General features: G+C 45.8%; 1 protein-coding gene, 1 long non-coding RNA gene and 1 pseudogene across 2 annotated transcripts in view; 2 read left to right on the top strand and 1 right to left on the bottom strand.

The window, feature by feature from the left end:
• Positions 1–34,107, top strand: part of SLC35B1 (solute carrier family 35 member B1) — a 57,813-nt gene extending 23,706 nt beyond the window's left edge. The window contains exons 3-9 of the mRNA XM_030220999.1: positions 1,260–1,390; positions 1,527–1,557; positions 2,475–2,635; positions 4,800–4,926; positions 17,034–17,140; positions 18,109–18,262; positions 33,821–34,107. Coding sequence (XP_030076859.1) covers positions 1,260–1,390; positions 1,527–1,557; positions 2,475–2,635; positions 4,800–4,926; positions 17,034–17,140; positions 18,109–18,262; positions 33,821–33,870 — 761 coding nt within the window. The 3' untranslated portion in view covers positions 33,871–34,107. The remainder of the gene's footprint in view (positions 1–1,259; positions 1,391–1,526; positions 1,558–2,474; positions 2,636–4,799; positions 4,927–17,033; positions 17,141–18,108; positions 18,263–33,820) is intronic.
• Positions 4,061–4,350, bottom strand: LOC115481679 (annotated as a pseudogene).
• A 33,760-nt stretch (positions 34,108–67,867) lies between the features above and the next one.
• LOC115482218 lies at positions 67,868–127,780 on the top strand. The gene is made up of 4 exons (XR_003944044.1): positions 67,868–67,953; positions 112,239–112,349; positions 119,294–119,304; positions 127,770–127,780. It is a non-coding gene; the product is annotated as an uncharacterized LOC115482218 (long non-coding RNA).
• The last annotated feature ends 16,399 nt before the right edge of the window (positions 127,781–144,179 follow it).

Here is a 144,179-nt window from a genome sequence, read left to right as displayed (position 1 = left end):
CATTCCTTACCTCAAGGCAAAAAAGGGGATCTTAGAACATCTTTACCCTTGAAATATAGTTAGCACTGCTTAATGTTGGCTGTTATCATTTGTTGCTCTATCATTGATAATTTTTGTTATAATATATATTCCATTTCTTAACATCTTGCCCTAAAAATGTGGACTTGAGCAAGAAATTTCAGTACTTTTCGGTTTTTTTTATTCTTTCTTCAAATATGTTGAAATGTATTGCTTTTCAAACAAGTGTATTGCTTGATTTAAATGTTAAAAACTTAAAATAAAATTAAAAAAAAAAAAAAATTCATCTGCCATTTGGATGCCCAGTCTTCCAGTTTTCTAAGGTCTTCTACAATTTTTCACAATTTGCATGTGTTTTGACAACTTTGAATAGTTTTGTGTCACAGATTTAATCACCTCACTTGTCATTCTGCTTTCCAGCTCATTTATAAATATGTTAAATAGCACCAGTCCCAGTACAGATCCCTGCGACACTCCACAAGTCACCCTCCTCCACTGAGGAAAAAAGCTATTTAACACCACCCTCTGTTTTCTATCCAATAACTAATTCCTAATCCACAAAAGGACATTGCCTCCTAAGCCATGACTTTTTAATTTTCTCAGGAGTCTCTCGTGAGGAACTTTATCAAAAGCTTTCTGAAAATCCAGATACAGTACATCAAACGGCTCACCTTTATCCATATCTTCCCTTAGCATGATAACTTAGTAGCACACCTGGTTTCTGAAATTACTACTATCCAATGTCTGTTTTTCCCAGACTTGGCCAAATCTTACATGTGGTGCTTACTGTAGCACCTAGACCTGGACTTTCTATTCCAGTGTGTCCCTTAGAATAGAGCATTTCAACCCTGTTCATGAGTACCTCCTTTCCAGTCAGGTTTTTAGGGTATCCATAATGAACATGTGTGAGGGAGTTTTGTACACACTGCTTCTTTTCGTATATAGCTCTATCTAATCCATATTCTTTAATTTAGGGCATCCTGAAAACCTGCTGGCTAGTGGGTTTTCAAAGACACAGGATTGAAAAGTTCTTTTTCAGAATCATCACCTCTTCACGTGGGAGAGTAACTATTTATACAGGGAAGAAAATGGACCTTCTTTCTGAGCTACTGTTTCAGCTGCTTCCTTTTTTTTCTCTGTATTCTGTACTTTGAGAAAGTTTTTGGGGTTTTTTTTTAATGAGATGGAAGAGGGAATGATGACACTAGATGAGTCTTCTGTTACAACTTCTGTTTTTGCAGTGATCCAGTTTTTTGATGCAACCAAGGTGGATCGCACACGAAGCTGGCTTTATGCAGCCTGTTCTCTCTCTTATGTGGGTGCCATGGTATCCAGTAACTCAGCACTACAGTTTATCAACTACCCAACTCAGGTGAGAAAGCATTGATGAGCATGGTTAAAAAAAGATGCCTGTAGAGAATGGGGCCTGCTGGAGTGGAAGATGAAGGAAAAGACAAGGATGCATAAGACAAAACGATTAACTTTTATTTATTTTTTTTCTTTTTCAGGTATTGGGGAAATCGTGTAAGCCCATCCCAGGTAAAGTGTGGTTCACACTCTTATTCTCTATCTCTCTAGCACCCACAAAATAAATACAGTTGAGGAATCATCTAATATGCATACATGTGTTGTGATTTTTAAGTTTGGCTAGGTAACTTGAGTGATTTTTAAGTTTGGCTAGGTAACTTGAGTTTCATCTGTGTATTAGAAGCTATAGGGTTTGACTGTTTCCCTCGTGTAAGTGGGGCTGGACAGTATGGCATTGTGTAAGCATGGTAATGAAGATAAGTAAATATGCCTAAGTGTTCTATGTGGGACGTAGATTGCCGTGCGGATCTTGGGGCTTTATGACCTGGCTACAGATGTAAAAGATTGGAGCAAGAGCATAAGGGCCCCACTTTAAATTTGGGGATCATAAAAATAGAGGCCACATGTAGAAGTTTGTGTTTCACTGAGGTCAGAGCTGAACTCAATTTAGGTTATTTTGGTGATCTGCAGCAGTATCGGTGAATTGCTCCGGATTTTCGAGGGGGATAGAATATATTTTTTCTCACCCAAGTCTTGCTGAGTATTTTATGGTGACCTTGTATAACAGTATATCAAATCCTGTACAAGGTGACCACTGCTATAAAAGTGTGATAGGAAAGAGAGAGTCAAACTGGCTGCATATTGCCCTAGAGAAAACAGTGCCCACCTTGAGCTTCAGCACTAGAGCTTATAATGGTCTTTGCAATGGTGCAGATCCTTCAGATGAAGGTAATGCCCCCATTGCAGCTACAGGTCATAGTGAAACCTATTCATGGACTCAACTACATAATAAACCACAAGAGCTAATAAAAAAATTAAGAGGATGAAATACAGTTAAGTGGACCCCCTGAAAATTAAAAATAAGATCATGTATTGCTAATTTTTAGACAAACCCTATTGAGAGTACACAGACATCCTTCTTCTTTCAGTGATGCTGCTGGGAGTGACCATGCTGAGAAAACGGTATCCACTGGTCAAGTACATGTGTGTGCTGTTGATAGTCATTGGCGTGGCTCTCTTCATGTACCGGCCCAATAAAGGGAACTCCAGCGGCAGCGAGCATGTCTTTGGTTATGGGGAACTCCTCTTGGTATGTTTATCTGTGTGTTGAAAAGTCTTTCTTAAATATAGCCATGGAACAATTAATTTATTACATAGAACATTTGAAGTAAAATAAATACGGATACATATGGAACATAGAATATTACCAAATGCGGCCTTAGCCATGCTTGACATAGTTTAAGTTGCAAATCAGCGATTAATTTGAGTTCATAAAAACCTATACATGAAAACTTTCCTTTTCATTTTGTGTAAGGTAGTCTGTACTGGGATTTTAACCAGAGAGCGTGTTGAGGGGATTATAGTGCTCTTCAAGGCACATATCACTGAAAGCAGTCTTTACGTGATTTAATACTTCAAAAAACATAAAAATCTGTGGAGTATTGAATCAATATGAAGACCTTGAGATGGGTGAAATATGATCATAAACTTGAGCTCCTTTTTTCAGTCTTCTGCAATTTGTTTAATCTCATTAACTGGATTTGGGAAGAACTGCATGCAGTGAATTGCAGTAATCAAGATGAGTTGTAATTACCATATTTACTACTGGTCTTATCCAAAAAAGGATGCAGATTTTCAAATATTTTACGGGTGTGAAAATCAAGTTTTGACAATCTTACTGACATACTTAAATAGTTCTTAAAAATGGCTGTTGCTTTAGACAAATATTTACTTCCACCCTAAAAGGTAATATTGTATCACCTATCTGAAATAAGGGACATAACGGTTTCACCAGTCTTTGGTACAATCCTATTTCAGTTTGCGTGTTTCGGTTGCAATCGTTTTGTCAACCAATGTTTCACTTCCCGCAGGCAGTTATTTGTTTTCTTAGCAAATGCCTGAAGATCAATAAATTTGAATGTCATAAATGTATATTAAGTAGATATACACATTTAGAGTAGGACCCCTGGACAGTAAAGTCCAAGGCTCAGATGGTTTATCCTATCAAAGTATTCTGTTCATTTCTTTCTTGGAAACAAAACAAGGAGCACTATTTCAGTGGTTTGCCCTGGATGTTGCACATTTTTTCAGTCTTGATAGTAAAATATCATCATCTTTAGTTGCAGATACTGTGAGATCTAAAATGGAAAAAAAACAGAAATGGATCCTTTAGCAAAACCTCTCCGGACATCATTGATTAACGACAAGTGCGGTTTCAGTATGTCAGTCTGAAAGTCTGATTGACCAGGGTTCAGCCAATTTCCATCCTCCATCCCAGTACTGCTATTCATACATTCTTATGATTTACTTGGGATTTTATTACTTTCTTGAGTAGGTGTGATAAGGGCCTATAATTTTAATCAGACTGAGTTTTTTTTGTTTGTTTTTTTTTGTACACATTCATTTATTTTGAATAGTTTGTAGGATAGTGTTGCAGAGTAACTAGCTATCAGAAGACTAGAAATTTTTCAAACTCAGAGAAACATTTTATTATACCAAAATAATGGGAGCAAATTTACACAATGATTTGAGTGACTCTGGAATGGGATAGCTTCATAGTTCCAAGGCAGCAGCAGCAATTCACTCCACATATTTTCCAAGAATATCACCGTCCCTAAATAAGTAGTATTCCTTGTCTTCAAGTATAACTTTGGTACCTCCATACTCTGGCAATAATATTTTTTCACTAACTTTTACACTTATTTGCAAATCTTCTCCACTCTTTGTCACAGTGTCAGCTACAAACTGTTTGACCAAGACACGGTCAAAGAGCGGAACAAATTTCTTAAATGCTTGGCTCACCATTCTCAGACTGAGTCTTGAGAGAGATCCAGTAAAATTGGTTGACTAATAGAGCCTTTGAATACAGGAGAAATTCCCTCTCATATAGACATATTTAAGAAAAGAGAGATGGGGTTATAAGACTCTTATCTCTTCAATCAGTCCTGCTGGTAGTACACCCAACAGGGAGCCAATTGGTTTTGCACTCATTATGGCATCAGATCCTTTGAAAAATAAGAGGCCTGATTATTTGCACCTAGAGTCTTTGCATCTAAGATTTTCTCTCACAACCTCTTCGCCACATACAGCAATTCAGTAATTCCTGCTGCTAGAAAAGGGTGCCAGTTCCATGAGTAGTGGGGCTGGGGTGGTGGTGTGATCTGTCTTTCTGTCATCCTTCTTGTAGGTGGGACTCAAACTTTGTGCTTTCTTCTTTTCTGCCCATTTTCCATGTTTTTTTTTTTTTTTCTCAGCTACTTTCTCTGACATTGGATGGTCTTACTGGAGTGTCTCAGGACTACATGAGGGCACATTTCCAGACAGGCGCCAACCACATGATGTTGCATATAAACCTGTGGTCTACGCTGTTTCTAGGAGCAGGTGAGTAATGGCATGAACCACACACAAGGCACCATGTCATACACTTCCACCCATGACTGTTTTCTGCAACTTACACCAGAGAAGCCCCTTGTCATTCTCCCTCCCACAGCACTTTCCCTGCTATTCACCGCTGGGCAGGAAATAAATCTCGCCCTTACTTGGTCTTACTGTGCAGTTTAAATGCCCCAAATTTGGAGCATTATGGCAGGCTGCCTTTGGTAACGTGAGCGAGGGCAGGCCATGAGGCCAGGTTAGACAAGCCACACACACTCAGCAAATTTACAGTGGAAGCAAATATTTATTAAAGGTGTCCGGTTAGGGCTTCTATTCACTTTACAGAAAGGGAGGAAACAGCACTCAAGGCTAGTACTGTAAATACAAGTGTCCTTGGGTGGCCTGCTCCTGCAAGGCCACAGCATATATGAATGTCTCTCCACTTAGCAGCAACTCTTACTGGCTTCAGGCCTGGTTACTGGATCCAGAGTTACCAGCACAGTCTCTAGCAGGTACACAAGGCTGACCTGCATCCAGCCTGGTCAGAACACAATCTCTTCAAGGTTCCAAGGTGAACTTGGGCTACCTGAACGTAGTGGTTGCAGTTCTCAGCTTCGGGATGGAAGCATCTACAGTGGGATCGCTTCCTTCTGGGCCTCCTTAACCTAGCTCTGACCTGGCTTGTACCTCTGAACCATGCCCTCCTGGCTCCACCCCTCCCCCTTTGCAGGACTAGAGGTTTTAAGGTGGCCTGACACTATGGGGGAGTGTTCTTAAAGGAAAGTGGCGGCATCCTGGATATTAATTAATATTCATGAAAGAGATTTGCATATAATGGAGGCAATGTATGCACATCATACAGGGGTACTCCAGACTTGGGAAACACTGCTATAGACTCCCTCACACTGCTGCCATAATCTTGAGAGCAGAGAAGTAGGTTTATTTGCAGCTTCCCTTGAGTGGAAGAGGAGGGTCAGATTCTGTGTTCATTCCTTGCTCTTCTGGATGACTTCATTCCTTGATACTTCAGTGTGAGATGCATGGAAATAGCCACCTCGATGGCAGGGGCAAAGACCTGAGACAGAAACAAGCCAGTGAGGAGTGCAAGCGGTGGCAGTTACGTAGCAGCCTGTATGCAGAGACCAGAGCCCTTGGGGGAGCAGTAGGGAGGCTTTAGTTCCAGGCTTTGCAGCCAAGATGTCAGCTGGTGGAGGTACAGCTACTTTGGTACTGCTGAGCCTTTGGAATCATTAGAACAAAAGAGTTGCCCTACTGGGTCAGACCAGTGGTCTGTCTAGCCCGGTATCCTGTTTCCAGTACTGGTCAGTCCAAGTTACAAGTACCTGGCAGAGTCCCAAAAAGTAGCAAGATACCATGCTATCAATCCCAGGGATAAGCAGTAGCTTTTCGCAGATCTAGGGGCATAGCCAGACACCCAATTTTGGATGGGCCTAAGCCTAAATTTGGGTGGATACAACAGCCCCGCCCCCTGTCTGGCATTTCTCCCTCCCCTTCCTCACAGGGGATCGGGTCTGAACTCCACTCCTACAAACACCCCCCCCCCCCCCCCCCCCGGGTAACTTTTAAAGTCTTTAGTTCTCCGTGAGTAGCGGCCCGTAACAGCTGCTCATGGCAGCCCTAAGCCTTCCCTCTGATGCCACTTCCTGTTTCTGCATAGACAGGGTCAGGAAGTTACCTTGGACGGAGAGCTCAGGCTTGGTGCAAGGAGCCACTATTAGTTGATGCTACCGAAGAACTGAAGGCTTTAAGAGGTACTGGGGGGGGGGGGTTGGGGGAATGGTTGAGAGACCCCATTGCTGTGGGGGAGGGGAGGGAGAATGCCAGGATTCTTCAGCTGGTGAAGGTTAGGGATCCCCCCGCAAGCCACATCACAGCTGTGCTGTCGCTTCCCAGGTCTACCTCGATAAGTTATAGACCACCGGCAGAATTAGATCTGGTGGACGTTTGGAGATTACAACATCCCAGACAGAGGACTTACACATTTTATTCCCACGCACAAAACACATACACTAGGATAGATGCAATATGGTGCAGCCGGTCACTGTGGGGGGCTATAAAAGAAACTGAAATTGAAAGTATACATGCTTCTGATCATGCGCCTGTGTGGGTAATAGTGGGAAAATTGGGAAAGGAGCGTGGAGGTTGAATGATACTTTGATTGCGGAGGAAAAAGATTGTCAGGATGTGCGCAATATAATACAAGATTCTCCGAGGACAAGCAGGCTGCTTGTTCTCACTGATGGGTTGACGTCCTCGGCAGCCCCCTCCATCGGAAAGTTTACTAGCAAAGGCCTTTGCTAGTCCTCGCGCGCCCATGCGCACCGCGCATGCGCGGCCGTCTTCCCGCCCGAAACCGGCTCGAGCCGGCCAGTCTTCTTTCGTCCGCACTCGGTACGGTCGTGTTACGCCGTTCGTGCCCCAGAGAGTCGACCTCGCGCGTCCTTTTCGACGTGTTTTTGTCCTTTTTTTTACCTTGCAAAAGTTCGGGAAGCGCTCCGGTAGTATTCCGGAAGACCCTTTCGGGTTTTCTGCCCTTCCCGTATTTCCAGTTTTTGCCCCGTAAGTTTTCTTTCGTTGTCGGGGTAGGCTTCTTTTGGCCTCGGTCGAGATTTTTCTCCCTCTAAATTTTGGTGCTTCAATTTTCGACATTTCGGCTTTTGATTTCGCCGGCGTGATTTTTCCGCCCATGACATCGAAGCCTTCCAGCGGCTTCAAGAAGTGCACCCAGTGCGCCCGGGTAATCTCGCTCACTGATAGGCACTCTGCGTGTCTTCAGTGTCTAGGGGCCCAGCACCGCCCTCAGAACTGCAGTCTGTGTTCCCTGTTACAAAGGCGGACTCAGGTAGCGAGATTAGCCCAGTGGAACGTTTTGTTCTCGGGCTCTTCGTCGGCATCGGCACCGGAGGCATCGAGTGCATCGACGTCGTCAGCGTCTGGACCATCTTCCTTGGCTGCCGTTCCATCGACTGCATCGAGGCATCGGACCTCTGCATCGGCGCCGAGGCATCAGGTGACTGTATCGACGTCGGTGGTACCGAGACTTCGTCTGCTGATGTCGTCGGACGGAGGTGCATCGTCAGGAGTGCAGGTGAGGGCTGTCCATTCCCCTGCTGGTGGCGGTGAGCCTTCGGGTGGGTCTCCTCCTACCCTGAGGGCTCCTGCGGTACAGCCCCCCCGGGATCGACCCTCTTCGGTCTCGGCCCCGAGGAAGCGACGGATGGATTCTACGTCCTCCTCGTCGGTGCCGGGGAGCTCCGGTGACATGCTTCGGAAGAAGTCGAAGAAGCATCGACACCGGTCTCCTCCCCGTGTCGGCACCGAGAGCTCTGGGTCGCCGAGGGATTCGGCACCCAGCAGGCATCGGCACCGAGAGGACCGCTCACCCTCTGTTCAGGAGGTGTCGATGCGCTCCACTCTGGACAGCCCGGAACAGCCTCCTCGCCCGGAACAGGTTCTGACGTCGACGCCTGCATCGACCCCTCAGCCTTTCTCTGCAGCCGCTCTAAACGAGAGCCTCCGGGCCGTTCTCCCAGAGATTCTGGGAGAGCTGTTGCGCCCTACCCCTCCGGTACCGGCGGTGCTTGCGCCTCCGGTACCGTCGAGCGTGGCGCCGGCTGGCCCATCGCCCAGGTTGAGGTCCCCGACGTCGGTACCGCGTGCGGTGCCGACCGCGGCCACCTCCCAGGAAGGCTCCCCGACTACGTCGGCGGAGGGAGCTTCGCCGATGCGGGCGAGGGAGTCTACCTCTCGACGCCCCCACCGTGGACGGGGTTCCACCGAGTCGAGCAGGGCGAGGTTGCAGACACAAGTCCGTGAACTTGTGTCTGACACCGAGGGTGAGGCCTCGTGGGAGGAAGAGGAGGACCCCAGATATTTCTCTGACGAGGAGTCTGAGGGTCTTCCTTCTGATCCCACTCCCTCTCCTGAAAGACAGCTTTCTCCTCCCGAGAGTCTGTCTTTTGCTTCCTTTGTCCGGGAGATGTCTACGGCCATCCCCTTCCCGGTGGTTGTGGAGGACGAGCCCAGGGCTGAAATGTTTGAGCTCCTGGACTATCCTTCTCCACCTAAGGAAGCGTCCACTGTTCCCTTGCACCATGTCCTGAAAAAGACATTGCTTGCGAACTGGACCAAGCCACTAAGTAGTCCCCACATTCCCAAGAAGATCGAGTCCCAGTACCGGATCCATGGGGACCCAGAGCTGATGCGCACCCAGTTGCCTCATGACTCTGGAGTTGTGGATTTGGCCCTAAAGAAGGCTAAGAGTTCTAGGGAGCATGCTTCGGCGCCCCCGGGCAAAGACCCTAGAACCTTAGACTCCTTTGGGAGGAAGGCCTACCATTCTTCTATGCTCGTGGCCAAGATCCAGTCTTACCAGCTCTACACGAGCATACACATGCGGAACAATGTGCGGCAGTTGGCGGGCTTGGTTGATGCTCTTCCCCCTGAGCAAGCCAAGCCTTTTCAGGAGGTGGTCAGGCAGCTGAAGGCGTGCAGAAAATTCCTGGCCAGAGGAGTTTATGACACTTTTGATGTTGCGTCCAGGGCCGCTGCTCAAGGTGTGGTGATGCGCAGGCTCTCATGGCTGCGTGCCGCCGACCTGGAGAATAGACTCCAGCAGCGGATTGCGGACTCGCCTTGCCGTGCGGACAACATTTTTGGAGAAAAAGTCGAGCAGGTGGTAGAGTCTCTCCACCAGCGGGACACCGCATTCGACAAGTTCTCCCGCCGGCAGCCTTCAGCCTCTACCTCTACAGGTAGAAGATTTTTCGGGGGAAGGAAGACTGGTCCCTATGCTTCTGGTAAGCGTAGGTACAATCCTCCTTCTCGACAGCCTGCGGCCCAGGCTAAGCCCCAGCGCGCTCGCTCTCGTCAGCAGCGTGCGCCTCAGCAAGGCCCTGCGGCTCCCCAGCAAAAGCAAGGGGCGAGCTTTTGACTGGCTCCAGCAGAGCATAGCCGACATCCAAGTGTCAGTGCCGGGCGACCTGCCAGTCGGGGGGAGGTTGAAAGCTTTTCACCAAAGGTGGCCTCTCATAACCTCCGATCAGTGGGTTCTCCAAATAGTCCGGCAAGGATACACCCTCAATTTGGCCTCAAAACCTCCAAATTGTCCACCGGGAGCTCAGTCTTACAGCTTCCAGCACAAGCAGGTACTTGCAGAGGAACTCTCCGCCCTTCTCAGCGCCAATGCGGTCGAGCCCGTGCCATCCGGGCAAGAAGGGCTGGGATTCTATTCCAGGTACTTCCTTGTGGAAAAGAAAACAGGGGGGATGCGTCCCATCCTAGACCTAAGGGCCCTGAACAAATATCTGGTCAAAGAAAAGTTCAGGATGCTTTCCCTGGGCACCCTTCTCCCCATGATTCAGCAAAACGATTGGCTATGCTCTCTGGACTTGAAGGATGCCTACACACACATCCCGATACTGCCAGCTCAAAGACAGTATCTGCGATTTCAGTTGGGCACACGCCACTTCCAGTACTGTGTGCTACCCTTTGGGCTCGCCTCTGCGCCCAGGGTGTTCACAAAGTGCCTAGCTGTGGTAGCAGCGGCACTTCGCAGGCTGGGGGTGCACGTGTTCCCATATCTCGACGATTGGCTGGTGAAGAACACATCCGAGGCAGGAGCCCTGCAGTCCATGCAGATGACTATTCGCCTCCTGGAGCTACTGGGGTTTGTGATAAATTACCCAAAGTCCCATCTTTCCCCAGTGCAGAAACTCGAATTCATAGGAGCCCTGCTGGATTCTCGGACGGCTCGCGCCTATCTCCCAGAGGCGAGAGCCAACAACTTGTTGTCCCTCGTCTCGCGGGTGCGAGCGTCCCAGCAGATCACAGCTCGGCAGATGTTGAGATTGCTGGGCCACATGGCCTCCACAGTTCATGTGACTCCCATGACCCGCCTTCACATGCGATCTGCTCAATGGACCCTAGCCTCCCAGTGGTATCAAGCCGCTGGGGGACTAGACGACGTGATCCACCTGTCCACGAGTTTTCTCGAATCCCTGTATTGGTGGACGATTCGCTCCAATTTGACTCTGGGACGTCCCTTCCAAATTCCTCAGCCACAAAAAGTGCTGACCACGGATGCGTCTCTCCTGGGATGGGGAGCTCATGTCGATGGGCTTCACACCCAAGGAAGTTGGTCCCTCCAAGAACGCGATCTACAGATCAATCTTCTGGAGTTGCGAGCGATCTGGAACGCTCTGAAGGCTTTCAGAGATCGGCTGTCCCACCAAATTGTCCAAATTCAGACAGACAACCAGGTTGCCATGTACTATGTCAACAAGCAGGGGGGCACCGGATCTCGCCCCCTGTGTCAGGAAGCCGTCAGCATGTGGCTCTGGGCTCGCCGTCTCGGCATGGTGCTCCAAGCCACATATCTGGCAGGCGTAAACAACAGTCTGGCCGACAGGTTGAGCAGGATTATGCAACCTCACGAGTGGTCGCTCAGTTCCAGGGTAGTGCGACAGATCTTCCAAGCGTGGGGCACCCCCTTGGTGGATCTCTTCGCATCTCGAGCGAACCACAAAGTCCCTCAGTTCTGTTCCAGGCTTCAGGCCCCCGGCAGACTAGCATCGGATGCCTTCCTCCTGGATTGGGGGGAGGGCCTGCTGTATGCTTATCCTCCCATCCCTCTGGTGGGGAAGACTTTGTTGAAACTCAAGCAAGACCGAGGCACCATGATTCTGATTGCTCCTTTTTGGCCGCGTCAGATCTGGTTCCCCCTTCTTCTGGAGTTATCCTCCGAAGAACCGTGGAGATTGGAGTGTTTTCCGACCCTCATCACACAAGACGAGGGGGCGCTTCTGCATCCCAACCTCCAGTCTCTGGCTCTCACGGCCTGGATGTTGAGAGCGTAGACTTTGCCTCTTTGGGTCTGTCAGGGTGTCTCCCGCATCTTGCTTGCTTCCAGGAAAGACTCCACTAAGAGAAGTTACTTCTTCCATTGGAGGAGGTTTGCCGTCTGGTGTGACAGCAAGGCCCTAGATCCTCGCTCTTGTCCTACACAGACCCTGCTTGACTACCTTCTGCACTTGTCTGAGTCTGGTCTCAAGACCAACTCTGTAAGGGTTCACCTTAGTGCAATCAGTGCATACCATTACCGTGTGGAAGGTAAGCCGATCTCAGGACAGCCTTTAGTTGTTCGCTTCATGAGAGGTTTGCTTTTGTCAAAGCCCCCTGTCAAGCCTCCTACAGTGTCATGGGATCTCAATGTCGTTCTCACCCAGCTGATGAAACCTCCTTTTGAGCCACTGAATTCCTGCCATCTGAAGTACTTGACCTGGAAGGTCATTTTCTTGGTGGCAGTTACTTCGGCTCGTAGAGTCAGTGAGCTTCAGGCCCTGGTAGCCCAGGCCCCTTACACCAAATTTCATCATAACAGAGTAGTCCTCCGCACTCACCCTAAGTTCTTGCCAAAGGTCGTGTCGGAGTTCCATCTGAACCAGTCAATTGTCTTGCCAACATTTTTTCCCCGTCCTCATTCCTGCCCTGCTGAACGTCAGCTGCACACATTGGACTGCAAGAGAGCATTGGCCTTCTACCTGGAGCGGACACAGCCCCACAGACAGTCCGCCCAATTGTTTGTTTCTTTTGATCCCAATAGGAGGGGAGTGGCTGTAGGGAAACGCACCATATCCAATTGGCTAGCAGATTGCATTTCCTTCACTTACGCCCAGGCGGGGCTGGCTCTTGAGGGTCATGTCACGGCTCATAATGTTAGAGCCATGGCTGCGTCGGTAGCCCACTTGAAGTCAGCCTCCATTGAAGAAATTTGCAAAGCTGCGACGTGGTCATCTGTCCACACATTCACATCTCATTACTGCCTGCAGCAGGACACCCGACGCGATAGTCGGTTCGGGCAGTCAGTTCTTCAGAACCTGTTTGGGCTTTAGGATCCAACTCCACCCCCCGAGGGCCCTGTTTGTTCTGTTCCAGGCTGCACTCTCAGTTAGTTGGTAAATTTTTTAGGTCAATCTCATTTATGTCCTCGCCGTTGCGAGGCCCAATTGACCATGGTTCTTGTTTTGAGTGAGCCTGGGGGCTAGGGATACCCCATCAGTGAGAACAAGCAGCCTGCTTGTCCTCGGAGAAAGCGAATGCTACATACCTGTAGAAGGTATTCTCCGAGGACAGCAGGCTGATTGTTCTCACAAACCCGCCCGCCTCCCCTTTGGAGTTGAGTCTTCCCTTGAAGTGTATTGTCTTGCTACATACTGGACTGGCCGGCTCGAGCCGGTTTCGGGTGGGAAGACGGCCGCGCATGCGCGAGGACTAGCAAAGGCCTTTGCTAGTAAACTTTCCGATGGAGGGGGCTGCCGAGGACGTCAACCCATCAGTGAGAACAATCAGCCTGCTGTCCTCGGAGAATACCTTCTACAGGTATGTAGCATTCGCTTTATCTTCAAATCAATGACAATGGGGAGGTGTCGGAAGGGATTCTATGGGATTGCCCTCAAGTCAGTAGTTAGGGGGCATCTTATACAAAGGGGTGCGCAAAAAAAGAGGGACCGGGAAGCACATGAGCTGCATACACGAAAGACACTGGCACAATTAGAGGTTAAACACCATGCTACTGGGGACCCGCAGACATTTAAAAAATTAGTAGATTGTAGAGCAGAATTGCAAAAAATACAATTGAGAAAGATGGAATATACCAGAAAATTGATGAAACAAAAGTTTTTTTTGAATTTAGCAATAAAGCGGGTACTATGCTAGCGAGAAGCTTGAGATAAAGACAGGTGAAAAATACGATTACAAAAATTAAAGGTGCTTGGGATGAAATATTGCACCAAGATAAGGACAGACAATTTGTTCATTTTTACACGAAACTATACTCTAAAGGGGAGGTGGTGTTCCAAGGAAAGATGCAAGAATATTTACAAGAGCTAGATATACCACAAATTACAGGACTGCAAAAGGCTGAGCTCGAGGCTGAAATTACAACGCAAGAGGTCCTCAGGGTCATTAAAGGGTTAAAACCGGGAAAGGCCCCTGGCCTCGATGGATATACAGGGCAATATTACAAGGTATTTGGGAAGGAACTGGCATCATTATTAGGGTGGGCGATGCAAATTTTGGGGGCCATGGAGTTCCTCCCAGTATGAGGGAAGCGGGGATATTGGTCCTTTTAAAACCAGGGAGAGATCCAGCAGTGTGTGGATCATATAGACCGATATCTCTGCTGAATATCGATGTAATAATTTTAGCCAAAGTTATGGCAGATCGTTTGGGGAGAGTGCTGCCTCACATAATTCACGAGGATCAATCAGGGTTCATAGCAGACATGTGGCAGACAATATTCGCCACACTTTGAATATTACATGGGGGGCACAGAGGAGGGGAGATTCACTGACACTGCTGGCGGTGGATGTGGAGAAAGCATTTGACAGGGTGGAGTGGGAATACCTGTGGGAAGTGATGAGGGCTATGGGAATGGGGGGGGGGGGGGGGGGGGCGCATTTCTAGAATGGGTAAAAGGTATGTATACATTCCCAGTGGCGCGTATAAAAGTGAATGGAGGGTACTCAGAGTATTTCCCAATAGCAAGAGGAACGAGACAAGGTTGCCCATTATCTCCCCTGTTATTTGCTATTTCCATTGAACCCCTGGCTTTGAGAATACGGACTCTCAGAGACATTAGAGGAGTTAAATTGGGGGGTCATGAGCACAAATTTGCCCTGTTTGCAGACGACATTCTCTTATATGTATCCCAACCATTACTGACACTGCCTATTATAATAAGGGAACTGGAACTATACGGTAAAATGGCGGGGGTTTTAGTGAATTATGATAAATCTGAGATGATGGGAATTACTAGCACAGAGGCAGAGCTGGAGCAGCTGAAACAGGCATTCCCTTTTAAAATGATGGACCATAGTTTTAGATATTTGGGAATTATAATACCAAAAGATCTAGATAACCTCTTCTTGTTAAATTATACGCCTTTGCTCAGGGATGTGAGACGGGACTTGAATAAATGGAAGAATAATTGGTTGTCATGGTGGGGGAGAATAGCGGTAGTAAAGATGAACATTTTACCCAGACTGCTTTTTCTATTTCAGACACTGCCAATATTAGTACCCAGAAGGGAAATTTTAAAACTACAGTCAGATATAGGGACCTTTGTGTGGGCGGGTAGGCCGGCTAGGCTGTCAAAAAAAATCTTGTGGGGGAAGGTGGAAGAGGGGGGGGGGGGGGAGGGATGCCAAATGTGCAGTGGTACTACTGGGCAGCCCAATTAAAACAGATAGGGGAGTGGAGTAAAGTAGATTTATCTCCAATTACTAGGCTAGAGCAAATTTTTGTTAGGGAAGGAAAGCTAGATGGTCTGCTATGGGCCTCAGTCCCGGAGCAGACATATAAGGGCCTTACGCTGAATCCTTTTGCATCTCATCTCTTCACGGTGTGGGGGAGACTGAAAAGGAAGGTAAGAGGGTCAGGGAATAGATCTACATATGCATGGCTCACACAGGAACCCGGGTTCCCGGGGGGAAGGGAAAATAAGGTATTCCAAAATTGGTTTCAAAAAGGGCTCATACGGTTTCATGAGTGCCTAGATGAGGGTCAAATATGCACATTTGAAGAACTACAGGAAATGTATGGGTTAGTAGAGTCCGATTTATATGCGTACATGCAGGTCAAACACTTTATTAGTACAGAGAAATGGGCCAGGGAGGAATTCAAAGACCAAGAGGGATTTGAAAAAGTATGGGGGGATATGGATAAGTGGGGGAAAGGAATTTCACGGATATATGGACACCTCAGGGGGCACAGTTTTATGAAAGTGACCTATATGGAGGCATGGGAAAAGGACTTGAATCGGGATGTTTCGGAGGCAGAATGGAGGAGGGTATGCTTGGAAGTCAAGAAAGCCTCGGTGTGTGTGCTTATTAAAGCAAATGCGTATAAAGTGCTGGGCAGATGGTATTATACACCTGATAGAATTAAAAGAATGTTCCCTGAGGCTTCTGATAGCTGTTGGAGATGTGGAAGGGAGACGGGAACTTTTTTTTCATATTTGGTGGGGGTGCAGTTTGATTCAACCTTATTGGAAAGATATAACAGATAGGATGTCTAAAGTTCTAGAAGGTACTTTTCCATGCAATCCTAAATGGTGCCTCCTGGGGTGGGGGAACCAGAGGGGAAAGAGATGGCACCAGAGATTCAAGAGAATGGGATTAGCCGCCGCAAAAACCACTATTGCAATGCATTGGAAAAAGTCCGCTGGGCCAACTGCAGGTAATTGGGCTGAGAAATTTAAAACCATTATAGAGTTGGAAAAATTGATAAGCGTAAGGGGAGATATAATCCAGAGGCACCTGAATGGATTCATCTAACAGATATTGAGGGGGTTTAGGGGGGTTTGGGCTGTTGGGGGAATCAGTTGTTGAGGGGTTAGTGGGGGGAAGGGTGGGGGAAATAGGGGGGATAAAAGGGTTATAATCATAATGTTAAAATAAAAATTAAATTGTTGCATTGTCATGTGCTGGAGCCAATGGCTCGTTGTTATGTTTGAGATGTTATTTCAATAAAAATTCAAAGTAAAAAAAAAAAAAAAAGTTATAGACCACCTCCAGGAATGTATCCAAACCTTTTTAAACCCAGTCAAATTAACTGCTTTTACCACTTGCTCTGGGAAGGAGTTGCAAAGCTTAACTGTACATTGAGTGAAATCTTGCAGTGGTTCTGAATCACGTTCTTAAGGATTTGCATGCACTGCCTCCAGTGAATACTAGTCTATCTCGTATATTCATTGTGGATATCCTGAAAATTTGACTGACTGGGTGCGTCCTGAGGGCTGGGTTGAGAAGCTCTTCTGTAGAGATACCCCACACACTCATGGAGCAGGCAATTTCCCTGGAAAATGTGTGGTTCCCTGATAATGAAAAAGGCACTTGACTGCTGTCAAACAGGATGCTGGATTCTGTAGGCCACTGGATGACTCAGGATAATGCCTTTCATGCTCTTGAGCAGTGAGGAGCCCAAGCTCTTGAGTTTTATTTTAAATATTTATAACCTGTGTATCTAAAAATGGATGTGGATAGAGACTTGAAGGTCTCTCTTTTTAAGTTTCCACTTGTTTCTGTTTGCAGGCATTGTGCTGAGTGGGGAGCTTTGGGACTTCCTGAGTTTTGCAGAACGCTATCCCAGCATCATCTATAACATCCTACTGTTTGGCCTGACAAGTGCTTTGGGCCAGGTGAGCCTGTCTAGTCTGTGTGGATAAGACATGGAAATGGCAGGCTTGCATTGATGGATGGGATGCCTCTGGGGGAAAAAGAAGAGGCCAGAGGACTTAGAGTCATAGGACTCTACTGTCTACCTTAGGCAATACTTGGCTGTAGAATAAGGATTAGTAATGCATATGTTGATATACTATACTGCTGTGATTATGGAAGATTTATGGCAGGATAGTTGTATGTAATATTTTTGTTCTAGGTGACACCCACTGAAAATCCATCAGAATTCTCATTGGGTGTTTTCCTCTCCCAAGTTGAGCAGTCCTTTGCCCCTACTCTATCTAACCCCAGCACTCTCCCCCCATACCCCATTGTACTTGTCAGTCTGCAGGCATCTTTTGTCTTGCAAGGAAACCTGCTGCCTCCCATTGACCTTAGAGCTTAGAGCCTGTGCAAAGAGCTTACTAGAATGTCCTGTGCTTAGTACACACAGTCAGTTACAGGAGCGCCCTCTCATGGCTGGTAGCAACACATTGTGTATATGCATAGGCAGCGAAATGGTTGGGCTGTTGGGTCCAAGGCCAACACAGCATCGACAAATAGAGAGCTGGGGTGCAGCTAGAGTGGTTTTCTTGGCCCCTCCAACTAAAACTTTGGTATTGTGACTAACATCTCTATCTCCAACTCGCACGCTTCCTATATACGAAGACTGTAATAAGGGACAGGCATGTATGTATACAGGGGTATGTCAAAATTAAAAAAAATATACACACACATGCAGAGGGACAGAGTGAGGATGTCACTGTGTCATCATTCCATTTTTTTTTTTTTTTTAAAGAACCTCTTGCTACCTTGTTTCTTCTTTGAACTGTTATTTGAGCATCTTGTGCCACACCTCACATGTCACTGTAACATCTTGTCTTTGACTCTGTCTTTAGAACACTGTAGTAGGGAGTTTCATATCTCATTATTTCTTTCTTTGTTACAGACTTTCATATTTATGACTGTGGTGTACTTTGGACCCCTGACCTGTTCTATTATTACCACCACTAGGAAGTTTTTCACCATCCTGGCCTCTGTTATCATTTTTTCAAACCCCATCAGCTTAATGCAGTGGGTTGGGACCTTCTTAGTATTCTTAGGTAAGTCACTCTGCTTTCTGTTTTGCACTGCTCTAGTGGTGGGGTGCTGTGTCGGGGACCTTTTTAAAATGGTGGTTGCGACCTTTCTGCTGAAATGGGCGCACAACTCTCTTGTGTATTTGGGGATTCTTTTCACACCTCGTGTGTCAGCCCTTTATGATCTTAATGTAAACAAGATGTTGCATAGCATGGAACTCCAATTAGATAGATGGCAACCTTTATCATTGTCTCTTGCAGGACGAATAAGCCTAATACGCATGGTTATACTGCCTTGTTGGCTGTACCTATTACAAACGTTGCCAATTCGTCTGCTGAACAAACACATACGACATTTCAACCGACTGGTTAGCAGATTCTGCTGGCTAAAAAGAAGCCTAAAATGCGCTATCAGTTCTTACTAGGCAATTGGGCACGGGGGATGGGTTTATCCAACCTACGTTTCTACAACTTGGCTTGTCTGTTGTGTAGCGTCCGGGACTGGGTGTACTGTCAGAGCTGGTTCACTCCCCTGCAGTTTGAGCGTGAGTTCTTTGCACCGTATAATCTGATCTCTTTGCACATGGAGCGCTCGTTGATACCTACTTAGTTGTGATCCTCTGTACTATTGAAGCCCCTGAGGGAGGCTTGGCGCTTCCTGGTGAAGAGTCTCGGAGGGGACCCACGCGTTACCAAGGTGCTCCCCCTGCACGGCAACCCTTCCTTACCACTGGGTTTAGATAATAAAACTTTTTCAATCTGGTGCCGATTGGGGATCACCTGACTGGAAAATGTTTTGGATTCTGAGGGGAGGCTTAAGTCTTTGGCTATGCTGAAAGGTCAGGAGGGAATAAAATGGGGAGATGAATTTGCATATTGCCAACTAAATTGCATTATGTTCAATGACTTTGTAAAGAATCATTTCAGGGGGGAATGGGCGCACGGGTACGTGATTTCTTTGATACTATCTCAGACACTTTCTTCAACAACCGTTGTACTTATTTGTCAATCTTTATTAAACTCTTAACTTACTTGCTATCATTGCCATCCACATATTTTTAAAAAAGTTTTACACACAACCCAACAGACATACCTTAATCTTACCCTCATTCACACTAAACAGAACCGCTAATTATTGAATCCAAATTCTAAAATTTCTAATACATTTCACACTTTCATGTTCCCCAAAAACCACCTCCAAGAGATACAATTCAATAATTTCTCCTCTTAAGGAACAGTTTGTTTTCCAAAAAATATTAATCCACTTTCAATCTGTAATCCACATCAATCTGTTGTTTCTTCTCATAAATCGAAGTTAATACTCCTGTTACTAAATCAAGTTATCTTCAGCATCTACTGACTGAAGCATGATCTTTATAATCCACAAATGACCCAGGAATCTTCAAAAGTTATTTCCAAACAACGCAATCCATATTAGTCTGTTGTTTATTATTCTTATAAATTGTGGAGTTAACAAGCCTGTTCCTTTTCATCAAGTTCTATTCAATTTTTAAAGATTTGAGCACATTCTTCATAATATATAAATGGCCTGAGGATCACATGATTGTTCTTGTCATTTCAATAAGTGATAACTAGCTTCATGGTGGTTTCTTCTGTTGTAGCAATATATCCACATCTACATCAAGACCCTACATGCACGTGTTTTGCTCCGTAGAGCATCTTCAGGGGTCATATATTCTAAATGAACAACAATACAATGTAATCTGTCTTTACCTTTTCACATATGTTCATGAAACATATATACAAAACTTGTCATGCTTACTGACTACCAAAGGTTATTGAGCACTGGAAAACCAGTTGCTCATGAAGACGCCAAAAGTGGACGCCCACGCATGTGTATAGATCAGGAACCCAGCATTTAAACACCATCACCTAAATGTTTAGCCACTCAATTTCTTTGTTGAGGCCGTGGGGAATTATCGTATTCCACCTAAATATAAGGCATTGTTCCTTTCTTAATAACATCAAGGGGACATTACCCCCTCTCTCAGAACTAACTTGATTCAATACTACAAAGCGTAACTCCTGTATTTTGTGTTCCTTTAACTGCCAATGAGACACTATGGGGGCTTCTGTGCGACCAGTGCGCAGATTGCTTAAGTGTTGGCCAATACGAGTCTTAATTTTCCGAGTGGTTTGGCCAATATAACATAAGCCACACGGACACTGAATGCCATAAACACAGTTCCATCATGTTGCAATCTGTGTAACCCATCAATTTGTACTTTTTACCATTAGTACGAGGGATAGTGATTTATTGAACTTGTAATGCATATTGACAATATACACAGTGATTGCACACACCGTGACCTTCATCAACTAATCTATACTCCAATTTATAAGAATAATAAATAGACTAATGTGGATTCCGTTGTTTGGAAATAACGTTTGAAGATTCCTGGGTCATTTGTGGATTATAAAGATCATGCGATGCTGAAGATAACTTGATTTAGTAACAGGAGTATTAACTCCGATTTATGAGAAGAAACAACAGATTGATGTGGATTACAGATTGAAAATGGATTAGTATTTTTTGGAAAACGAACTGTTCCTTAAGAGGAGAAATTATTAAATTGTATCTCTTGGAGGTGTTTTTGGGGAACATGAAAGTGTGAAATGTATTAGAAATTTTAGAATTTGGATTCAATAATTAGCGGTTCTGTTTAGTGTGAATGAGGGTAAGATTGAGGTATGTCTGTTGGTTTGTGTGGAAAATTATTTTTTTAAATATGTGGATGGCAATGATAGCAATTAAGTTAAGTATTTAATAAAGATTGTCAAATAAGTACAATGGTTGTTGAAGAAAGTGTATGATATACAGATTGCAACCAGTTATTGAGTATATACCTAGAATAGAACATTGATACTATCTCAGAATATGCCACATCCATTTCAGGCATACATAGAGAACTGTGGACTTTGGAGGAGCCTAGAGATTTGGAAGTGATTCGTCACTGTTGGGAACAAGATATGGGTTTGATCTTGCAATCTTGGGATGTGCTTTCTTTAATCAAAGGTATACCGAGACTCACGAACAATGCAAGTTATAGAGAGTGTTACTTTTGGGTCTTGCACAGAGCCTATTTCACTCAGGTACAGATGATTTGAGCAGGGGGATTGTTCTCTGCACTGTGCCTCAAATGTAAATTATCAGATAATACGTATTATCATGCCTTTTGGGGTTGCGACACAATCCAACGTTTTTGGAAGCAAATCATGAAATACCTCTCGCATATAATTCAACACCCGCTGGTGTGTACCCCATCTATATTGCTGTTGGATAACCCTGGTCCAAGAGTGGGATGGGCAGTGATGACCACGATGCTGGCTCGGAAGGCTTTTTTATTAGCTCGGAAATGTATCTTGCAATTCTGGATGTCAGAGGGGCCGCGAGCATACTGACATTGGCGCAGTCAACTTCATCAATTGATGGCCTGGGAAGCTCAGGAGGCAAGGGGCTCTAACAGATGAAAAGTGCATTTTTTTGAAGCTCTGGAACCCATACTTGTCATCCTTGATCTCTAGGGGAAGGAGCTTGGTGCAAAATGAGCTATGATTGGAGGGGAATTTGTGTAAATGGCTGAAATATTGGAGGAATCTAATTATCACTCTTCATGCTGGGAGGAGAATAGGGAGGGGGGTAATATTTAATGCTGTTTCATTCACCTATTGGGCTTGTGGGGTTATAAGGAATCAGGCCTCACAAGGAATGATTGAGCGTTGGGGAATGTAGGGCTATGACGGGAGTTAGTTGGGGGGCAGGGGGAGGGGATTTGCTGGTAGAATAAATGCTTGATTTAAGTTAAATATAAAACATGGGGAGCAGATCGCAGAAGTGGGCTGGCAATTCGCTCTCTTAGTAGGGTAGGTGTGTCTCTATTTCATGTTGTAGCACACTTGTAAGGCTGGAACACAAGAAGGGAAGGGGGATGGGGGGTCAGAATGCTTAGTTGTGCATTGGTAGAACTTGATTGATGTATAACTCTTCTTATTTTGTTGTTTCATTGTGAGTAAAATAGGGGATGTGGGGGAAAGAGTGTAATTTGACATAGTATGGTTATCATCAGTTGGATGTCTTGAGGGTTTACAAAGTTATTTCAACCAATCGTTATGTGTATAATCTGGGAGGGGGGTTAATAGCTTAAGTTGGGGAGGGGAGAAAATGTTAAAACTTTGATGAACAAAGGTAAGGTGGTATTCCAATATTTACTAATAACCAGTTTATCAGTGGAACTTGCTGGCAATGATAACATACTAAATCATCAATAAAAAAGTATTAAAACTAAAATGGTGGTTGTATTTAAGATACTGTGGTTCACTTACAGTAGTACTATGTTTATTAAAACTTTCTGTATGGCCTTTTTTGTACGGAGATAGACCAGCTTTTAAACTAGAACCTGGGGGAAGGCCGACAGTCATTCAAAAACGCATGGAATGGTGCAAGTTATCTTTCAAAGATATCACCAAAACAGGGAAGATAGGGTATCCCGATTGCGAGGTTGCAATAGAGATCATAGTAGACCAGGAGGCATATTTTCAAAGCACTTAGACTTACAAAGCTCCATAGGTTCCTATGTAACTTTGTAAGTCTAAGTGCTTTGAAAATACGCTTCCAGGTGTCTTTAAATAAAAAGCAGACATAAGATTACAAATTAACACTGTCAACTGTTGAGCAAGATGTAAATAGGAACAACAAACAAACATAGTTTTAAATATCTATATGTGAATGCCAGAAGCCTAAGAAATAATATGGGAGAGTTAGAATATATTGCACTAAATTAAAAATTAGATATAATGGGCATCTCTGAGACCTGGTGGAAGGAGTATGACAGTGGGACACTGTTATACCAGGGTACAAATTATATCATAGTGATAGGGTGGATCAAATTGGTGGAGGGGTAGCATTGTATGTTAAGGAGGGCCTTGAATCAAATAGATAGAAAATTCTCAAGGACACAAAACACATCTTGGAACCCCTGTGGATTGAAATTCCATGTGTAAAGTGGAAAAGGATAGTGATAGGAGTGTACTACTGTCAACCTGGCCAGGATGAACAGACAGATGTAGAAATGTTATCAGAAATTAGGGAGGCTAACAAACTGGGGAACACAATAATAATGGGCGATTCCATATCATCAAGCTGATCAATCCATAGACTGGTGGGTTGTGTCCATCTACCAGCAGGTGGAGATAGAGAGCAAACTTTTGCCTCCCTATATGTGGTCATGTGCTGCCGGAAACTCCCCAGTATGTTCTCTATCTCAGCAGGTGGTGGTCACACACAGCAGCAGCTCTGGCTAGGCCTCCAAGCCTAATTTTTAGGTTTTGTTGAGTGCCTGGGGTTGAGGGCTCTTTTGAGCAAGTGCAAACCTGGTGGCGCCAGGTCCCTCCTTTTCTCCCCCCTCCCGCTGGCTCCGTAAAAAAAAAAAAAAAAAAAAAAAAAAAAATTTTTGAACGTCCTTAAAGGCGTTTATTTCGACGTTTATTTAAGCGTCTATTGCAGCTACTCACTGGGACACCAGGTCGTTACAACTCGGAGCGGACAGCAGGTAATTTTTACCTTTTTATAGCGGGCAGGGGGTTCCCCGATTCTTCTCCTCGTGGCATATGGCGTCGGAGGGCGAGGGCGCAAAGGGTCGCTCCCCGGGTCGCTTGAGCGCTTCTAGAGGGGATGCGGGGGTCTTCAAGCCTGATTCGCCCTTGTTGGGTGACAGTTTCGTGACTGATGAATGTCCCGGTCCTTCCTCCGGCGTGGCGGTTTTTCCCGCCATAAACGCCCATCCCCCGCTCCTCGCCTCCGCCATCTTGGCCGGCCACGCGGCTCGGACGGCTTCTTCTTGGGCCGCCCTTGAGGTTGGAGACATTAATGCCATGAACGCCCTTAATTTGGGCGACGGCACAGAAGCGGCTAAAGTTAAGAGCCGTTCTTCCCGCGCGGCTCCTTCGCGGAGTTTCGCGCCGGATGCCATTTTGGATGCGCAGCATGTCTCTCCCCCGCTATTGCGAGCGCCGGTTGAGGGTGCGTCTAGGGCTGTTGCCCAGACTGCGGAAGTGCACAGTCTGGGGGGTTTCTCCCCCGAGTTTGTTTTGCTGCTGCATCAGGCCTTCCTCATGCACAACGCTGCCCCTGCTCCCTCGTCTGGTAAAGAGGTTGAGGTTCCCAGAGGTAAACGCCCTCGGGTTGATTCCCAGGCCTTGGAGGAATTTGTCTCCTCCGATGTAGATGAGGGCAGCGTGTCTGAGGTCTCCCAATGGTCCTTTGCGGATTCCTTGGAGGAGACGGATCCCCGCTCGGATGGAGCGGATGACCCCTCTGCAGCGCGGCTTTTTAGCCCAGAGGATTTGCCCAACCTTTTGTTACAGGCCATGGACACTTTGAAGATTTCCTCTCCGGAGGACGTCTCTCCCTCAGCCCCTGTTGGCTCTGCCATTATGCTGGGGACGAAGCGCCCGCCTAGAACCTTCCACGTGCATGATGCCATGCACACCTTAATTTCGGCTCAATGGGATGTCCCAGAAGCGAGCCTTAAAGTGGCTAGGGCTATGTCCTGCCTCTATCCTTTGGCTGTGAGTGAACGTGAGGCCTATCTGTGGCCTACCGTGGATTCTTTAATCACTGCGGTGACTAAGAAAACGGCGTTGCCGGTGGAAGGTGGCACGGCCCTAAAGGACGCCCAAGACAGAAGATTGGAGGCGGCCTTAAGGTCGTCCTTTGAGGCGGCTGCTTTAAGTTTGCAGGCCTCAGTTTGCGGCTCCTATGTGGCCAGGGCGTGCCTGACTATGGTGCAGCGGGCTTCCCCCTCGGATCATTCCTTGAGGGCTGATTGGCCGGCCCTGGAATCGGGCTTAGCCTATTTGGCAGACTTGCTGTATGATGTCTTGAGGGCCTCAGCGAAAGGCATGGCTCAGACAATCTCTGCGCGGCGGTGGCTTTGGCTGAAACATTGGTCTGCTGACCACGCCTCTAAATCCCGCCTGGCTAGGTTGCCTTTTAAAGGCAAGCTGCTCTTTGGGGTCGAGCTGGACAAAATCGTGACCGCTCTCGGCACGTCTAAGGGCAAGAAATTACCAGAGGTCAGGGCTCGGGCTAGTACTCGTCCCGGTACCTCCAGAGGACGGTTGCAGGAAGCCCGTCGGTACCGCCCGGGCAAGTCGGGCTCTGCCCCCTCTTCCTTCAAGAGGAATTTCTCCCCCAAGCAGCATTCCTTTCGCAGAGACCGCCGTCCCGGAGGTGCTCCCTCCGGTCCTCCCCCAGGGTCTCGTACCCAATGACAGGGTCTTGGTCCACGCCCCAGTGCAGATTGGAGGACGGCTGTCCTCGTTTCTGGGCGAGTGGACCACAATAACTTCAGACGCGTGGGTGCTGGAAGTCATCAGAGACGGTTACAAACTAGAGTTCTGCCGACCCTTAAAAGACGGGTTTGTACTCTCTCCCTGCAAGTCTCCGGTCAAAGCTGTGGCAGTGCAGCAGACCTTGGACAATCTGATCCGCCTGGGCGCGGTCGTTCCGGTGCCAGAAAGTCAGCTTGGCAAGGGACGTTACTCCATTTACTTTGTGGTACCAAAGAAAGGAGGTTCTGTCCGGCCTATCCTCGACCTCAAAGGGGTCAATCGGGCCTTGAAAGTGCGGCACTTTCGCATGGAGACTCTCCGCTCTGTTATAGCGGCAGTGAAGGCAGGAGAGTTCCTGGCATCCTTGGACATCAAGGAAGCGTACCTGCATATTCCCATCTGGCCTCCTCATCAACGCTTTCTGCGTTTTGCAGTCCTGGGACGACACTTCCAGTTCAGAGCCCTCCCTTTCGGGTTGGCTACTGCTCCGCGGACCTTTTCCAAAGTAATGGTGGTCATCGCGGCCTTCCTACGAAAGGAAGGGGTACAAGTCCATCCTTATCTGGACGACTGGTTGATCCGAGCCCCCTCTTATGCAGAGTGCGGCAAAGCTGTGGACCGGGTAGTTGCTCTTTTGAGCTCCCTGGGATGGATCATCAACTGGGAGAAGAGCCAGCTGCGCCCGACTCAGTCCCTGGAGTACCTGGGAGTTCGATTCGACACCCAAGTGGGCAGATTGTTCCTGCCAGACAATCGGATTGTCAAACTTCAGGCTCAGGTGGACCAGTTCCTAGTAGCCTCTCCCCTTCGGGCTTGGGACTATGTGCAGCTGTTGGGCTCTATGACGGCCACGATGGAAGTTGTGCCCTGGGCCAGGGCTCATATGAGACCGCTTCAACACTCTTTGCTGCAGCGCTGGACTCCGATGTCGGAGGATTATGCTGTGCGCCTTCCCTTGGACCCAGCAGTGCGCAAGGCGCTGAGCTGGTGGATGCAGACAGACAAGTTGTCTGCGGGAATGCCTCTGGTGACCCCAGAGTGGATTGTCGTCACGACGGACGCCTCGTTGTCGGGCTGGGGAGCCCACTGCTTGGGAAGGACAGCGCAGGGGCTCTGGTCTCCTGCAGAGGCAAAGTGGTCTATCAACCTCCTGGAACTCAGAGCCATTCGGTTGGCGCTTTTGGAGTTCATCCCGGTACTGGTGTTGAAGCCTGTACGGGTCCTGTCGGACAATGCCACGGCTGTGGCCTATGTCAACCGCCAGGGAGGTACCAAGAGCGCCCCTCTAGCCAAGGAGGCTATGAATCTTTGCCAGCGGGCGGAAGTGAACCTGGAGCAGCTTTCAGCGGCCCAAATTGCCGGAGTCATGAATGTCAAGGCGGACTTTCTCAGTCGCCATACCTTGGAGCCCGGAGAGTGGCAGCTATCTGCTCAGGCGTTCTTGGACATCACGAAGCGCTGGGGCCAGCCGAGCCTAGATCTGATGGCGTCATCGGCCAATTGCCAAGTGCCGCGCTTTTTCAGCAGAGGACGGGACCCTCGATCCCTGGGAGTAGATGCTCTTCTCCAACAGTGGCCGACACAAGAGCTTCTCTATGTGTTCCCGCCCTGGCCCATGTTGGGCAGGGTGCTAGACCGGGTGGCAAAGCATCCCGGCAGGGTAATCCTGGTGGGTCCGGATTGGCCCAGGCGTCCCTGGTATGCGGACTTGATCAGGCTCTCAGTCGACGATCCTCTGCGGCTGTCAGTGGAGCAGGGCCTGTTACATCAGGGTCCCGTGGTGATGGAGGATCCCTCCCCCTTTGGTCTTACGGCCTGGCTATTGAGCGGCAGCGTCTGGGGAAGAAGGGCTTCTCAGACAAGGTCATCGCCACTATGCTGAGAGCGAGGAAGCGCTCTACTTCTACTGCTTACGCCAGGGTTTGGCGTATCTTTGCAGCGTGGTGTGAAGCAGGCTCACTTTCTCCCTTCACTGCTCCAATTTCTTCAGTGTTGGCGTTCCTGCAAGAAGGTCTGGAGAAAGGCCTGTCGCTCAGTTCCCTTAAAGTCCAGGTAGCGGCTCTGGCTTGCTTCAGGGGCCGCCTGAAGGGTGCTTCCCTGGCTTCGCAGCCAGATGTGGTGCGCTTTCTCAAGGGAGTTAATCACCTGCGCCCTCCTCTGCACTCAGTGGTGCCTGCGTGGAATCTCAACCTGGTACTAAGAGCATTGCAGAAGCCGCCTTTTGAACCCTTGTCAAGGGCATCTCTGAAAGACCTGACGTTGAAAGCAGTCTTTTTGGTGGCTATCACTTCAGCCAGAAGAGTTTCCGAGCTCCAGGCGCTCTCAGGTCGAGAGCCTTTTCTGCAGTTCACTGAGGCAGGAGTGACTTTTCGCACAGTGCCTTCCTTCCTGCCCAAGATTGTTTCTCGCTTCCATGTGAATCAGCAGCTCTGTCTCCCTTCCTTTCGTAGGGAGGACTACCCAGAGGAGTACTCTGCTCTTAAATATCTGGATGTGAGACGAGTCATCATCAGATACTTGGAAGTGACCAATGATTTCCGGAAATCGGATCATCTGTTTGTCCTGTTTGCAGGTCCTCGTAAGGGTCTGCAGGCTGCTAAGCCTACAGTGGCAAGATGGGTCAAGGAAGCCATTGCAGCGGCTTATGTGGCCGCGGGGAAGGTGCCGCCTATCCAGCTGAAGGCTCACTCCACGAGAGCTCAGGCGGCCTCGATGGCAGAGGCCGGATCCGTCTCCTTGGAAGAGATATGCAAGGCGGCAACTTGGGCTTCGGCTCATACATTCGCCAAGCATTACCGTTTGACTGTGGCTGCACGGGCGGAGGCCCGGTTTGGAGCTTCAGTGTTGAGGTCAGGGATTTCAATGTCCCGCCCTGGGTGAGTACTGCTTCGGTACATCCCACCAGTCTATGGATTGATCAGCTTGATGATATGGAAGGTAAAATTATGTATAATCATACCTGATAATTTTCTTTCCATTAATCATAGCTGATCAATCCATAGCCCCTCCCAGATATCTGTACTGTTTTTATTCTGGTTGCATTTCAGGTTCAAGTTTAGTCTTCAGTTACTTCAGAAAGACTTCGTGTTCAAGTTTTTTCACTTGGATTCTTCAAGAGTTAAGACGAGTTTGTGTTACAGTGAGCTGCTGCATTCCTCTCCCCTCCGTTTTACGGGGCTGGATTGAGACTTAAAATTCTGTCGGCACTCCCTCCCGCTTCGTGCGGCTGTAGGGCAGCTTTGTACCCCTCCCGCTTCGGCGGTGTTAGGGTCAGTCAGCTCCTCCCGCGGTTGCGGTTGCAGGATAAGCCAGATCCCCCCGCATCGGCGGGTGTGGTGTCCCTCCCCCGCTCCGCGGGGATGAGCTGGACGGATTCCCCTCCCCCACTTGTGTGGGGATGAGCTGGGTTAATTCCCCTCCCCCGTTTCGGCGGTGGTGAGCTGGGCAGAGTGTCCCTTCGTGGGTGTAATTCTCTAAGTGCTGAGTCCTGCGGATGGAGCTTTGATATCGACATACTGAGGAGTTTCCGGCAGCACATGACCACATATAGGGAGGCAAAAGTTTGCTCTCTATCTCCACCTGCTGGTAGATGGACACAACCCACCAGTCTATGGATTGATCAGCTATGATTAATGGAAAGAAAATTATCAGGTATGATTATACATAATTTTACCTTTCAATTACCCCGATATTGACTGGGTAAATATAATGTCAGGGCATGCTAGGGAGGTAAAATTCCTTGACAAAATCAAGGACTGCTTTATGGAGCAGCTGGTACAGGAGCCAACAAGAGGAGGCAAAATTCTAGACCTAGTCCTTAGTGGAGCACATGATATGGTGCAGGAGGTAATGCTGCTGAGGCCACTTGATAACAGTGATCATATGATCAGATTTGATACTGGCTTTGGAGTAAATATAAGAAATCAATATGTTAGCATTTAACTTTCAAAAAGTTAATAAAATGAGAGAACGGTGAAAAAAAAGCTTGGAGTAGCAGCTGCGAAGGTCAAAAATTTACATCAGGTGTGGATGCTCTTCAAAAATACCATCCTGGAAGCCCAGGCCAAATATATTCAGTGTATTAAAAAAGGAAGATGGAAAATCAAACAGCCAGCATGGTTAAAATATGAGGTGAAGGAAGCTATTAGAGCTAAAAGAAAATCCTTCAGAAAATGGAAGAAGGATCTGACTGAAAATAATAAGAAACAGCATAAGGAATGGCAAGTGAAATGTAAAGTGGAACTTTGAGGAAAAAAGATTGCATTGGAGGAAAAAACACATAGTGTAAATTTTTTTTAGGTATATTAAAAACAAGAAGCTGGCAAAAGAATCATTTGTACCGCTAGATGACCGGAGGGTAAAAGGGACACTCGGGGAATACAAAGACATAGTGGAGAGATTAATTGAATTCTTTGCTTTTGTCATCACCGAGGAAGATTTGGGAGAGATCCAGAGACTTTGAGAAAAAGATTGCATTGGAGGCAAAAGTACACAGTAAAAAGTTTTGTAGGTATATTAAAAGCAAGAAGCTGGCAAAAGAATCAGTTGGACCGCTAGATGACTGAGGGGTAAAAGGGGGACACTCAGAGTAAATGAATTCTTTTCTTCAGTCTTCACCGAGGAAGATTTGGGAGAGGTACTGGTGATAGAAAAGATATTCAAAGCTGGTGAGTCAGAGAAACTGAATGAAATCTTTGTAAACCTGGAAGGTGTAATAGTGCAATTTCACAGATTGAAGAGTAGCAAATCGCCTGGACTGGATGGTATTAATCGGAGAATACTGACAGAATTGAAAAATGAACTTACAGAACTATTGTTAGTATGTAATTTATCTTTATAATTGAATATGGTACCGGAAGATTGGAGGGTGGCCATTGTAACGCCGATTTTTTATTTTTCCTAAAAAGGTTCCAGAATTGATCCAGGAAATTATAGACTGGTGAGCCTGACGTCGGTGCCGGTCAAAATGGTAAAGGCTATTATAAAGAACAAAATTAGAGAGCACATTCAAAAGCATGGATTGATGAGACAAAGCCAACATGGATTTAATGAAGAGAGATTTTGCCTCACCAATCTATTACATTTCTTTGAAGGGTTGAACAAACACATGGATAAAGGTGAGCCAGTCGATATTGTGTATCTGGGTGTTCAAAAGGCATTTGACAGAGTACCTCATGAAAGACTCTAGAGGAATTTGGAGAGTCATGGGATAGGAGGTAGTGTACTGTTGTGGATTAAAAACTGGTTAAGAGATAGAAAACATAGAGTAGGGTTAAATGGTCAGTGTTCTCAATGGAGAAGGATAAATAGTTGGGTTCCTCAGGGGTCTCTGCTGGGACCTTTGCTTTTTAACATATTTTATAAATGATCTAAAGACGGGAGTAACTAGTGAGGTAATTAAATTAGCTGACAACACAAAGTTATTCAAGGTTGTTAAATCACAAGAGGATTGTGAAAAATTGTAAGAGGACCTTATGAGACTGGGAGACTGGGCATCCAAATGGCAGATGACATTTAATGTGAGCAAGTGCAAAGTGATGCATGTAGGAAAGAGGAACCCGAACTATAGCTAAGTGATCAAGGTTCCACATTAGGAGTCACCAACCAGGAAAGGGATCTAGGTGTCATCGTTGATGATTTGAAACCCTCTGCTCAGTGTGCGGCTGCTGCTAAAAAAGCAAATAGAATGTTGGTATTATTAGGAAAGGAATGGAAAACAAAAATGAGTACGGTTTTATGCTTTTGTATTGCTCCATAGTTTGACTGCACCTGGAATATTGTGTGCAATTCTGGTCACCGCATCTCCAAAAAGATATAGTGGAATTAGAAAAGGTATAGAGAAGGGTGACAAATGATGAAGAGGATGGGACGACTTTTCAGCTTGCAGAAGAGATGGCTGTGGGGAGATATGATGAGGTCTATAAAATAATGAGTGGAATGGAACAGGTACATGTGAATTTGTTTACTCTTTCCAAAACTACTAGGACTAGGGGGCACGCAATGAAGCTACGAAGTAGTAAATTTAAAACAACTCGGAGAAAAAATTTCTTCACTCAACTTGTAATTGAACTCTGGAATTCATTGTCAGAGAATATTTTATTTTTTTATTTTTGTTACATTTGTACCCCGCGCTTTCCCACTCATGGCAGGCTCAATGCGGCGGGCAATGGAGGGTTAAGTGACTTGCCCAGAGTCACAAGGAGCTGCCTGTGCCGGGAATTGAACTCAGTTCCTCAGTTCCCCAGGACCAAAGTCCACCACCCTAATCACTAGGCCACTCCTCCACTCCAGTTAGCTGGGTTTAAAAATGGTTTGGATAGCTTCCTAAAAGAAAAGTCCAGAAGCCATTATTAAAATGATGGGAAAATCCACTGCTTATTTCTAGGATTTGTCGTGTTGAATATATGAGACTCCTCCTTGATTAGTAAAGAGAACAATCATTATACAAATGGTTGGGTATTACTCCGAGTGAGAGCTCTACTTCTTATGATTTTGCAAGTATTGATAGTGATAGTAGAGAAGTGCTGTATACATTTGACAGTATTTCTAGGATAAGCAGCATAAAATGTATTCTGTTTTGGGATCTTGCCAGGTACTTGTGACCTGGATTGGCCACTGTTGGAAACAGGATACTGAGCAAGATGGACATTCAATCTGTCCCAGTATGGCAATACTTATGTACTTATTCTGACAAATAGGTCAAGGCAGTTAAAACAGAAGTAATAGAAGGAGAAAAATTCCATTAAAATCAAACACTCACATGCAAACAAGCACAGTCAGTCATGAAAGCCTCTCTCAAGTCTAAGGCTTAAAGGCCAGTGTAAACAGATGGGCTTTTAATAAGGTCTTGAACCTTTTTAGATAAATGCAGAACCTGAAGTCAAATTGAGCCTCTGATGCTGGAGGAATAGGGATGAGAGAAAAGGGGTACAGGACATGGGTGTTGCAGATATTACTGGGTAAGGGAGTATGTAGGCTGTTGCTTCTGGAGTTTACTAACTTTGAAGATAAGAACACGCGTATTGCCATCCTTGGACAGAATTCCAGAGTTTAATTACATGTTGAGGGAAGAAATATTTTCTCCAATTCGTTTTAAATTTACTACTTTGTAGCTTCATTGCGTGCCCCCTAGTCCTAGTATTTTGGAAAGAGTAAACAGATTCATGTCCACCCGTTCCATTCCACTCATTATTTTGTAGACCTCTGTCATATCTCCTTTAGCCTTTCCTCATAGGGAAGTCGTCCCATCCCCTTTATCATTTTCATCGCCCTTCTCTGTACCTTTTCTAATTCCACTATATCTTTTTTTTAGATGCGGTATTCAGAATTGCACACAATATTTGAAGTGCAGTTGGGACGTTTGAGTTCTCCGCCCTTGGTGGATTCTCTTGAACCTATCTCATTAAATGTCATCTGCCATTTGGATGCCCAGTCTCCCAGTCTCATAAAGTCCAATTGTAATTTTCACAATCTTCTTGCAATTTAACAACTTTGAATAACTTTGTGTTGTCAGCAATTACCTCACTAGTTACTCCCATCTCTAGATCATTTATAGATATATTAAAAAGCAACGGTCCCAGCACAGACCCCTGGGGAACCCCACTATCTACCCTTCCCCATTGAGAATACTGACCATTTAACCCTTCTCTGTGTTTTCTATCTTTTAAACAGTTTTTAATCCACAATAAAACACTACCTCCTATCCCATGACTCTCCAGTTTCCTCTGGAATCTTTCATGAGGTACTTTGTCAAATGCCTTTTGAAAATCCAGATACACAATATCGACCGGCTCACCTTTATCCATGTGTTTGTTCACTCCTTCAGAGAAGTGTAATAGATTAGTGAGGCAAAATTTCCCTTCACTAAATCCATGTTGGCTTTGTCTTGTTATTCCGTGCTTTTGAATATGCTCTGTAATTTTGTTCTTTATAATAGTCTCTACCATTTTGCCCAGGAGCGACGTCAGGCTCACCAGTCTATAATTTCCCGGATCACCTCTGGAACCTTTTTAAAAATTGGCGTTACACTGGCCACCCTCCATTCTTCCGGTACCATTCTCGATTTTAAAGATAAATTACATCTTACTAACAATAGTTCTGCAAGTTCATTTTTCAATTCTATCAGTACTCTGAGATGCAACTGCTCTATTGTTAAATTTGGTCACCTCTTGTTTTCTGAAGATTCAACTGTTCTGTTGTTAAATTTGGTCATATCTTGTTTTCTTTTAGGTCTTGGTCTTGATGCAAAATTTGGAAAAGCCTCGAAGACGTCGCACTAAACCTTCAAACAAAAACAAACTGTTCATAACTTATTGTATGGACTCTTGCTGTCCATTGTAAGAGATTGGACATTTTTTTATTTGTTAAATATATTTTACAGGAACTTTTTAAAACATTTTTTTAGTTATTGAGAGAGGAGTTTCAGGGGAAGTTGTGATCAGAGATGTGGACCAGTCAGCACAGGTTTTCTTCCTTCTATTAAAGAGGCACAGAGAGAGAACTGGGCATTGAAAAATGTCTCCTATGTTATGTTTGTGTTTGGTTCTCAAAACTTTATGGGTCTCCAGTATTCAGAGCTTTCCTTTTAGGCACAAAATGGAAGATAGTCTTGGACTAAACATTGTTGAATATCCACAAGAATGTGTGTTTCTCAAAGCAAAATGGAGTCTATAGTTCATGAAAATTTAGCTTAGTACTCATTAACTGCAGCGTCTGTGTGCTGTGGCCCACTCCCACCATTTCAGTGATATTCTGATAAGCTGGGAATGTTAAAGAAATTTACCTGAGGCATTGTATCCCCAACCCCCAAAACAATACTACTTCCCCTGCTGAGTAGAATACAATACTGACTGTACTGTGCAAGTCATTGGTAAGACTCTGCTCGGAGTATTGTGTTCAGTTTTGGCGGCCAAATCTCACTAAAGAATAGACTTGAAGCAGTTCAGAGGAAGGGAAATGGGACTTGATATACTGCCTTTCTGAGGTTTTTGCAACTACATTCAAAGTGGTTTACATATATTCAGGTACTTATTTTGTACCAGGGGCAATGGAGGGTTAAGTAACTTGCCCAGAGTCACAAGGAGCTGCAGTGGGAATCAAACTCAGTTCCCCAGGATCAAAGTCCACTGCACTAACCACTAGGCATAAGAATGGTATCGTGAGCAATTCTGTATAGGATGCACCAAGTCTGGCGCCCAAAAAGTGAGCACTTAGCCAGTATTCTATTACAGCCAAATTGCATGCCACAGCTGTTTAGAATACTAGCTTGTCGGCAAAGTAGTACCTAAATCTGGGTGCACCATTAACCCCTGCTTTATGGCAGGCATAACTGGTGTGCCTAAATGTGGCAGTTGTACATATAACTGCTAGTATTCTGGAAAGTACACACTAGACTATTGACATGCCCCTAACCCACCCACGTGCACACCCTCCATTGCAGTTGCCCACTTATAGGATTTAGGCACCAACTTTGTAGAATAGATGTGTACCTCACTAATGCATGTAACTGCTAATTATTGACAATTATTGATAATTAATGGTACTTTAGGGCCAAACAGCTGTTATGCATGTAATTGAGTTATTCTGTAAAGTGCATACACACATTTGTCTGAAACTGCACCAGTTATAGAATTAGAAGGATAGGGTTTGTGCTAAATGACATATACGTACGAGAAGAGGCTTGAATACCTGAATATGTATTCCCTAGAAGATTGGAGGAACAGTGGCGATATGATGTAGATGTATAAATACTTGAAAGGTATTAATATACAAACATGAGGAAGCAGTAGAACTAGGGGACCTGAATTAAGGTGACACTCTAGGAGTAATGTCAAAAAATTCTTCTTCATGGAGATGATGGATGCCTGAATTACCCTCCCAGTGGAGGTGGTGGGTACAAACAGTAAAAGAATTCAATAATGCATGAGATAAAATAAAGAGGATCCCTGTATAGAAAGAGGTTGGAATTAAGCAAAACTTAAATGATCTTCGCAGTTTAAAAAGGGCTTGAATGAATGCAGCTACATCTTAGGCCACCTTGTTGGGTCAACCATACAGGTCTTTATCTGAAGTCATTTCTTTGATTAATTGCTAATAGCCATGTGGCCTGGGAAGCTCATTCCATCCTGAATATAATACTGACCCTATTACTGCTACTCATTGCTGCCATAGGTAAGAGTATCAAAGTGACAGTGGATGAAAGGTAGGAGACATTTAAGGTTGTGAATGACTGGGGGAGGAAGAAAAGGAATGAGAGAAGTGAGTGACTAGTTGTGCATAGCCTGTATGTTATAGTGTTAGTCTGTCACATTTGATTTTTCTCTGTTTTGAGACTTTTTGTGTAGATTGCTCAATGTAGCTTTGTATAACCAGTGGTATAAAAAAAAAAAAAAGTATCATGGTGTACATGTTGTGATAGGATGCTGTGCTTCCACAAGACTATTCTGTTTCTTCACGGACAAGCAGGATAAAACAGCTATGCATAGGTGATGTCAGCACATGAGGTTGCTAGGTCAGATATGCTCTCCCTTTCTGGGCATGTGCCAACTTGCAGTCACCTAGAGGTCTTTTTCATCTGCTTGAACCTGCCAGATGCACTCTGCTCATCTACAATTTCTTTTTCCTCATTAAACCATGGCAGATGATAAAACGGAAGAAAATTTAAAAAGAGTACCAAGGACAAGCAAAATAAACCAGATTCAAAAAGTACTTGCAATGCTCCAAGAACACAGCTCTCTGACTCCCATCACATGTATCATGTATATGTTCATTGCTCAGACCCTGGCATATTATTATTATTTATTTAGATTTTGCTCACACCTTTTTCAGTAGTAGCTCAAGGTGAGTTACATTCAGGTACTCTGGATATTTCTCTGACCCAGGAGGGCTCACAATCTAATTTTGTACCTGAGGCAATGGAGGGTTAAGTGACTTGCCCAAGATCACAAGGAGCAGCAGTGGGATTTGAACCGGCCACCTCTGGATTGCAAGACCAGTGCTCTAACCACTAGCCCACTCCTCCAATCCATTGTATTTGCCTGATCAAAATGTACCTGCATGTTCTAAAAGAGCCTCACCATGCCTTTGCTTCTACCTCCTCTGAGCCTCCCCTCCAGCTCTAACACTGGGATCACAACAAGAGCTGTAGTAGTGGCATAACCCACCTTGGCATCTCTCCTGCAAAAGCTAGATCACCCAGCAACTTCTAACAGTCTAGCTTCCTTCCTTCCTTCCATCTCTCCTACTGCCATCCCTTTTATCTGTCATATCTTCAATCTTTCACTGTCCACTTCGACTGTTCCTGCTGCCTTCAAACATGCCGTAGTCACACCAGTCCTTAAAAAAAACCTTCATTGGACCCTACCTGTCCTTCCAACTATTGCCCCATCTCCCTCCTCCCATTGCTATCCAAGGTACTTGAACATGCTCTTCACCACCGTTGCGTTGACTTTTTCATCTCAAGGTATTCTTAATCCACTTCAATCTGGCTTTCACCCCCTTCATTCAACTAAAACAGCGCTTGCTAAAGTCTCCAATGATCTGTTCCTGGCCAGATCCAAAGGTCTCTATTCTATCCTCATCCTTCTCGATCTGTCTGCTGCTTTTGACACTGTTGATCACAGCCTACTCCTTGATACTCTGTCCTCACTTGGATTTCACGGCTCTGTTCTTTCCTGGTTTTCTTCTTATCTCTCCCAGCGTACCTTTAGTGTATATAGTGGATCCTCCTCTACTTCTATCCCACTGTCAGTTGGTGTACCTCAGGGATGTGTCCTGGGACCTATTCTTTCTCCATCTAATCTTCTTCCCTTGGTACTCCGATCTCATCCCATGGTTTTCAGTATCATCTTTACACTGATGACTCCCAGATCTACCTCTCCACATCAGAAATCTCAGCTGAAATCCAGGCCAAAGTATCAGCCTGCCTGTCTGACATTGCTGCCTGGATGTCTCAGCGACATCTGAAACTAAACATGACCAAGACTGAGCTTCTCATCTTTCCCCCTAAACCAACCTCTCCTCCTCCCCCATTCTCTATTTCTGTGGATAACACTCTCATCCTTCCTGTCTCATCAGCTCGTAACCTTGGGGTCATCTTCGACTCCTCCCTCTCCTTCTCTGCACATATTCAGCAGACTGCTAAAACCTGTCGTTTCTTTCTCTATAATATCATCAAAATTCGCCCTTTCTGAGCAGACTACCAGAACCCTCATCCACACTCTTATCACCTCTCGCTTAGACTATTGCAACTTGCTTCTCACAGGTCTCCCACTTAGCCATCTCTCTCCTCTTCACTCTGTTCAAAATTCTGCTGCGCGACTAATATTCCGCCAGTGTCGTTATGCTCATATTAGCCCTCTTCTCAAGTCACTGGTTTCCTATCCATTTCCGCATACAGTTCAAACTCCTCTTATTGACCTATAAGTGCATTCACTCTGCAGCTCCTTAGTACCTCTCCACTCTCATCTGTCCCTATGTTCCTCCCTGGGAACTCCGTTCACTGGGTAAATCTCTCTTATCTGCACCCTTCTCCTCTGCTAACTCCAGACTCCGTTCCTTTTATCTTGCTGCATCATATGCCTGGAATAGACTTCCTGAGCCGGTACGTCAAGTTCCATCTCTGGCCGTCTTCAAATCTAAGCTAAAAGCCCACCTTTTTGATGCTGCTTTTAACTCCTAACCCTTATTCACTTGTTCAGAACCCTTATTTTATCATCCTAACTTTGATATTCCCTTATCTCTTGTTTGGCCTGTTTGTCTGTCCATATTAGATTGGAGGCTCTGTTGAGCAGGGACTGGCTCTTCATGTTCAAGTGTACAGCGCTGTACATGTCTAGTAGCGCTTTAGAAATTATAAATAGTAGTAAGCCATATTTACCACTCTTTGGCCCCAACTACCGCCTCTTCCTAAGCAACTGGCTTTGCCTGAAAGCCTAGCCCTGCCTGATGCAGTCAACCCAGTGCTGTTGCCTTACAGCGCTGGCTCCTCTTCTCTCTCTGTCTGGTGCAGATCACACAATACTGTCGCATAGCACAGAGACATCACAGTGCCATAGATCCTGATGCAGGTATAGAGTCCTCACCTGCAGAACGCCCCTCAAGGTGCAGAAATACCAATGAAGACATGGGGAGAAGTGCATAGGCTCTCTAAGCAAGTGAAAGAGAGTAGATGGCATGAATGGGCATAAGTACATAAGTGTTGCCATACAGGGACAGCCCAAAGGTCTATCAAGCCCAGCATCCTGTTTCCAACAGTGGCCAATCCAGGTCACAAATAACCTGGCAAGATTCCAAAAAAGTACAAAACATTTTATATTGCTTATCCCAGAAATAGTGGATTTTCCCCAAGTCCATTTAATAATGGTCTATGGACTTTTCCTTTAGAAAGCCGTCCAAACCTTTTTTTTTAAACTCCGCTAAGAATTCTCTGGTAATGAATTCCAGAGTTTAATTACACATTGAGTGAAGAAAATTTTTCTCCTATTCATTTTAAATTTACTACATAGTAGCTTCATCGCATGCCCTCTAGTCCTAATTATTTTTGGAAAGCGTAAACAGACGCTTCACTTCTACCCATGCAACTCCACTCATTATTTTATAGACCTCTATCATGTCTCCCCTCAGCAGCCTTTTCTCCAAGCTGAAGAGCCCTAGCCGCTTTAGTCTTTCCTCATAGGGAAGTCGTCCCATCCCCTTTATCATTGTCATTGCCCTTCTCTGCACCTTTTCTAATTCCACTGTATCTTTTTTGAGATGCGGTGACCAGAATTGAACATAATATTCGAGGTGCGGTCGCACCATGGAGCAATACAAAGGCATTATAACATCCTCATTTTTGTTTTCCATTCCTTTCCTAATAATACCTAACATTCTATTCCTTAGCATCCCTCCGGACCGGCCCAGGATTGGACTGATGGGTTGTGCACGCCTACCAGCAGGTGGAGACTGAGAAAAAAACTCTGACTCTAGAGAGCCAATGAGAGCCCTGGTCATGTGACCCTAGTCCCAGTATTTTCTCAGTCTCCCAGCAGGTAGGACGTGAGCCTATTAGTCTCTCTTTTTGGTATTGGTAGATTTTCTTTATTGGTTCTTCTGTGCCCAGGAATTTTATTGAGGTCATTCCTGATACTAAGTGCCTTAGTGTTCAGCCTCTGGGGTGTTAAACTCGGGTGTCCCGAGTCCCTCCCCCCTATTTCCTCCCCATCTCCCTTCTGGTGTATCCCCACACAGCTTTATTAATAACTAAGGGAAGGGCTACCCTTTCATTGAAAGGAGTATTGCCTTTGGGAGAGGCAGCCAGTATTAAAAAAAAAAAAAAAAAAAAAAAAAAAGAACTGAAACAGCTGAGTAAGCTATCTGTTCCCCGCTGACTTAACGAGCAGGCAGCTCTGTCAGGCAGCTCTGTTGTGGGTTTTCAGCACCTGTTTTAAAAAAAAAAAAAAAAAAAAAGAGCTACGAGATAGGGGAAGCGAACTAAGGCAAGCCAGTGCCTTTTTAGTGTTTTATTGCTCCTGTCAGCCCTCGGGTTTTTAGCTGCTAATTAGGCTGTTAAAAAAGGCGCGAACCGCGTTGCCGCTTTCTCGCGAGTGCTCGCTTGTTGCCGCGATGGCGGAAAAGTTGAAAAGATGTGCAGTGTGTCAGCGTCGGGGAGTTAATGCCGCCGGCGCCTGTAAATTTTGTACGGCGCTTGACATGCCCGCCGTTCCTCTTCCTCCGCCGGTTTTGTCTTCGGTTCCATCGGGGGTTTCGATTTCGCCGTCGCGCTCCCTCGCTCCTAGTTCGGAGGCCTCTGGCTTAGTTCTTGAAGCGCCCGCGGCGAAAGTGGCGCGAACGGCGGCCATTTTGTCTCCTGCTCCTTCAACGTCGGGTGCCGCGTCTGGCCCTTTAAACTCCGCGATTTTGGGAGATTTAAATACGGAGGTCCTGGCACACTCGACAACCACTCAGGGAGGAGGTTTTCCCCCTGAGTTTGTTGTTCAGATGTACCAGGCCTTCCTGATGCAGCGAGAAGTGCCAGCAGCGGGGCTGGCAGGGGCTACAGCGGGGCTGTCAGGGGCTATGGGCAGTTCAGTTCCTACTGCAGCTAAGCCTAGGACATGTGAGTTTCCTTCAGATCTGATACCAGAGCATAGTTCAGACATGCCTTTTTTGGAGGAAGAGGAAGATTTAGGACCGGCACTTAATGAGCTGGCTTGGGAGGATCCTTCCTCTTTAGATCCTGACACTGTTCCTTTGGGCCAGGGGGAAGATCCCTCGGTGGCTAGAGTGTTTCACAAGGAAGATTTACAGGATCTTATTGTTATGGTGGCTACTACTTTAAATTTTGATGATCAGCCTCCAGCTTCACAAGTCCGTAAAGTTGATTTGTTGGTTAAGGGCTCTAGGGCTTCTAGCAAGACCTTTCCTATGCATGAGGACATTTGGGATGTCATTAAAGCGCAGTGGGAGGTCCCGGATGCTGCTTTTCGGCCTACTAGATCTATGTCTCGTTTATATCCAGTGCCCGAAGCTGATAAAGCACTTCTTAAGCTCCCAGTGGTTGATGCTGTGGTCTCTGCGGTTACTAAACGCAACACAGTCCCAGTAGATGGAGGAACGGCGCTTAAAGATACTCAAGACAGGCGTTTGGACTCTCTTTTGAAGCATAATTTTGAAGTTTCCTCCCTGGCAGTGCAGGCGGCCATTTGCGGATCTTTAGTGGCCAGGGCCTGCTTTCGGTGGGCCGAAAGAGTCTTGGATAGATCTTCCGATGATCTTGCAGCTATAGATGTCGAAGTGGCAAAGATTGAAACAGGCTCTGCTTTTTTAGCCGATGCACTATATGACCTGTTGAGGGCTTCTTCTAAATCTTTGGCCCTGGGAGTTGCAGCTCGCCGCTCTCTTTGGTTGAAAGGTTGGTCGGCAGATGCAGCCTCCAAATCTAAGTTGAGTAAATTTCCCTTTAGGGGTTCATTTTTGTTTGGAGACGATTTGGACAAATTGGTTCACTCCCTAGGAGACTCTAAGGTGCCTCGTCTCCCTGAAGATCGGCCTCGCCTATCCAGTCGGGGGGCCTTCTTTGGACGTGGTAGGCTAAGGTCTTTCCGTAGATTTCAGCCTGATAAAGCTTCACAGCCTCAGAGGTCGCGTTTCTTTTCCAGGAACCAGTCCTTTCGAGGTTACCGCAGAGGAGGCAGATTCTCAAGCGGCAATTTTCGCTCCCCTGCGCGTCCTTCCCAATGAAGGTGCGAGGGCCCCTTCTCTGGTACCTGTCGGAGCTCGGCTTTCTCAGTTTTATCAGAGGTGGGCCCACATTACATCAGATCAGTGGGTCTTGGAGGTGGTTCGAGACGGATATGCCTTAGAATTTGCAAGGCCTATTTCAGACGCCTTTCTGGAGTCTCCCTGTCGTTCTCCCCTCAAAGCGCGTGCGGTTCGGGAGACTCTCCAGAGGCTCTTAGATCTCCAGGCGATTTATCCAGTTCCTCCTGCCGAGTACAAGCAAGGTCGGTATTCCATTTACTTTGTGGTGCCCAAAAAGGAGGACTCCCATCGTCCTATTCTCGACCTCAAAGCTGTCAATCGCGCTCTCAAGGTCACCAGTTTCCGGATGGAGACCCTTCGGTCAGTCATAGTAGCAGTGCGCAAGGGAGAGTATTTAACAGCTTTGGACCTGACAGAGGCCTATTTGCATATTCCCATTCGTCCTGCTCACCACAAGTTTTTGCGTTTTGCAATTCTAGGCCGACATTATCAGTTTCGCGCTCTGCCTTTCGGCCTGGCGACGGCGCCGCGCACATTTACCAAAGTGATGGTCGTGGTGGCAGCGGCTCTCAGGAAGGAAGGGATTTTGGTTCATCCCTACCTGGACGACTGGTTGATAAGGGCAAAGACTTATCAAGAAAGTTGTCAGGTCACGGAGCGAGTAGTATTGTTCCTGCAGTCCCTAGGTTGGGTGGTGAACATAGCCAAGAGCCATTTGGTTCCCTCTCAGTCTCTAGAGTATTTGGGGGTCACCTTCGATACTGCGAGGGGTCGAGTTTTTCTTCCGCAGGGCAGAATCCTAAAGCTCCGGTCTCAAGTTCGGAATTTGATGCATCTGAAAGTACCGTGTGCTCGAGACTATCTTCAGGTTCTCGGTTCCATGGCTGCCTCGATAGAAGTAGTTCCCTGGGCCAGGGCTCACATGAGATCTCTTCAGTGGTCTCTTCTGACCCGGTGGTCTGCTCAAACAGATTCCCTTCTGTTGAGACTGCCTTTGCGGCTCCGGGAGCGAATCTCTCTGTTTTGGTGGCTACGGATGCAGAATCTCACTGTGGGGATGCCATTGGAGACTCCGCGGTGGATTCCTCTAACAACAGATGCCAGTCTCCGAGGCTGGGGGGCTCATTGCCTGGACAAGTGGGCCCAGGGCCTCTGGTCGCCGCTGGAAGCAGTTCAATCCATCAACTTTCTGGAGACCAGGGCGATTCGGTTAGCTCTGCTGCACTTCGGTTCTCTTCTGGAGGGCACAGCGGTGCGAGTTCTCTCGGACAACGCCTCGGCAGTAGCCTACATCAACCGCCAGGGAGGTACGAGGTGCCGTCTCCTGTGTCGGGAAGCGGAGAGTCTCCTGGCGTGGGCGGAGATTCACCTCACGGCCATCTCAGCCTCGCATGTGGCAGGAGTGGACAACGTCCAAGCAGACTTCCTCAGTCGTCACACTCTAGATCCCGGGGAATGGGCTCTGAGCGATCGGGCGTTCCAGTTGATAGTACAGCGCTGGGGTCTTCCAGTACTAGATCTCTTTGCCTCCAGGCTCAACTCCAAAGTTCCTCGCTTCTTCAGTCGCCGAAAGGATGTAAGGGCGGCAGGGGTAGACGCCCTCTTGCAGCAATGGCCCTCCGGCCTTCTTTACGCGTTTCCTCCATGGCCACTAATAGGTCGTCTCCTTCAGAAGATCGAAGACCACGGGGGGCCGATCATTTTGGTGGCACCGGACTGGCCTCGGCGTCCCTGGTACGCGGATCTCCAGCGTCTGTCCGTGGCGTCTCCTCTTCGTCTTCCGGCACACAAGGCTTTGCTGGTTCAAGGACCAGTTCCGCATCCAGATCCAGCTCGATTTTGTCTTACGGCTTGGCTCTTGAACGAGCTCATTTAACTAAGCGAGGATTTTCAACGCCAGTAATTTCTACCATGCTGCAGTCTCGTCGCCGTTCCACCTCTTTAAACTATATTCGCACGTGGAGAATTTTTGAGGATTGGTGTGCAGAAGCTGACATTGTTCCTTTTCGGGCGTCAGTACCTCAGATGTTAGATTTTTTACAGCGAGGTTTTGATAAGGGACTCTCTCTTTCGTCGCTGAAGGTGCAGGCGGCAGCTTTGTCCTGTTTCAGAGGTAGAATAAGGGGTAAGTCTTTGGCTAGTCTTCCCGAGGTGGCTCGTTTTTTGAAGGGGGTCAGCCTTCTTCGTCCTCCGGTCAGATCGGTTTTTCCATCTTGGGACCTTAATCTGGTGCTTTCGTCTCTGACAAAGCCTCCTTTTGAGCCTTTACAAACATGTTCTCTGAAGGATTTAACGCTTAAGACGGTGTTTTTGGTGGCTATCGCGTCAGCCAGAAGAGTCTCAGAGTTGCAAGCTTTTTCCTGTAGATCTCCATTTCTGGAATTTTCTAAAGAGCGAGTGGTCCTTCGGCCGGTTCCTTCCTTTTTGCCCAAGGTACTATCTCGGTTTCATATGTCCCAGTCGGTTTTTCTTCCTATTCTGGGATCCTCCTCCGGAACGCAGGAGCAGCGAAAGTTGTATACTCTGGATGTTAGGAGAGTACTTAAACGGTATCTTGCGGTTACGGAGGACTTCCGTCGATCAGACCGCCTCTTTCTGCTGTTGGCTGGTCATCGCAAGGGCCTGGCAGCTTCTAAGCCTACTTTGTCTCGGTGGATCAAAGAAATGATAGCGTCTGCTTATCTTTTGGCAGACAGACCAGTCCCGGCAGCGCTTAAAGCTCATTCTACCCGGGGGCAGGCAGCCTCGTGGGCGGAGTGTTCCTTGGTGCCACCAGCGGAGATCTGTAAGGCAGCGACTTGGTCGTCACTTCATTCTTTCTCTAGGCATTACAGGCTAGATGTACAGTGTCGTCAGGAGACCGTCTTTGCATCTCGCGTACTCACAGCGGGTTTGCTGGGGTCCCTCCCTTAGGACTACTGCTTTGTTACGTCCCATCAGTCCAATCCTGGGCCGGTCCGGAGGGATGCTAAGGAAGGAGAAATTAGACCTTACCTGCTAATTTGCTTTCCTTTAGTCCCTCCGGACCGGCCCAGGTCCCTCCCGTGTTCTATGGTTCTCAATTTTACTGTGTACAGAGATGCAACTGTCGTCTACAGAGCTGTTCTGCTAGTTAGACAGTTAAAGGAGATACATTATGCTCTATAAGAAATACAAATGCATTATGTTCTACAAGTTAAATGTTTTGCAAGTTCTCTGGTTATTCAGTTCATAATATTGTACAACTTGCACAGTTTATGGGATACACATTTCTGTTCTTAATTGGCCATGCCACGGCTCTGAGCTGAGTTGTTGGTGCGCCCAGTGTCACGGCAAAGCCGTAGTTTAAGCACGTTGGTTTCTCTCGTGCTGCCTGGCTGCTTAAATTCCTCAGGGCACAGAATATAGGTCCTTCTTTTCCTTTCTGCTTGGTTATTCAAATACTGGGACTAGGGTCACATGACCAGGGCTCTCATTGGCTCTCTAGAGTCAGAGTTTTTTTCTCAGTCTCCACCTGCTGGTAGGCGTGCACAACCCATCAGTCCAATCCTGGGCCGGTCCGGAGGGACTAAAGGAAAGCAAATTAGCAGGTAAGGTCTAATTTCTCCTTTGCTTTCTTAGCTGCAGCAGCACACTGAGCAGAAGGTTTCAACGTACCATTAACGACGACACCTAGATCCCTTTCTTGGTCTGTGACTCCTAAGGTGGAAGCTTGCATGACGTAGCTATAATTCGGGTTCCTCTTTCCCACATGCATCATAGTAACATAGTAGATGACGGCAGAAAAAGACCTGCATGGTCCATCCAGTCTGCCCAACAAGATAAACTCATGTGTATTCCTTACCTTGATTTGTACCTGCCTTTTTCAGGGCACAGACCATATAAGTCTGCCCAGCACTATCCCCGCCTCCCAACCACCAGTCTCTCCTCCCACCAGTCTCTCCTCCCACCACTGGCTCTGGCACAGACCGTATAAGTCTGCCCACCACTATCCTTGCTTCCCAACCACCAACCCCTCTTCCCCCCACCAGCTCCGCCACCCAATTTTGGCTAAGCTCCTGAGGATCCATTCCTTCTGCACAGACTGTGCTATATTCTGTTCCTGATAAGAGGACTTGTGCTTTGAAAACCTCATGGGCATCCAGAGATGAGCAACATTACAGGAACTGCATAGATTTGGGAGAAGAGTTTATGCAGCTGTGTACACAGCTCCTTCCAATCCTGTTTTATGTTCCTGTCAAGAAACCTTGGACAGCATTATAGAAGAATGACTTCCCTTGTCCCCACCACATCATTTTGGTACTGAATTATAAACCAAATTTCCAGCTATTTGACAAGATCCCTCCTTCAGTCTCTCTAGCACAGAATGTTCCAAGCCACTGCCCCAGCTTAAATGAGCGACCCCATAAAGGCAAAAACAGCACAAAGCAAGAAAACTTCAATATCCTCTCTGCAGCACTTCAAAATAAAAAGTATTGAACTCTGCCGTCCCCCTCCTTCCTTTCCAAGCATCTAACATTACCCATTCCTCATGGTCACTGACCATGACTGGTGAAAGAATATAACTGCTAGATTTCATATCCAAGGAAGACCCTTCATTTACTAAAAGAAGAATTACTTAGCCCTGGAACATGCTTAGTCCAATGTGGAGTCCTGGTGGGACTGTACATGCTTATTACAGAGGGGCCCTTTTACAAAGACACGCTGAAAAATGGCCCGTGACAGTGTAGACGCGTGTTTTGGGCACACGCAGAATTATTTTTCAGCACACCTGTAAAAAAACGCCTTTTTAAAATTTTTGTTGAAAATGGACGTGCAGCAAAATGAAAATTGCCGCGCGTCCATTTCGGGTCTGAGACCTTACCACCAGCCATTGACGTAGCGGTAAGGTCTCACGCGGTAACTGGGTGGTAATGGTCTATGCACATAAAATGCCGATTACCGCCTGCGTGCCAGAAAATAAAAATATTTTCCAAAGCACGTAGCGGGCGCGAGTCAAAAATGAAATTGCATCACTTTGCACTTGCTCACATTAAACATTATCTGCCATTTAGACACCAGTCTCCAAGTCTCATAAGGTCCTCTTGTAATTTTTCACAATCCTGCAATTTAACGACTTTGAATAACTTTGTGTCATTGGCAAATGTAATTACCTCACTAGTTACTCCCATCCCTAGGTCATTTATAAATATGTTAAAAAGCAGTGGCCCCACTAACTGCCCTTCTCCATTGAGAATACTGATCATTTAACCCTACTCTCTGTTTTCTATTTTTCAACCATTTTTTAATCCACAATAGAACACTACCCTCCTATCCCATGACCAATTTCCTCTGGAGTCTTTCATGAAGTACTTTGTCAAATGCCTTCTGAAAATACAGATACACAATATCAATCGGCTCACCTTTATTCACCCTTTCAAAGAAATGTAATAGATTGGTGAGGCAAGATTTCCCTTCACTAAATCCATGTTGACTTTGTCTCATTAATCTATGCTTTTGAATATGCTCTGTAATTTTGTTCTTTATAATAGTGTCTACCATTTTGCCCGGCATTGACATCGGACTCACCAGTCTGTAATTTCCCAGATCTCCACTGGAACCTTTTTTAAAAATCGGCGTTCCATTGGCCACCCTCCAATCTTCCGGTACCACGCTCGATTTTAAGGATAAATTACATATTACTAACCAATAGATCCGCAAGTTCATTTTTCAGTTCTGTCAGTACTCTGGGATGAATACCATCCGGTCCAGAAGATTTGCTACTCTTCAACTTGTGGAACTGCCCCATTACATCCTCCAGGTTTATAGAGAATTCATTCAGTTTCTCCGACTCGTCAGCTTCAAATACCATTTCTGGCACCGGTATCTCACCTAAATCTTCCTCGTTGAAGACCTAAGAAAATAATTCATTTAATCTCTCCACTACAGCTTTGTCTTCCCTGATTGCCCCTTTTACTCCTTGGTCATCTAGCGGTCCAACCGATTCTTTTGCCGGCTTCCTGCTTTTAATATACCTAAATAAATTTTGACTATGTGTTTTTGCCTCCAATGCAGTCTTTTTTCGAAGTCCCTCTTAGCCTTCCTTACCAGCGCTTTGTATTTGATTTGACATTCCTTATGCTGTTTCTTATTATTTTCAGTCAGTTCCTTCTTGCATTTTTGGAAGGATTTCTTTTAGCTCTAATAGCTTCCTTCACCTCACTTTTTAACTATGCCAGCTGTTGTTTGGTCTTCTGTCTGCCTGTTTTTAATGCCGCCGACCGTGAGACGTGACCGTCAGAACCAGGGAAGACGCGAAGGTCGACAGGCTGTCTGGATGGGCAGTCTTGCCTGGAGGGGAAAGTGGATGGCACCGTTGACCCGGGCCTTCCCTTCGCATAACCCCACCCGGCGGGGTCTGGGAATTGACAGCGGCTTCCCCCGTCCCCGGGCCAAAGCACTGTCCCGGCCCGAACCTCAACACCCGTCTACACCATTGGTCTTACCACGTGTGAGGAGGAAGACGCGCCGATGCCCAACTGCGCCCTAGCACTGCAGGCCAGGCAATGGCACCCCCAGCCTCACTGTATACCGTGAGGAGCATCGGCTGGCCAGCCGCAGGCCCGGGACTGCTGAAGAGGAGGTGGCAAGCACGCGGCCATAGAACTGAAGAGGGCTGATCAAGGAACAGCTTTCGGCGGTAGCCCGGAGACACCATACAGAAGATCTGGAGGCACGTGGTTAGTTGACCATTCTGCGCTGACGGCCGCGGTGTGAGCAGCCTCATCCACCGGTGAAGTGAGGTGTTCCTGGATTGCGTGCCGCCTCTCCCACAACTACGGTGAGTCACGCATCTGCTCAGGTGACTGCTTCCAAAAATCCCTCCCCCAGGGCCTCCAGAGTACCAATACTGGAACTTCGGGGTGGCGGCTTCCCACGGAGAGTACCACAGCTGCGGAGCAGAGACAGAGCACGACTGACGAATCCTGTGGGGGGCATGGCTCCGAGTCTTGGGCTGCTTCTGCAAAACTACTAGGTAGGGACCGATCGTCTATTAGGTTGTGAAGCAACCGTTAGTTTGCAACAAATGGCTGCCCCCGAGATTATGACAACGTTTGTGTTATATTAAGATCAACTAGTGACACCCCAAAGTCGCCTTCTAAGACAGAGGAAGGCAGAAGACATCCAACAACAAGAACGCAGTGGCTGGCAGTCAGAGGAACCATGAGAAACAGACTGTTGCCTAGAACCTACAGAGCCTCCTACGCATGACTGTGTAGGCAGGAGCAGCACCCAGAGTGGGTAGCATCGCCGAGCCTATACTGCAAGAGATCCCATGCCAAAGAACAGGGCCGTGCCAAGGGTCTCTTGTGCCCCCCTGCATGTGGCACAAGATGCAAAGGAAATTGGAGCTGAAAGATGGAGTGCATCTTTGTAGGATTGCTGAACAAATAAAGGGTTTACAACCACTTAGCTTTTCGTGCTTTCATGTTCACGAAATTAGTAATTAAATCTTTGATATCTAACTGGGCACATATATCATTGCGCCTGGAAATAAAAAAATATTTTGTGGACGTGCGCCAAAATTGAAATTACTGCAAGGGCCATGCGGTAACCGGGCGGTAACTCCAATTTGGTGTGTGTTCGGCACGCGTAGGCGCCTACACGGCTTAGTAAAAGGGGCCCAAAGTATGCTTCCTATTCCCTTACCACAGTCTTAACACATTGACAGAACATTATCACAATTCTTATAGAAATCTAAACCACCTCGTATTGCTTTATGGATTTTTAAATTGCCTAAAACTTATGGAGGAGTTAGTTTCCCAGATTTCGTACTTTATCACTCAGCCTTTAAGGTTATCACTGGTTTGATTCAAATTCTTCAACTCATAACTCCACATGGTTTTTGATTTAAAAGGAACATTGCACTCCTTTACCTCTTTATATTTTATCAAGTACTAATAGTAAAGCTAAAAATTGGGATCATTTATCACCAGTTATTTCAGCCACAATGTCATCCTTTAACAAACTTCACAACACTATTCCTAAGAGCTTGTTGGAGTCGTTTGATGTAATACTCCGGAATAATGTTGATATTCAAATAGAAATGGCAGCAGTGTGGTATTTGGTCCTTAAGTCAGCTCATTCACAATGGTACTCTTAAAACATTTGCCCAATTGCAGGAAGATTTTCATCTTCTTAAATCTTGAGTTCTTCACTGGGCTCAATTGTCACATGCTCAAATCCACCAAATGAAACTTTAATAAGATTGGACAAATTACTGCAATTAATTATTTTGATTTCCAAACATTACATAGTTACACATAAAGACCCTTTTATGTACAAAAAAACTAAAGTTATCAGATGCAAAAAGTGTGGATTGATATTCAAGATAACTTGTCTGATGATCTTTGGAAAATGGTTTGGTCAAAAAGCCCACAAGCCTCACTATCATTATCAATCACTCAATCTATGTTCTTCCTTCATCGCTCATTACGGACCCAAGAAAAGCTAAACTTTGTGGATCACCCTCTTCAGATTTATGCTGCTCCTGCAAACCAACAATTGGAACCTTAACTCATCTCAGTCTCAGCACTCCAACGACGGTCACGGCAACACCCGGCGGCCCAAATAACTCGGACCGGAGATGGACGTGTCAGTCACCTATTCTGCATCCGCGCGTGGGGAGAGCTGGGCTGTGCCAAAGAGCCGTGCACTGCGCGGGAAGGCAACAGCAGCGCATACGCATAGGCGCCGACGCGGTAAGTTTTATTTTCTTTTAGTTTGGATTTTGAAATACGGCAGCGCTGGGCGTGGCGCCCTTGTAGGCAGGTGCCCCCCTGCGGTGCTTACCCCGCTTACCGGGTTGGCACGGCCCTGCCAAAGAACATAGTCCTATCGCACATCCACTTACCAGAACACTGCCTATCAAAAACCCACAGTGACCCAAAACCAAATGAATACCTTCAAACTACTCCTAGCAATTAGATTGATCGGATACAATACACCTCATCAAACTGACAACAATTCAAACAACAGAAAATCACTAACACACGGACAACCACAACAGAAAGGAAAGAAAGGTCCTACTAAAATAAAGGAATGATCAAACTGACAACAATTCAAACAACGGAAAATCACCAACACGCGGATAAGCACAACAGAAGGGAAAGAAAGGCCCTACTAAAATAAAGGAATGACAACTAATAAAAATCTGCACTACATCAAACACAGTAGAACCATACCAAACAATTCAGGTGGGTTATAGTAACGCCAGATCCGCAGTAAACAAATCAGCAATACTAACAGACTGGATCACGTCAGAAAACCTTGATTTACTTTTCATAACTGAAACCTGGATCCACGACCAAAAGGACCCCATAATCCTAGACCTATGCCCTCCAGGATACAAAATCACACACTGGACCAGGATGGGCAAGAGAGGCAGAGGCATGGCACTAATCTATCATTCCTACTTTACCACTGAAACCACTGCCGAGTCCATAACACCTCAACTTGAAATTGCCTCAATCAGAATCCACAGCAAAACCCTACGCGATCATTTGAACTGTGTCCTGTTTTACAGACCACCAGGAAATTGGAATGAAGGCCAAACTAACCTCGTGGACTTAATCTCAAACACATGTGTAACGAACCCCAATATAATAGTATTAGGAGACATTAACCTCCACCTAGAAGACCCAAACTCGACCTACGCACGAGAATGCAAGGAATTCCTCCACCTGTGGGATCTTAAGTGGCCACATATGGAAGCAACCCATGTCAAAGGGCACACACCTTATCTCACACAAACTCTCGACAGACCAGAACCTAATAATAACAGGTGTTAAATGGACAGAAACACCATGGACTGATCACTACAAACTAAATTTATCCCTAAACTGCCGAAGGAAGGGATCATACAGTACACAAGAGTACATAACCTACAGCACAAGAGGTCATGTAGACACAAAAACATTCTGGAAACAAATATACAATAACGATTGGTCAGCACAAACAGACTCCATATACTACCTCAGAATGGGATAAAATATGCAAAAACATACTAGATGAAATAGCACCCTTACAAATAAGAACCTCACGTAGCTTAACTCGATACCATGGTTCAACGATGTTCTGAAAAAGCTAAAAACGCAAACCAGGAAACTTGAACGAGCATGGACAAAAACAAAAGATGAACAAACAGTCAACACATGGAAACAAACCCAAACAAAATACGCAGTAAGACAGGCCAAAAGATCATACTATAAAATAGGAACAGACTACAAGGACCCGAAGAAATTATACCAACTCGTGAACAAACTCCTGGACACCACCTCGGTCACTACAACAAATACAGACATCCCATCCGCAGACAAACTTGCTAAATATTTCAATGAAAAAATTGTAAATCTACGCAAGGCACTTCCCCAGGATAGCGCCGACATCAAAAACTTCCTTAATGAGTTAGACCCTACCTCTGGAGAATACCCAGCCGACCGAATCTGGTCAAACTTCACTCTCCTTACTGTCAAAACAGTTACCCAGACGATTAGTAGGTTCTCCAACACTCACTGCAAGCTTGATACCTGTCCCAACTGCCTAATAAAATCCGCCCCTGACTGCTACATTACAGACCTCGCATCCCACCTAAATTACATGCTCCAGCAAGGACTCTTCCCTAAAGAAAATGGTAATATCCTACTCACCCCCATACCAAATGATAACGGCATGTTTCTCCAAGCCACTTATCTGGCGGGTGTCAACAACAGTCTGGCCGACAGGTTGAGCAGGATAATGCAACCTCACGAGTGGTCTCTGAACATGGGCATAGTCCGCAAGATCTTCGAGCGCGGGGCACCCCCTCGGATCTTTTTGCCACTCAGATCAATCACAAGGTCCCTCAGTTCTGTTCCAGGCTTCAGGCCCATGACAGACTAGCGTCAGATGCCTTTCTCCTACATTGGGGGGCAGGCCTTCTGTATGCGTATCCTCCCATACCTCTAGTAGAGAAGTCTTTGCTGAAAAGCAAGACTGCGGAACCATGATCCTGACTGCACCCTTCTGGCCGCGTCAGATTTAGGTCCCTCTTCTTCTGGAGTTGTCCTCTGAATAACTGAGGAGATTGGATTGCTTTCCAACACTCAGAACGAGGGGTCGCTTCTACATCCCAACCTCCAGTCTCTGGCTCTCACGGCCTGGATGTTGAGAGCTTAGAATTCGCCTCCTTGAGTCTTTTCAGAGGGTGTCTCCCGAGTCTTGCTTCTAGTAAAGATTCCACAAAGAGGTGTTACTCTTTTAAGTGGAGGAGGTGTGACAGCAAGGCCCTAGATCCTCTTTCTTGTCCTACACAGACCCTACTTGATTACCTTCTACACTAGTCAGAGTCTGGTCTCAAGACCAACTCTGTAAGAGTTCACCTTAGTGCGATTAGTGCTTTTCATTGCTGTGTTAGAGGGTAAGCCTATCTCTGGACAGCCTTTAGTTCGCTTCATGAGAGGTTTGCTTTTGTCAAAGCCCCCTATCAAACTTCCACCAGTGTCATGGGATCACAACATCATTCTCACTCAGCTGATGAAAGCTCCTTTTGAGCCACTGAATTCCTGCTATCTGAAGTACTTGACCTGGAAGGTCATTTTCTTGGTGACTGTTACTTCAACTCGTAGGGTCGGTGAGCTTCAGGCCTTGGTAGTACATACATCTTATATCAAATTTCATCACAACAGAGTAGTCCTCCGCACGCACCCTAGGTTCCTGCCACAGGTGGTGTTGGAGTTCCATTTGAACCAGTCAATTGTCTTGCCAACATTCTTTCCCTGTCCTCATACCCACCCTGGCGAAAGCAGTTTGCATACCTTGGACTGCAAGAGAGCATTGGCCTTTTACATGGAGTGGACAAAGCCCTTCAGACAGTCTGCCCAGTTGTTTGTTTGTTTCTTTCAATCCCAACAGGAGGGGAGTCGCCATTGGAAAACGCACAATCTCCAATTGGCTAGCAGGTTGCATTTCCTTCACTTATGCCCAAGCTGGGCTGACTCTAGAGGGCCATGTCACGGCTCATAATGTTAGAGCCATGGCTGTGTCAGTGGATCACTTAAAGTCAGTCTCCATTGAAGAGATTTGCAAGGCTGCAACGTGGTCATCAATCCACACATTCACATCTCAATACTGTCTTCAGCAGGATACCCAACACGACAGTCGGTTTGGGCAGTCAGTGCTGCAGAATCTGTTCGGGGTTTAGAATCCAACTCCCCCCCCCCCCCCCCCCCCAGACCCATTTTTGTTCTGTTCCAGGCTGCACTCTCAGTTAGTTGTTTATGGTTTCAGGTTAATCTAAGTTATGTCCTCGCCGTTGCGAGGCCCAATTGACCAATGTTCGTTGTTTTGAGTGAGCCTAGTTGCTAGGGATACCCCACATGTGAGAACAAGCAGCCTGCTTGTCCTCGGAGAAAGCGAAGATACTTACCTGTAGCAGGTATTCTCTGAGGACAGCAGACTGATTGTTCTCACAAACCCACCCTCCTCCCCTTTGGAGTTGTTATTTGCTTCTTTTTATGCTTTTTGATTTAACTGAGAGAATGCACTTACGTGACGGGTGGGAAATCAGTCCGCGCATGCGCGGTGCGCACTGCACAGGCACCAGAAGACTCTGGCAAAACTTTTTTTTATATTTTGCTTGCAAAATGCCGATTCCTGGGCCGATGCAGATGTCGACCCACATGAGAGAAGAATCAGCCTGCTGTCCTCAGAGAATACCTGCTACAGGTAAGTATCTTCGCTTTTTGGTCTGTACAGTATTTGTTGTTTTGGGTGGGGGGGGGGGGAGTAGTTCAGAAATCTATGTGTGATATTTTTACAGTTTAGGTACTGCCTTTTGCTCCCCCCTCCTCCATCATTTGGAAGGGATTTTGCTGCTATTCATTTGAGGCTAGTTAATCCCTTATAAAAGTACAAATGAGAATGTTTAAATGTTCCCTCCCCCATCCTAGTATTGCAGTGTGGAATTCCTGTGTATGTTGAAAGGGGCTTTGATTATTATCTGTGCCTCCCCACAACTATTCAACTAAACTGTAGTGTAGCAGAGAGCTTGACTGATCAGTGTTCATCTTCATCTGCAATCCTCACAATACCATATCATACACTGAAAGCTATGGACATCAGCCCAGAGTGCTTGCTTTCTCCCTTCCTAAATACATCCTTTGGTTATAGCTTATCAGTGTAAGCCCTCCTCCTGACCTGTCTCCCCACCACCACCACACATACATTGCCACTAACATCATCTCCTCCATCTGCTAGTAACATAACATCTTTTGTTGGAGAGGAAAAGTCTCCACAGAGCCAACTTTGCACATGAAAGCAATTCTAGCAGCTGCTCTTCTGCCTGTGCAGCTGGGATCCTGCTCTACACGCAAGCAGTGCTGCAGCTGCTTTGCCTCTCCACCAAGCAGAGAGTGTCCTTCACTTTTTTTTTGTTGTTGTTGTTTTGTTTTGTTTCTTTGCTTGATGATGATCCTTGGTTGGGTCCAAAGGATTCTTTCTGTTTTGACTTTTCCAGCCTTGTAAATGCTTCAAGGACTGTAGGCAGATTTTCTGAAAGTCACTAGTGATTTCTTATACGATTTTCTTTTATTTAACGTTTTGACAGATTTGTTAAGGTTTTATTCCACAGTTGTCTCACGCTGTCTTATGGGTCCTGCACACAGGGAGATTCTCATATGTTTGTCTTATATATTGATTGGCCCTGGGAATATTCCTGCTCATTTATTCTTCTCAGCCTGGTGTCGTCTTCTGTGTTCTGTCTGCTTCTTGTCCCTTGCAGCTTAGGACATTGCCCATATTTACAGCAGTGCATTACACTGCGGACAGATTGTGAAGCGTTTGTTTACACTTTCAAACAACAACAAAACCAGGGGACACAAGATGAAGCTAGAATATGGTAGATTTAAAACAAATAGGAGAAAGATTTTCTTTACTCAGCGTGTAGTTAGACTCTGGAACTCGTTGCCAGAAAATGTAGTGACAGCAGCTGGCCTTACGGAATTTATAGGGGGTTTGGACAGATTCCGGAGGGAAAGCTCCATTGAACATTATTAAGAATTAAAGTTGGGTTTTTTTTTGGGGGGGGGGGGAGGGGTTGCGGGGTTCTTGAAGCCAGGATTGGCCCAGGATGCTGGGCTTGATGGACCCTTGGTCTTTTCCCGGTATGGTGGTGCTTATGTACATGTTTTTCATAGACAAGGAAATACTGTGTAATTTTGGACATAACTGGCTGGAATCATGTATATGACTGAGATTTCATGGATATACTACAGAAGGTGTTCATAACTCTTTCCAATTGTGACTGGCTCAAGTTATGGGTAAAGATCCTCAATACAAACATTCAACTAATAATATAAGCTCCAAGAACAACCCTCAGACATTTTTGCATTATATCATATAGCATAAAACTATTTTTTTATTGTGCTGATAATGCAAGATGGCAGATGGAATCACAGACAGCCATTATCATAAAGTATAATCATTGCACAAACTTAAAAGAATTTTATGCGCAGAAAACAAACAAAATTTAAAACAAAATACTGTTGAAAATGTAACAGCAAGTAGCACTGGTTCACTAAAGCCAAGTTTGTAATACTTATTTTGAGAAAAGCAGAAATGCTCGTAAACATTGTATAAATAGTAATTTGCTCAGTGGTTATACTTCATTATAATGGCTGTCAGTGATTCCATATGATGCCGCTGCTATCTTCTGTTATGAGCACAACAATAAAAAATGTTATGCCATTTGAGCTAATGTAAAAAATGTCTTTAATTGTTTTTGGAGGTTATGTGTTTGTCTAATTTCCATTTTTCTCCTGTTTAATATTATTACCCTTTGATTGTGTGTGGTTTCCACACTTTATGCTATGCAATTTACATTGGCCAGATACTGAAAGCTCTCTTAATGGTTTATGTTTAAGAATTAAGATTAGGCTTTACTGGGAGCTCAAAGTTCCTGTCTTCCTAAGATGTGTGTATTTCTTCCTAGGCTTGTTCGGGAACATGCTCGCTCAGAACGGGTTAGTAAAGAGAGCTTTGCTTTTAGTGGATTTTATCCAAATATTATTCCCAACCTGTCGTTTTTAGTGTGTAGCAGAACATATTTTACTGCAGATGCCAAGAGATTTAAGTGCCATCTACTGAACATACAGAGGGGAAGATGCACTAAAGACTCGTTAAAGCCCTTCCCTTACCGATTCCCTTAGCGAATCGGTAAGGAACGGGCATGCATCAAGGAAAAGGAATGCAAATTAGTTGCTCATTGTAGCTCACTTGCATTCTCTATTCCATCGGTAAACAGTTGGCCGGTCGAGCATGCACAGAGCAGCCAAGCGTTATGCTGGCTGCTCTGCGCATGCCAAATACGCCTCTGTGCCGCCCGAAAGGAAGATGCCGTGCTGCTCACCCCCTCCACGGCCTGCTGCAGGAAGGCTCCGATGCGGCTCGATCGTGGCAGGAGAGTGCAGTTGAGGACGTCCATTCAAAAAGACGTCCTTTTTGGAGGTGTGTCCCCCCCCCCGCAATAATAAAAACGGCCTTTTTGGACATCCTTCACTCAGCTGAGAGACCTTGAAGTCTCTGAGCCAATCACAATGCGTTTAGCTGAGCTAAACGCGCTGTGATTGGCTCAGAGACTTCCAGGTTGTACTGTCTACAAAGCAATTTTTTTTTTTCATGAAAGACCCCGGTTCTTTCAGTAAAACTGAGCTGATCAAATCCCTGCACTGGCTCTCTCCCCTAGCTAAACACACTGTGATTGGCTCAGAGACTTCCAGGTCTCTCAGCTGAGTGAAGGATGTCCAAAAAGGCCGTTTTTATTATTGCAGGGGGGGGAGGACGTCCAAAAAGGATGGACTTCCTCAACTGCTCTCTCCTGCTACGATCGAGCCGCATCGGAGCCTTCCTGCAGCAAGCCGTGGAGGGGGTGAGCGTCGCGGTGTCTTCCTTTCGGGCGGCACAGGTTTTTATTAAGTGAAGGACGTCCAAAAAGAATGTCTTTGAAGTGGGTTTTTTTTTTTCAGGTGAAAGACGTCCAAAAAGGACGTCCCTAACAACATTTTTTTCTTCCGATTTGCCCCAACACGAGGTGTAGACCTCCTGTAGGTTTTTCACGGTAAGGGGATCGGAAAACCACAGTGCATCTCATTATAATAGCCTTGCAATAGCCTTTGGATCATCTGCATTCTGTTTTCGTTAGCTGCTACCATGATCGGAAAATGGCCTTTAGTGCATGCCAGGGTTTACTACTTGCTCGTTAATGGCTCGTTAAGTTTAGTGCATCTGGCCCAGAGTGGGGGGGGGGGGGGGGGGGGGGTCATTTTTTTTCCTCTTGGTTATGATATTTGAAACCTTTTCTCTTTCTCTACCTCAACCTAGTTTTGTTCTTTATTGCCTCTTATCTGTGCCCAGCCTTGTGGCATTTGAGGCAGTCTCTCACTTTCATGATCAAGAATCACAGCTTTCTATACCTGAGGATTTAGAATCCACACCATTTGAGGCCTACACTGGAGCAAGAAGCTCCTGAGGAAAGACATCAATTAGCTCAGAATTTACATGTATAATGAATATTATATATCTTTCTAAAGCGCTGGACCTTGGGGAACCAAGAATCTCAACTACTAGTACCTAACCAGCAAAACCTCCTTTTGATTGGTTGAGATGTTCCAAATAAAAGGAGTAAATGCCCCTGGGACTTAATCTTTCATGAGAAATTGGGGAAAGGGCCAGGTGTTTCAGCTGCTCTGCTTTAAGAACAGAAATCGGACTTGTCTGTGGCTCTCAACTCTCCCATTCCTTTAATGACTCTGTCAAGACCAGGGTAGTTGCTGTTGCTTTTGGTAAGGAGACACTGGGGTCAAACTTCTGACAAGGCCTTTGGTCTGTCCCTATGTCCAGGACCAGGGCTTGGGTCTCCTTTCTCAGACAGCCTCTGAAATTTTACATGAGTTTGAAATACACAGCAGCTCATTTTCTTCGCAGCGTGAAGCGCTGTGATCATGTCACGCCGTTATTTCAGAGGTTGCATTGGTTCCAGCGTTCTTTTTGTATTTTTGATTGCTGTATCCTTTTCACTCCATTTAGTGACTCTCACCATTTTCCCATCTGAGCTTTGCACTCTTCCACACATGCTACGATGTTATTTCTCAGCTCAGTGTTCCATATTACTTTTTCCATTCTATCCATCTGAGGCTTGCACTTCCCCTTTCTTCGTTGTGTCTCCTTATATGCTGCATTGTTAATTCTCTGCTCACTAATCCTAACATGCTGCAGTGTTATTTCTTTGCTCACTGATCCACATTACTTTTTTTCCGTTCCATCTCTCTGGCTCTTAGCTCCTTTTTGTTTCTTTGTTCTCTATACTTTATACTTTCTTTCCAGCACTTTCTTGCTCTGCTTACATTTTTTTATATTTCTTTCTCCCTTTTACAGACAGCAAGTGCTTCAAATCCCCAAGCTTATATATTCACACTAAGGTGCGTTTCTCTGTTTATTACTCATTTTTGTTTACATAAATATGTTCGTTTCACATTCCATGGTATTTATTACATGAACATTTTTCTTAAGAAACATGGTGTTTTCTGTTCCTTTTTTAGATAACATATAATATATGTTACACTTCTTTTCTAAATGCGATTGTTGCATTCTATATCCCATATGTTATATTTGCTACATGTACATTTTGTCTCTGTCTCTTTATTTTTATGTATTCTTTCATTGTAACTGCATACAGGTATATTTGCATTTTTGCTTTTTTTGGATAATTGTTTCATTGTTTTTATTTACACACATATATATATATATATATACATGTAATTTTAGGTTTAGGTTTATATTCTCTTTTTTTATTTTTGTTTTTATTTATTTCGCATGTATTTATTTTCAATGTATAATTTTTAATGTATTTGTTTATTTTAGGCCCCTGAGGCAGGCACTTAGCCGAAACATGGTGCCATGTCGGGCGTTACGAATAAAGTTTTTCTACTATAAGCTCCGTCTTCCTGTTTTCATTGGTGGTGCCTTGCTGGTCACACTACTCTTTGTTTGAACTGCTATACATAGTGGACCACAGTCTTCTGCTTCTGTGGCTTTCTTTCTCTTCTGATTTTTAATTGTACATCACCTAGTGTTGGCTGGTTCAATTTTGGTGATATATCAAAAATTTAGAATAAACATAAAATAGGGTAGGTGAAGGAGTAGATAACAGTGGCCTGACACTTAGGACAGCCAGAATTCAAATCTTGCTTTTTACTACTGATGTTTTTGTGACCTTGGGCAAGTCACTTCCCCCTTCATGGCTTCAGGTTCAAATTGAGACTGTATGCTGTATGAGGATGGGGAAAATACTTATTCTACCTGACTTTAACTTGCTTAGAGCTGCCATTGAAAAGGTAGAAGACAAATTCAGTTTTTTTTTCTTCAGTTATACATGAATCTGAATCCTTCTCCAATTGAATATAAGAGTAGCCAATGGTCCATCTAACCCAGTATCCTGTTTCCAACAGTGGCCAAGTTAGGTCACGAGTAGCTGGCAGAAACTCAAATCATGGCAACATTCCATGCCACCAATCCGAGGGCAAGCAGTTGATTCCCCATGTCTGTATCAATAGCAGACTATGGACTTTTCCTCCAGAAACATCTCCAACCCTTTTTTTTTTAATCCAGATACACTAACTGCTGTTACTACATCCTCTGGCAAAGAGATCCAGAGCTTAACTATTAATTGAGAGAAAAATTATTTCCTCCTATTTGTTTTAAAGGTATTTCCATGTAACTTCCTTGAGTGTCCCCTAGTCTTTGTACTTTTGGAACAAGTAAACAAAATGATTACTTCTACTTGTTCTACACCACTCAGGATTTTGTAGACCTCAATCATATCTCCCCTCATCTGTCTCTTTTCCAAACTGAAGAGCCCTATCCTCTTTAGCCTTTCCTCATATGAGAGGAGTTCCATCCACGTTATCATTTTGGTGGCTCTTCTTTGAACCTTTTCTAATTCCACTATATCTTTTTTTGAGATACGGTGATCAGAACTGAACACAATACTCAAGGTGAGGTTGCACCATTGAGCAATACAGAGGCATTATAGTATTTTCGATTTTATTCACTATCCCTTTCCTAATAATTCCTAGCATCCTGTTTGCTTTTTTGGCCACTGCCACACATTGAGCAGAAGATTTCAGTGTATTATCTACAACCACACCTACATCTTTGTCTTGGTTGCTGACCCCCAAGGTGGACCCTAGCATCAGGTAACTATGATTCGGATTATTCTTTCCAATGTGCATCACCTTGCATTTTGTACACATTAAATTTCATTTGCCATTTGGATTCCCAGCCTTCCAATTTCCTAAGGTCTTCCTGCAATATTTCACAGTCTGCATGTGTTTTAACAGCCTTGAATAGTTTTGTGTCATCTTCAAATTTAATCACCTCACTCGTCGTTCCGATTTCCATATCATTTATTAATATGTTAAATAGCACCAGTCCCAGTACTGATCCCTGTGGCACTCCTGTTCACCCTCCTCCATTGAGAGAAATTACTATTTAACCCTGCCCTCTGTTTTCTGTCCAATAACCAGTTCCTAATCCACACCAGAGCATTGCCTCCTATCCCATGCTCTTTAATTTTCTCAGGAGTCTCTCATGAGGAACTTTATCAAAAGCTTTCTGAAAATCTAGATACACTACAACAACTGGCTCACCTTTTGTCAAGAACTGTCACGGAGTCCGGAGTAGTGAGCCCTTGGGCCATTGCCAGCGACCAGCAGCAGCAGGCGAACCACCCAACAGGAAGCGAGGCTGAACACAGGCTGGTACAAGCAGGACCGGAACTAGCAGGATGGGAACTGAAGCTGTAGATGAGCAGGCCTGGAATAAGCAGGACTGGAATAACCAGATTCTGGAACGGGCTTGGCTAGAACAGGATTCAGGATCCTGGAACAGGATTCAGGATTCTCGAACAGGATTCAGGATTCTCAAACAGGCTTGGCTGGAACAAGATTCGGGATTCTCAAACAGGCTTGGCTGGAATGGAAGCTGAAAGACGGGGTTGGAACAAACTGTGGAGGAACTGAAGTTGAAGGCAAACAGGGCAGACACAAGCAGGATTAGAACTGAAGCTGAAGGCTTGCAGGGCTAGAACAGCAACAAACACACACAGACAAAAACTCATCAGAAGACATCTATTGCAAAGGCAAGCCTGAAAGTTCCCAGGTGCTTAATAAAGGCAATTACAGATGAGGTCACAAGTGAGGCTTGGCTGCAGGAACCCCAAAGCAAGTCTGGAGTGCTGGAACATCAGAACAGGACTGGAATGAACTCTGGAACATGTTTGGGAAACAGGAAGAAGACAGTCCACAGCAGCCATAGGGCCTGGTCACCAGGAGGCGAGGTGAGTGTAGGCATGGGATACAGTCACAACTGTGACACCTTTATTCACACCTTCAGAGAAAGTAAGCAGATTGGTGAGGCAAGACTTCTCTTGGCTGAACCCATGATGACTCTGTCCCATTAAACCATGTTTGTATATGTGTTCCATAATTGTATTCTTTATAATAGTTTCCACTATTTTGCCCTGCAGTGATGTCAGGGTAACCGCTCTGTAATTTCCCAGATCAGCCCTGGAACCCTTTTTAAAAATCGGCATCACATTGGCAACCCTCCAGTCCTTGGGTACTACACACAATTTTAATGACAGGTTACATATTACTAACAGCAGATCAGTAATTACATGCTTGAGTTCTTTAAGTACCCTTGGATGTATGCCATCCTGTCCAGGTAATTTACTACTCTTTAATTTGTCGTTTTGGCTCAGTACATCTTCCAGGTTCACCGAGATTTCTTTCAGTTCCTCCACATCCTCACACAAAACCATTTCCGGTACCGGCAGATCTCTTACATCTTCTTCCATAAAGACCGAAGCAAAAAATTCATTCAGTTTCTCCGCTATGGTCTTGTCCTCCCTGAGTGCCCCTTTTGCTCCTTCATGATCTAACAGTCCCATGGATATTCTTTTGGCTGTAATAGCCTCTTTCACTTCACTTTTCAACCATGCTGGCTGTCATTTTCTCTTCTTTCCATCTTTGCAAATATGTGGAATGCATCTGGTCTGGGCTTCCAGGATGGTATTTTTTAATAAATCCGTTTTTTAGATTATGAAAGATAACTATCAATGTCATACTTCCTTATACAGAAAAGAAACTGATCGCAATGCCTTTTTGCATTTTTCTAGCTTTTACCATCAGGCTTTGAAACAAAATTTACCATACTGTTAATTTTTAAGACTCAAAAAACTCTGTTCTGATTACAATGATTTTGAAAATCAGGCAGTGATCATGGCAGATCGTTTTTGCAAGAGAGGTTATCCTAAAAAGTGTGTTAATTCAGGTTTTAATGGAGCAGTTACCACAAAATGTAAAGTCTTACTAACAATATGTAAAGAGAAAAGAGCTCCAGATATAGTATATACATTGACATTTTCACACATGGAAGATAATATACAGAAAATCATCCCCAAACATTGGCATATCCTTGAAGGCCATACTTACTTCCAAGGTAAAGATTTGGTAGTAGCATATGCTAGAGAACGTAACCTCAAGGAGTTTCTTGTTCCAACTACATTACTAGAACCCACTACACTTTTGCTGTTAACTATGTCTTTGGGTCACAGGAAATGTGGCTGTTGTAGTGTGTGCCATCACACCTTAGAAATTAATGTTTTTAAATATCCAATTACTAACAAGATTTATCATTTAAGACACAGCTCAAACTGCACTATGTCTCAAGTTATTTATATTGTCCAGTGTCCTTGTCCACTGTTTTATGTGGGCAAAACCACAAGGATGATTAAAACAAGAATAATAGAGCACTGCCGCTGCCGAAGCAGAAATGTACTTTCAGCACTGTTGGTTGATCATTGGAACAATGCAGGACACTAAATTAGTGATCTTAAGTTTTTTTGTGAGTAGAACCATTCAATGCGGTTGGAGAGGAGGTGATGTTGACCATAGATTCATTGATAGTTTATATATGGTTGCTGCTCATGGTCAGTATACATTGATCTCCGTCCTTTTCTCTGATGTCCCTTTTGGTTGTAATTTTATTCTTAGCTCTCTTCTATTCAGGCTACTGCACACAGTTTTTTTACATTGTTTTTTCTTATCTCCCCCGTTTTCTGTATCCTATTTGTACTTTTTGTTTTTTAGGGCCCTATTTACTAAGTCACGTTATTGGCACGTTAGCGTTTTTAACATGCTGTAACCATATACACGTGTTAACAGTGTATGCACTTAAATATCCCTATAGGCACCTATGTGGTTATCACGTGCGCTAATCGAATTTTGTCACCATTTTTGTCTTCACAACTTCCCTGGGAGGGCAGGGGAGAGGAGGGTTGCTGGACATGGGTGGATGGAGGAGAGGGAAGGGAGAGAGAAGAAATGTTGGACATGGATGGAGGGGAGGGAAGAGTGAGGAAGGGAGATAAGATGAGGGAAAAGGAAGAGAGGAGAAAAACTGCACATGGATGAAGAAAATACGCAGACGCTGGATCCACTGGACAGTCCAAGTCTGCGGAGGACCCAGCTACGGATGTAGGGCAAGAAATTAAGAAGAAAGGCAGAAAGTAAAGAAATAAATGGAAAGGAAGCCCTGGAAATGGAGTTAAGAGGACAGATAGCAGCAGAATCGGATACTGGGCCAGCATGATCAGAAAAACAAAGTCACCAGACAACAAAGGTAGAAAAAAATAATTTTATTTTCATTATAGTGTTTGGAATATGTCCACTTTGAGAATCAGGTGCTCAACATTAAAAGTTTATATTTATGGCATTTTATCCCACATTAAACATGAATTAGATTGGAACCTGGGCTCATTTAATGTTTTTTTCCTGGAGTAATGCATTGCCCCCCCCCCCAAGCACTCTCCCCGGCTATAGCCAGTTCTGTAATTCGGGGGGCGGGTGCAGAGGTGGACCAGGGAGAGAGCCTGTTGTTAAACATTTACCAGCACACCACTGCCCCCATCCCTCCTTTCCTCTAGGACATACATATTGAGGTCTTAAAGTCTCTTCTCATATGACTTTTGACACAAGCCCATATCATTTCTGTCAAGTTTCAAGTTTATTTATTGCTTGATATACCGTTCATCAAATCTATCTGAGCGGTTTACAAATATAATAATATAAATAATCAGAAGAAAGGAAATATGAAATAGAATTCCATTTGGATAGAAGAGAGAAGAGAATAGTATAACAGAGCTTCAGTGTTCTCCAGGGCACCCCGTGTCGCACCCGCTTCTCCCCCCCCCCCCCCCCCCCCCACCATAGGGAGGACTTGTGGTGGACTTGTGGTCGAATACAGGGGTACTGGCGGGGTATCACTCAATCTTTGACTACCATTTTGGAGGCTGTGTGTCCCTGTGATCCCAAATGGTGCCTGCTTGAATGGGGAATCGAAGAGGACATAAATGGCAAAAAAGACTTGAAAGACTTTGTTTTGCGGCTGCAAAGTCAGTGATATCGGCCCATTGGTAGCAAGCTACTAGGCCTTCCATTTCCATGTGGCTGGTGAAAGTTTGTCTGTTGGGGGAATTGCAAAAATTAACTGACTGCCGGTTAGGGAGGTTTGATCCTAAGGCGATCGAGTGGGTTAAATTGGATCATTTATTGGGTATTGTTTCAGGGGAAGAAGGGGTTTTGTGATGGGGGGGGGGGGGGTAATGAGGGAAGGGGATGTTTTATCTGTTTACCACTGTGTTTTGTTTAAAGAGGGGGCTTGACAAGATGATATTGGTTTGCAATCTATCTTTATGCATTGATGTAACCTTCTCAAAACTTAAACATTTATTGTAAAAAAAAAAAAAATAAAAAAGGGGGGTGTTGGCGCTGAGCTGGCCATCTGCCAATATTCAGTGGCATTTAAGGGGGTAGAACCAATGGATATTGCTGCTGAGTGCTGTGGACCTGGTTGGTTAGTGCTAGGACAGTTCAGGGGGACAGATAGGGTGGAGCTGGCACTTAACTGATTAGTGGTAATATTCAGTCCAATAACTGGTTAAATAAGCAGATAAAGTTAGGACAGTAAAAAGGTTGTTCTAACTTCATCTGCTGAGCTAACTGGGTACCAGTCTGAATACTGATTGGTGCCCAGCTAAATCCTGGTGATTGCACTTAGAGATTCAATGCCAGAGCCCAGACATGGCTCACCATTGCATATCCATATGTGGGCGCCTATAAAGGAAAGTAGGTACCTTATGCACAAAATTTAGGTTCAGCTGCTTATACCAACCATAAAGCTGGTGTAAATATGCATAAATGCTACAGATATGCACGTCACTCACAGTATTTTATAACGCACATGTGTAGTTGTGGCATCTGCCCATGCCAACACCCACCTTGAAAACATGCACTTACAGGCCTTTCTCAACCCAGTCCTTGGGGCACACCATTGGGTTTTCTGGATGTCCACTATGAATATGCATGAGATAGATTGGAATGCACTTCCTTCTTGGCATTCCAGTCTATCTCATCCATATTTCACGATGGATATCCTGAAAACCCAACGGGATTTGGTGTGCCCCAAGGACTGGGTTGAGAAGCTGCATTGTACAAGATACATGCATATGTATAGAATACATTTACATCTGTATGTAGTACCTAAGGCCCAGAAGCTCAAAACCTAACACATGTGCAAGGTGCGATTAGTGCTGGAAATGTGTGCATGAATGTGTGCAGCATGCACAAAACCCTCCTGCGCACATGCTAATCTGAATGCTGAAGCTCAGTGCAAATTGTATTTACATGCATTGAAATGGATTCATATCAGGTGATTATGTATTAATTCTGATGCTCAGAAGTCAGCACAGAAACTATTCTGCCCTCAACAGCAAAAAAAAACACACAATCGGGTTGGGGATAGCGTTCAGATTTTGAGAAGAGTTCTTCTGAATTTTTCACATTAAAATGCTTTTTTTTTTTTTTTTTTGCTTCTTTTGAAAGGAGAAAGAGGCCCCATGCGCCTGTAGTGCTGATAGTGAGCAAAAACATGTCTGCGAGTCTGAGCAAAGCTGGGGGTGAGGGTGGGCATTGGCACCTGTTTTCCTGCGCTTTGATGTGAGTCTCTTAAGGGATTTAAAACTGCAAAAAATTATTGGGGGGCTTATATTTCATGGCGCAGGAGAAGGGTGCCTATGTGCTCTTGCTTTTCCTATTTTGCCTGGTGCATGTGCACAGGAGTGTCACAGTAAGCACAGCTCTTGTGCACATGCAGCAGTCACATTCCTCTCCCTTGCTTTAATTTACTAGCGTGCATCAAATTTGCATCCATTTGCTTTGGTCGGGGGGGGGGGGGGGGGGGGTAGTTTTCAGCTGTTTTTGCACTATGGGATGTGTGCTCTTGCCTCTAGAGCTGGAGTTTTGAGCACTACCTTCTTTGTAGATATGTTCTTGCCTCTAAAGCTGAAGTTTTGAGTACTGTGCCCTAAGTGTGGACACATCGTTTGTAGAGTTGCCCTTACAGTATTTATTCTGTATAGACTCCATATTTCATTCCATAAAGAATTGGTTGAATGATGCTATTAACTGTAATCGTAGTTTTATTGATTGGTCTAAATTGTCCAGGTTTTTTTTTTTTTTGCATGGGTCTTAGAAATTTGTCTTTGCAACGTCTTTATCACTTGTATAAAGAGGAGTGGGGAGCATGCTTGGAAACAGTAATTAGTTGCCTCTCTGGCCCCACCCCGAGTATTTGTCTTGACGTAATATTGCCAACAGCCCGAACCTGGTCATAGATAAAAGTAGGCTGTTTGCACAATGCAGGTTTATTCACCTGCTTACTGAAAAGGTGTGCCGGGAGTGGGAAGAAAAAGGCTGGAGAACGGGGAAAGCAACGACTTCCCTATCAGAAAGTTCGTAACTCTCTATGTCACTCACGGTCGGTCACTCTCTCTCTCCCGCCTTTTTCTCGCTGCAACGGCGCCCAGCGCAGGCGCATTACAAAATCCCGGACTGGTTTCGTGCGTGCTGATGTCACGAAAGCGTGGCGACGGTGGCAACTCAAGTCCCGGATGTGTAGTGGCCGTGTGATGAGGGGAGCGAGGCTGCGAGCAGGGCGGTTGTTGTGAGGTGAGCGTTGTCGCAGGACTCATTCAGAAGCTTTGGTTTCTTTCCTTTTACCCATGACGTTAAAACTTCTCTTCTAAGCCACATACGCAGTTTAGCAGCCGGAGTCCTAAGGCCTTCACCAATCCGTCAAATAGCCGCGGTAGGGAAAGAGAAGTGGTGCGCAGGCGCAGTGATTTTGGCCTAAGGCGTCGCGCGCTGTGCGCATGTTCGTCGCTCGTTTTTCCGAAGTGTCGCTAGTTCCTTGTATCGGGCGTGGTGCGCATGCGTCGGTGGCGATTGATTGTGACGCGCTTGCGCAGAAGGTGGGTGGCTGCAGAGCAGTTTGGTTCCTAAATTAAAGAGTGGGGGAGAGATTGAGTTCTGGAGCCAAGAGGGAGGTTGGTCCCCAGATTAAAGAGTGGCAGAGAGATTGAATGCTGGTGCCAGGAGGGAGGTTTGTTGCCGATACCTTTTACCATAAGAGGCCAGATCGGCTGTCAGTTTTGTGAAGGGGTCGGTAACAGTTTTCACATACCTTTCCTTTCTAGACTAGTGGTTCTCAACTACTGTGTCCCCAAGAGATGGGAGGTGTGTCACAAAAAAGGTCGATGTAGATAGCAAACCTGTGTTTTATTTACTGTCATTTAATAAATGGCAAATCATTAGTGGCTGTAATCAGAAAATACCAGCTGTCTTGAGAATCAGGTTCCCCGCTACCCCCAATAATTACTGCCTCCAGGCCCAACTAAAAATGTTGCAGGTCTGCTGTCAATAGATTTTGCTATACAATTTGAGTAGCATATTTGCAAGTTTTTGTGTTGCTTCACTGTAACAGGCAGTGGTGGGTTTTTGTGTTGTTGTTACTAAGGTGACACTGGAATGTAAATGTTTTTTTTTTTTTAATTTTTATTTATTTTACAAAGCTTCATGTACTGTTTTATACCAAAATATGGCTTCAGAATGGTTTACAATAAAACAATGATATGTTGCTGTAGAAAGGCAAAGTGAAGCTAAGAGTGAGTAGGGTAGGCTAGAGAAAAGAGGTGAGTTTTCAGAGAGTACTTGAATTTGTTGTAGGAGGATTCTGAGCGAAGGTGGGTGGGTAAGGCATTCCATAGTCTGGGACCAACATAGCCGAGAACTGATGCACATGTGGATTCAAGTCTGATAACAGTGCAAGGGGAAAGTTGAAGCAGACCAGCATTTGTGCAATGGAGTGAGTGAGCAGGTTTGTAGGGGATGAGGAGGCAGAAAGGTAATCCGGGGCGGTCGGAAGGCAGGATTTGAACAGTATGATTAGGAGTTTAAACTGAATACGTGCTGAAAGAGGTAGCCAATGTTCTTGCTAGAGCAGGGGAGTGATATCGACAAAAGGCTTTGCATGATGAAGAAGGTGGACAGCTGTGGATTGTACTGATTGAAGGCACTTTAAAGATTGAAGTGGTAAGCCAGCATACAAAGAGTTGTAATCAGGTGAGTAATGAATGACAGGAGAAGGGCCCAAATGGATAAGAACGAAAAGATGTAGCGAACGGTAGTGTCTGGAGAAGGTGTGCAAGGAAGGCCATGTCACCACTCTACATATTTCTTCTGGGTAGAACAGACGGGCTTCCGCCCAGGAAGTCATGACAGCTCGGGTAGAAGGTGCCCAGAATCCAGCAGGAAGTGTTTTACACCAGCTAGTAAATAGGAGAATGTGATAACCTCCTTGACCCAGCGAGCTAGTGTGGTTTTGGAAGACGCATCCCCTTTCACACGTCTCTGGAACTTGGCCAGTGGATAGACTAAGCTGATCTGGGGCGAGGAGAACAGGGAGACTTTGAGGGGAGGCATGTTTGAAAAGAAATGCTGGCCATGGGTCAAGGGCAGAGCCAGAGGGATTTGTGGTAGCGAGAGTGTGCTTGAGGGAGACCAGGGATGGTACTGTGAAGGCAGACCAGGAGGATGAAGATGAAAGTGAGCATGGGGATGGAGGAGAAGACATAAAAGGGGAGGTGACAATGGCCTGAGAAGAGGGTGCTTTCAAAGATGAATTCTGGGCTTGCACCTTTTCATCCCAAAAGGTGTCTTTTATGTAGTTGGTGAAAGGATAGTGGGATTATAAGAAGGCAGAGAAGAGCCTGAGGGGGCAACCGATTCAGTGAGTTGAAAAAGAGCACAAGGTTTAAAAGCTGCATTAGAAATACGTTGAGAAATGAAATTTATTTTAGCTTTGCGTAAAAGGGTCCTATACTGATGATAGTGGGCATGAAAGATGTCTGAGGTAGCTGGAGAGCGACATTTACACCAGGCCCGCTCAGTGCTACAGACCTGTTTCTTTTGCAGTCTGAAGAAGAAAACCAAAGAGCAATAGTCTTGCATTTATGCAAAGGTGGCCGAACAGGGGTAACAGTGTTCAGAGCCTGGTGAAGGGAACTGTTCAATCTATGAACCAAGGGTAAAAGTGTGTGTGTGTGTGTGTGTGTGTGTGGGGGGGGGGGGGGTTGGTGATGTTAAATGTGGCAGGGAAGGAAGAAGGAGCAGCAGCAGCAAGGGGGCAAGAACGATGTCGGTAAGAATCCATCGGGAGGGTGATGGGGGGGGGGGGCAAGGAGATGAGAAGGGGGACAGAAAAGTGGAGAAGAGCATGATCGGTCCAGGGATACCATGCTAAGTCCAACTGTATGGTAAGTGAGAAATCTGGGCTGATGTGTTCCATACAGCTTTTTGATATGGGATAGGCAAATTCATACTAAACTTACAGTTAAACAATTACATTTTTAGAGGGGCTTTGTTAAGCTGTGAATTTCAGTGTTTGGTGTGTCACATACATGAACATTGTCAGGTGTGTTGCAACAGAAGAAAGGTTGAGAAATACTCAACGCTTGATGATGAGGGAAACCAGAGGTAAAAAAAATTACAAACCCCGTAGCGGGAGGAGGGACTTGGTGGGTGACTAGGGGGCCACTGCCTAGTGTCCATCCTTTAGACTCATTCCTCTTGCTTGTACAGTTGCTACCTCAACCCTCAGTTCTAAGCTGAGTAAGTCCACTTGTTTGCCATCCCCTGTTCCCCCAGTGCTATCAGTGAACAGTTCAGATGTAGGAGGCTGATTTCAGTACTGACTCTACCCTTACTAGCTTCACCTGGGTTGTAAGGCAACCCTGATTTTTGAGGGTGGAGCCCAGGCATTGTAGTAGGAGATGGGAACAAAGTTCCAATAATAATTATATAAATACATAACTTAGTGCGGTAAAGAAAATTAGTCTGAGAGTGGGGTGAAATTGTGCATGAAGTAACCAGGGTGGAGGAAGAATGCTGAGGAGTGTGAAGCATCCCCAGGGGTAGGAGTGGTTGAAAGTAATAATATAAGATGTGTTTCGTGGACCTACTACTCTATTTAACATTTCTAAAGCGCTACTAGGGTTACGCAGTGCTGTACAATTAACAAAGAAGGACAGTCCCTGCTCAAAGGAGCTTACAATCTAATGGACAACATGTGAAGTCAGCTTACAATCTAATGGACAGTATGTGCGGACAGTCAAATTGGGGCAGTCTGGTCTAACCCAGTATGTCATATACATCCTGTTTCTGATTTTGGCTAGTTCAGGTCACAAATATCTGGCAGGATCCCAGATAGATCAATTCCCTAATGCTCATATCCAGCGATAAGCAGTGACTTTACTGAGTTCATATGACTATTAATGGTGGCCTCAGAGTGGTGGTGAAATAGGACAAAGGGGGAAATAAAAGAGAAGAGAGGGGATATTTTCCTGTCTTCTCTTTTGCCCCTGGTTTTTAATATGGTAATAAGTAGAAATCCTGGCAGCAAGGCGCAGGCAACAGTGTAGATAAGTCTATCTGGCAAACTGTGATATAAGCAGTGATGGAATTAACTAATAGCTGGATCTGACCAACCAGCAGCAACTACAATAAGAAGTCTGTCTGGCAGATTATGTACTACTTTTGTTGACTTGGTTGTTGGTGGAAAAGCCATGGATTGGAACCTAGAAAGGCACATGTTTGGGTAGGAGCTGCTTTAGCCTAATGCCCAATTATATATTTGATTTTGACATGTTTATTTTTGCTAGCATTGAACTATATTTTTAAATGTTTGCTGTAATCTTTGAGAAATCTTGGAAGAATGTTAGTTATTACTTATACTATCTAACTTAATATTTATTTAGAAAGGAAAAGGGGATTTGATATGCAAACTGCTTTTATTGTAACCACAAGAAAGGCAGTATATTATATAACAGTACTTATTTTGTACCTGGGGCAATGGAGGGTTAAGTGATTTGCCTAGAGTCACAAGGAGCTGCAATGGGAATCGAACCTGGTTCCCCTGGTTCTCAAGCCACCACACTAACCAGTAGGCTACTCCTCTACTAGTGACGTTTTTGTTTAACCATGGATGGGGGAAGGAAATGGTGTTAGGTGTGAGCTATATGTACTTGATAAAGTACAAAAGAAAAAAATAAAATGTTAATTCGGTATAGTTTATATAAATCTTTAATAAATTAGCATTTATATTTTGTTTTGGAATTTAGTTCAGTGGATTACAAAAAGCATCAAACATAAAGTACAATTTACATAAAATTCCAGGTAAAAAAATAAAAATAAATAAAAACCATGCACAATATTCTTGGCCCGAACAGCCCACTGGTTCCATGTGCAAGATATCTTCATCTTGACTCCCTCATGAAAGAAGTGAAAGAAATAGGAGGTGGCAAGGTTGAGAAGCATCTGCATAAATGAGAGATACATCGTTGAAGTGCTTCATGAAGCATCAAAGATCTCCAGTCATGAGAAAGAAGGAGCTGTGCTGAAAGAGGACAACTGGATGCTGGTCACAAGATCCTGTAGGATCGATACCATGACTCCACCTTCCTTTGAACTGAAGAACCCATATGCAGCCCTGGAAGTGGAGGAGGTGAGAGCATCCCAGAGAGAGGAGGAATTGAAGCTCAAAATCCCCAAAGTTGCTGAATCAGTGACCACTAAGAGGTAGTGGTGGTTGGTAAGGAAAAAGAGGTTAGCCTTTATCACTTACAAGAGATTGTAGAAAGAGGAAGACTGGCGACAGTATCTGGGAAAAGCTATTTGAAGCTGGAAAAGTAGTCAAGAAAGCAAAGATGCAAGTGGAAGAAAATAACCAATATTGTAAAATGGGGGGGAAAGACATTTTTTTAGATTTGATAGGAGAAAGTGGAAAAGTGGCATTGTGAGACTCAAGTGAAGGGGAGGAATATGTAGAAGCTGATAAAGGTAAGATGGAATTGATTAATATCTCCATTCTGTGTTTGTGGTTGAAGGGTCGGGAACAGGGCCACAGAAGACAAACACAAATAGGAATGGAAGGGTGGTAGTCCCTGAACAATTTTCAGAGGACTGTGTTCATGAGGAGCTGGCTAAACTAAAGGTGGACAAAGTAATGGGGCCAGATGGGAAGTTCTAGCAGCTCTGCTGGCTAACCTTTTCAGTGCTTCTTGGGAATGGTCCTGGAGGACTGGAGAAAGATGTAGTCCATCTCCGCAAAAGTGAAAATAAGAGGTTGGGAACTACAGGCTGGTAAGTGTGACTTCTGTGGTAAGTAAATTAATTAATTAAAGCAGAGAACACAGGACCCAAGGCAACAGTTTCCCTAGAGGCAGGTCTTGTCAGGCAAATCTGATTAATTTCCTTGACTGGGTGACCAGAGAGTTGGATCGAGGGAGAGCACTGGATGTGGTGTATGTTCTTTTTAGCAAAGCCTTTTGACACAGTTCTGCATACATGACTAATAAATACACTGGGTATCCATGGTATGGGTCCAAAAGTGACTGGTTTTGGAACTCGTTGAGTGGACATCGACTGAGTAGTGGTAAATGGCGCTCATTCTGAGGAAAAGAATGTTACCAGTGGTGTGCCACAATGTTTGGTTTTTGGGCCAGTTCTTTTTAACAATTTTGTAAATGATATTGCTGAAGGGCTGTCTGGTAAGGTTTGCCTCTTTGCAGATGATACCAAAATCTGCAATAGGGTAGACACCCCAGATGGTATTGATAACATGAGAAAGGACTTCATGAAGCTAGAGGAATGGTCTGGAATTTGGCAGCTTAGATTTAATACTAAAAAATATAGAGTCATGCATTTGGGCTGCAAAAATCTGATGGAACAGTACAGTTTAGGGGGTGAAGAACTTTTGTGCACGAAAGATCAGCAGGACTTGGGTGTGATCGTATGTGATGATCTTAAGGTGGCAAAACAGGTAGAAAAGGCAATGACAAACTAAAAGGATGCTTGTTTGCATAGGGAGAGGAGTGGCCAGTAGGAAAAGAAGTAATGATGTCTTAGTATAAGACTCTGGTGAGACCTCATTTAGAAAATTGTGTACAATTCTGGAGACTGCACCTTCAAAAAGATATAAACAGGATGGAGTCGGTCCAGAGAGTGGCTACTAAAATGGTCAGTGATCTTCATCATAAAGCATATAGGGACAGACTTAAATATCTCAACATGCATGCTTTGGAAGAAAGGTGGGAGAGGGGAGATATGATAGACATTTAAATACCTATGTGGTATAAATGTACAGGAAGTGAGTCTCAATTGAAGGAAGCTCTGGAATGAAGGGGCATAGGATGAAGGTGAAAGGGGATAGACTCAGAAGTAACCTGCGGAAATAGTTCTTCACGGAAAGGATGATGAATTAATGGAACGACCTCCTGTTGGACGTGGCGGGGATGAAAAAATTATTTGAATTCAAGAGAACTTAGGACAAGTACATAGGATCTCTAAGGGAGTGATAGGCATCGATGGGCAGACTGGATAGGCTATATGGTATCTGCCTACATTTTTCTGTGTTTCTATAAAATATAGTACTCGGCCATAGTCTGGGCAGAAATGAAGAGGGGGTTGGAAATGGAAGCACTTTGAGGAGGGAGTTCAGTGTGATAAAGATACAGCAAAGATTGGAGGCAAGAGTTTTTCAAATGGATATCATAGTTTTGTCAAGTTCAAGAGCAGACTGGAAAGGAGGTCAGCAAGAATTTTGAAATATAATGTGAGGGTACGAGATTTTAGCCAGAGGTGCTCAGCAGAGTAGTGGATTCTGGAGATGCCAAGGCTGGTGGTTGTGATGCCTTAACCAAAAGGGGAATATAAGGAGTGTGTGTGTCAAGGGCAGAGGAAAGAACAGTATAATAGGATAAGAGAGCCTCTTTGACAGAACTTATAGCATAGTGGTGGAGAGGAGTGCAAAGGTCAATATCCTGAAGAATCCTAAACGTATTGGTGATTGGATGAGACTGAGGAAGGGGTAGTTGGATGAGATGGTGGTGCAGGGAGGAGGTTTTTAGATTTGTAAGGAACTGGGCAACATTCTGGGGAAGGGGAGAGCCTGTTTCGTAAGAATGGACTCCACTTTAACCAGGTTGGGACCAGGCTGCTGGCATCGGCATTTAAAAAGGAGGTAGGACAGCTTTTAAACTAGAACCTGGGGGAAGGCCAACAGTCTTTCAAAAACGCACGGTTCGGAACAACCTGTCTTTCAAAGATATCACCAAAACAGGGAAGATAGGGTATCCTGATAGCAAGGTTGTAAAAGAGACCATAGTAGATCAGGTGACCTTAAGTAAAAATTAGACAAAGGATTGCAAATAACACTATTGACTAATGAGCAAGATGTAAATAGGAACAAACATAGTTTAAAATGTCTATATGCAAATACAAGAAGCCTAAGAAATAAGATGGGGGAGAGAGAGTATATTGCAATGAAAAATTACATATAATAGGCATCTCTGAGACCTGGTGGAAGGAGGATAACCAGTGGTACACTGTCATACCAAGGTACAAATTATATCATAGTGATAGGGTGGATCAAATTGGTGGAGGGGTATCTTTGTATGTTAAGGAGGGCCTTGAATCATAATTTGAAAATTCTGCAAGAACAATACACATATTGGAATCCCAATGGATTGAAATTCCATATGTAAAGGGGAAAGGGGGACAGTGATAGGAGTGTACTACTGTCCACCTGGCCAGGATGTAGAAATGTTATCAGAAATTAGGTAGGCTAACAAACTGGGGAACACAGTAATAATGGGTGATTTAAATTACCCCGATATTGACTGGGTAAATGTAACATCGGGGCATGCTAGGGAGGTAAAATTCCTTGATGAAATCAAGGACTGCTTTACGGAGCAGGTGGAGCCAAAAAAAGGAGTAGGAGAAAAAGGCTCTTCTCAAACAACGAAGGAGACGTATAGATGGTTAAAAGGCTTTATTAAAAAAAACATCAAATTCAACTTGACACAGCAGCCATTTATGTTTTATACCCCGTTTGTGTACAGATTTTGATAAAGAAATTTCTTATCCACATTGATGATATAATTGACATCATAAGGTTAGTACTTTATAATTCTCACTAGCACCTTTATATGTAAAAATCTTTTTTAATACATATTTTACATATGTGTATTTCATTTTGTGCTGATTATATGTTTTGTACATATTTTTTTTATTATTTATGACACATCTAATATATATTTTATATGTAACGAACATAATTCCACCTTTTTCATACGTAACATAATTCCACCATGTTTTGATGATTGTTGCTTTCTGATGTTCACAATATTTTTAATATGTATTGTATTTTACTGCAACTTGTTTTTTTTTATGACTGTTACTTTTTGATGTTCAACATATGTTTTTAGACTCCTGAAGCAGGTGCTCAGGCGCCGAAACATGGCTGCTGTGTCGAGTCAAATTTAATATTTTTGTAATAAAACCTTTTATCCATCTACACGTCTTCTTTGTTGTTTGAGAAGAGCCTTTTTCCCCTACTCCGTTTTTTGGCTTTGATTGCGATACTTAGGGAATCAGTGCACCTCCACTTCTTCTGTGGTTTTCTTCTCTCTTATGGAGCAGTTGGTACAGGATCCAAAAAGAGAAGGAAAAACTCTAGACCTGGCACATGATCTGGTGCAGGAGGTAATAGTGCTGGGGCTGCTTGATAACAGTGATCATAATATGATCAGATTTGATATCAGCTTCGGAGTAAGTACACACAGGAAATTCAATACGTTAGCGTTTAACTTTCATAAAGGAGACTGATAAAATGAGAAGAGCGGTGAAAAAAAAAAAACTTAGAGGAGCAGCTGCGAAGGTCAAAAATTTACATCAGCCGTGGATACTGTTCAAAAATACCATCCTGGAAGCCCGGGCCAAATATATTCCGTGTATTAAAAATGAGGAAGGAAGACCAAATCACAGCCTGCATGGTTAAAAAGTGAGGTGAAGGGAAGATATTAGAGCTAAAAGAAAATCCGACTGAAAATAATAGGAAACAGCATAAGGAATGGCAAGTCAAATGCAACGCGCTGATAAGGAAGCCAAAAAGAGACTTTGAAAAAAAGATTGCATTGGAGGCAAAAACATAAAGTAAAAAAAAATTTTTTGGGTATATTAAAAGCAAGAAGCCGGCAATAGAATCGGTTGGACCGCTAGATGACCGAGGGGTAAAAGGGGCAAGCAAGAAAGACAAAGCCATAGTGGAGAGATTAAATGAATTCTTTGCTTCGGTCTTCACCGAGGAAGATTTGAGAGAGATACCGGTGCCAGAAATGGTATTCAGAGTCAGAGAAACTGAATGACATCTCTATAAACCTAGAGGATGTAATGGCGCAATTTGACAAACTGAAGAGTAGCAAATCTCCTGGACTGGATTGTATTCATCCCCAAGTACTGATAGAATTGAAAAATGAACTTGCGGAACTGTTGTTAGTAATATGTAATTTATCTTCAAAATCAAGCGTGGTACCGGAAGATTGGAGTGTGGCCAATGTAATGCCAATTTTTTTTTTTTAAAGTTCCAGAGGTGATCCGGGAAATTATAGACTGGTGAGCTTGATGTCTGTGCCGGGCAAAATGGTAGAGACTTATAAAGAACAAAATTACAGAGCATATTCAAAAGCATGGATTAATGAGACAAAGCCAACAGGGATATAATGAAGGGAAATCTTGCCTCACCAATCTATTACATTTCTTTGAAGGGGTGAATGAACATGTGGGTAAAGGTGAGCCGGTCGATGTGTATCTGGATTTTCAAAAGGAGTTTGGCAGGAAATTGGAGATAGGAGGTAGTGTCCTATTGTGGATTAAAAACTGGTTAAAAGATAGAAAACGGAGAGTAGGGTTAAATGGTCAGTATTCTCAATGGGGAAGGGTAGATAATGGGGTTCCCCAGGGGTCTGTGCTGGGACCGCTGCTTTTTAACATATTTATAAATGATCTAGAGATGGGAGTATATAGCGAGGTAATTAAATTTCCTGATGACACAAAGTTATTCAAAGTTGTTAAATCGCAAGAGGATTGTGAAAAATTACAAGAGGACCTTGGGAGACTGGGCATCTAAATGGCAGTTGACATTTAATGTGAGCAAGTGCAAAGTGATGTATGTGGGAAAGAGGAACCTGATTTATAGTTATGCAAGGTTCCAGATTAGGAGTCCCCGACTGGGAAAGGGATCTAGGCGTCATCGTTGATATGTTGAAACCCTCTGCTTAGTGTGCGGCGGCAGCTAAGAAAGCAAATAGAATGTTAGGTATTATTAGGAAAGGAATGGAAAATAAAAATGAGGATGTTATTGTGCCTTTGTGTCGCTCCATGGTTCTATTGCACCTCTAATATTGTGTTCAATTCTGGTCACCGCATCTCGATATAGTGGAATTAGGAAAGGTACAGATAAAGGGGATGGGACGACTTCCCTATGAGGAAAGGCTAAAGCGGCTAGGGCTCTTCAGCTTGGAGAAAAGACGGCTGAGGGGAGATATGATAGAGGTCTATAAAATAATGAGTGGAGTGGAACGGGTAGATGTGAATTGCTTATTTACTCTTTCCAAAAATACTAGGGGGCATGCAATGAAGCTACAAAGTAGTAAATTTAAAACCAATCGTAAAAAATATTTATTCACTCAGCGTGTAATTAAACTCTGGAATTTGTAGCCAGAGAATGTAGTAAAAGTGGTTAGCTTAGTAGGGTTTAAAAACGGTTTGGATGGCTTCCTAAAGGAAAGTTCATAGACCATTATTAAAATGGACTTCTAGAATAAGCAGCATAATATGTATTGTACTGTTTTGGGATCTAGCCAGGTTCTTGTGACATGGATTGGTCAATGTTGGAGCAAACAGATGCTGGGCTTGATGGACCTTCGGTCTGTCCTAGTATGGCAGTACTTATGAGTTTAATTCAGTTCATCTGCATATCATAAACCTCATCCCCTTACTCTGATTCACTCATCTTATTCTGACATTTGTAACATTAGAGGTGTACTCTCAGCTCCCTGGTACTCTTTAATCTCTTGTACACTCATTCACTCAGCCTTTCTATCCATTCAACTGCTTAAAAACGCAAGTATTATCATACTGCTTTAGATCAAAAGTCCAAGTCCAGTATCCTGTTTCTGATAGTGGCCAATCTAGGGCACAAGTAGTAAACTGAACTAATCTAAAAAAAATACTTTTATACTGCAAATAATTTATCGGTTCTATGTGATTTACAAATAAAAAGAAGCCAGCCATACATAGTTTGATTGTTTTGATTGTATTTTCCTAAGTTAAAAATGACTGAAAATGTCATGCACTCTCGGTACATAAATTTCTCAAATAACCATGTTTTTAAAAATGTCCAAAACCTTAAAAGGCTATTAGAAAATCTAACAGTTGCAGGAAGATCATTCCATAATTTAATTCCTGCAAAAGAGAACGAATATTGAAACATTCTGTTATAACTAATAGACTTGAAAGAGGGTAGATGTCGAACCAAAGTATCCCTCAATCACATATTTACCATAATGATTGGAGTGAGGTTGAAGGGGGGCAGACTGAGGAAAAAATGTCGGGGGGGGGGGGGGGTTCACGGACAGGGTGGTGGATGCTTGGAGTGCCCTCCCGCGGGAGGTGGTAGAGATGAAAACGGTAACGGAATTCAAACATGTGTGGGATAAACATAAAGGAATCCTGTTCAGAAGAAATAGATCCTCAAGAGCTTAGCCGAGATTGGGTGGCAGAGCCGGTGGTGAAAGGCGGGGCTGGTGGTTGAGAGGCGGGGCTAGTGCTGGGCAGACTTCTACGGTCTGTGCCCTGAAAAAGACAGATACAAATCAAGGTAAGGTATAAACAAAAAGTAGCACATATGAGTTATCTTGTTGGGCAGACTGGATGGGACCGTACAGGTCTTTTTCTGCCGTCGTCTACTGTGTTACTATGTAACAACATCATGTGTTCTGTCTCTGAGCCATGTAATAGTTTAAAAATAATTATATGGAGGTCACATGGTGCTATGACTGCGGGTGGACTCTAAAAGGTTCCTCTCCGGCTGTCCTGGTGTAAAATCCCGATTTTCGTGGTGACCCCCCCCCCCCCCCCCCCCCCCGACCACTTTTTCGATATTGGATTGGTGGCGAAATACCTTGCAGTCCCAGCTGACAGACTTGAGCCGTGATTTTGTCTCTTACAAGGCTAGGACCGGCGCGGTGGAGGACAAAGTTAGGCCCAGATGCACTTACTCCACAATAAAAGCCTTTCTCTTACCTATCCTCTGTTTCTGCTTACCGATTTTGAAAACAATGGTCATGCATGAAGGAAGTCTCATGCAAATGAGCTGCTCGCTGTTAGCTCATTTGCATGCGATTTCCTTCCAGCCAGTCGATCAGCTGTGCATGTCACAGATGGCTTCATACATGCAGACAAGCTGCATGTATAATAGCCATCTACAGCCTTGTTTTGTTTACCTTTCCTGCCTTCCTTGAAGTGCCTGCCTGCTAATCACAGCGCGTTTAACAGGGCTCTCCAGTGGTGGTTGGCTCCAAGCTGCAGACCCATTTTCAGTTGTTCTGATGAATGTCGGCTCCAGCTGACACAGCTTCCCTTACAAAAGAGGGCAGAGAGAGCCGGGAAAGAGGCTGGAGCAGACAGGAATCTGCAGACAGCTGTCTGTAATTTCCTCAATTGCTATTCATCCCCCCCACATCCTTTGCTCTTTCAAGCTGCTGGCCATCGGGAGGAGCAACAATACTCTATCCTCTGCCTTAGGCACTCTTGCACCTTTGATGACCCGCCCTGTAAGGCGTACAAAACCCCAACCTTGGCTGACTTCTAATATCCGCTACCTACATTCCTGTACCCGCTCCGCCGAACGCCTCTGGCGGAAATCTCAGGCCCTTGCTGATTTCTTACACTTTAAGTTCATGCTGACCTCCTTCCAATCTGCTCTTTTACGTGCCAAACAGGATTATTATATCCAACTGACCAACTCTCTTGGCTCTAATCCTCGACTTCTCTTCACCACATTGAACTCTCTCCTCAAGGTGCCCCCTCCCCCAACTCCCCCTTCATTATCTCCTCAGACCCTTGCTGAATTCTTTCACAAAAAAGATAAACCTTGCTTTCTCTACCTCACCACCTCTCCCTCCACTAGTCTGTTCTCCTCATTCCCTTTCCCCTCATTCCCTTTCCTCCTTTCCTGAAGTTACTATTGAGGAAACTACACTTCACCTTTCTTCCTCAAAATGTACCACCTGTTCCTCTGATCCCATTCCCACCCACCTTCTTAATGCCATCTCTCCTGCTCTTATTCCTTTTATCTGTCACATTCTCAACCTCTCACTTTCCACTGCGACTGTCCCTGCTGCCTTTAAACATGCTGTGGTCACACCTCTCCTTAAGAAGCCTTCACTTGACCCTACTTGTCCCTCTAATTACCGACCCATCTCCCTCCTTCCTTTTCTCTCCAAATTACTTGAGCGTGCTGTTCACCGCCGCTGCCTTGATTTTCTCTCCTCACATGCTATTCTTGACCCACTACAATCTGGTTTTCGCCCTCTCCACTCAACCGAAACTGCGCTTACTAAAGTTTCCAATGACCTATTACTGGCTAAATCCAGAGGTCAATATTCCATCCTCATTCTTCTTGATCTTTCCGCTGCTTTTGACACTGTCAATCACAGCATACTTCTCTATACCCTGTCCTCCCTTGGATTCCAGGGCTCTGTCCTTTCCTGGTTCTCTTCCTACCTCTCCCTCCTCACCTTTAGTGTTCACTCTGGTGGATCCTCTTCTACTTCTATCCCTCTGCCTGTCGGCGTACCTCAGGGTTCTGTTCTTGGTCCCCTCCTCTTTTCTATCTACACTTCTTCCCTTGGTTCATTAATCTCATCCCATGGCTTTTCCTACCATCTCTATGCTGATGACTCCCAAATCTACCTTTCTACCCCTGACATCTCACCTTGCATCCAAACCAAAGTTTCAGCGTGCTTGTCTGACATTGCTGTCTGGATGTCTCAACGCCACCTGAAATTAAATATGACCAAAACCGAGCTTCTCATTTTCCCCCCCAAACCCACCTCCCCGCTCCCCCCGTTTTCTATTTCTGTTGATGGCTCTCTCATTCTCCCTGTCTCCTCAGCTTGAAACCTTGGGGTCATCTTTGACTCTTCTCTCTCCTTCTCTGCTCATATCCAGCAGATTGCCAAGACCTGTCGTTTCTTTCTTTACAACATCCGTAAAATCCGCCCCTTTCTTTCCGAGCACTCTACCAAAACCCTCATCCACACCCTTGTCACCTCTCGTTTAGACTACTGCAATCTGCTTTTTGCTGGCCTCCCACTTAGTCACCTCTCCCCTCTCCAGTCGGTTCAAAACTCTGCTGCCCGTCTCATCTTCCGCCAGGGTCACTTTACTCATACTACCCCTCTCCTCAAGACCCTTCACTGGCTCCCTATCCGTTTTCGCATCCTGTTCAAACTTCTTCTACTAACCTATATATGTACTCACTCTGCTGCTCCCCAGTATCTCTCCACACTCGTCCTTCCCTACACCCCTTCCCGTGCACTCCGCTCCATGGATAAATCCTTCTTATCTGTTCCCTTCTCCACTACTGCCAACTCCAGACTTCGTGCCTTCTGTCTCGCTGCACCCTACGCCTGGAATAAACTTCCTGAGCCCCTACGTCTTGCCCCATCCTTGGCCACCTTTAAATCTAGACTGAAAGCCCACCTCTTCAACATTGCTTTTGACTCGTAACCACTCGCCTCCACCTACCCTCCTCTCTTCCTTCCCGTCCACATTAATTGATTTGATTTGCTTTATTTATTTTTTTGTCTATTAGATTGTAAGCTCTTTGAGCAGGGACTGTCTTTCTTCTATGTTTGTGCAGCGCTGCGTATGCCTTGTAGCGCTATAGAAATGCTAAATAGTAGTAGTAGTAGTAGTAGCAAAACCTGGAAGATCAGCTTCCTTGCACCATCAATAGATGGTCTGCAGCTCACAGCAGCCCATTAACAAGAGCTGCAGACCTCCCGTTAGATTTTCCACGTAAAGGTAGGGACTGCTTTTGTGCATGGGGTCGGAGAACAGCTGCGCATCACCTTGCATGCGCATTATAATAGTAATTAGCTCATTATAATAGCTTTGCATTCCGTTTTCGCTATGTGCTACTGTGACAGGAAAATGGCTCGGAGAACCCTTTTGCGCATGTCTTGTTTTACTACTTCCTCGCTAAACCAGCTAGAACTAGTTTAAAAACCATGTTGCTGGCTCATTAGGTTTAGTGCATCTGGGCCTTACTGTGGAAAAGGATTCCCACAAGCAGATCTTGAACAGAGTGGTTACATTGGAGGCCAGGGTCAAAGACCTGGAAAACAGCTCTTGACAAAATAATACTTGACTCATGGGCTTACCGGAGTCAGTGCAGGACAAGGAGCCGATCAGCTTTCTGGAGTTTTGGCTGGTGTGGGAGTTAAGCCTCCCGGAGTGTTATGGGGCCCTTCGTATAGAAAGAGCACACTGCCTGGGCTTATGGCAGGCCTCCTCTACTCGGTCATGAGTGGTCATTCTTAAAATACTTAACTTTGCCCACAAATTAGCCATTTTGCAGGCGGTAAGAGCAGGGAAGACACTCTTACGAATATCGGAGTCCTGTGCTTCCTGGACTATTTGGCGCAAGTTGCTACCCGGTGCAAAACGTTTGCGCCTATCTGTTCTAAGCTCTTTGCTTTGAAGGTGTACTTTGCTTTAATGTATCCTGCCAAATTGCGTGTAACCTTCAGTGGCGCGACATATTACTGTGACAGAGGCTGAGGTGCAGACTCTTCTGTCCTGGATCGAAGTAGGTGAGGGGGTTTTGTGTTTAGCACAAGGATGATTCCTAATGCATGGAGTCAGAACACACTGCTTTTGGAGTAGCTGCCTTATGGTGGATGGTATACCCTAATTACCTTCACTCCTGCCTTTGGACGGACCGGCGGCATTACTGTTTTTTTTTTTTGGCACATAGGGTTGGCGCCCACTTTTCATTTAACCCTCTCCTAGGAATTTGACAACTCTTGTGTTTCACCCCATTTTGGACTATGTTTGCCCTTGATCCTTTTTTTTTTTTTCTTTTTGACTTGGTATCAGGACCTTGCGACCCACTGTACAACATAGGTAATGCTGGACCCAGATTGATGCAGAGCATACATGGACAGAGTTACCTGGGACTCTGCCTTCTCCTAGGAGTTTGAAGACTGTTGAGCCACATTTTGGATTGTGTTTGTCCTGGATCATCCCCCCCCACCCCCTTTTTGTTTGTTTTTGTTACCTTAGATTGCTCAGATACTCTTGGATGTTTGTGTTTGGACCTGATGTCGGGACCCTTTGGCTCATGGTACAGTATATATCATGTTGGACCCCGGCTGATGTGGAGTCAACATGATAGAGATACCTAGGACTTAAACTCCCGTGGGTCGTAGTGGCCTGAAGATCTGGACTCTAAAGCCTCTACTTTGGAGTAGGTGTATGTAGTCATGTGAGAGGTTGGCTGTAGTGTTTTTTTTGTTTGTTTTGGGGTTTTTTTTTTTGCACAGATTAGTGTGTGTGTGGTGAGGAAGTAGGAGGGTATAGTCTTGTTGCATTGGGTTGGGGTTTTCCTGCTTTGGGGAGGGGGGACCTTTAGTACATAAGTATTGCCATACTGGGACAGACTGAAGGTATATCAAGCCCAGCATCTTGTTTCTAACAGTGGCCAATCCAGGTTACAAGTACCTGGCAAGAACCCAAAACAGTACAATACATTTTATGCTGCTTATCCTAGAAATAAGCAGTGGATTTTCCCCAAGTCCATTTTAATAATTTATTTATTACATTTGTATCCCACATTTTCCCACCTATTTGCAGGCTGAATGTGGCTTACATAGTACCGTAAAGGCGTTCGCCAAGTCTGGTAGAGAAACAAATACATGGTGATGTGGTCGATTAAGGTTCAGGCACAATGGGGATCAAAGAGAGGAGAGGTTATGTAGTGTCCATTACGAGCTTTGATTCTGCTGTGTTGTAGAGTGTAGTCATTTATGTTGGGTCGGTAGGGTATGCCTTTTTGAACAGATTGGGTTTTAGTGATTTCCTGAAGTTTAGATGATCGTAGGTTGTTTTCACAGCTTTTGGCAGTGAGTTCCATAGTTGTGTGCTTATGTAGGAGAAGCTGGATGCATAGGTTACTTTGTATTTGAGACCTTTACAGTTTGGGTAGTGGAGGTTTAGGTGTGTTCGCGATGATCTGGTTGTGTTTCTGGTTGGTAGATATATGCCTGTCATGTAGCCTGGGACTTTGCCATAGATAATTTTGTGGACCAGGGTGCAGATTTTGAAGGTAATACGTTCTTTGATTGGGAGCCAGTGTAGTTTTTCTCGGAGGGGTTTCGCACTTTCGAATTGTGTTTTACCAAATATCAGCTTGGCTGCTGTGTTTTGAGCGGTCTGGAGTTTCTTTGTGAGTTCTTTACATCCCGCTTAGATTCCGTTGCAATAGTCTGCATGGCTTAGTACCATTGATTGTATTAGGTTACGGAATATTTCTCTCGGGAAGAAAGGTTTTACGCGTTTAATTTTCCACATTGAGTGGAACATTTTCTTTGTTGTGGAGTTCACGTGGCTCTCAAGTGTAAGGTTGCGGTTGATTGTAACGCCAAGAATTTTCAGGCAATCTGAGATAGGGAGGGTGTGGTCTGGGGTGTTTATGGTTGTGGGTTTGTACGTATTGTGTTGAGATGAGAGGATGAGGCAGTGTGTTTTGTCAGCGTTCAGTTTCAGTTGAAATGAGTTTGCCCATGAGTCCATAGTGTTCAGACCGAGCTTGATTTCATTGGTGATTTCTGTTAGATCATGTCTAAAGGGAATTTATATTGTGACATTGTCTGCGTAGATGAATGGGTTGAGACCTTGATTGGATAAGGACTTAGCCAGCGGGATCATCATTATGTTGAAAAGTATTGGTGATAATGGTGATCCTTGAGGTACTCCGCAGTCTGCTTTCCAAGGTGGTGATATGTTTGAATTTGATTTCACTTGGTATGCTCTGGTGGTTGATCCAGCTGATGAGTATATTTCCACCAATCCCGATGTAGTCTAGGAGTCTTAGTAGTATATTGTGGTTTACCATATCGAATGCGCTCGACATGTCGAATTGGAGGAGAAGTATGTTTTTACCTTTAGCTATGTTTGTGCAGCGCTGCGTACGCCTTGTAGCGCTATAGAAATGCTAAATAGTAGTAGTAGTAGTAGCTACTTCCTGCTTGAATTTGGCCAGGAGAGTGACTAGCACAGTTTCAGTACTATGGAGGGGGCGAAATCCTGATTGTGATTCATGTAGTATTGAGAACTTGTCCATGTAATCAGTAAGCTCTTTGGCTACCATGCTTATGGACTTTCTTTTAGGAAGATATCCAAACCTTTTTTTAAACCTTGCTAAGCTAACTTCTTTTACAACATTCTCTGGCAACGAATTTCAGAGTTTAATTATACATTGAGTGAAGAAATATTTTCTCCAATACATTTTAAATTTATTACTTTGTAGCTTCATTGTGTGCCCCCTAGTCCTAGTATTTTTGGAAAGAGTAAACAAGCAATTCACGTCTACCCATTTCACTCATTATTTTATAGCCGTTTTTTTCTCTAAGTTGAAGAGCCCTAGCCGCTTTAGCCTTTCCTCATAGGTAAGTCGTCCCATCCCCTTTATCATTTTCGTCGCTCTTCTCTGTACCTTTTCTAATTCCACTATATCTTTTTTGAGATGCGGTGACCAGAATTGTACACAGTATTCTAGGTGTAGTCGGACCATGGAGTGATAGGCATAATGTTCTCATTTTTGTTCTCGATTCCTTTCCTAATAATACCTAACATTCTGTTTACTTTCTTAGCTGCCGCCGCCGCACACACCATTATTGGGGTTGGTATCAGGGGTAGACACCCAACGCGATGGTTCCACATCGCAGTGATCATTGTGCCTCTGTGGCTGTACCTTCTCCAAACTTTTCCCCATTCACGTTTTTGAATAGGGTCTTGTGCAGGCTAACTCGGATGTTGTCTAAATTTTGTTGGTCGCACAACCCCCCCCCCCCCCCCCCCCCGAAGATGCAATTTCACTTGTTTATGGGGACCTGGAACCAGGGGGGCACTGGGTGTACCCAACTTTCATACATACAGTCAGGCCTGTTAGTTGCTCCATACTCGTGATTGGATGTTCGGTAAGTCACATTTTACCCCCACTAAGATGGAACGTGCGCTGTATGTGCCTTACTCTCTGTTCTCCTTATTGCATACCCCTCAACCTCATCTTCCCCGGAATTTTAAGGAGAGGCTTCTTTATACGTTCCTTGAAATTAGCATGGGACTTCATTGTTCATAGCCTAGGAGGGAACCCCATGAGGATGGATCAGCTGTCCTTTCGGGGCAATGCAGCTTTTGAGTCTAGTCTGACCTGTTCTACCTTTATGCATTGGGAGCTGCGGGAGGGGGGGGGGGGGGGGGGGGGAGTATGCCACCTTGAGCACATTTTAGGTCGAGGGACACCTTCTCCCCTTTGCTGAGATCCAGCAGAAAACTGGTGAAGGATGGGACATAGTGTTTAAGATGATGATAGGTGAATCTGTCTTGCTCCTTTAGATAGTACCTGACTCCAAATGCATATGGCTAAGCACATTAGGGAATTCTTTAATGCCTTCTCTGAAAAAGAGATTTCGGTCTTTGGGGCACATAAAGCTCTTAGTATGTATGAGAAACCTAAGGATTTGGAGAATATTCGTTCCAACTGAGGAAGGGATTTGGGGATGGATCTGGCTGGCTGGAGCTTGTTGACCAATATCAGGAGCATACCCCTTACATCCTGTGCTTAGTTGCACGAGAGTTATTATCGAGTCCGTTGTCAGGCTTATTGTACCCAAACCCAACTCTTTAGGGCAGGTGGTATTCAGTCCCTTATCTGTTTGAAATGTCAGGGAGTGGCCAATACATTTGGTCATGCCTTCTGATATTCTGTGATTCAATGCTTTTGGAACGAGTTGGTGTTGTGTTTTATTTTACTGATAAATTGAGTCAGCGAGAGGTTGGATTGGTGGAGCAACTGTTGTTGGATCGACCCAGGGCCTTTAGAGGATACAGTCCTCCTCCTTAGAAAAATGTTCCTAGTGACGAGGAAATGCATAATGCAATACTGGACCACATAGGAACCCCTTAACTACTGGCATTGACAGAACCTACTTCCTTTATTGGCTGAATGGGAGGCTTGGGACACCAGATGCTCCCCCAAACAGAAACAGTATCTTTGGCTTTGGGAGCCTTATTTGGATACACTCCACCTTAGAGGTCGTAGTCTTTTACTAAACACTCTGGATTAATTCACTTTGTTAGATGTTCTCATTTTTTTTTTTGTAGGGGAGGATAACTTTCTTCATACCTACTACTACTACTACTTATCATTTCTATAGCACTACTAGACGTATGCAGCGCTGTACACTTGAATATGAAGAGACAGTCCCTGCTCGACAGAGCTTACAATCTAATTATCTGGATGTTACTGAGTATCATAGTAACATAGTAACATAGTAGATGACGGCAGAAAAAGACCTGCACGGTCCATCTAGTCTGCCCACGATAAACTCATATGTGTATACCTTACCTTGATTTGTACCTGTCTCTCTCAGGGCACAGACCGTATAAGTCTGTGCAGCAGTATTTCCCGCCTCCCAACCACCAGTCCCGCCTCCCGTCACCGGCTCTGGCACAGACCCCGTACAAGTCTGCCCTCCCCCATCCTAGGCTATCAACCACCAACCCGGGTAGCTTCCTTCTCTCTCTCTCTCTCTTTTTTTTTTTTTTTTCTCTTGGCATGGGAGGCACAAGAAACACAGATCTTCGTGTCCCTTTTGACTAACTATTTGTTTGGGGGCTGTCTGGATTTCTCTTACTCTTTTCTCTTTAGTGGTTCTGGGGAAGAGGGGGAGGGGTGGGGTTATTTTTGTTGTATGTTATTTCAAACAAAAACAAACAAAATTGCTTTTTCAATCTGACTATTGTATGCATCAGGTTTTAATAAAATTGTTTTGTACAATAAACATAATCATACAAGCTTTAAAGTAAACTCTACCCTGATTGGAAACCAATGGGCTCTAACCAATTGTGGGATCACTCAATCATACTTTTTTGCTGAATAAACCAGTCTAATTACTATATTTTGCAAGGTCTAATAGTTTTTCACAGTTATTTGCATGCAGCTCTCAAAAAGCAATTTACAATAATCTAAATGACTTAAGATCATGGCTTGAACAATTAACCTAAATTGCACTGGTTCAAAACAATGTCTGACTCTTCTCTACTTATCCAAGGCTACCTACTTAACATGGTGGAATTCAGTATGCATACTTGCCAAGTATGAATATGCAGCGGATGAGAAGTATAATTCAATAACTAAATACAGGAAAATATGGACTCCCCTTCAAGATCAAATATGTAGTACTCTTGTGTAGATACTGAAAAAAATTAAAAACACAATCCAGGAAATTGAAACACACATGGAAAAAAAAATAAAAAACGAACATACACTCAATGCTTGGAAACAATTACAAAGGAAATACAAATATGCAATAAGACAAACCAAAAGGTCATACTACAAAACTAAAATAGGGCCGGATTACAAAGACGAAGAAACTGTACCATCTCGTGAACAAACTACTAGACACAACGCCGATCACCACAACCAATACTGACATTCCATCTGCAGACAACCTTGCTAAACACGTCAACGAAAAAATTGCAGACCTACGCAAAACGCTACCTCAGGACAAAACGGACATCGAAAACTTCATCAGTGAACTGGACCCATCCCCTGGTGAACACTCAGCGGACCGAATCTGGTCAAATTTCGCTCTCCTCACCACCGATACAGTTACCCAGGCGATCAAGAGGTACTCCAACAGTCACTGTCAACTGGACACCTGCCCCAGCTACCTATTAAAATCCACCCCCACCACTTCGTAACAGACCTTACATCCCACTTAAACTTCATGCTTCAACAAGGTACCTTCCCTAAAGAAAAAGGCAACATCCTACTCACCCCAATACCAAAAGACACCAAGAAAAAGAAAACAAATGACATTACCAACTACTGTCCAGTGGCATCTATCCCACTGGTAGTCAAAATTAATGTAAGGCTTGGTAACCAAACAACTAAATGATTACGTAGACAAATTCACAATACTAATCGAATCACAATCAGGATTCCGCCCCAACACAGCACCGAAACAGTATTACTTACTCTCTTAACTAAATTCAAGCAAGAAATAGCAAGAGATAAACGTATACTTCTACAATTTGACATGTCCAGTGCATTCGACATGGTCAATCATAATATATTACTAATACTCCTAGATTACTTCGGAATCAACGGAAATACACTCAAATGGATCAAGGGCTTCCTATCCACAAGAACATGTGAAAGTTAGCACAAACATATCATCACCTTGAAAACCTGACTGCAGAGTACCGCAAGGATCACCACTATCACCGATCCTTTTCAACCTCATGATGACCCCTCTAGCCAAGTCCTTATCCATTCAAGGCCTTAACCCATTCATATATGCTGATGACATCACAATATATATCCGCTACAAACAGGATCTGGCAGAAATCACCAGTGAAATCATGCTCATTCTGAACATCATGGACTCATGGGCAAATGCATTCCAATGTAGTAGTAATAATAATAATAATATAATAATAATAATTAAAACTCAATACAGAAAAAACACACAATGTCATCATCTCATCCCAATACAACACATACAAACCCACAAACATAAACACCCCAGGCTATACCCTTCCTATTGCACACAGCCTGAAAATTCTCGGAGTAATAATCGATTGGAACCTCTCACTAGAGAACCAAGCGAAATCTACCATAACGAAAATGTTTCATTCAATGTGTAAACTTAAACGTGTGAAGCCGTTCTTCCCGAGGGAAATATTCCACAACTTCATACAATCAATGGTACTGAGCCATGTAGACTACTGCAACGGAATCAATGCGGGCTGCAAAGAACAAATTATAAAGAAACGTCAGACCACTCAAAACACAGCAGCCAGGCTTATATTTGGAAAAACAAGTTTTGAAAACGCCAAACCCCTCCAAGAAAAACTGCACTGGCTCCCAATTGAACGTATTGCTGTTAAAATCTGCATCCTGGTTCATAAAATTATCTACGGCGTAGCCCCGGGATACATGACAGACCTCATGGACTGCCAACCAGAAACGCAACAGGATCAGCACGAACATACCTAAATCTTCACTACCCAAGCAGCAAAGGACTCAAATACAAATTAACGTATGCATCCAGCTTTTCCAATTTAAGCACACAACTATGGAACACACTGCCAAAAATAGTAAAAACGTACGACCACCTAAATTTCCGGAAAGAACTAAAAACAAACCTGTTCAGAAAGGCATATCCCACCGACCCAACATAAAAGCCTGAGCACCTGCAACACAACAAAACCAAAAATCGTAATGGACACACCCCAACTTCACTCTTCCTTCCTAAGCTCCCTAATATACCTACCTTACATAAACCTATTCTACTACAATAACACCTGTATTTGTTCATTCCGGAACTGGCAAACGCCACTACGGTACTATGTAAGCCACATTGAGCCTGCAAATAGGTGGGAAAATGTGGGATACAAATGTAACAAATAAAAATATGTACTCTTAACTGTCTTTTTTTCATGATATGACTACCTACCCATCGTTACTAATCCGTAATCATCATAATTTTATTTATAGCATTTATATCCCACATTTTCCCACCCACGGGCAGGCTCAATGTGGCTTACAGTAATCTACAGAAATCATACATCAATTGATATTTTTATCTTGTATCAGATATGTATATTCTTTGCTCAGTTTATTGTTCATATTTGTATACTGGCTAACATTTTAGCCATTTGTGTTTTGTTTCATTGATAACATCAAATAAAAAATATTCGATCTAAAAAAAAAAACCCCAACTCGGATTGATTCATCCAGCACAGTGAGCCTGATGCCAGTTTGAAGTACTGGCTGAGGGCAGTGAGGACCAACTTGGCATGTGACAGCGATTCCTGGGGGGGTCAGTAGTCATTACACTACCTGCGCCTGTGGGGGAGAGCAAAAGCGGCTCCCGGTGTTTCCTGTGCTGGAGCTCCACTGTACAGCCTGACTCCGTGGAGTGTTGTGCTCCTTCCCGGCTCATTTTGGCGGGCGCAGGACAGCTGTTTTCTTGGGCGCATGCCATCTTTTCTGCCGCGCCACATGGCAAGGCTGAAGCGCCAGTTCTCACTTGGGGCCAGATTCACCTGTGATTCTGGCAGTTTTATATGCAGGCTTTTCAGAAGATGTGACTGGGGTACTGGGGTTGATCACTTTTAAGTTTCTTCATATTTAAGGACTTCTGAGAAGGAGGCCTTGGGCAGTTTGCAGACTCCTGTGGGAGTCCTCGGATCTCCCACAGCTATGGATCTCCCGCAGCTTCCAAAGGGCATGGTCGGAGGCCCAGTAGACCCGTGCGGCTGTTCTGTGGCAGCGAGAGACTTAAGCTGCAGCTTGGAAAGTACTGACTATCTGAAAGTCTTCTGGTGGACATGTCTGTACCTCGCTAGGTGATTTATGGTTTGGGTGCACCCTCTTACAATTGCATTAAGAATATTTCTGGACCCTCCTCAAAGAGGTTCAGGTTCTGTGTACATCATGAATGGAGGGGAGAAAGGGATCAGGATTAGGGATCCTACTCTAGGTTTTTCATTCTTTCCCTCTCTCAGAGCATGGCAGTACAGATTGTTTAGTTAGGCAGGCTTAGGGCTGTTGACTCCATGTTTCTGTGAGAAATGTTACATTTTGAGGCTAGTGCATGCCTCTCAGGTTTCTCTCGGTCTTCATGGTAATCCTGCATTCTGTGCTGCCCTGGTGGCATTTGCTCTGTTTGCACTATTTACATCAAATTAGTTTTATTCAGGAGGGTAGCTGGCCGTTCAAGGTTGGTTTATCCATCCTGTTAGAAACTGTGGGTTCAGCTAGGTTTCCAATGGGGCATACTTTAATTCTCTCACTGCTTGCCTGGCCAAGCAGTTCTTTCATGACTGTAATATCACTACACTACTATACTAAAGATTGCACACTAGCCCCATCTACCCTAGTATCTGCAGCATACCTGTTACCTCTTATTGCTTCTATGGCATTTTTGGCATCTTTTCATGGTATGGGGCACCTAGATTTCATGAGGAGTGGACCAGGAATTACTTCAGTGTAGAGATAGCTTAATAGTTGTTGCAACCAGCTGAGAGTGAGGACAGAGCTCTAGAAGTGCTGCTTCACGACCCGCTGCAGCTTGCTATCTGTAGTGCACAATGGTGCAACAGCCATATTCTGCTACGCCATCTGGCTCTTGTTCTCAGCTGCACTTGTTAGCTCCAGTGTGCTGCAGTTCTAGTGCACAGTCACACCAACCAATTCTTGACCCTCTCTGTAAGAAGTTAGCACTGGCTTAGGCATCAGACTACTGATGTGGTTTCCAAGTCACATTTGTAAACCTGCCTTTTGGAAGTAATCCACTACAACGAGCCACCTGGCTGCTGGTATAATGAGCTCAGTTTCAACTCCAGGTCTAACTGTGCCTGCTGCATCTCCCAATGATGGAGTCTCATTTCACTCCTTGGGCAGGACTCCTCTACAGTTTTCTGGAGGAGTGACCAAGATTGCCTCAGCTCAATGTGTTTTAATTTCGCTATTGCACGGTTACAACCTGGACTTCACTACAGATTTTTCTTGGAGTCTACATGCAAGCTCAAACGCTAAAATCAGACAGTTCTTGTACCTTGCCAACGTGTCTGCCTTTAGGCACAGTCAAGTCTGTCCCAAGTTGCAATTGGGGGAATGGGAGGTTCTCTTTGCTTTGTAGTTCCAACCAGGGAGCTTTCTTCCAGTTGTTTGGATGTCATAAGAGTCTAGGGTGTTTACGGTTCAACTTTTCACAATGGGAACCCTGCAGTGTGTAATGATTAAGTCTGGTGGGGAGAGTTTCTAGCATTCCTGGACCTCTAGAAAATGTACTTTCATATTCCCAGTGCTCCTTCCCGCAGAGGGACCTTAGTCATTCAGCCTTTCCACGTTACCAAAGACATTTTTTCAAGGTCATGATGGTAGTGCCAGCATTCCTTCACGAGGATGGATTGCAGGTTCATTCATACCTCGTGACTGGCTGATTTGCTGCTCTCTCTATCAAGAGAGTCTCCAATTTTCATCCAAGATACCTATCCTTCAGTCCTTAGGATTGGTAATCAGTGTTACCAAGAGTCAGTTGTTTACATCTGTCAGGCTTCTTCCCTGAAAGCACTGGGTTTGTGAGCCCTTGGCCCACTACCGTGGAGCGGCAGTGGCAGGCAAGGTCACCTTCAAAGCAGAGACGAGGCAAGGCTGGACTGGAACCCCAGACTGGAGTTCTGCACTGGAACGCACCGGACAGGAACCCACTGGACTGGTACACAGTGGACTGGAACACACGGGACCGGAACCCGCTGGACAGGAACACACTGGACCTAGGCTTCACCTACACTTAGCCACCGTTCCCCGAGGGTTGAGCCCTCAGGTTCGGGCAGCCAGCAGGGCTTACAGGAAAACCGGAACTGGAACTAGCAAGCAGGAACAGGAGTCAGGATAAGAAGTGCCCCAGGCGCCTAGGCGAAAGCAAGGCAAACAGGCAGGGAATATCTGGGTTCCGGCAATAGTCAGGTCTGGCTACAGGCAGAGAATATCCGGGTTCAGGTAGTAGTCGGATCAGGCAGCAGGCAACAAGTATCGGGGTTCAGGCAGTAGACGGTTCAGGCAGCAGGCAGCAAGTATCGGGGTACAGGCAGTAGTAGTCCAGTGTGCACCGTCCAGTGCGTTCCAGTCCTGTGTATTCCAGTGCAGAACTCCAGTCTGGGGTTCCAGTCCAGCCTTGCCTCATCTCTGCTTTGAAGGTGACCTTGCCTGCCACTGCCGCTCCACGGTAGTGGTCCAAGGGCTCACAAACCCAGTGCTTCCAGGGAAGAAGCCTGACAGAATACAAAGGCCAAGGCTGCAGTCTCTAAGTGATTAATAAAGCCCTTCCACACCTGAGGAGCAGCTGCAGCCACCAGTAAGCAACTACTGAGGTTGTCCAGGCACAAACAAGAGAGACAAGTTCGGCAGCCTGGAAGAACTGGACCGGACTCGGCTAAAGTCTGGAACGGGTAGGAACAGCAAGACAAACTATGGCAGCCACTGGCTCTGGCCACTGGCTCTGGCCACCAGCGTAAGAGAGGAGCACAAACCAAGGAGCAGGCAGAGCGCACAGAGAACATAGAGAGACTTAGAATACCTAGGTGCAGCACAGAGGAGCAAACAGAGCCAGGCTGGAGGCAGAGGTAGAGCTAACTCAGGCAGCACCCCCAGGTGCAGTAGAGTGGAGTAATTAGAGTCATGCTGGAAGCAGCCAGCACACAGAAGGAAAACTGCTCCAGAAAGGATAGGCAGAAGCCAGCTTAGAAGCTGACCCCCCAGAAATAAGGTAAGTCTGAGGGTGGTCATGGCCACAGACGTGACAACATCACAAATCTTGGCTTATCGGGGAGTGGTGTTCCATTTAGGCTTGGGAAGTCCTTTTTTTCCTTTTGCCCCTCAGCAAGAGGTGCCAACCCAAGTCAGGTTCTACTTTCCCTACCAGGTCCAGGATATGGGAATAGGTTCCCCTTGCACCCCACCTAGATACACCTCTGCATAGCGGGGCAATGTCTGGGGTGACCCACTGAGTAGAAATAACTTCCGACATAGCCTCATGCATTGCTAAAGACTGAAGCGGTCTTCTAGTTCTTGCCATTTTAAAGTTAGCAGATGCAGCAGTGGCAGGATCAGAAGCAGACTTATTCAGAACCAGGAGAGCCTTTGGTATATAGAAAGGCGGAGTCTCCTTACGAAACACCCACACTGCGGTGGGATCATCAGATTCCTGACCTGCTGAGCAGAAATGCCTCAAGCCTCATGCTGTCCTCTGGCTGGTCACAAGAAAGGGGATCTGGTTTCGAGAGTCACGGTGGCCGTTGGCTGAGAGAGGCAATTTCTTCAGCTGACCTCTATATGGAACAGTCTCTCCCATTGTGGGTGGCAGTTCTTTCTTCCAGTTCGCAGTTGACTTCCTTTTCTGAGTCCCGTCTGGCTTCCGTGGCTGCCCTTTGCAGTTCAGCCACTTGGTCTTCTGTCCTTCCGTGGATGGCTTTTGCAGATCGTCCAATTGATCTGCTGTCCTTCCCTTGCTAGGCTGCAGACTTGACGTGGCAGCACATGTAGCTGCTGCCTGTGGAGCATCGCTCCAGTCTGCTGAGGTTGTAGTACCCGCCCCACTTGACTGCTTTGGTACATCCCATAAGTCTCTGGATTGATCTGTGGGATGCTATGGAAAGTAAAATTAGTCTTCCTATATAATAATTCTCACCTCCAACGTTCTGAGGCTGCCTGGAACCGTGACTTCCGGCTGGAGGTTGATGGAGTAGATAAAAGTGACATCATACCACCAACACAACTGAGCAGCAAAACCAATGAAGTGGCACGCAAACAAGAACAATAAAACAAAGCTCGAGCCTGTCTGCCAACCTACCATGCACACTAACGTGTTTTGTGAGAACAGTTAGTGACTAACCGCTCTCACAAAACAAACCTGCAGACGGAGCACTGCCCCAAATCTGCCGTACTCCTCAACAACAACAACAAAAAACCCCTCTAAGCACACTGACACTTGATCTCCAGAACCTGCAGCGCTGATAAAAAAAAAAAAAAACAGCTGATGTACTCATGCCAGCAAGAAACGAAACAGCCTGCAAAACAACGCCGTCGTGACGAAACTGCCGTACTACTTAAAAAACAAAAGAAAACCAGTTCTCCACACTGACCAGTCACCCTCCCGAACCTGCAGTGCGAATAAATAAAAAAAAAACAGCTCCCCTACTCCCAACAGCACGAAACCCTGAGAAAAGTACTGGATTCAAAATACACAAAAAAAAACACCTGACAAGACTGATGCCCTGCACAAGGTGCCTCAGAAAACAACGAAGAAAAACTACAGAGCTGTCAAAAAGCCCTCAATACCCAGCAATGACAGCAGAGAGAAGTGATGCTGCCATGAGACAGGTGCATGAGACAAAACTGAAACAAGAAAAAGAAAAATATTTACCTACTACTCCAAACCCTGAAACTGAACCGGGCAAGTGTCATCGGAGGTAGGGTATTATTATGGATTAAGAACTGGTTGAAAGATAGGAAGCAGAGAGTAGGATTGCGTGGCCAGTATTCTCAGTGGAGGAGGGTAGTTAGTGGGGTCCCGCAGGGGTCTGTGCTGGGTCCGTTGCTTTTTAATGTATTTATAAATGACCTAGAGATGGGAATAACTAGTGAGGTAATTAAATTCGCCGATGACACAAAATTATTCAGGGTCGTCAAGTCGCAGGAGGAATGTGAACGATTACAGGAGGACCTTGCGAGACTGGGAGAATGGGCGTGCAAGTGGCAGATGAAGTTCAATGTTGACAAGTGCAAAGTGATGCATGTGGGTAAGAGGAACCCGAATTATAGCTACGTCTTGCAAGGTTCCGCGTTAGGAGTTACGGATCAAGAAAGGGATCTGGGTGTCGTCGTCGATGATACGCTGAAACCTTCTGCTCAGTGTGCTGCTGCGGCTAGGAAAGCGAATAGAATGTTGGGTGTTATTAAGAAGGGTATGGAGTCCAGGTGTGCGGATGTTATAATGCCGTTGTATCGCTCCATGGTGCGACCGCACCTGGAGTATTGTGTTCAGTACTGGTCTCCGTATCTCAAAAAAGATATAGTAGAATTGGAAAAGGTACAGCGAAGGGCGACGAAAATGATAGTGGGGATGGGACGACTTTCCTATGAAGAGAGGCTGAGAAGGCTAGGGCTTTTCAGCTTGGAGAAGAGACGGCTGAGGGGAGATATGATAGAAGTGTATAAAATAATGAGTGGAATGGATCGGGTGGATGTGAAGCGACTGTTCACGCTATCCAAAAATACTAGGACTAGAGGGCATGAGTTGAAGCTACAGTGTGGTAAATTTAAAACGAATCGGAGAAAATTTTTCTTCACCCAACGTGTAATTAGACTCTGGAATTCATTGCCGGAGAACGTGGTACGGGCGGTTAGCTTGACGGAGTTTAAAAAGGGGTTAGATAGATTCCTAAAGGACAAGTCCATAGACCGCTATTAAATGGACTGGAAAAATTCCTCATTTTTAGGTATAACTTGTCTGGAATGTTTTTACGTTTGGGGAGCGTGCCAGGTGCCCTTGACCTGGATTGGCCACTGTCGGTGACAGGATGCTGGGCTAGATGGACCTTTGGTCTTTCCCAGTATGGCACTACTTATGTACTTATGTACTTATGTCATACTGCTTATTATGCCATTCAAGGGGGGGGGGGGGGGACGACTTCATTTTAACCTTACACTGTCAATCACACATGAGGGAGAGGGGGCATCAACTTGGAAATAAGAGGGGGGGGGGGGGGGTTCATGCACACAGACAGACTACTCTGCCCCACACTGACACACTCTGTCTCTTTTTCATACTGACACACAGTCTTTACAAAAAAAAAAAAAAAACTAAAAGGAAGGGGGTCCTGAAACTCGGACGGATGGAGGTGGTCATGGAAATACACACACACGTTCTGTCTCAAACACACACAACCAGTCTACCACTGTATGTGTCTCAATGTTACACACGTGTTCTCACACACACAACACACTCTCTTGGACTGTCACACCCACGCTCAGACATACACATACACTCTGTCTCACTGACCGCTGCTGTGATCCTGCAAGGGAAAGGACTGTGGAGCTTTCAGGACAAAATGAGCGATGCAGAGCACACATAAATTGCCACAATCACAACTCTGACACACTCTATATCTGTGTCACACACACACACTCTCCCAGTCTTACAAACACTTTTTTACACAAACTATATGGTTACAAACAAAAACAAAAAAAAACCTTGCTAGCGCCCGTTTCCTTTAAAACAGAAACGGGCCTTTTTTTTTTTTACTAGTTACTAGTAAATTTAAAACAAATCGGAGAAAATTTTTCTTCACCCAACGTGTAATTAAACTCTGGAATTCGTTGCTGGAGAAAGTGGTGAAGGCGGTTAGCTTAGCAGAGTTTAAAAAGGGGTTGGACGGTTTCCTAAAGGACAAGTCCATAAACCGCTACTAAACGGACTTGGAAAACTCCAAAATTCCAGGAATAACATGTATAGAATGTTTGTACGTTTGGGAAGCTTGCCAGGTGCCCTTGGCCTGGATTGGCCGCTGTCGTGGACAGGATGCTGGGCTCGATGGACCCTTGGTCTTTTCCCAGTATGGCATTACTTATGTACTTATGAGTCCCAACAGATCAATCTAGAGGCCTGCCCTTTGTTCAGGGTTGCGTGCTTTTGTCTAGTTGCTTCAGTTTCATCAGATTCCTTCATTTGATTTTTGAGTACAACCCCCCCCCCCCCACAAAAAAAAAAAAGCAAAACAAATCAAAACATAAAGGAAACCTTTTCTTGTTACTCTCCCGCAGGAGCGGTTGAGGTGCTTACGTGGGTTTTATGCAGGCAGGAGAGCACTTACTGTTAGATTTTTCTCTTCCTTCTTTCACTGCTTTGGTATCGACAATACTGAAGTTAAGGTGGCTGCACATGACCACTTCAGGGCCGCCAAGAGGGGGAGGGGGGGGGGGCGGGAATTCCCCAGGGCCCGGCATCCAAGGGGGGCCCGCCTGGCGCTAGCATTACTCCTGTTCCTGTGAACGTCAGTGCCTCGGAGCAGAGTACTTCCTGCGGCGTCCAAACAGCCTCTTTGGATGCAGCAGGAAGGAAAGACTTATTCTGCTCTGTGGTGCTGCCGCTCACAGGAACAGGAGAGGAATGCTAGCGCCGGGCCTTGGGGAAGTTTGCTGTGCATAGTGACAGCCTAGAGCAGGAGTGCAGGACAAGTAAGCAGGGTAGCAGTGGTGCAAGCCCGGAAGGGGACGGGCCCAAGGGGTGTTTGCCCTGGGCCCGACTTTGTGTCTCTGCGGCCCTGGACCACATTATAGTAAACCTCTGACATTCTCTTATCTCCACCTGCTGGTAGAGGGACATAACCCACAATTCTCTGAATTGATCTGTTGGGACTAATGGAAAGAAAATTATCAGGTAAAGACTAATTTTACTGAACCTGTTCAATGGCTGGTGGGGTAGCTGAAGCTCTACCAACCGAAGAAATCCGCTGCTTTAGTCACTCCCTTCCTCCTTGTACAGCCTCGGGAGCAAGGAAGTCAGTGGGATGCCTCTGATTATCAATGCTAGCACTCCCCAAGCATGCTGTTTGTGCATGGACTGAGCATGCTCGGGAAGTGCTGGCATCTGTGGCTGGAGGCACCCCACTGACTTCCTTGCCCTTGAGGCAGCACAAGAAGGAAGGGGGCTGCCTTAGCAGTGGATTTCTTCGATTGGTGGGGCTTTGGCATCTAATGTGGAGGGAGGGAGAGGAAATGCTTACCCCCTGTCCATCTCTGTGCCCCCTTCCCCCCATGGTCTGCTGGCTATGCTCTGCCTTTAATCGCATGACTAATAACGAAAAATATTTAATCAAATTGCAGCCCTAATTTTTTCTAAATTCTATTTTAACTTATGTGTAACAACCTAATCTTCCACTAATGTAACCTTTTATAATTAGCCTTAGAATCACTGTCAGCCATTGCATCTTCCAACAGTATTAGAAAGGTGGTAATAGCTGCATATATAAAATTCTTCATTGCATACTTATCTAATACTTTAGAGATGATAGCACTACATTGAACACAGTAGGTGATAAAGAAGAACCTTGGGGTACCCCACATTTGGGGGCTCCAAGGTAAAGAGTTAATTCTTCTTCCTAACCTGATATGTTCTGGAAGTTAGAAACCCCTTCCTTATCGTCCCTCCGGACCGGCCCAGAATGTGACTGATGGGTTGTGCACACCTTCCAGCAGGTGGAGACTGAAAACTGATTCTCAAGAGAGCCAATAAGAACCCTGGCTAACTGTAAATACACTTGGTATTATCTGTCTCCAGCAGGTGGAAGGTGGTGAGCCCTTGAGTCTCTTCTCTCTTTTCTTCTTTTTAAAAAATATTAATAATATTCTTATTATTAGAAGTGTAGGATTGTTAGACAGTGTTAATAAGTTCTATATGTCTGTTAGCCTTGTGATTCTGTGAACCAGTGCCTCTTGCTGGGAGGCTGAGGCCTGCGGAGGGTCTCTAAGCCTCGTGTGTGCCAAACCTGGGTGGCCAGGTCCAACCCCCCTCCCATTTTCTTCCCTGTTTGGTGGGAATTCAGCTCTGACAGCTTTCCTCAACCTCTTCAGTGGGGGGGGGGGGGGGAGTGCTTTGAGGTCTGGGAGAGGCAGACGCATTTAAAAACAAACAAACACAGAAATCAGGCGCAAACGAGCAGAGCATAAGTACATAAGTATTGCCACACTGGGACAGACCAAAGGTCCATCAAGCCCAACATTCTGATTCCAACAGTGGCCAATCCAGGTCACAAGTACTTGGCAAGATTCCGAAAAAGTTCAATACATTTTATGCTGCTTATCCCAGAAATGAGCAGTGGATTTTCTCCAAGTCAATTTAATAATGATCTATGGACTTTTCCTTTAGAGAAGCTGTCCAGACCTTTTTTTAAAACCCCGCTAAGCTAACCGCCTTTACCACAATCGCTGGCAACGAACTCCAGAGTTTAATTACACGTTGAGTGAAGAAAAAATTTCTACAATTCGTGTTAAATTTACTACTTTGTAGCTTCATCACATGCCCCCTAATCCTAGTATTTTTTGAAAGAGTGAACAACTGTTCCACTCCATTCATTATTTTATAGACCTCAATCATATCTCCCCTCAGCCGCCTTTTCTCCAAGCTGAAGAGCCCTAGCCGCTTCAGCCTTTCCTCATAGGGAAGTTGTCCCATTCCCTTTATCATTTTTGTCGCCCTTCTCTGTACGTTTTCTAATTCCACTATATTTTTTTTGAGATGGGGGGACCAGAATTGAACACAATATTTGAGGTGCGGTCGCACCATGGACTAAAGGCATTATAACATTCTCACTTTTGTTTTCCATTCGTTTCCTAATAATACCTAACATTCTATTTGCTTTCTTAGCTGCTGCTGCCGAACACTGAGCAGAGGGTTTCAACGTATCATCAACAATGACACCGAGATCCGTTTCTTGCTCAGTGACACCTAACGTGGAACCTTGCATTACATAGCTATATCGCAAGATCAATTACTCAAAACTTCCACAAACTGAAAATGCACTCAATATGAATAACTAGTAAGGAAGGCCCATTTCAAATCGGAATGAAACGGGCGCTAGCAAGGCTCACCTCCGTCCCTTTGTGTCTCCGTGTGTCGCCGGCCCCCCTGCAGCCTCCGTGCGAATGTGTGACCCGGGTCCTTTTGGCACGCCCCCCCCGTGTGCTCCGCCCTCGATGTCATCGCGTTTTGACGCGAGGGCGGAGCAGAGCTACAGTGCAGTACAACATTGGAGCTGAGAATGTGCTCCGCCCTCAACGTTATAACGTTTGACGCGAGGGCGGGGCCCACAGACTGTGATTTTCTGTGGCTTTAGAGCTTCGAACTTACGAACCTGGCTTCAGTGATGTCAGTGCAAATAGAACGTTGAAGGTGAGTTTTTTATATATATAGATGTAATCAAAGGAAAAATGGCCTCACAGAGCTCCTAGATCAACATGATCTAATAGAGCTAAAACGGACTTCAATTTGGTCCTCTGTTCATCATTGGCCACAAAAACCTTTGATCTAAAGACGGGTAGCTAATTGTCGAAATCGCTTGTATTGCAATGGTGTTAATATTCTCATTGCATCCATCTAGATTTTAAACGACACAGGCTACACTCAATACTATTAATACAAACTGAAAGAAAACTTATCTGTCAATCGTAGGATGCTACCGGAACATTGTAATCGTTTCTTCTCCCCCTCACCACCAGCTGACGATGGCCAGTGTTTCGTGCCACTGTTTCTAGGGTCTGCAAATGGAGAATATCAGTAAGAGACATCTCTTAAGGTAGCACAGTAACGCTATCAATCTTACAGTAAAAAAAAACCACAGCACTCTCCCCACCAGACTTAATCATTACACACTGCAAGGTTCCCATTGTGAAAAGTTGAACCGTAAACACCCTAGACTCTTATGACATCCAAACAGCTGGAAGAAAGCTCCCTGGTTGGAACTACAAAGCAAAGAGAACCTCTCATTCCTTGTCATCAAGCAGATGAATCCATTACGAGTGGGTTGTGTCCATCAACCAGCAGGGGGAGATAGAGAGCACTGAAAAACCATAGTGCCTCATGGCCAGCTAGCTCCATCTGCCTCTTCAGTATTCTCTATCTCCCCAGCAGAGTGAACGCAGCTTATTCAGCTCCTTCAGAAAATCTGCCTGGGGTGGCTCCTGTGCTGTTGCCAGTTGTAGCAGGGGTGCTGTGGCTGGTGATGCCCACTTTAAAGGGACATAGATACGCCCTTTCCCTGCCTTACCCGGCCCCCGACGTGGATGTAGACACATAGGCTAGCCCTGTCCCTGTCTTTGACCACGCTGTGGATGCAGGCACATAGGTTCGCCCTTTCACTGCCTTCCCCATGCTACTGATCCTCCGGAGTGAAAAAAAATTTTTTTTGCCTCTTGCGCTGTTGCCTCTAACTTTCCTCACAGCATTAAAAAAAAAAAAAAGTTGCGTCGCGCTGTAGTGCTGCAATCCCAGAAAAGAGGATTTCTTCTGATTGTGCAGCGGATCGGAGCTCTGTGGACTCGGTCCGGGGAGGTAAGAGCATTTTGTAGCTCCTTCGGGGAGGGCCTGTGTTCGGGATGGTTTTAGCGCGAATTCGCCATTTTGAATTTCCCGCCGTTTTCGGCGATGGCTGCGGAGGTTAAGTGCTGTTCCCGTTGTGTCAAGCGCAGATCAGCAGCAGGGCTCTGTAAATTGTGCTCTTCTGACGTCAGAGCCGGCCCGAACATGGCGAGCGAGGTTTTTTCCCACTCCGTGGAGCTGGCAGCGGGCGCCATTTTGGAACAGCATGGCACGACCCCCGCAGAGGTGGAGGGGTTTGAGCCTGGAGGGGAGCCTCGTATGGAGGCTAATATGAGAGCTATTATCCCCGGACTGGAACCGGGAGGCCAGGGTGAGCCATTCTCCCCTGAGTTTGTTTTGCTGCTGCATAAAGCATTTATGTTAAAAAGAGCTCTCCCGCAGGGGTCTCAATCGGCCCTGCTGCCTGTGTCCCCTCCAGTGGAGCCCAGCCTTGACAGATGGCCGCAGGAGAAGCGCAGAAGGGTGGATTCCCCTTCAGAGAGTGGCGCACCCCCCCCCCCCCCCCCCCGTGATCGGGATGTGAGGATTCTGAGGGGTCTGGCAGGCCCTCGTGGTCTGGAGAGCCAGAGGAAGGTGCAGGATTGCCACCGGATCCAGATGATCCTCCGCGGTGAGGATTTTCCACCGCGATGAGCTGCCAGTGCTTATTTCTAATGCATTGCAGGCCCTTTCTATTGAAGATCCTGCGAGTGCTGAAGTCTCCTCTGCTAATCCAAGGATGACAAGTACTAAGAAGCCTGCTCGAGCCTTTCCTTTGCATGACTCCATCCAAGAGCTTATTTCGGCTCAATGGGCTGACCCCAAGGGGCCTTTCAAAGTTGCCAGGGCTATGGGGCAATTATACCCTCTTAAGTGGCGTTTGGCGCGCCTAGCTGTGCCTAAAGTGGATGCCCTAGTCACGGCTGTGACAGAGAACTACCCTCCCAGTTGAAGGAGGAGTTGCCCTGAAGGACATGCAGGACCGACGCCTTGACTCAGCTATAAAGCGGTCCTTTGAGATTTCAGGCCTATCCTTACAGGTGTCTGCATGCAGCTGTTATGCTGCCCAAGCCTGCCTCACTTGGTTACAACAGGCAGTGGAACAGCCTGGAGATGGAGCGGAGCCCCTTGCGGAGGTGGCACCACGGATGGAGTCGGCCTTGTCTTTCTTGGCTGACACCCTTTATGATCTGGTCAGAGCTTCGGCTAAGCAGATGGCTGTGGCGGTGGCGGCTCGCCGCCTGTTGTGGCTACGGCATTGGGCAGCTGACATGGCCTCTAAGCAAAGGTTGGTGAAGTTGCCCTTTCAAGGCCTTCTATTTGATGAGGAGCTGGAGAACATTGTTAAAGGCCTGGGGGATGCTAAACCCCAGCGCTTACCCGAGGATAGGCCGTGGCCTTCCTCCAAGGGTCAGGCGGTTCCCTCCTCTTACAGAACTCGCTTCCGTGAAGCTTGAAGGTACTGCCCGGGGCGTTCTGCTGGGTTGACTTCAGTGCCCATTTTCATTTATTTTATTTATTTATCATTTTACTTAATTACATTCACATTTATCACATAAATGTAAGGAAATACATAAATTAATATAAAAAGGAAAACATTTTCTCTCAATATATATTTACATAATTGTCCACAATTGGAAGATCCAAGATCAGGAAAACAATCTTAAAGAAAATAAGAAAAACTCAAAATGGTTAATCTTACACTTCACATTTTCTGAGGAAGGAAGGTTAATTGGTTATTGCAGCTGGTGCAGTGGTAACTGATGGAAGTTGCTGCAGAGGATTCTTCATTTGTTTCCACAAACTCTTATAATTTCTTAGGTTCAAACAAATAAGTAATAAGGAAATAAAACACTTACAAGGGAATCGCGCAAGGAAGGTCCCACCTAGGGCAATGATTCCTGGCTTAAAAGCCAAGACCTCACACCTCCCAGTCTGCGATTCCCTTGATGTGCCTGGAAATATATGCATCTTTGAACCCAAAAAACTATCAACCATGTATCGGAAATACAATTTCAAAACATTGTTCCTATCTAAATCAAAGACGAAAGTCACTAATAATAAATCTATAACTTCTGAATTTTCCAAAATGTCAGTTAAACTTACATCTCTTTTCTCTGATAAAGAAGATTTTAAAGGAAATATAATTTTAGTCACCAAAAGGTGGCTATCAGAAGGTATTAGCAAAGTATCAGAGAAATATTTCTTCAAGAATTCAGTAGCTGATATATAGGATATTATAGGTAAATTTATCATTCAAGTTATTTTCCCTTAATTGGTTCTCCAGAAATTCCAATTTTTACAAGATAACTATTCTTCATTACCAAATTATCTGATTTTCATAGAGAAGCCATTTACGTAATCAAAGTCTCTATTTTTATATCTTGGACTTCCACTTTGTTAGATATGTATTAATATAAATTCTTTAACTCACATAGTGAAAAATTTTAAACATCTGAAGAGAGTTATTCACATTCTGCTGCAGTTCCTATAGTACGTCCATTATGACATTATTGGCTTCACCAAGTCCAATTTCTCCACAGAAACCGATCCAGATATCTTTGGGGGGAAGAGCTCACTCTCCAATCCCCCAGTTGGTTTATTATCCGAGTCGATGCTGCGCCAGGACCTCCTCGGGTCACATGAAAATCCTAACCCACTTTGGGCGTTTCCATTATTGACCTCCATAGCGAAGCATTACTATTTCTGGGTCTTGGAGGGGTCGTGCCAACAGGAGGACTCAAAGTCATTCCCTCCACTGAGATTCGGCAATAAAGCCTTGCTGTTCCCCCAAAGCAAGAACCGATATCCCCGACGTTATGACCTCAAATCTCTCCAAAATAGACTGAGAAGTGGTGGGAACCCCAGCCGTGTTCGAGGAGGACAGCACTATGGCTTTGCCTTTTCTCTTCCCCATTCTCTGGGGAGCACGCCCTCTTCTTCAGGCATTCTGGTGTAAAACGGGAACTCAACTAGCGTACGTCCTCCCTCTACGCCATCTTGGATCCTCCAGGTTGGGACACTCTTTGTCTGGTTTCTCCTCAGAGGCCTGTCTGATATGGGTAACCCTACAGCATAGCCCTCTGAGTCATTGAAACACGGAAGCCCCTCCACCACTTACAAGGTGGTGTCCCTTCGGAAGGGACGTGCCCATTTTCAGCAGAGGAACTCCTTTCGCTCAGACAAACATTCCGCAGCAGCTGGCTCAAGACCTGAAGTTCAAGGGCGACCCTCTCAATGATGGTGCGCCGGCCCTCTCCTCGCTCCCTGTTATAGGAGGATGACTTTCCATCTTTCACGAGGAGTGGGCCAAGATTTCCTCAGATCATTGGGTTTTGGACCTGATCAGAGATGGCTACAGAATAGAATTCAATGCCCCGGTGAAAGACGTGTTTGTGGAGTCCCGATTCGGTTTTGCCGCCAAAAGGGCGGCGGTAGAGGAGACCTTGCAAGGCTTGCTTCACATAGGGGCGGTGTCCCCGGTGCCTCCCGCTGAACACGGCTCTGGCCGTTACTCCATTTACTTTGTGGTGCCGTGAAAAGGAGGGTCTTTTCGGCCCATCCTAGACTTAAAAGAAGTCAACATGTCCCTGAGAGTGCAGCATTTTCACATGGAAACCCTGCGCTCCGTCATTGCGGCGGTACAGCCAGGAGAATTTCTCACGTCTTTGGACCTGAAAGAAGCTTACTTGCACATTCCTGTTTGGCCTCCGCACCAGAGGTTTCTGCGGTTTGCGGTTATGGGAAAACATTTCCAGTTTCGGGCCTTGCCATTTGGCCTCGTCACAGCTCCCCGAACCTTTTCAAAGGTAATGGTGGTAGTAGCTGCTTTTCTCAGGCGAGAGGGTATCCGGGATCTCCCGTACCTAGACGACTGGCTCATCAGAGCGGACTCGGCAGTGGAGAGTCATCAGATAACAACCAGAGTGGTCTCAGTACTTCAATCTCTGGGCTGGGTCGTCAATTTGGCCAAAAGTCACCTGACCCCCCTCTCAATCTCTAGAATATTTGGGGGTCCGGTTCGACACAGCCTCGGGGTATATGTTCCTACCCAAGCAAAGACGGTGCAAGCTTCAGAACCAGGTCCGTCTGCTCCTGAGGATGTCTCGCCCGCGAGCTTGGGACATAGTCCAGCTGTTGGGGGTCGATGACCGCCACTTTGGAAGTGGTGCCATGGGCGAGAGTGCACCTGAGACCTCTGCAGTGTTCCGTGCTTCAACGATGGTCTCCAATATCTCAGGATTATCAGTGCAGACTCGCGTGGCTCCCTGCGGCCCGGCTCAGTATGGAGTGATGGCTCTCAGACAGCATGCTGCGGCGAGGAATGTCGCTAGCGCTCCCCAATTGGTGCCTGGTGGTATCAGATGCCAGCCTGAAGGGCTGGGGTGCACATTGCCGGGGAAGGCATGCCCAGGGTCTCTGGACACCCGAGGAGTCGGAGTGGTCCATCAATCGCTTGGAGTTGAAAGCGATATTCCAGGCGCTTCTGGCCTTTCAATTGACCCTGGAAAGATTGGCTGTCAGTCGGACAACACGACAGCAGTGGCCTACATAAATCGACAAGGCGGCACTCGGTGTCAAGCACTGGTCGCAGAGGCCGCTCAGATATGCCACTGGGCCCAGCTACATCTGCAGTTCCTGTCAGCAGCTCACATTTCAGGTCAGAGCAACGTGCAAGCCGATTATCTAAGCAGGAATCAAATCGACCCAGCGGAGTGGGAACTTGCAGACAAAGTATTCCTGCAGATCTGTGCCAAATGGGGGACGCCCGTAGCGGATCTTATGGCCTCAAGCGCAAATGCCAAAGTTCCGTGCTTTTACAGCAGACAGACAGATCCTCGCTCGGCGGGGTTGAATGCCTTGGCTCAACCCTGGCCTCAGGGCCTCCTGTATGTGTTACCTCCGTGGCCCTTGATAGGGCGAGTACTCCTGCAGATTTGGCTACACCAAGGAGAGGTGGTTCTCATCGCTCCGGATTGGCCCAGGAGGCCGTGGTATGCGGACCTCCGGCGGATGCTGGTGGAGGCTTCCCTGCCGTTACCTCTGGAACCGAATCTGTTGTCACAGGGACCTGTAACCATGCAGGACGCCTGCCGCTTTGGTCTTACGGCATGGCTATTGAGAGGGCGCAATTGAGAGACAAGGGTTATTCCAGTAAAGTCATTTCCACTCTCCTACAGGCCCGCAAGCGTTCCACTTCCGTGGCTTATGCCAGGATTTGGCGCCAATTTGAGGCTTGGTGTGCTTCTAAAGCAATCACACCCATTCGGACTTCTGTCTTGCCGATACTTGACTTTTTGCAGGATGGTTTACAAAAAGGCCTTGCCTATAATTCCCTGCGTGTTCAAGTGGCAGCCTTAGCATGTTTTCGAGGGAAGGTCGCTGGCCTCTCTCTGGCTGCTTGTCCGGATGTGGCACGGTTTCTCAGAGGGGTGCTTCGGCTCTGTCCTCCCGTGAGAGCTCCATGCCCGGCCTGGAACCTGGGGTTAGTTTTAAAGGCCCTTCAGTGTTCGCCCTTTGAGCCGCTTAGGCGAGCTTCGGAGAAGGATGTGACCCTAAAGATGGTCTTTTTGGTGTCCATTGCATCGGCGAGACGGATGTCTGAGCTCCAGGCGCTGTCCTGTCGAGACCTATTTCTGCAATTCTCAGAGTCCGGAGTTATGGTACGTACTGTGCCGTCCTTCATGCCTAAGGTGGTTTCAGCATTTCACCTAAACCAACCTATTTTCCTGCCCTCATTTTCTGAAGAGGAGTGTCCAGAATCCTTTGGGCAATTGCACCTCCTAGATGTGCGAAGGGCTGTGTTGCAGTATCTGCGCATGTCAAATGCCTTTTGGGCCTCTGATCATCTTTTTGTTCTGTTATCAGGTCCGCGCAGAGGGTCTCCAGCGTCTAAAGCCACTATAGCCCTTTGGCTCAAGGAAGCTATTTTTTCAGCATATCTGCTGTCTGGCCGGCCTCCGCCTGAAGCCTTTAAGGCACATTCCATAAGAGCGATTTCCTCGTCTTGGACTGAAACTGGAGCACTCTCTCTTCAAGAGATATGTAGTGCAGCTACTTGAGCTTCTAAACTCTCTTTTGCCCGACATTACAGGCTGGATGTGGCTGCCAGGAGAGACGCGCATTTTGGAGAACAAGTACTGGTGCGTGGTATGGCTTGTTCCCACCCTATCTTGGGATTGCTTTGTTACATCCCACTCGTAATGGATTCATCTGCTTGATGACAAGGAAGGGAAAATTAGGTTCTTACCTTGGTAATTTTCTTTCCTTTAGTCATAGCAGATGAATCCATGAGCCCTCCCTCAGTGATTCTTTATGTGATTGATCTTGGTTTTATGTTCAGTTTTTCCTGTAGATATGTTCCCTCATTGGGAGAAGTTGGAAAACCGTCTTCAGGATTTCTGTTCTGTTACAGGAGGTTGAGTTCGTCCCTCCTTTGAATTGTTGCTCCTGTTCTGGGGCGTTCATCCGCTGTGAGGAAAGTTCATGTTGTTATATGTGGCGGTGTCACACTGCTTTGGAAGCTTCAAATACTGAAGATGCAGATGAAGCTAGCTGGCCATGAGGCACTATGGTTTTTCAGTGCTCTCTATCTCCCCCTGCTGGTTGATGGACACAACACACTCGTAATGGATTCATCTGCTATGACTAAAGGAAAGAAAATTACCAAGGTAAGAACCTAATTTTGCCTTCCCCCAATTGCAACTGGGGACAGACTTGATTGTGCCTAAAGGCAGACACGTTGGCAAGGTACAAGAACTGTCTGATTTTAGCGTTTGAGCTTGCATGTAGACTCCAAGAAAAATCTGTAGTGAAGTCCAGGTTGTAACCGTGCGATAGAGAAACTAAGACACATTGAGCTGAGGCAATCTTGGTCACTCCTCCAGAAAACTGTAGAGGAGTCCTGCCCAAGGAGTGAAATGAGACTCCATCATTGGGAGATGCAGCAGGCACAGTTAGACCTGGAGTTGAAACTGAGCTCATTATACCAGCAGCCAGGTGGCTCGTTGTAGTGGATTACTTCCAAAAGGCAGGTTTACAAATGTGACTTGGAAACCACATCAGTAGTCTGATGCCTAAGCCAGTGCTAACTTCTTACAGAGAGGGTCAAGAATTGGCTGGTGTGACTGTGCACTAGAACTGCAGCACACTGGAGCTAATAAGTGCAGCCGAGAACAAGAGCCAGATGGCGTAGCAGAATATGGCTGTTGCACCATTGTGCACTACAGATAGCAAGCTGCAGCGGGTCGTGAAGCGGCACCTCTAGAGCTCTGTGCTCACTCTCAGCTGGTTGCAACAACTATTAAGCTATCTCTACACTGAAGTAATTCCTGGCCCACTCCTCATGAAATCTAGGCTATTTTATAAAGACACTTGGGCGGTTTTTTTGTGTGTTTTTTATAAATTTGGCCTAGAAAAGCTGCATACATCGTATTGTAAAGTGTGTCTATAAACTGCAGCTGTACCCAAGCTCCACCTCTTAACACACCTAGACACAATTTGTGTAAAAGTACATGCTTTCTTACCATTGTATGTACCTTTACATGGGGTGAGGGTTAGGAGGGGAAATTTTTTAAGTGGCATTTTACATATGTATACTTTTATATGTGAACAAAAAAGTGTTTAGAAAATTACCATTTAAGCTTCTACTCCTGTCCACACAAATGTATGTTTGCCTGGTGCTCAGCATGCTGCTAATCTGGGCCTGATTTGTAAGAGAGGCTTTGGCCTAAACTAGTGTCATATTTACTTGCAACTAGGAATTAACGAGCAACTGAAGTCACATATGCAATGCTGGTAGTTCATCTTCATGGTTTCATAGGTTAGAACAAATGCTTGGGGCATGCAGGAAGATTGCAGTGGACAATGTATAGAATGAGAGAATGGACAGAGATGAATGGTTAAATTAAGAAACAATTTGAGTGTGTTCTCATTCTGTTTACATCCCCTAAGTGTGTATGTGTGTGTGCACCCTCACATGGTGTCCTCTTAAGGACAGGTGGAGCTGACAATCTTAGAGCTCTGGAGTCTGATTTTACTTGTGGCACTTTACAGGTGAATCTTCGAGCGTGTCTTTTGTTGGTGCTCAGTGAGAACAGGGTGCGTTTTCAAAGCTTTGAAGTTCTGCAGTGACTAGCATTTTGCGGTACTGAAACTGAAATTCTGGTAAGATGTTTTTAATACCATCAGAATGTAACAGATTGTTTGTTTTTGTTCTTTGCAATGTACGGTAAATGTTGCTTGTGTGACAGTTCAGCCTTGGAGACTTCAGTTCAAGTTTATCAGCAGATGAATCCAGAGACTTGTGGGTTATGTCCATCTACCAGCAACTGAAGTGTGCTGCATAGGCATTGCTTTTTTTGTATGAAAAAAGGTACCGGTACTCATTATGGGTGGGGGCCCTACCTATGGCTCTGCCCTTATGATAGCCACACCCATGTTAGGCCTTTTACCAACCATGGCGCATTGATAGCTATTCCCTCATCCTCCTCCCCCCCCCCCCAGTCCCCACCCACTAGCAGAATGGCAGGTATATACACAGTGTTATTTGAAAATCAGGTAAACTCGAGTTGAGAGAGACAGTGGAATGAATGACCAAGGCACATTCGATATCAAGCTAAAAACAGCAAACACTACAGCAACAGGTGAAAAAAAAGAATGGTGTGTTCCACCTAGGTTCTGAAATAAATACGCACACACACAATCATTTCATGTTTTCATTTTGTGCTAATTTGCCTGTTCACATTAATTGTCATCCACAATTGCAACCCATTACAACCTCAGGTCAATGGTAGCAGTAAATCAAGCAGTCATTCACAGGATCAAGGAACTCCAAAGAGCCATCTAGAAAGGCAAACTAATTAGTGAGTTAACACACTGCACTTTTAGTACACGATCAGTTCTCAAGAACCTTAAAAATACAGTTTATATTCCTGCCTCGCGCCACCTTGCTGAAGCTACACAACGCAGGCAAAGCACAAAACCTGCGCTTTACCTTGTCTAAAAGCACTTAACTACTCACGCTTTCCCCTAAAAGTTACGAAAACTTGAAGTTTAAGAAGAAGGGAATGTGGCTGCCGAGGAGCAGCCCTGCTCCTCACCTGGGTCAGCGCTCTGCCAGTCGTCTTTGCTCGCCAGGTACAAGGCTTACAGTGGACTTAGGCTCTCTTCCAGTCCACTCTCTGTTTACCCGAAGTTGCAGCGGAGAACCGGCAGGTGGCGGCAGTGAAAGCAGCAAGTAGGCAGGCTCGCCTCCGTCCTGCGCTTCCCTGCCCTCAGCGTCCCGCCTTCGTGGAAAGGAAATGACATCTGAGGAAGGCGGGACGCTGAGAGGGCAGGGAAGCGAAGGACGGAGGTGAACCTGCCTGTTTGCAGCTTTCACTGCTGCCGGTTCGCCGCTGCGACTTAGGGTAAGTAGATTTCTCTTTCTCTTTAACATCAGCAAAATTCGCCCTTTCCTCTCTCAGCACACCACCCGTACTCTCGTCCACGCTCTCATTACCTCTCGCCTTGACTACTGCAACCTCCTCCTTACTGGCCTCCCACATAGCCATCTATCCCCCCTTCAATCTGTTCAGAACTCTGCTGCACGTCTTATATTCCGCCTGAACCGATATACTCATATCACCAATCTTTTCAGGTCATTTCACTGGCTTCCAATCAGATACCGCATACAGTTCAAGCTTCTCCTTCTTACCTACAAATGCACTCAGTCTGCAGCCCCTCATTACCTCTCTACTCTCATTTCCCCTTACGTTCCCGCCAGTAACCTCTGCTCACAGGACAAATCCCTCCTCTCAGTACCCTTCTCCACCACCTCCAGGCTCCGCTCATTCTGCCTCACCTCACCGTATGCTTGGAATAAACTCCCTGAGCCCATACGCCAAGCCCCCTCCCTACCCATCTTCAAATCCTTGCTCAAAGCCCACCTCTTCAATGTTGCTTTCGGTACCTAACCTTTATACCTTTCAGGAAATCTAGACTGCCCCTATTTGACTGACTGTACATTTGTCCTTTAGATTGTAAGCTCCTTTGAGCAGGGACTGTCCTTCTATGTTAAATTGTACAGTGCTGCGTAACCCTAGTAGCGCTTTAGAAATGTCAAGTAGTAGTAGTAGTAGTATTTCCAGGGGGCAGAACGGAAGGTCGGAAAAAATGGTGCCGGTACGCTGTACTGGTGCGTACCGGCACAAAAAAAAGCACTGTGCATAGGACAGTATGCTCCTTAGTCAATCAGTATGTTCTTTCTCCAGCAGGCAGAGGATGGGCTCTTGCAAGCTCCTGGTCTCATTTTCAGCTATTGTTCCTGTTCTGGGTTCCCCTGGTTCAGTTGAGCTTGGGGATGTTTAGGCTGCTTGGTGCCTGATTTAGGGTTACCCTTGGTGGTGCCAGGACCCCCCTCCCTTTCTCCTGCCAGTCCCCACCCCCCTTCTTCTGCCAGTCCTTCACTTCTCCTTCCTCAGAGGACTTAAAACCAGGAGGAAAGTGCTCAGCATTGCTGAGGGGAGAAATAGGAGAACTAAAACTGCTGCTGCAGCTCTTTTAGGAGGGGGGGCTGCTTCTGCACTCCTGTCAGCGTTAACTGCACAGCCTGGGCAGAGAAACCAGCAAGAGGGATGAGTTCTTTTATGTGTGTACTGCTTTAAATTTTAATTACCTGTTAAATTTGACTTTGCAGCTGCATTATTTTCCATATTCCCATGGTGGTGGAGGCTGGTAAGCACTGCTCCCACTGTAGAAAGAGGAGAGCAGCATCTGGGCAGTGTGCGAGTTGTTTTTGGGCTCAAGATGCATTGGCTTTGTCGCGGGAAGCAGTGGGGCCGTTAGATTCTCATGCAGCAGGGTCTTTGAACATCTCTCTCCCACCCCTTCTGCGTCTGTGCTAGCAACCATGGCCATCTTGCTGTTAATCTGGGGGATGCTGTTTAGGACATGGGCAGGGTCCTGTTCCTCCTTTAGGGTCTAGTTCTCTCTCTCTGTCTCTCTCTCTCTGTCTCTTTTTTTTTTTTCCTCCTATGGTTGCAGCTTCTTCACAGGAGCCTTTCTTCTCCCCAGTTTGGTTTACTTATGCATCGAGCATATCTTATGAAAAGGTCTCCTGTTTTCATAGTGTCCCACAGATCAATCCAGAGATTTGTGGGTTATGTCCCTTTACCAGCAGGTGGAGATAGGTCATGTGCAGCCACCTTACCCAGTATTCTCTCTATCTAGCAGGTGGATGACTATATCTATGGATTGATTGGCTCCTGGCCTGGTCCCCTGAATTTAGTTGAGGTTCTGGGGTCTGAGGTGTCCCAGTCCTGGGACTTGGGTTCACACCTGGTGCTGCCAGGTCCCTCCCTCCCTCCTTCCACCATCACCCCCTCCTCTCTGTCTGACTGGGGATTGTGGTTCTCACTCTCCTGACTTTAAAAAGAGTCTGAGGTTTCTTTTGCTCCGGTGTCCTCTCCTGCCTTTAAAAAAAAAAATGCCGTTTGAGCACTGTAAAGAAACAACTCCTCAGTCTGATTTGCCCAGCATGGTGAGGTCATGCCGGTTTGCAGTACTAGCTGAGGGGTGTGAGGACCAACTTGGCATGTGACAGCGATTCCCGAGGGGGTGAGTAGTCATCTGCGCCGGTGTGGGAGTGACTGGGCTGCTATTGTTACCCTTGTCGGAGATCCACTGTACAGCCCAACTCGTGGAGCAGTGTGCTCCTTCCCAGCTCGTTTTGGCGGGCACAGGGCAACTGTTTTCTTGTATGCATGCTCGCCTCTTGGCGCCATCCTTATTACCATGCCACATGGCAATGCTGAAGTGCCAGCGCTCCCCTGGGGCCCAATTTTGCTTGCGATTTAGCAGTTCCATAGCGTCCCAAAGATCAATCCAGAGACTTGTGGGTTGTGTCCCTCTACCAGTAGGTGGAGATAGAGAGAACCTCCAAGGTTTGCTATATGTAAACCTCGGTATTCCAGTAGGTGGAGATAGAGAGAACCTCCAAGGTTTGCTATATGTAAACCTCGGTATTCCAGTAGGTGGAGATAGAGAGAACCTCCAAGGTTTGCTATATGTAAACCTCGGTATTCCAGTAGGTGGAGATAGAGAGAACCTCCAAGGTTTGCTATATGTAAACCTCGGTATTCCAGTAGGTGGAGATAGAGAGAACCTCCAAGGTTTGCTATATGTAAACCTCGGTATTCCAGTAGGTGGAGATAGAGAGAACCTCCAAAGTTTGCTATATGTAAACCTCGGTATTCTCTATCTAACAGGTGGAGGGACATCCTTTGTGTAGCTCTGGTTTGATCTGGCTACTGGTGTCCTTTGGGCCTAGTTTAGCACAGACAGGGGTTGAGTGGCTGTTTGCAGCTTGTGGTGCACACCTGGTGGTGCCAGGTCCCTCCCAGTCTCCCCCTACCTTTCCTCCATCGCCCGGGGCTGTTGGCCTGATCCGGGTGTTTCCTTTCTCTCCTGAAAAAAAAAAAAAAAGGGAAGCGTCCCTTTAAGAGCCTTTGTTTTATTTAATTATACGGAGAAGCTAGACGAACTGCTGAGTCAATTTTGGGGCAGGCGTTTGTGAAGCATGTCAGTGCCTTCTGAGGCGGCTAAGCGCTGCTTGTGGTGTGGGGGCCAGAGAGCAGCGTCAGGGGAGTGTGAGTCCTGCTGTCATCCTGTAGCGGGTGCTCAGCACGACAGGGGTTCCCCTCAGGCGTCCGGTGAATCGGAAGCGCAGGGGATAGTTTCGGCGGTTTCCTCGGAGCAGTTAGTGCATCGTGCGTTGGCGAGCACCATTTTCTCCTTTCAGGTGTGACCTGCTCCACACGTGGCAGTTGACAGGAGGCACAGCGCGCTTCTGTGGCACAGGCTCTGATGGATGGAAGCGATTTAGAGGGAGCAGGGAAGTCCCTTTCGGTTCCTTTTTCCCTGGATTTTGTTTTATTGATGCATTCCTTAATCACAGCGGTCACTAAAAAAACACTCTCCCTGTGGAGGGTGGCAGGGCGCTGAAGGACCCTCAGGATCGTAAGAGACTTAAAGCTGTCCTTTGAAGTGGCTGCCCTTTCCCTGAAAGCCTCAGTTTGTGGCTGTTATGCGGCGCAGGCATGCTTATTGTGGGTACAGAAAAGCCTCCTCTCCGGAGGAACTCGTGGCTATTTTGCCGGCCTTAGAGTCTGGTTTAGCCTTCCTTGCAGATCTCCTTTATGAACTTTTGAGGGCTTTGGCGAAGGAGGTTTCCCTAGCGGTCACTGCACGTCGTTAGCTTTGGTTGCGGCATTGGGCTGGCTAGGAAAGCTTCCTTTTAGGGGAAAGCTTTTGTTTGGAACAGACCTAGAACAGATTGTGAAGGACCTTGGTGACTCCAAGGGCCAGTGCCTCCCGGAGTACAGGTCCAAGTCTGTGTGACCGGCGTGACCTAGACCTAGGTTTAGGGATACCTGGCGTTACCTCCCAGGTTGTGGGACCTCCTTTCAGAGAGCAAGGTTTTCTCAGAGGCCTCAGCCCTTTCAAGGTGACAGGCGGGCCTTCCTCTCCAGTAACAGAAACCAGCCCGCAGCCAGATCCGCCCAATGATGGGGCCCTGGTCCATCTCCAGCTGGTTATTGGGGGCAGGCTGTCCCTATTCCTGGCGGAGTGGACCAGGGTAACATCCGACGGATGGGTGGCCTAGTGGTTAGGGTGGTGGACTTTGGTCCTGGGGAACCGAGGAACTGAGTTCGATTCCCGGCACAGGCAGCTCCTTGTGACTCTGGGCAAGTCAGTTAACCCTCCATTGCCTGCCATGAGTGGGAAAGCGTGGGGTACAAATGTAACAAAAACAAAAAAAAATCAGAGACGGCTACAAGTTAGAATTGGCTTGTCCTATAGTAGACTCTTTGTTCTGGAATCTCCTGGCAAATCTCCCCCCAAGGTGTTCTGGAATCTCCTTGCAAATCTCCCGCCAAGGTGCGGGCGGTTCATCACACCCTCCTCAACTTACAACGACTGGGTGCCGCCCAGCCTGTACCCCCTGCAGAAAGAGGGTGCGGTCGATACTCCATTTATTTTGTGGTGCCAAAAAAGGGCGGTTCTTGGCGACCTGTCCTAGATCTCAAGTGCGTCAACAGGTCCTTATGGGTTTGGCATTTCCGCATGGAAACACTCTGCTCAGTGATCGCAGCGGTACAGCCAGGGGAGTTTTTGACGTCTCTCGATCTCAGAGGCCTATTTACACATTCCAATTTGGCCTCCCCACAGGCGTTTTCTTTGCTTTGCAGTGCTCTGTCGTCATTTTCAATTCAAAGCGATGCCCTTCGGCCTAGCCACAGCACCTCAGACCTTTTCCAAGGTCCTCGTCGTAGTGGCGGCCTATCTCAGGAAGGAAGGGATTCAGGTCCGTCCTTATCTAGATGAGTGGCTTGTGCGGACGTTGTCTTTTGAGGAGAGTCGGCGGGCAACCGGCAGAGTGGTCGGCTTGCTTCAATCGCTTGGTTGGGTGATCAGCTTCCCAAAGTGCAGCCTAACGCCTTCCCAGACACTGGAATACTTGGGAGTGTGCTTCAATACCCAAACAAGGATAGTTTCTCTTCAGCTTGAGCACAACAGTTACAAGGTCAGTTGCGAGCTCTGTTCTAAACTCCGAATTTGCAGGCTTGGGACTATGTACAAGTTCTAGGTTCCGTGGCCTCCACCTTGGGCCAGAGCTCACATGCCCCCCCTGCAGTGGCACCTTCTGAGCCATTGGTCTCTGCTATTACGAGGTTCGGGTGCCATATTCGGCCCGTCTGCACACAATCATGCACTGGTGGTTCATTCAAAAGAATCTGCTGTCAGGCATTCCTCTGGCAACCCCGGAATGGAAGATCGTGACCACAGATGCGTTGCTGTCTGCCTGGGGGGCTCATTGCCTCAACAGACGGCCCAGGCCATTTGGACCTTGACGGAGGCGTCATGGTCCATCAATCGCGGTTTGTCTGGCCCTTCGGGAGTTTCTGTCTCTGCAGTTGCCTAGATCGAGGTCTCTCGGACAATGCGATGGCGATCGCCTATGTGAACCGTCAGGGGGGCACCAAGAGTGCACCAGTAGTGCGTGAGGTGGCTCTGATCTGCCGTTGGGCAGAGACTCATCTCTCTCTTGATGGCGGCTCATATAGCAGGGTCACAGAATGTGCAAGCGGACTTTCTCAGTCGCCACCAGTTGGAGCCAGGGGAGTGGATACTCTCCCTTCTGGCCCCCGTTGGGGGATGCTGGTGATGGACTTAATGGCCACCGCATTCAATGCGAAGGTTCCTCGTTTCTTCAGCAGGGGAAGACATCTGGGCTCTTCTTCAACCTTGGCCCAGGGGCCTGTTCTATGCCTTTCCCCCGTGGCCAATGGTGGGCAGGTTACTGACTCGCATTGCCAGTCATCCCGGTTGAGTGATTCTGGTGGCCTCGGATTGGCCCAGACGTCCCTGGTACGCAGATATGGTCAGGCTCCTGTTCGATTGTCCTCTCTGGCTACTGGCACAGGACAGTCTCCTGCTGCAGGGACCAATCATGATGGAGGATCCCTCCCCCTTTGTTCTTACGGCCTGGCCCTTGAAAGGGCGGTTGAAAAGGAAAGGGTATCCGGACGCGGTTATCGCTACGATGCTGCAGGGTAGGAAAAGATTCACCTCGATAGCTTATGCTAGGGTGTGGTGTACCTTCGATTCGTGGTGTGCGAGTTCTGGATTGTCAGCGGCTTTGGCTTCAGTATCGGTTATCCTCGCGTTTCTTCAGGAGGGTGTACAGAAATCTGTCTCGTTGAGTTCTATTAAGGTGCAGGTGGCAGCTCTGGCGTGCTTTAGAGGCTGGCTTCAGGGGGCATCCATTGCCTCCCACCTGAATGTGGTTTGTTTCTTGAGGGACGTAAATCGGTTGCGTCCTCGTGCCAGTTCTGCCATCCTGGAACCTTTAATCTAGTTCTCAAAGCGCTTCAGCGTCGTCCTTTCGAGCCCTTATCGGGGATTATGGTTAAGGATCTCACCTTGAAGGCGATTTTCCTAGTTGCCATTACTTCGGTTCGGAGAATTTCAGAGTTGCAGGCTCTTTCTTGCAGAGACCCGTTCCTGCATTTTATGGAGGCGGGGGTATCGATTATGACAGTTCCTTCGTTTTTGCCCAAGGTGGTTTCTCGTTTCCACTTGGGGCAGTCCCTGCATTTGCCGGCTTTTTGCCAGGGAGATTACCCCAAGCAATTCCGGGCGCTGCCTCGACATGACGGGCTCTTCTTAGGTATTTGGAGGTGCCAAATGAATTTGGTCTTTCTGACCATCTCTTCATCCTTTTTGGAGGCAGTAAGAAGGGTCATATGGCTTCCAAGGCCACCATAGCCCATTGGGTGTGGGATGCCATCACTTCGGCGTACGTGGCATTGGGCAAGCAAGCCCCTGCGCACGTTTGTGCTCATTCTACGCGAGCTCAGCCTTCCTCCTATGCAGAGTCCCATTTGGTTTCTCTGGAAGATATTTGCAGAGTCGCTACATGGGCTTCGGTCTATAGATTCACTCATCATTATCGGGTGGATGTGGCAGCTCAGCAAGATACAGTGTTTGGCTCGTCAGTGATTTCTGCTAGGTTGGGGATGTCCCGCCCTACTTGAGGAATGCTTGGGTACATCCCGCAAGTCTCTGGATTAATCTGTGGGACTTTATGGAAGGAAAAATGAATTCTTACATGATTTTCTTTCCATTAGTCCCAACAGATCAATCCAGAGGGCCCCCCCCCCCACTGGATTTACTGTCTGCAGTTTTGTTTTGGTTAGTTTTATCGGGTTCAGCGTTCTGAATGTTCCTTCATTTGATTAAATAATAAAATAAATATAGAACTGTTTCCATTCCACTGCTTTGGTCCAGGGATATGGGACTAGGTTTGTTATGGGCACAAGGATCTCTTTCTTGGATATTCCCCCATGGGCCTGATTCCGTGGAGCACTGTATTCCTTCAGGGGTTCCTTCTCTGCTTTGGACCCCATCTCTGTGGTTCCCTTCAAGACAGCTTAGTCTCAATGGGTGATTTCAACACAGCCTTCTGCTGATATTTCATAAGTTCTCTCTCACTGGAAGTGGCAATCTGCAGCTTGTAAGCTGCTAGGGTGTGCTGTAGCTGGCGGCAACAGATTTCAGATCCTTTCCAGAAGGCTTTCCAGAATTGGTCTTCCCTTTTTCTCCTGCCCCCTGTGAAGGGGGTGTTTCTGCAGCTTCTGTGCCTTCTATTTTACCTGAGGAACTGGAGGAAGGGGACATTTTGCAGGATGAGGCAGGTGATCCCTGAGCTCTCTGTGTATTTCATAAAGATGAACTGCACTCTTTCAGCACTAGTGCCCTGCAAGTGCTGAATATTTTATCTCTGGACTCTCAACACTGTCTTCATCTAATTCTAAAATGGCCAGCACAAAGAAGCCTCCAAAATCCTTTCTGGTCCATGGGGCTATGAAGGAGTTTATATCTGTGCAATGGGCCACTCTTGATTCAGAACAATGTTTCTCAGGAGGAGCTGGAGAAGTTGGATGCTCTAAGGCGGATACCCTGGTGGCCGCATTGACTGAAAGGACTACCCTTTTGGTGGAAGATGGCATAGCTCTAAAGATGTCTAAGATAGGAAGTTGGAATTCTCTGTTAAGCTGCCCTTTGAAGTTATAGCTCTCTCTAGGCAGCCGTTTGCAGTTCTTATGCAGCTAGAGCGTGCCTTAGCTGGGCCAGTAAGTGGCAGATGCCTGCTCTGTTTCTGAGCCACAGGCTCCTTTTGAGTTTCCTGCTATGGATAAGGAGATGGGGTTAGTCTATCTGGCTAACTATTTGTATGATCTTATCAGAGCTTCGGCCAAACAAATAGCCTTGGCCGTTGCTTCTAGATGCTTGTTGTGGGGAAAATGCTGCTTTCAGGCAGCACCTTATGAAGCTTTTCTTTTAGGGGAAGCTTTTTTGGTGGGAGGATTTGGAAACTGTGGGTGAGATGCACAGCAGCACCCAGTAAATATTGGTGCCGCTGGAAAAATTACCAGGTTGCAAACAGTTACCAATGTAGAAAGGGGATCGCATGTAAATGAGATGCACGGATCCCCTTTCGTGTATCAATAGCTGTTTGCCACTGAAATCTGTCAAATGCATTTGACAGCTTGCACAAAATCCCTTATGGTCAGTGGACCCCCCCCCCCCCCCCCCCCAGGATCTCTTAAAATTTCTTGGTGAACTGCCTCCCAACCCCCCTCCCCACACACCCACATAAGATCTGCAGGAGGGCAGGAGCAATGCCTCTGGATGCACCCTTCTCAAAATGCCTCTGTCCGGTGCATCCTGTGGTGCACTGGGCTGGTGCTGGGCGCCACAATTCTGCCCTTCTGCCTCCTGCGGGTCTAAGATACATGGGAGGTCACTAGACCACCTGGGAGTGATGGTTATAGTAAGGGGGGGGGGGGAGTATCGAGGCGGTCCACTGGACCACAAGAGTTCTTTTGCATGAGGGGTGTCCGGGGTCCATTGAACCACCATGGAATTTTTAAGAGATTTTGGGGGTGGGGGGTGGGGAGGGATTGGGAGGGTTAGGAGGCAGTCCAGTGGACCACCAGGGATTTTTGGTTCAGGGGTCCCGGGAGAGGAGAGGGTAGAGATCACAAACAGGCAGCCTTTGCAGCTGCCTGTTTCCTTCTTCTCCGACAGCTATAGAGCAACCGTAAAATCTAGATCGGATTTTACGGTCGCTCTGAAGCTGTGCATCACACGGAATGCTCATAAGAATATTAATGAGCTTGTTGTTATACGTTTGTATAGGGTTCTTGGTGACTGCTAACGGCACACGTTAGAGCCATAGAAAAACCCTTTGTGCATTATTCAGTGGAGATTGTTTGCTTTAGACTGGCTACAATTAGTTTAAAGCAAACATTGACAGCACAGTAAGCTTTGTGCATCGGGGCTGTGTCGAGGATTTGGGGGAATTCTAAGTCTCGCTGTTTGCCTGAGGACAAACCTTGAAGCTCCTTTCGGTCAGGCACGCTCTCGTCTTAAGGACTCCAAGTGGTACAAGCCCGGTTCCTTTGGTTCCTTCCAGAGGCCGAGATACCAGTCCGAACAACCCTTTTGTTCGGAAAAGTCAATGCTGGCTCAGTCTGCGAGATCCTCCCCTGCCTCTCATCCTTCACAATGATGGGGTTCCAGTTTATTCTTCGTCAGAGATCATAGGGGGGCGTCTTGCCCGATTTTATAAGGAGTGGACCAAGATTACTTCAGACCAGTGGGTCTTCGACATTACAAGAGAAGGTTACAAATGTAGAGTTCTTCTTTCTCTCCTGTCACAGATTTATTTCTTGGAATCGCCGTGCAAAGCCTTGCGCAAATCAGTGGTAGTCTGCTCCACTCTTCGGTCTCTGCAGGAGATAGGAGCGGTTATTCATTTTCCTTTCCACAGGCAGGGTCAGGGCTTCTATTCCATTTACTTTGTTGTTCCAAAGAAAGCAGGCTTTTATCACCAGGTGCTCAATCTCAAGCATGTCAACCATTTTTGCATGGAAACCCTCCGATTGGTAATGGCGGCTTTGAGGTAGGGAGAATTTCTGGCCTCCCTGGATCTCGAGCTGTACTTTTCGTATTTACATTTGGCCTCCACATCAGTGATTCTAGGGAAGCATTTTCAGTTCTGAGCGATTCTGCTCGGACTTTATACAGCTCTCTGAACCTTCTCCAAAGCCATCGTGGTGGTAGCAGCATTTCTGAGGACGGAAGGTAGGTATCACACTCCATCCCTATCTGGATGACTGACTGATCAGGGCCTCTTCCATTCATGAGAGTAATCAGGTGACCTCCAGAGTGACCCTTCTTTAGTTGCTGTGTTGGGTAATCAATTTCTCCAAGAGCCATTCGATTCCCACACTATCTCTGGAGTATTTGGGATTTGACCAGTCGTAGGGGGGAAGTGTTCCTGACAGATCTTGGACAGAATGAGAATTCAAAATTGGATCCATCTGTTGTTGGAGACTTCGAAAACATGAGATTATGTTCAAGTTCTGGGCTCCATGGCGGCAATGATTGCTATGGCTCCTTGGCTCAGTGCTCTCACATGTGCACTCTTCAGCAGTTCTTGGTGACCTGTTGGCCTCCCCTATCTCAGGGCTATCAACTCCACCTTCCCTGTATTTGGCAGGTGAAAACCACTAGCATTTTGAGGTGGTTGCATCCAGCCAATCTGTCGGGGGGGGGGGGGGGGGGGGGCTTTGTCCTCCCTGTCTTGGATGGTGGTAGTGACTGGTGTTAACTTTTCAGGCTGGGGAGCCCATTGTCTTGGTCACAGTGCCCCTGGGCCTCTGGAATGAAATGGAGTCAATTTGTCCTATCATTTGTCTGAAACTCCAGGCAGTCCGCAAGGTACTTCTGGTATTCCAGTGCTTTCTAAGGGACAAGCCAGTGCGGATTCTTTCGGATAATCTTATGACAGTGCTTAGCTGGCGGAGTCTCACCTCCTGCTGTCCTGGGCAGAAACACACTTGCTCCAGATTTCTGCAGCTCACTTTGTGAGATCTCTCAATGTCCAGGTGGTTTTTTTGAGCAGGAGCTCCCTGGATCTGGAAGAATGAGAGCTCTCCATGGAAGTTTTCAACTTGATAACGAGGGAGTGGGGCACTCCAGTTCTAAATCTCATGGCATCCTGACACAATGCCAAGGTTCCCAGATTCTTTAACAGAAGAAGAGTAGGGTTCTGAGGGCATCGACGTTCTTCTTTAGCTATGGCCGGAGAGATCTTTTCTGTGTTTTTTCCTTGGGCTATTATAAGGAGAGTCCTTCACGGAATCCTCCTTCATTTAGGCCTGGTACGTCTCGTTGCCCTGGATTGGCCCCGAAGACCTTGGTATGCAAATTTGGTTCATCTTTTGGTGGACACCCCTTTTTGCCTTCCACTGCTTCAGAATCTTTTGGTTCAAGGCCTGATCCAAATGGAGGATCCATCCTCTTTTTGAAAAGTCAAAGTTGAGGAAGGTAGGTTACTCTGATACTATCATTACCACTTTGCTGCAGTCAAGGAAGAGGTCTACCTCTTCGATGTAGGTTAGAGTTTGGAGACTCTTTGAGGCTTGGCATTCAGCGAGGGTGGTGTCTTCCTTTCAGGTGACCCTGCCTCACATTTTAGCTCTCTTGCAGGAAGTCTTTGAGAAGGGGCAGCCCTGGCTTGTTACTGTGGTCGGCTTCAAAATTTATTTTCTGACCGCACATCCTGATATTGTTTTTCTGAAGGGGGTTGATTGAGTCAAGCCTCCACGTCTCCATCCTTGATACTGAATGGTATCTTAATTTGGTCCTATGCTCTCTTCAGAGGGCACCATTTGAACCACTTCGGAAGGTTACACGTAAAGACCTTACCTTGAAGTTGTTTTTTCTGGTGGCTATAACATCTGCTCAGCAGATTTTTGACTTACAAGTACTGTCTTGTCGATATCCCTTTTTAAGCTTTGCTGAGGCGGGTATCATCATTTGGACTGTTTCTTCTCTGCTTCCTCAGGTACTCTTCCTTTCTTCCACCTGAACCAACCTTTGTTTCTTCCATCCTTCATGAAGGAGGATTTGGGAAGGATTTTGACTTCTTAAATTTGCTTGACGTACGCTGGGTGCTCATTTAGTACCTGCAAACTACTAATGAATTTTTGTGCTCTGGGTGGGTCGAAATTGGTGGGCTGCAGCATCTAAGCCAACCAGTGCTTGTTGGATTAAAGCAGTGGTTCCGAAACCTGGTCCAGGAGGCACCTCAGCCAGTCAGTCAGGTTTTCAGGATATCCACAATGAATATCCCAAAAAACACACAGGCAGATAATCTGCAAGATCCAGAACAGCAGAAGAGAGCAGGCCAATATGATGAAGTAAAACAAAATGTATTCAACGCAGATGTTTTATGAACTACAAACAACTGTTCTCTAACATGCCTATGTTTCGCTCTCTCAAGGGCTGTGTCAGGGTCTTAACGTAAATCAACGGAATCTATTCAGTGTTTTCTTGTCGGGTCAACACTGTCAAGAGTCTGTCTACAGTTATCTTACGGCTTCGCTTCTCTGCTAAGAAGTCAGTCTACGCTCCTGCTTTATTTGGCATCCATTACTCCAACAAAAGTTCAGTCCACTATCCACTGTAGTTCTCCAACAAAAGGTCAGTCTATTCATCTGGCAACAGTCTCCAGCAGAAGTGGACTGACTTGTTGGAGTACTACAGTGGATTATGGCCTGACCTTTGTTGGAGTAGTGGACGCCGAATAGAGGAGGACCGTAGATCGACTTCTGATCAAAGGAACGAATCCAGAAAACAATGGTTGACAGAGATTCTTGATAGTGCCAACCAGATAGGGAAAACTGACTAGCTCCTGCTGGTTTGTGTTAAGCCCTTGATGCATCCCTTGAGAGGTCGAAACATGGTCATGTTGGGCGGTTAGAGAACAGTTGTTTGTAGTTTTTAAATATCTGCATTGAATAAATGTTGTTTAAGTTCATCAAGTTGGTCTGCTCTTCTTTCTACTATCCACAATGAATATTCATGAGAGATTTGTATGCAAATCTCATGAATATTCATTGTGGAAATCCTGAAAACCTGACTGGCTGGGTTGCCTCCAGGATCAGGTTTGATAACCACTACATTAAAGAATCCATTGCTTCTGCTTATATTCTTATGGGCAAGCAGCCATCAGCTTCTCTCAGGGCTTTGTCAACCAGAGCTGTTGTGACATCCTGGGCAACAACTTGGGTGTACTCTTTTCATGAAATCTGCAGAGCAGCAACATGGTCCTGTTTGCATATGTTTTATAAGCATTGTCATTTGGATGATTCAGTGTGGTCGGAAGCATCCTTTGGGGCCTTGGTGCTCTCTGTGGGTGTGTCTGATTCTCTTCCTGTTTGAGGACTGCTTTGCTACATCCCACATGTCTCTAGATTTACCTGCTGCATATGACAAGGAAGGAAAAATTATGCCTTACTTGATAATTTTATTTCCTTTAGTTACAGTGGATGAATCCAGAGACCCACCTTGGCATGTTTTCTCTGTTCAGAGTTCTTGTTGCAGTTTTAGGTGCATAGAGCTGCTGATTGTTACCTCATTGATATTCGATTCTGTGAGGGAGAAGTGCTGAGCTACTAATTTTGCTTTCTGATTTGTTATGAGACATACTGATTGACCAAGGAGCATACCATCCTATATGTGGCACACTTCAGTGTTCTTTATCTCCACCTGCTGGTAGATGGACATAACCCACAAGTCTCTGGATTCATCTGCTGTGACTAAACAAAAGAAAATTATCAGGTAGGTTTCTCTGGGTGCTGGGCTTCTTTGCATCATACCTTTGATGTATATCTTGGTGGTATATAAGATGGCTGTCCTGTTGCTTGTTTCTGTCCCATATATTACAACTTTTCCTGAGATGCTGTAAGTCATTTCCTGTAATTTGTTGTTCTGTGTGCTCTCTCACGTGCTTTTTTTTTTTTTTTGAGCTTCCCAAGGTTTTGCATTTTTCTAAGATCAGAACTGGATAATGTGTATTTTTATAGTAAACTTTATTGGTGATAAATAGTATGATCAGTATAATATAAAACCAGCGGAGGACTGTGTCATTGGGATCCATGCAACTCATATATTTCCACAAGCAAGAATAAGCATTTTCAGAGGCTATGGTTAGTTTGTGTGAAATATATAATACTAGTAAAAGAGGGCCGTTTCCAACAGAAATGAAACGGGTGCTAGCAAGGTTCCAGGGCCCCCTCCCTCCCTCCCTCTCTCCTCCGAGTTCCAGCCCCCCAACCGGCACCCCTCCCTGTCCTCCGAGTTCCAGGACCCCCCTCCCCTTCGAGTTACAGGCCCCTCCTCCCCTTCAAGTTCCAGGACATCCTTCCCCCTCCCCCCCTCTTGTCCACTACCCTCAGAGTTCCATGCACCCACTGTCGTCCGAGTTCCACAACCCCGTGCCTCCCTCCGTCTCTGTCTGTGGCCTCCCTGTGGAAGCAGGACGTGTGTGGCTGCCCCTCCCATTCGTAAGTGCCGGCTGTTCTGTAAAACTTTTTACCTCGTGGTCCGCTGGCAACAGTGAAGTTGAGCAGGCACGGCGCTTCAGACTGCCTTTGCTTTCGCTTCTGTTTCAGCTGTGCCTCTGGTCCCGCCCTCATTTCCTGTTTGCGGAAGGGCGGTACCAGAGGCACAGCTGAAACAGAAGTGAAGGCAGTCTGAAGCGCCGTGCCGTGCCTCCATTTCACTGTTGCCGGCGGACCAGGAGGTAAAATGTTTTAAAGAACAGCCGGCACTTACGAAGGGGAGGGGCTGCCGCACAAGTCCTGCTTGCACTCGGAGGCCACAGAGAGAGAGGGAGGGAGGCGCGGGGCGGTGGAATTCAGAGGAGAGGGGGTGGCGTGGAACTTGGACGACAGCTGAAGGAGGGAGGGAGGTAGGAGGCTGGTGGAACTCGCAGGAGAGGGGGGCCGTGGAACTCGGACGGGAGTGGAAGGAGGGAGGTAGGGGATCAAGGAACTCGGGGGCCCGATTCTGTACGCACCTCCGGTGGCTGGTGCTAGCTTCCCTCCCCTCTCACTTCCCATTGGTCTGGCCTGTGACGTCATCCCCAGGGCGGACCAGTGGGAACTGTTACGAACCCAGGCATCCAGATGGAGGTGCAAATTATTATATAGGATAGTTGTTTTAAAGCTAGACCAGCCCAGCAGATAGAGGTAGGGGAACTCAACTCTCTTCCAGTGACATCACTGGTATAAGGGCTGGTGCAGTCTGGAAACTTTCAGTATTTCTTATCCTCCTGTTAGACCACTCTAGCTTACATTTGTCAGATTCCAGCACAAAGAAAAGGATTTCATCTAGTTCTCATTGGTGCTGAGGGAGCACAGTGCAGGGCATCGAGCAGAGGCTTGCATATTCTAGCATGTTTCCCCATTGAATCATGGGGAATTAAGCTCAGGCTTAATTTCTGTATCTCTACCTGCTGGTTGATGGACACAATTATCCCACGAGTTCTGGAATAGCAGGAAAGACTAATGGAAAGAAAATTAATGAGGTAAGACCTAATTTCTCCATGCTGTTTCTGAAACATACACTTCAACACGGAGCATGGAGGAGGCTTGGAGCTGACGTTAGTTGCTTCAGTGTCTATTTCCAGTACATCAGGGAGGAAACTTCATAGAGGGGATCCTTGGTGTTTTGGTAATGATGGATGCTTGACCATGCTTTCAGTAATGTGAAACGGGCAGAAACTCAGGCTTCTCTGACACTTGTCTTCTATGAGTCCGAGTAAGAACGCTCATGGGATTCTAAGGAGGAGCTGAGAGTTTCTTGGAGGAGAGGTCCACTGGTCTACCTTCAGATCCTTCCCCACCAGAGGATTTCTTTCATTGATTTTATGTGGTATATGTCTTAAGCCGTCCCATTTCATTTAGGCAGAGGAAGAGCCCAGGGCAGGAACATGGTTTAGGGGTTCTTAACCTTTTTTGGTTCCTGTGTACCTTTTACAGATTAGTGAAACTCTGCATCCCCTAGAAAGTTTCATTAAACTTGTCTCAGATTTCAGGACCCTTCTCTGCACTCCATTTGACTTTTGAGAATATAGGAACCCCTACTTAAGAACTGCTCCAATTCCTCACCCCCTCCCCAAGGAGCTGTGACAGTGGGAGACCCTCCCCCCACCCCATGTCTCATTAATAAGATGTTTGATCTATGTACAGAGTCCAGAAGGTTCCAGGATTCAAAAAACTGCAGCTTCCTCACCATTTCATGATAGTTGAATCTTCTCTCCAAAGAGCCAAGAGTTCCAAGACTTGCTTCTTGCTGCCTCCTGCAAGGGAGGCTAGGATATTTAAGTCTTTCGAGAAGAGTGTTTCATAATGTTGTTCTCCTTTCCCGTATAATATCCTTCCATCAGTTCATGAGCATGCACTTGAACATTGTGCACAGTATTTCAGAATTTGTGGATACTTTTCCTAGGGATAAAGCCGAGGAAATCAAATCAATTCTTGTATACCACTGATAGCTCCTTTCTAGGGTTCAGTGCAGTTTACATTCTAGATGAGACAAAAGCCGATAATGTTAGTGTGAGGTATGAGAGCAATTAGAGACCATTGGTGTAATGTATGAGACCAAAAACATTATAGGAAAGGGTAATGGATGATATTAGGAGGTAGGTCAGTGGATTGTTATGAAGCAGTCTTTGGAAAGAGAGAGATTTTTAGCCTCTTCCTGAAGCTAAATAGCTGTTTTCTGTTCTGATGGCAATAGGTAGTGAGTTCCATATTTTAACTCCTAAGTACAGGGAATAGAGAGCTGAAAATCTTCTGATTTCGAATTGTATTTTGAAATGGTGACGCTATCATCATCAGTTGTTCTTTCAATCTGTTAGACTGGACCAAACGTAGCGAAGTGGTCTTAGCAGTTCAGAGGTGAAACCCTGTAAGATTTGAAAAACTAAACAAGCAGCTTTGAACCCGATTCTTTCTGCTATGGGAAGCCAGTGCAGTTTGTTAAGATGAGTTGAAATAGTATATCTATTCAATCTGTATATTAGTCAAGCAGCTGTATTCTGTATGATTTGCAGTTTTTTTTTTCTGATATTAACACTCTACCAAAAAATGCAACATTACAGTAAACCATTAGACTAACTTTTGGACTAGTAGTGCAAAGGCTTTTTGATTGAAGAATCATCTGACTAGATGTAGCTGTCTCATTTTGAATAGTGTTTTCTTCCATAGCTGGTTAATATGGGAAGAGCAGGTGAATGAAGAATTAAGCAAGATTCCTAGTACTCTCGTTTCAGACTCGACTGTAAAGCTTTGACCATTGGACAAAGATATTGATGATGGGATCTCAACGCCCTGATTTCGGAACCACAGGACCTTGGTTTCTCCGAGGACAAGCAGGTTTGCATATTCTCACAAGTGGGTAGAGCTTTGTGAAGCGCGAGCCACACTCCACTGCACATGCGCGAGTGCCTTCCCACTTTCACGTGAACGCGGCCCCCTTAGTTCTTTTCTTTCCACGTGAGAAGCAGCTGCGATTTTAATCGCTCTCCTCACACGTCCGGTCTGAAAGAGCTTTTTTTTGAGTGCCTTCGGCTATTTTTTTTTTCTGGGTTTTCTTTTGTTAAACCTTGCCTTTGCCAATTTTTGGCCGTTTTTTTTTAGGTCTGGTCGGGGTCTTCCCTTCTTTTTTTGTGTGCTTTTGCCCATTTTTCAGGCACCATTGAGTTGTTTGATTTGGCTGGCGAGGTTTTCTTCTCCATGTCCACGAAGACTTCCAGTGACTTCAAGCGCTGTACCTGGTGCAACCAGACCATCTCAGGGAAGGACACCCATTCTTGGTGTCTCCATTGTCTTGTGCCCAACTATCTTTGTATGAAGAAGAGGACCCAGGTTTCCCGAGATTCTCAATGAGAGAACATTTTTGAAGCCAGGTCCTCGGCATTGATGTCGGAGACGTTGATTGATGTTGACCATCGTACCAGCATCGGTAATCATGGCTGCTTCTAGACCTGTAGACACTGGGAGCAGTGAGGCATCAAGTGGGTCTCCAGCTATCTCGAGGCCTCCTGTTGTGATGGCCCCCCGGGACTGTCCATTGTCAGACCGACCCTGTGACGATGTGAGGATTCGATGTCGTCCTCGTTGGCACCGAGGAACCTGGGTGACGTTCTTGGGGCAAAGGCCAAGAAGCATCATCATTGGTCACCCTCATTACATGGTGCCGGGAGCTCTGGGGCGAAGAAGGATTCAGCACCCGAGAAGCATTGGCGCCGGGAGGACCGCTCTCCCTCCATACAGGAGATGCCAATGTGACTCTCTCCAAGCAGTCGAGATCCTGCTCCCGTGTTGGCCCCAGCGGTTCTGCAACCTGAGCCCCAGCCAGCACCCCAGCTTTTCCCCGATGTCAGTCCTCGATGAGCGTATCTGGGCCTTGTTTCCTGAGCTGCTAGATGGCCTTATGCAGCGATGTGCATTGGTATTGGGGGTGCTTGCACCTGCCATATCTCCCGCCGCAGCCCTGCCTGGCTTACAGACCTGGTATCGACTGCCACCCAAGCCGGTACCTCCTTGATGTCGGTGGATGAAGCTTTGCTGGAGTCGAGGCGGGAGCTGGCTCTCGACACTGCTTTTGAGGACAGGGTTCCTCGGCATTAGAGGCAGGTTTGGTCTTGGACATCTCGTAGGGAGATTCTATCTGACACTGAGGAGGAGTGCTCATGGGAATCGGAGGAGGATCCCAGATACATTTCCTCAGATGAGCCATATGGGATCCTCTCTGAGCTCTCCCCACCACCTGAAAGGAGACGGTCTCCGCCGAAGAGCCTTTCTTTTCTGTCTTTTGTCAAGGAACTGGCTGATGCCATTCCAATTCCTTTATAGGTTGAGGATGAGCCCAGGGCCAAGATGCTCGAGGTCCTGGATTACACATCTCCTGTGACTGCTCCTCTGGTGCCCAAGAAGATTGACACCCAGCATCGGATCCACTAGGTTTGTAAGGCCTCAGTTGCCTCATGGTTCCTTAGTGGTGGAACCCGCTTTCAAAAGAGCCATGAGTATCGGACTATGCCTCGGGGAGCCAAGGCAGAGACAGAGAAGCTAGAAAGAACCCTGGACTCTTTTGGAAGGAAGATGTATCAGGCTTCAATACTAATCTGTATTCAGTCTTACCAGCTCTTCACGAGCATTCACTTGCGAAACTCAGTGAGACAGCTGTCAGACTTGGTCGACACGCTCCCCCCGGAGTAGACCTAGCCTTTTCGCCAGTTGGTCAAGCAGCAGAAGGCGTGTCGCAAGTTCTTGGCCAGGGGCACTTAAGACACTTTTGATGTGGCATTCAGGATCTCTGCCCAAAGTATAGGAGTGCGCAGACTCTCATGGCTGCGTGTTTGACTTGTAACATTCTGCCTCCTTATCTAGGAGGTTGGCAAGCCATGGAGCAGTCGCTACTATTCTAGGTGTTCTCATTCACTTAGACAGCGTATGCCTAAGGCCCCTAGTGCTCCCCAGTCAAAGCCAGGGATGAGCTTTTGACTAGGTCCAGCAGAGCATAGTTGCAATCAAAGTGTCCATCCCGGACGACTTGCCGGTCGGTGGGAGGCTAAAATTATTTCACCAAAGGTGGCCTCTTATAACCGACCAACAAATAGTCCATTTTGGATACACCCTCAACTGGCAACCCAAACCTTCAAATTGCCCACTGAGAGCTCATTCATTCAGCACAGGCAGGTACTTGCAGAGGAATTCTCCGCCCTTCTGAAGGCCTGTAGTCGAACCTGTTCCACCAGGGTAGGAAGGGCAAGGATTCTGTTCCAGGTACTTCCTTGTGCAGAAAAAGACAGGATGCGTCTCATCCTAGATCTTTGAGGGCCCTAAACAAATTCTTAGCTCGAGAAATGTTCAGGATGGTTTCCCTTGACACCCTTCTCCCCCTGATTCAGAAGGACGATTGGTTATGTTCTCTTGGACTTGAAGGATGCATATACTCACATCCTGATACTTTCATAGTCGCAGCGTCACTACGCAGACTGGGAGTCCATGTGTTCCCCTATCTTGACGATTGGCTGGTAAAGAGTACCTTGGAGGGCGGTGCTCGGGAGTCCATGCGGATGACTATTTGGGTTCTAGAGCTACTAGGGTTTGTTTTAAACTACCCATCTCCACCCTGTTCAAAGATTGGAGTTCATAGGAGCCCTGTTCGACATGCGGACGGTTCTAGCCTACCTTCCAGAGATGTGAGCGGACAATCTTTGTCACCTTAGTGTCCAAGGTTCGTGCCTCTCAGCAGGTCACAGCTCGGCAGATGTTGAGATTATTGGGCTGCATGGCTTCCACAGTGTACGTTACGCCCATGGTACGTCTTCACATGAGATCAGCTCAGTGGTCCCTGGCTTCTCAGTAGTATCAAGCCACAGGGAGTCTAGAAGATGTCATGCAAATGTCCCCTGAGCTTGCACGCTCTCTTCAGTGGTGGATAATACGATCCAGTTTGACTCTGGGACTTCTATTCCAAATTCCTCAGTCACAAAAAGTGCTGATGACAAATGCATCTCTCCTGGGATGGGGAGTTCATGTAGATTGGCTTCACACTCAGAGTGCTTGGTCTGCCCAGGAAACGAATCTTCAGATCAACCTCCTGAAGCTTCGAGGGATCTGGAACACTCTAAAGGCTTTCAGAGATCGGCTGTCTTGTCAAATCATTATAATTCAAACAGACAATCAGGTTGCCATGTATTACACCAGCAAGCAGGGGGGGCACAGGATCTTGCCCTCCGTGTCAGGAAGCTGTCAGGATGTGCATTGGGCTCGCCAACATGGCATGTTTCTTCAAGCCAATTATCTGGCAGGTGCAAACAACACCCTGGCTGAAAGGCTGAGCTAGATAATGCAACCGCACGAGTGGTCTCTCATATGGTCGTAGCCCACAAGATCTTCCAAGTGTGGGGCACCCCCTTGGTGGATCTTTTGCCACTCGGGTCAACCACAAGGTCCTTCAGTTCTGTTCCATGCTTCAGGCCACAGCTGGCTAGCGTCAGATGCCTTCCTTCTCAGTTGGAAGGGAAAGGAATTGGGACTTGATATACCACCTTTCTGTGTTTTTACAACTACATTCAAAGCGGTTTATATATTCAGGTACTTATTTTTGTACCAGGGGCAATGGGAGGGTTAAGTGACTTGCCCAGAGTCACAAGGAGCTGCAGTGGGAATAGAACTTAGTTCCCCAGGATCAAAGTCCACTGCACTAACCACTAGGCTACTTCTACATGCCTTCTGTATGTGTATCCTCCGATACCTCTAGTGGGGAAAGACTTTGTTGAGACTCAAGCAAGATCGGGAACCATGATTCTGATCGTGCCGTACTAGCCATGGCAGATATGGTTCCCTCTTCTTCTGGAATTATCCTCTGAAGAACTGTGGAGATTGGAGTGTTTTCCGTCCATGCAGAACGAGGGGTCGCTTCTACATCCTAACCTCCAGTCTTAGAGCTTGGATGTTGAGTGCCAAGAATTTGCTCCTTGGGTCTTTCGGAGGATATCTCCTGTGTCTTGCTGGCTTCCAGGTGCTACACTTTTAAATGGAGGCGATTTGCTTTCTGGTGTGAGATCAAGGCCTTAGATCCCCTTTCTTGCCTTACACAGACCCTGCTTGAATACCTTCTACACTTATCAGAGTCTGGTCTTGAGACCAGCTCAGTAAGGGTTCACCTTAGTGTAATTAGTGCTTATCAACAAGTGGAAGGTAAGCCCATCTCTGGACAGGCTCTGGTTGTTCGCTTCATGAAAGTTTTGCTTTTGTCAAAGCCCTCTCTCAAACCTCCACCAGTGTCATGGGATCTCAACGTCGTTCTTACCCAGCTGATAAAAAGTTCCATTTGATCCACCGAAGTCCTTCTATCTAAAGTACTTGACCTGGAAGGTCATTTTCTTGGTGGCTGCTACTTCAGCTTGTAGGGTCAGTGAGCTTCAGACCTTAGTAGTGGATGCACCTTATACTAAATTTTTTTTTTTTTTCGTGTTTATTTATATTTATTGAACATACACAAATCGCACATAAAAAACTTATGAACAAACAGTGTCTCCATTTCACTCTTCAATATCAACATAAATTTTGTTTTGTTCCTATTATTCTATAATCCCCCCTATTCATCCCATGCCCCCTCCCCCACCCTCCCTCCCCCCCCCCTTCCTATTAATTAACTGGCAAGGCAGGGTCCGGCTGCGCCAACCATTCAGTATATGGGTCCCATATTCGATGATATGTTACCAGGCGACCCTGTCGCATCGCCGTCAACTTAGACATCAAGCAAATATAGTCCAATTTCCTTATAATAGTCTTAAGTCCTGGTAGAGTTTGTTGTTTCCATGCCGCTGCTAGCACCAATCTGCCAGCCACCAATATCTGAGTGGCCAGTTGGTATGCATATTTTCTGGACCCCTGGGGTCGCATATGCAACAAGCAAAGTCCATAGTCATAGGAAAGTTTGATTTCGTTATACTTACAATCAACCTCACCACTCTTGTCCAGTACTGCTGAGCGTGAGGGCAGGCCCACCATATATGAGCCATATCTCCTATCATTTCACATTGATGCCAACAGAGAGCCGACCTCCCTTTAAACATTCTAGCTAGTCTCTGTGGTGTATAGTACCAACCATACAATATTTTATAACCATTTTCTACAAGAGCATTAGAAATTGACACCTTAAGCAACGAAACAAACACTTTTTCCCACACTGGATATTCATAAGAGGTCCCCAGTATTTTCTCCCACTTATATGTATAATGTAGAATTGGCTGTGTTTGCAATAAGAGTGCTTTATATAGTCTGGAGATTCCCCCTCTGCCTCCCCCTCCGGCCATAGCCTTCTCTAATTGTGTTTCCTTTAGACTCAGCTCTTCCTTTGCTCTCCTCATAATGTAATCCCTTAGTTGGCTATATTGAAATGCATTAGACATTGGGATCCCGTATTCCTCTTGTATGTCTGTAAATGTTAATATTTCCCCCTCCTCCCACAGCTGCCCCAACTCCCTCAAGCCACTCCGCTCCCAGCTTCTGTATCGTGAATCCAAAGATCCCGGTATGAATCCTGGTGCATGGCGTATTGCGTTGTGCAAAAAATATGTGCGTCCTCGAAAAAATCTGTTGCGTACATTACTCCAAGTTATGAGCGGCCATCTAATAATCGGTGGTAGGTCTTTTTTATTATGTCTTTGATCTCTCGGTCAGATAGCCAAGGGATAACTCGCAAGGGGTGCGAGACACACCAAGTCTGCTCCATAGCCTTCCAAAGCCTTCCATTACTCTGCATCCACTCTGCTAGTATGCGAAGGTGAGCCGCCTGGTAATAGAGCAGGAACGAGGGCACTCCCATACCCCCATGTACCCTTGGCTGATGCATCACCGACCTTCGCACCCGTGGTGGTTTTCTTTTCCAATGAAGGAGAATACTCTACGTTGCAACCCCTTAGAAACTTGTCAGGTATAGAAATGGGAAGCGCCATAAACAGGTATAGCATCTTCGGCAATAAGATCATTTTAATCGCATTTATCCTACCCATCCACGAAATTGTTAAGCCCTCCCATCTCTCCATTTCTAAAAATAATTCCCGTACCTTTGCAGGGAAATTGGCCGCATATAGGTCCTCAAATCTCTTTGTGATATTCACCCCTAGTATTTAATACTTCTGGAGGCCCATTTAAAGGGAAAAGTGGCCCGTAATCGTGCCACTTGATTCATTGGTATGGAGATATTCAGCACCTCAGATTTCTCCATACCTTATACAAATTTAATCACAACAGAGTAGTCCTTCGCACACACCCTAAGTTCCTGCCAAGGTGGTGTCGGAATTCCATCTGAACCAGTTGATTGTCTTGCCAACATTCTTCCCTGACCTCATGCCCATTGTGCGAAAGCAGCTTGCACACCTTGGATTGCAAGAGAGCATTGGCAGTTTACATGGAGAAGACAAGGCCCACAGACAGTTCACCCAGCTTTTGTTTCTTTGATCCCAACAGGATGGGGGTCGCCATTGGGAAATGCACCATATCCACTTGGCTGGATGATTGCATTTCCTCACATGCCCAGGCTGGGCTGGTCTTAGAGGTATGATGTCACGGCTCATGATGCCAGAGCCATGGCTGCGTCAGTATCCCACTTAAAGTCAGCCTCCATTGAAGAGATTTGCAAGGCTGCGACATGGTCTTCCGTCCATACATTCACATCACACTACTGCCTTGAGCAGGATACCCGATGCGACAGTCAGTTTGGGCAGTCAGTGTTGCAGAACCTGTTTGGGGTCTAGATTCCAACTCCACCTTCCTAGGCCTGTTTTATTCTGATCCAGGCTGCACTCTCAGTTGTATATAGTTTTTTTTTTTTTTTTTTTAATAATTTCAAATAATTATACAAGACAACCTTGCACAAGTAATACAGAGATACTATAACATTATTGAAAAAGAAGAACATCTCTTATAAAGAAAAATTTATCCCCATTCTTAGACCACAAAACAGTGGGGTGCGGTGGGGGGGGGGGGGGAGTCAGTTAAGTTGAGGAGAACTTTAACTTATTTGTTCACTGTAGAAATTAGGACCTGACGAGGCTACAGATAATATACAGCTACATCTCTACCCTAAACCCCAAAAGTCATTTGGCAATATTCTTTAAGTCAATAAAGCTTTTCATTGTTCCGGTTCATAGAAAATATACTTATTATCCTAATATTTTATCAGGCATTTACACCGTTAAGCCAGCAAAAAAACTGGCTCCCAATGCCTAACTTCTTCTCTCAGTTCAAGAATGTTCTCCTTTATCCTGGGTTGACCTCGTAACATCAGGATATATCCAAATTCGTGCACCTAGAAATAATTTTGAGCATTTTTAAAAGTACAATTTCATAAGTGAATTTAAATCTTGCTCAAACACAAATGAAATCAGCAAGTAGAACGAGTTTGGATATTAGTCATGATTTTTCTAGGAATGCTGTCAGATCTTGTAAATCTTGATCTTCTGATTTTCTCTTTTCCTCCTCCTTCTTTTTTTGTGGTATTGGAAGATAATATATTTTGTTAATTGGAGGAATAAGTTCAGAGGAGTAATTGAGAACTTCAGATAAATATTTTTTAAACAGTTCCAAAGCATTCAGTTCTACCATTTTTGGAAAGTTCAGTACTCTCAAATTGAGATGCCTGTTAAAGTTTTCAATCTGATTAATTTGTTATGTAGAATAGTCTTATGTTTAATCAGGCACTCAGTAGTATTTTTTAAAGATGTAATTTCTTGTTGAAAAAAAAGCATTTTGGCTACTAGTGTCTTGCTTTCTTTTCTCAATTGAGTTATTCAAAAGGTCTACCTTAGTCACCAAGGAAGCAGTATCAGAGGCAGCCTTAACCGTTGTTTTTTTGCAAATTTTGTAGCATTGCCCATATGCTTTCGAGGGTTACCTCCGCGTGAGCTTCCAGCTCATGATGGTTAAATTCTCCAGGTTTTCCGGGTGAGACACCAACCGCTAAACTTTCTTCGGCGCCATCTTCAGACGCTTCCGAAAGTTCTGCCTCATCACGGAGGCTCGCTGGACACGGAGGTGGGTTGAGGTCTGGCGAGGAGAGAGTAGTATCTGGCCCCAGGGGAGTCGTCACTCCTCCAGATACTCCCACAGGAGCAGGGCTCCTCGCCTCCTTTTCCCTGTGGCGTGCTCGTAGCAAATCTATCAAGGGTCAGTTGGAAACGGCTTGGTGGCTCCTGCTGCGGATGGTAAGCCTTTAACCACCCCTTTCCTCTTGGTATGCGGCATTCTTAAAAGGAATTTGTTTTTCAAAGTAACAGGAAGCAAATCCAAGGAGCCTCGATGAATGCTAACGAGCAGCGTCCACCATCTTGGAACGCCCCCAGTTGTATATAGTTTCAGGTTAATCTGTGTTTTGTCCTCACTGTTGCGAGGCCCAGCTAACTGATGTTTGTTGTTTTGTGTGAGCCTGGATGCTAGGGGAGTCACCACTTGTGAGAATAGCAAGTCTGCTTGTTCTTGGAGAAAGCAAAGATACTTACCTGTAGCAGGAATTCTCCAAGTACACGCAGGTTTCATATTCTCACAATCCCACCCACCTCCCCTTGGAGTTGTGTCCTTGAATACTTTTATTTTGGTTTTTACTTTAATATTGAACAAAGGAGACTGTGTTCACGCGACGGGCGGGAAACCACTTGCGCACACTTTTTAAAGCTCTAACTTTTACTTTGGCAGAAATGTCGGCCCGGGCGACACTGGCGTCTACCCATTTGTGAGAATATGAAGCCTGCTGTCCTCAGAGAATACTGCTACAGATACTTATTTTCGCTTTTTTGCGCATCAGTTTCAGTTTATTGGTTAGAGCCCCAGTTCTACCAGCAGTCATGCCATTCGCTACTGACTGAGTTGTATGTTTGTTTGATGCTGTCACTGGTAAAGAGAAGCAGGATGTCATCCGCGTAGGATAATAGTAGTTCATTAAGACCTAGGTATAGTGAGGCAAGGGGTGACAGAGATTGAACAGTGTAGGTGGGAGGGAAGATCCTTAGGAGACCAGTAGTTGGAAAGTTAGTTGTTACGCTTGACAGAATAGCTTCCATATGAAAGTAATTCACTGAACCATTTGATCACAGTCCCTGTTATTCCTATCTGGTCCAGGGCGTTTGAGTAGCAATGTGTGGTCAACCACATTGAATGCCGCCGATATATCGAATTGGGAAGAATTGCTTGGTCACCTTTGCATAGGTGATGACTAACATATGTAGTTAGAACTAGCAGCAATGTTACCGTTCTATGTGATAATATGAGCCAAATTGTGACCAGTAAATTTTTCCAGATATAAACAAAGTTGTTTACTGATGTTGACCAAACTATAGAGGAATTGGTAACACAACAACTAATGGACTACTTAAGAAAATTCACAGTACTACATAAATCCAATCAGGGTTCAGACCACAACACCAAAACGATCCTAACTACTCTAATAATGTTTAGAAGTTTAATGAGCCAAGGGGAGAAATACTATTAATGCAATTCGACTTGTCAAGTGCGTTTGACCTATTAGACCATGAAGTATTGACGACCCTACTCAATTGTCTTGGAATCAGTGGCACAATGGCCAAATGGTTCAATGGCTGCCTTTTTTAAAACTCCGCTAACCTAACCGCCTTTACCACATTCTCTGGCAATGAATTCCAGAGTTTAATTACACGTTGAGTGAAGAAAAATTTTCTCCGATTCATTTTAAATGTACTACTTTGTAGCTTCATTGCATGCCTCCTAGTCCTAGTATTTTGGAAAGCGTAAACAGACACTTCACGTCTACCCGTGTCAGCTCCACTCATTATTTTATAGACCTCTATCATATCTCCCTTCGGCCGCCTTTTCTCCAAGCTGAGGAGTCCTAGCCACTTTAGCCTTTCCTCACAGGAAAGTTGTCCCATCCCCTTTATCATTTTTGTCGCTCTTCTCTGCACCTTTTCTATTCCACTATATCTTTTTGAGATACGACCAGAATTGAACACAATATTTGAGGTGCAGTTGCACCATGGAGCAATACAAAGGCATTATGACGTCCTCATTTTTGTTTTCCCTTCCTTTCAGTTAGAACTGTGAACACCCATCTAAATTCTGAAAAGACCTCAAGACTCACCTCTTCCGGAAAGCCTACCCAGCAGACCGAACTATTCTTGAACAATGCATCACATCTATCGAACTAAGAAATGAACAATACCCCTTCCACATAATCCTATTACTTCAAACTGTACGAATTTTATCACTTCGGTTATAATTAAATGTACTTCTAACCCTTAACCTCCTCTGTATTGCTCACTAGAAGCTGTAGTCCCATCCCCGGAGACCTTTCAGCCTCATTGGGATTACTTCTCTCTATATGCTACTATATATTCGTCACAGAGTTGTATTCTCTTTTCTGGAACCTTATCAGCTTCCTTGCACCTATTGTTACTCTGTTTTCCACTCTGTATATATTCCCGAGTTGGTACTCTCCTCTCCGGAACCTGTAAGCCACATTGAGCCTACCGCTATACGGGAAAAATGTGGGATACAATGTAATAAATAAATAAAGGCCAGATCCTACATTGTAAAAATGTCCAACCAGCTATCTACCTCCTAGCTACGCGAGTGTGGGGTGACCACAGGGCTCTCCGATATTACCAACACTTTTCAATGTAACAATGGCTCCTCTTGGGGGAAAAAAATTGGAGTTAATGGGCTTTAACCCGTTTATCTACACAGACAATGTCACCATTAACATACCTTTCAACAACAACATCACAGAAATAATAGACAAAATTAAACAGGTCTGGACCTTATGGAAAACTGGGCAGAAACTTTTAAACTCAAATAGGGACAAAACCAAATAGCTAGTCCTGTCAAGTCCACACAACCCAGACAGTCCACCAAAACTTTGCAATCAACCACCAAACAACCAATTGAAACACCGTTAAAAATACTAGGAAGGATCACGTGACGCCATGACCAGGAGCGGTTGCTGAAACCTCCGCTCCGGCCAGCTTACCCACTTAACCCTCAAAATCAAGGGAAACGCCCCAGTAAAGAACCGCCAGACACCTTAACCCGCAAGAAGAAGGGAAGGTAATTAAATCGACGCTACTCACGGGAAAATCCATGGCGGCGAAAAGTGTCCGCCGAGACAAAGAAAAGACGCGGGCCGGCGAGGAAAAAATGGCGGCGCCGGCGAGCCCGGCTGCGACGGCCTTGAGCTCCGTGTGGGTAGCGGAGGTGGCGGCGGAGGTGACGGCCGCCATGGAGCCTCTGCTGGATCGACGACTGGGGCCCATCGACAGCAAAATAACGTTGGTCCAGGAAAACTTGGGACAGCTTACTAAAGAACTAGCGGAGTATCAGCAACGTCATGGAGCTCTCGAAGACAGAGTGCACAAAATGGAGGAGGAAAATATTAAGCTTAAAACCATGGTGGAAAGCTATGAAGGAAAGCTAGAAGACCTCGAGAACAGATCAAGGAGGAATAACTTAAGATTGGTGGGTCTGCCTGAGGCTTTGGAGACTGTAAACCTGCGGGTATTTTTGGAAAAATGGCTGCCAGAACAACTACAACTCCCAGAAGCCCTGGGAATTCTCCAGATAGAGAGAGCTCATCGAGTGGGGCCCAAGCCTGTGGAAGCACACGCCCGAGAGTGGTGATCTGCCGCATCTTAAACTTTGCGCACAAAGAGGCAATACTGCAAGCTTTAAGGAAAGATCAGGAGCTGCAATATGGGAACAAAAAGATCTTATGCTTCCAGGATTACTCGGCGGCGGTGGCGATGCAGAGAAGGAAGTTCTCGCCTATATGCACTAAACTTTTTGAAAAGAAAATTCGATTTGCACTGCAATATCCAGCTAAATTAAGAGTCACCTACCAAGCGGTCACGCAGGTCTACACAACGACTGAACAAGCACAAGCTTTTTTGAACTCTGTGGAACACCGCTGATAGAGAGGTTAAATTGAAGCTCAGAGGAGATCTGATGGAAGATGAGATCGAGGGGCACATGGATAAAATATGTTGGATTACAAAAAGTTAACTAGAGTTGGAGGATGTTCAGACCCAATTTGTTGGGCGGAGACGATGGATTGATGAGATTGTGGCCACAGGAGGCAGCCTGGGAGAACATACTAGGCAACTAGAATTCCTTGGGCACGCGCTGCAGAATGGCTCGAGCAGAAGTCTGAGATTACTGCATAGAATACTACAGAGCATCGAAGCACAATCACTGTACCGAAGAATTGAAGCGATTTTTGCCAAAGCGGCCTGGATTAATACCAGAAGGCACTACAGGAGGCTGACCTGGGGAATTCTCGTAGAGGGCTGCGGAGGATTCTCCCTACAGATCAGAGAGACAGCCTGAGAACTCTGGAATAAGGTTTTGTGTAGTTTGTTAAATGTTGTTTTTTTTCTTTTTTGGACAAACTGGAAAAGTTACATAATCATAAATTAGAGTTACACTGAGGAGAAGTCGAGGGGCATTTTGTGTTAGATGGTATACGAGAGGGAGGGGGGTAGGAGGTGTTAAACGTGATGGTCTCTTTTAGAGGCCTGGGTTTAGAAGAAGGGAAGTTGGGGTTTAAGGGGATAGTTGGGGCTCCAAAAGGGGAAGAGGGGGGAATTGGGGGATGGGGGGGATTGAGACCTGGAAGAGACGGCGACTGGGGCTTGAGAATAAATAAAATGGCTAAGGATAGAGCATGAGGAGGGGTGGAGGCTGGGACATCCCTCTTCTATGAATAAATGGTATACATCTTGTGATCAGATTTTTTATGGGACCTGGGTCCACTAAAAATAGTTACATGGAACGTGGGAGGGATCTCGTCCCCAATTAAACGCTCAAAAATTTTGCAACATTTACAAAGACATAAAGTAGATATAGCCTTCCTCCAAGAAACCCATCTATCGGCTGGGGAACATGCTAAATTGCGAACCTGGTGGGTGGGGGATTGTGTATCGGCAGCGGCACAAGGAAAGAAAGGGGGGGTTGCCATCCTGTTTCGAAAAGGAATAGTGGATAA

Source organism: Microcaecilia unicolor, chromosome 12 (genome assembly GCF_901765095.1).
Source record: "Microcaecilia unicolor chromosome 12, aMicUni1.1, whole genome shotgun sequence".
Lineage (NCBI taxonomy): Eukaryota > Metazoa > Chordata > Amphibia > Gymnophiona > Siphonopidae > Microcaecilia > Microcaecilia unicolor.
This window is presented reverse-complemented; position numbering and strand designations above follow the sequence as displayed.